The 144,179-nt window shown below is 34.6% G+C and overlaps 5 protein-coding genes and 3 long non-coding RNA genes across 10 annotated transcripts; 2 read left to right on the forward strand and 6 right to left on the reverse strand.

Moving 5' to 3' along the window:
- Positions 1 to 2,121: 2,121 nt before the first annotated feature.
- Positions 2,122 to 3,293, reverse strand: LOC132602476 (uncharacterized). The gene is made up of 5 exons (XR_009567799.1): positions 3,225 to 3,293; positions 3,023 to 3,147; positions 2,629 to 2,941; positions 2,381 to 2,535; positions 2,122 to 2,304 (listed from the first exon to the last, which is right to left on the reverse strand). It is a non-coding gene; the product is annotated as an uncharacterized LOC132602476 (long non-coding RNA).
- A 21,213-nt stretch (positions 3,294 to 24,506) lies between these two features.
- LOC132601809 (uncharacterized) lies at positions 24,507 to 25,377 on the forward strand. Its single transcript, XM_060314871.1, has 2 exons — positions 24,507 to 24,594; positions 24,770 to 25,377. Exons 1-2 carry the CDS (start codon positions 24,507 to 24,509, stop codon positions 25,375 to 25,377), a joined length of 696 nt encoding a protein of 231 aa, XP_060170854.1.
- A 36,885-nt stretch (positions 25,378 to 62,262) lies between these two features.
- On the reverse strand, positions 62,263 to 69,051 carry LOC132603940 (membrane-anchored ubiquitin-fold protein 6-like). Of its 3 annotated transcripts, none has more exons than XM_060317241.1 (4): positions 68,899 to 69,051; positions 68,121 to 68,341; positions 63,864 to 64,034; positions 62,263 to 62,502 (listed from the first exon to the last, which is right to left on the reverse strand). In XM_060317241.1, exons 2-4 carry the CDS (start codon positions 68,248 to 68,250, stop codon positions 62,438 to 62,440), a joined length of 366 nt encoding a protein of 121 aa, XP_060173224.1. In that variant the 5' UTR covers positions 68,251 to 68,341; positions 68,899 to 69,051; the 3' UTR covers positions 62,263 to 62,437. The 3 variants fall into 3 exon arrangements, with proteins under 3 accessions (XP_060173224.1, XP_060173226.1, XP_060173225.1); XM_060317243.1 differs by having other exon boundaries at positions 68,806 to 68,954; XM_060317242.1 differs by lacking the exon at positions 68,899 to 69,051 and adding an exon at positions 68,714 to 68,886.
- Positions 69,052 to 76,848: 7,797 nt separating this feature from the next.
- LOC132602477 (uncharacterized) lies at positions 76,849 to 78,095 on the reverse strand. Its single transcript, XM_060315317.1, has 2 exons — positions 77,702 to 78,095; positions 76,849 to 77,268 (listed from the first exon to the last, which is right to left on the reverse strand). Exons 1-2 carry the CDS (start codon positions 77,962 to 77,964, stop codon positions 76,893 to 76,895), a joined length of 639 nt encoding a protein of 212 aa, XP_060171300.1. The 5' UTR covers positions 77,965 to 78,095; the 3' UTR covers positions 76,849 to 76,892.
- A 14,234-nt stretch (positions 78,096 to 92,329) lies between these two features.
- Positions 92,330 to 94,030, forward strand: LOC132603942 (uncharacterized). Its single transcript, XR_009568588.1, has 2 exons — positions 92,330 to 92,869; positions 93,004 to 94,030. It is a non-coding gene; the product is annotated as an uncharacterized LOC132603942 (long non-coding RNA).
- A 226-nt stretch (positions 94,031 to 94,256) lies between these two features.
- Positions 94,257 to 97,834, reverse strand: LOC132603941 (large ribosomal subunit protein eL30-like). Its single transcript, XM_060317245.1, has 5 exons — positions 97,678 to 97,834; positions 97,477 to 97,582; positions 95,449 to 95,550; positions 94,607 to 94,675; positions 94,257 to 94,503 (listed from the first exon to the last, which is right to left on the reverse strand). Exons 1-5 carry the CDS (start codon positions 97,699 to 97,701, stop codon positions 94,463 to 94,465), a joined length of 342 nt encoding a protein of 113 aa, XP_060173228.1. The 5' UTR covers positions 97,702 to 97,834; the 3' UTR covers positions 94,257 to 94,462.
- Positions 97,835 to 100,478: 2,644 nt separating this feature from the next.
- Positions 100,479 to 104,267, reverse strand: LOC132602478 (uncharacterized). The gene is made up of 9 exons (XM_060315318.1): positions 104,181 to 104,267; positions 104,015 to 104,095; positions 102,802 to 102,903; positions 102,653 to 102,713; positions 102,440 to 102,508; positions 101,992 to 102,048; positions 101,742 to 101,830; positions 101,310 to 101,404; positions 100,479 to 101,221 (listed from the first exon to the last, which is right to left on the reverse strand). Coding segments are annotated over exons 1-9 (579 nt in total). The 5' UTR covers positions 104,183 to 104,267; the 3' UTR covers positions 100,479 to 101,198.
- An 11,929-nt stretch (positions 104,268 to 116,196) lies between these two features.
- On the reverse strand, positions 116,197 to 118,021 carry LOC132603943 (uncharacterized). The gene is made up of 2 exons (XR_009568589.1): positions 117,157 to 118,021; positions 116,197 to 116,434 (listed from the first exon to the last, which is right to left on the reverse strand). It is a non-coding gene; the product is annotated as an uncharacterized LOC132603943 (long non-coding RNA).
- Positions 118,022 to 144,179: the final 26,158 nt, after the last annotated feature.

A 144,179-nucleotide genomic window follows, 5' to 3' on the forward strand; every position in this document is an offset into this window, starting at 1 on the left:
AATACCATGTATACATTATGTTATATATTGTGAAGTACCATGTATACATTCTTATATATAATGTGAAGTATCATGTATACATTTTAATTATTATACTATTAAACGATGTATATTTCTGTGGAAAAAAAGGATGAAAATAGCAAACTATAAACTATAACCTTCAAGTATACATTCCGAAATTTGATGTGAAAGAAGAATATATTGTGAATTAATGTTTTCAAATTATTTTTATTTGAGCACCCCTTAATAACAAGCTCTCCACTTTTAAAGTATATAACTAGTATACGTATCCGCGCGATGTGCAGATTGTTCAAAAGAAAAAATAGAGAGGAGAGAGATAAGAAATAGATGTATATGAACCATATGTGACATATTGCGGATATAATATTCTCAGATCAGTCTTATCACATTCTAAAATGTGCCAATTGTTCAAAAGAAAAAATAGAGAGGAGAGATAAGAAATAGATGTATATGAACCATATGTGAGATATCACAGATATAATATTCTCAGATCAGTCTTATCACATACTAACATTTTCCCATGGTATATATAGTTGCTTCAACTTCATTATTAACCATTTGTTTTGAGTTAAACACTGTGCAGCAAGAGAAGGCGAAAAATTAGCACAAAAAAGACCAATGTTTTCATCAGGTGAAAAGCGAACCAACTCATTTAGCTTTGCTAATATCTCCAGCGGCTTGCCACTTCCATACGGAAAAGAGTAGTCCAACATATCTGACAACAAAAAATTAAATAAAGAGGCCAAAAAAATAGTTCTACAACTACATAAGGATCGAATGTATGATTTTTCATAAGTTGATCAAATAAATCGACCAACCTACTGTAACGACACAAGTCATTGGTAGCATTTGGAGCCTATCAAATATTAAAGAGTAGTAGTGATTGTAATTCAAACGTTTGAATAAACTAATGTTGGATATATTAAGTGTTTAATAACTATTCATCTTTGACTCAAATAGCACTCAATAGTCCACCAGTTCATCTATCTAACACTCAAACTTTTATGCCTATAACCAAACAGTGTTCTCCTTTAGTTCTTATTATTTCCCTAGACGTGCTGAAGCCAATCAAATAAAAAATGAATTCAAGCAAATGGCTTTGTGTACCTTGTAATCGTTGTGTTTCTTGAAGAACAGTTTACATAGGAATAAACTGAATGGAGTAATTCTAGTTCCAATGGCAAGCTGAGAGACAAATTGAAATTATAAAAAATGCATATCCAAATTGAAAGGCAGCAAAAGTGTGTTAGATGACCATAATGTAGCTAAAACAAAATTTACCATTTTAATGGTAGCATTTGAATTTTTTGTCATGAGCGTTTTTTTATCAACAACTCTAGTAATCTTGACCTCTGCTCCAGGCTTTAAGTCACCTGAAATATGAAACATTTGTAGCTACATTAGTAAGCAAGAGTAAGAATATTTTTGTACTATGCATTAGGAAGAGTGGTTTTAACTTAATCTGTACCGCAAAACTAAAATAAGCACAGACTAATCTTACATCATTTAGAGAATTAGGGAGTCGTTCATTATGCATAAGAAGTTTGAGCAAAGTCCTTTAACTTCTTCCCCTTTGTCATTGGTGTACACAAGCCTTTTGACGCACGGAGAAATGTTTATGAAATCTCAAATTTAGACATCTAACTTGTGATCTCTTAAACAACTATGACTATGCTTGAAGTATATATAATGTATCACCTATAGTTGTTGGTAGAATTGATAAGTGTCAATATTAATCACAATCTTGTCATATGATTATCAATTTATTAAGAGTGATCTGTAATAGGTGAAATTTTTCTTCGAATAATTAGGAATCAAAAGCTTACGGTTTTGGAGTTAACGAAGTCACCAAGGGCACTGTTAGCATGGTATGGAGCCGAATAACTTAAGTTAAAGCTGAATAACTTAAGAGCCGATTAAAGACTTTACAATATTTTTCTTTTGGAATTTGAGTAAACAAAAATATTTTTAATTGCCAATCACTGGTTCATATAACTTAAAATTGATATGTAAAAGCTTAAATCTCTTTAAACATTTGTAAGATCATGCAGTTGACTATTTTGTAAACATGCTTTCAGTCCTATTCTACTATATATAAGTGAGCTAATGATAATTTTTTACACGTTGGTGGTCTTATTTTGTATGGAGAGTTTGTAGTATACCTCAGATACAACATTTTTTAAATCATTTGCTGACTTTCCGATCATTTTTACTGCATCCCTATCCCACATCATCAAAATAATTGTACCGGTGTCATCTATCACTCCTAATTTTAGCTTGAACCTGGAAAGAGTCATTATAGAAAAAAATTTAAGTTTGTTTATGAAAAAAGTTAAGGAAGTATGTATTATGGTCATACCTATGACTGGCAGATGGAACTTGCCCGCATTTTTTACAATAGAACTTATTCCCCTCTGGCTCAACCTTCTTTGCGCACATTTTGCATGCTAAATAAGACCATCCATGATCTAGGTCTATGTATACAATGGTTGCTACAATCCAGAAGTTTCCCGGCTACTCATAAAAATTGGATTTACAACTGTTATGTACAGAAAGATAAGGTAAAAGTTTTCCTGTTGTGCTGATTATTAATAATTAGGTACTCACACGCTTAGAGTCAATCAAAGCCTCAATAGTTTTAACTCCAACACTTCCAGATGCTAATTCATCTTCAATAGAATGAGTCTTTTGAGATGAAATTTGAGTAGTTCTTTGTGAGCTTTCTCCACACACTGAGACGATTTTGTTTCATATTGTAACTTGAGATACGTTAATAAAGAGTAAGAATAAAATTTAATTTGAAATGACCATAAATTTAGCATAACTTATAGAAACCTGGAGCTAAAGTCAAGAATTTGAGGAAGATCTGAATTGATCCAAAGCTTGGAAACGTGCCAAGTGTTCCTCACTGAATATTGTTCTGCACGCTTAATTATATTAATAAGAGTTTGCTAATTGTACAAAGACATAGAATTGAAAAATAAGTAGAAAACTTAATAACCTCGAAATCGATGTGCTCTAACTAACTGCATGACGACGACAACAGGCTTATCATTCGATTCAATCAAATGTGGCTTGATCTGTTCCACAAAGTCGCCCCAAAATGTTGCTGATATGTTGTTGCTCCTACAATTGTTATAAGGTTAAGCACATGATTCAAAATTACAAACTAATTAAACATTTATTAGTTGTGGAAAGCTTACTTATAATCCTGCAGCTCAACGTTCATGAACATACGGACGTTACCATCTTGGTTGACAGACTGTACGTCCAATTAACTCACAATTCCGCCGATAACATCTACAAAAATATGGACCAAAGAAATCAGTGCAGAATTTGTCATAGTTGAGGTATGTTTAAAGCAATAATTTAAAAGAATTAATATGTATGTATGTTGAAGAACTGAAAAGTGCAGATTATTTCATGAAAGTGACATGGACATCCGTATGAATTCCCTTCAGCAAAATCTTTGTTTGGTGCAAATGTAAATAATTTTATTTAACACATAATATGTAATGTTGGTAGATTCATTTCCTGTTCTGCGAAATAATATTGGGTTTTAACGTGTAAAAGCATGAGATCCACCAGATGCTCAAAGAGTTTAGATTTATTGAAATTACTACTTTGGCTCATGGGCTGTTGTTTAAAGTTTAACAGTATAATGTAGATAATAGTTATAGATAGTAGTTTGGTTTGTAGGTATTAGAAATCAGTTCAACCCATGGACAACAGAAAGCAAATAATGGAAAGTAAAAGAAAAAGTGATGTGATTCTTCGAGTTAACAAAGAACCAATTGACCAGGATCTTGTTCTTGAAGCGGTTTGATGGGCAGATTCAAGAAACGGATGTATCTCAAGTTGTAGGCGTAGGATTAATGTGATTCAAAAATTATGTGAAAGATGACGGTTTGAACTATAAAAATAACTATTGAATGGTTTAAATCAAGTAAGTATTGAGGGCAAAATGATGGAAACAAAATTAAGGTTCTGGGTATGAACTAGAATGAATTTTAATCAAGAAACGCGTTCTTGAATGATCAAGAACAAATAAAGTTCCTAAGTCACCACTTGAAATCAATTAACGTGATAAAGAAACACCACACGCAACTGAAAACAAGGTAAAGACTATCACCACCTTGCTTGGAACTAAAAACAAGGATAAAGAACAAGAAATAGAGAGAATAATTCTATTGCAAAATTTAGGTTTATGCTAAAAACATGAATAGTGTTTAACAAAGAATAAGAACCCTTTATATAGGCCTAGGGTCTCTTCTTTGATGACTACAACTCCCTATTTTACTCTAGAAAAGAAATAGCTAAAAACAAGGAAAGTAAAATCCCTATTCTACAAGGAAAGGGGAAAGTAAAACCTACTAGAACAAGGAAAACAACTAATCCTAATTTAAGAAGGAAATAACTTTAACTTGGCTAATTGGGCTTGAAATCATCCTTGGGCTTCTTGAATTTGAAGACAAGTCCACATACCAATTCTTGGGTTCACAAGAGCTTGTTGTTGACGCCTTAAATAACAAAAGCCCAATATAGCTTCTTGATTTTCATCATTCTTCCCTGGTTGAGAAAGACTCGTCCTCGAGTCTGAAGGCTCAATAAATGGTGCAAGATAAACTACATTAAATATCGGGGATACCCCATACTCTTCTAGTAGCTCCACTCTATAAGCATTATTACCCAACATTTGAACAACACGAAAGGGACCATCAGCTCTTGCTTGCAACTTTGGATACTTTTGTTTAGGAAACCTTTCCTTCCTCAAGTATACCCACACTAAGTCTCCCACTTTAAAGAGTTGTTTCTTTCTCTTCTTATCAGCTTGTTTTTTGTATGTTTTTGTTTGCCTCTCATTCTCTTGTAAAACTTTCTTATGAATTTTCTTCAACTCTTTAACTCTCTCATCAGCATCTTCACTAAAAGAATGATTTTGAATAAAAGGAGATAATTCTAAGGGACCAAAAGGATTCTTACCATATACCACTTCAAAAGGACTCTTTCCGGTTGTTCGATTCACGGACTTGTTGAAAGCATATTCAGCCTGCGGCAGCAATGACTCCCACTCTCTTATGTTATTCTTAAACAGACTTCTTAATAGGGAACCCAAACTCCGATTGACTACCTCTGTTTGTCCATCCGTCTGAGGGTGATAAGACGAACTAAACTTCAACTCTGTACCGAGCTTAGCCCATAAAGTACGCCAAAAGTGACTTAGAAACTTAGTGTCACTATCTGAAACAATGCTTCTAGGAATACTGTGCAACTTGACAATATGGTTAAAGAACAAAACAACCACATGTGTTGCATCACTTGTCTTTTTGCATGAGATAAAGTGGGCCATCTTAGAGAACCTATCTACCACGACAAAGATAGAATCCTTACCTTCTTGAGTTCTTGGTAATCCAAGCACGAAATCCATGCTGATATGTTCCCAAGGTGTTGTGGGAATTGGCAAAGGTTCGCATAACCCCTTATTGCTACCATGCATCTTTGCCCTTTTACAAGTTTCACAACGTTCAATCAACCTCAAAACATCTCGATTCAACTTGGGCCAATAGAAGTTTTCTTGAATCATCTTTGATGTCTTAGAAAGGCCAAAGTGACCAGCTAATCCACCCTCATGTGCTTCTCTAACAATGGACTCTCTTAAAGAGCCTTGTAGTATGCAAAGTTTCTTGCCATAGTAAAGAAAACCATCTCTTATCAAGAACATTCTTTGTGCACCTTCCAAGCATCTCGTCCAAATGACTCCAAAGTCTGGATCAGCCTCATAAAGTTCCTTAATATGGTCGAATCCGAATACATTAGTTTGCCTGATGGAAAGCACACATGGTCTTTTACTAAGAGCATCAGCAACTTAATTTAGTTTTCCAGCCTTGTGCTTGATCACAAATTGAAAATTCTGAAGGAACTCTACCAATTTCGCATGCCTCGCGTTGAGTTTTTGTTGATGATTAAGATACTTTAGTGCCTCATGATTAGAATATAGAACGAACTCTCTGGGCAGCAAGTAATGACTCCAATGTTGCAAAACTCGAATAATAGCATAAAACTCTTTCTCATAGGTGGAATACCTCAGCTTAGGTCCACCCAACTTCTCACTAAAGTATGCAATGGGTTTACCTTCTTGACTAAGGACCCCTCCAATGCCAACACCTGAAGCATCACATTCTACTTCAAATAGATCATTAAAGTTTGGTAACTGAAGGATAGGAGCTTCTGTCATCTTATTCTTGATCAATTCAAAACTCTTTTGGGCAGCTTCATTCCACTTGAATATGCCTCCCTTCAAACACTCAGTTATAGGAGCAACCAATGTGCTGAAATCTTTAATAAACCGTCTATAGAAGGACACCATTCCGTGAAAGCTCCTTATGTCTGAAATTGACCTAGGAGTTGGCCAACTTAAGATTGCCTCTATCTTGCTTGGATCAGCTTGAATACCAACACTAGTTACTATGTAACCAAGGAAGCAAACGCTATCAGCATAAAAGATGCACTTCTTGAGTTGTGCATACAACTTCTCCCTTCTTAAGGTTTCAAAAACCTTCTCCAAATGTTTCTCATGTTCGACTTCCTCCTTGCTAAAAACTAAGATATCATCAAAGTAAACAACAACAAACTTCCCCATGAATGGTCTAAACACATGAGTCATAAGTCTCATGAATGTGCTCGTAGCATTAGACAAACCAAAAGGCATTACCAACCATTCGTACAAGCCTTGGGTAGTCTTGAAGGCAGTCTTCCATTCATCACCTTCTCTTATACGAATCTGGTGATATCCACTCTTCAAATCAATCTTGGAAAAGATTTTAGCACCATGCAATTGATCAAATAGATCGTCTAACCTAGGGATTGGAAAGCGATACTTGATGGTGATTTTGTTGATTGCCCGGCTATCAACACACATCCTCCAGGTGCCATTTTCTTAAGAACAAGCAAAGTGGGTACAGCACAAGGGCTAAGGCTCTCTCTTATTAAGCCCCTCTCTAGTAACTCTTCAACTTGCCTTTGGAGTTTAGCTTGTTGTGTAGGATTCATCCTATAAGCAGCTTTGTTCGGCAAAGAAGCCCCAGGTACAAGGTCAATTTGATGTTGAATATCACGCATATGTGGAAGTTCTAATAGGACATCCTCAGAGATCACATCATCAAACATAGTAAGCAGCTTTTTGGCTCGTGCATCTAACTCTTTCTCCTCCTCTTGTGAGTCTTCTATAGCTACTGCAATATACAATGGCTCTCCTTTATTAATGTGGCCAACAACTTGTGATCTGGTCAATAGGGCATCACCCATGGGTTTGGTCTTCTTATTAAGCTCTCTTGGGTGCAATGGCTTCAAAGTTAAATTACGTCCATCAACAATAAATGAATAGGTGTTAAGGTATCCATCATGATGAGCACACCTATCATATTGCCATGGTCTGCCAAGTAATAAGTGGCAAGCATCCATACTCATTACATCACACCAAATCTGGTCTTTATAGATTTTACCGATTGAAAAAGAGACCAAACATCTTTTTGTGACCTTCATACCTCCACCATCTTGTAACCACTTAATGTTGCAAGGCTTGGGATGTTTCTCGGTCTTCAAACCCAATTTAGTCACCATCTCTTCCGAAACAGCATTAGTGCAACTTCCACCATCAATAATCACATAACATACCTTGCCATGTGAAGTACACCTAGTGTGGAAAAGTGTTTCTCTTTGACATGGTTCTTCATATTTATGTCCAGCATGTAAGCTTCTCTGAATAACTAAACAAGCACCTTCATCGGCTTCAATTTCGGCATCCTCACGTTCCTCATCAACTTGATCAGATTCTTGGTTGTCTTCATGACAACCCCATTTTCTTCCTCAACTATCATAATAGGCTTTCGATTGGGACAATCAGCTTGTAGATGGTCAAAACTGTGGCACTTAAAACACTTTCTCCTAGTTGAATTCCCTTGAGGTTTCTTCTCATCACTCTTAGCATTAATTGAATTAGAAGAATTACCTCTATGAATTGCCTTGGAATTCCCAGCACCAATACTATTACTCCCCTGGTTAGAATAGTTCTTCTTGGGGTAAGATCTTTTCGGCTCCTTTTGTTGCTATTCAACATTGACAGCTAGTTTTCGCACATCATTGAATGTCCAATAAGGTTGCAGTCGAATAGCATCTGCGACGGAAAGCCGCAACCCACCAATGTACTTTGCTATAGTTTGCTCCTCATGTCTCGAGTATCACACTTAATCATCAGATATTCAAACTCCCGAGTATAGTTTTCCACGGTCAGGTCTCCTTGACGAAGATTATGAAACTTCAGATAGTTTTCTTGCTTGTATGTATCAGGAATAAAACGTCTACGTAGTTCTCTTTTCATCTTCTCCCACGTTCGAATCTTTCCACGACCTTCTCTTTCTCTTTCTCGTTTAAGATTCTCCCACCAAAGTGATGCATATCCTTTAAGCTTGATGGCAGCAATCTTAACCTTTTTCTCCTCAAAATAGTCCTTGAACTCAAAGATTCGTTCAACAATGAGTAACCAATCCATAAACACATCCCCTTGGGCTTTTCTATCAAAATCAGGAACATCAACCTTCGCATCATCTCTTTTCTCCCTTATATGATTCCTCCTTCTTCTTGGATGATCAAATTCATCATCTTGTCGTCTCCTAGTAAAATTAGAATTATCACTAGAGTCATCTTCATCAACATCATGAAAGGGATTAATATCAGACCCTTCGTCATCATCCTTAGGAATCCTTCGCCGTTCTTGCCTTTGGTAACGTCAAAGTTGTGTTTATAATTGTTGTATGGTCCTTCTCATCTCTTCCATCTCCATGTCACGATCCGCTACTCTTCCGTCATCTTCTTGAACCCAACGTCCTCTTCTTGCTTGTATATTATTAGCCATGGTACTCCTCAACGGAGCTCTGATACCAAATTGATGTGATTCTTCGAGTTAACAAAGAACCAATCGACTAGGATCTTGTTCTTGAAGAGTTTGATGGGCGGATTCAAGAAACGGATGTATCTCAAGTTGTAGGAGTAGGATTAAAGTGATTCAAAAACAATGTGAAAGATGACGGTTTGAACTATAAAAATAACTATTGAATGGTTTAAATCAAGTAAGTATTAAGGGTAAAATGATGGAAAGAAAATTAAGGTTTTTGGTATGAACTAGAACGAATTTTAATCAAGAACAAATAAAGTTCCTAAGTCACCACTTGAAATCAATTAACGTGATAAAGAAACACCACACGCAACTAAAAACAAGGTAAAGACTATCACCACCTTGATTGGAACCAAAAACAAGGATAAAGAACAAGAAATAGAGAGAATAATTCTATTGCAAAATTTAGGTTTATGCTAAAAACGTGAATAGTGTTTAACAAAGAATAAGAACCCTTTATATAGGCCTAGGGTCTCTTCTTTGATGACTACAACTCCCTATTCTACTCTAGAAAGGAAATAGCTAAAAACAAGGAAAGTAAAATCCCTATTCTATAAGGAAAGGGGAAAGTAAAACCTACTAGAACAAGGAAAACAACTAATCATAATTTAAGAAGGAAATAATTTTAACTTGGCTTCTTAGGCTTGAAATCATCCTTGGGCTTCTTGAATTTGAAGACAAGTCTACATACCAATTCTTGGGTTCACAAGAGCTTGTTGTTAACGCCCTAAATAACAAAAGCCCAATATAGCTTCTTGATTTTCATCAAAAAGGAAAAAAATTTAATTACCGAATAGTTCGGTGTCGTCAAATTCTTGTGGATTAGACAACTGCTCATAGGGTCTGAATTTGAAGATACACATGTTGAAATATGGATCCTGTATTTCCTCAACAATGGTCTTCTGCGTGAAAATCAACTTACACATTCTTCATGATGTACAAACCCAATTCCTTGAATTCTTGGTTCATCGTTTTCAAACTTATAATAATATTCCTACTAACACTTGCGTGAATGCGACCTCCCTACAAAAAAACTAAATCAGTTAATAAGACTAAGTTTTTCCGCATATTTTTCTTGTATAATGATGCATATGTAAACAGTGCAAAATAGAAGTAAAGTAAAAATATTTAACCTTTTCATCCATCAGAATAAGCTCAGTTGAAAAAGGACTATCAGGTTTGTTGTGAACTGGTTTTTTTCAAAGCCTGACAATACGGACCTTTAACCTCCAATTCATCTGCTTGGTGTTAATTTTGCTAATAAAATTACTTTCAGCCGCCATTAATTCATCTATTAATAGAGAAGAAGTGTGAATCAATATTGACAGCGAGTCAACGAGTAGAAACGAAAAGCCAATATTATAGAGCAACTGTTATAAGAGAAGAGTAAAATCAACGTGTTCAAATTATTCAGGCATATAATTAAATATCTTGTGTTCATCAATGTAGAGGAATTGATTTGGTTACCCAATTCACCAAATACCTAAATGATATAACCATGAATGTAAAAAAAAACATAAACTATGAAAAGAATATTGTGCAGATGGTAATTAATGTGGAGTACAGCAATTATGTTTAAAGAAATTTAAGTATTATTCAGGAATTAGAAATCAGATTACTCACTTTAGTGCAAAGAAAGCTTTTTACAGAGAACACTCAGGATTCCTGTCAAGAATTATGAGTGTTGACAAACCGCTGCATCGTAATTTATTGCCCTTTGTAAACTGCTCCATTCTGAAAAAATTAAAGATCGGGGTATCCCTAATTTTAGGGTTCGTGGATAAAGGTATTTTGTGCAGGAGATGAGGAATGGGAACATGGTGTAGATGTGAGTTACTTTAGGAGTAGGTTTTTTTTTCTTTTTTTTTTCTTTTCTGATTTCCCCCTTTTCCTTTTCCTTTTCCTAGTAGGATATAATAGAAAATTAATTGCCAATTTTTAAAACTGAAAGGTGGAAGTTGTATCCATACCATCTGGAATATTTTTTTTCCTGTTTTTTTTAAATCCATATTAAATAATTAAATATTAAATAATACTAACTAATAACTACTTAATAACTAATTAACTATTTTCTAAACTAATTGAAACACATGTCATTTTGTTACATTGCCACTTGTCACAATGCTATTGCAAACTATCCTCTTTTTATATATAGATAATTGGGTAAAAATCTAATTAAATATGAAATTGATGCACGTTATTATTATTTTCAATCAACGGATCTGTATCAATATTATATATACTATTAACTTCTGAAATTTGGATACAACCAGATTTAGTTTCAACATTCATTCTAGAGACCAAAGAAAGTATATCAAGAACTTGTCATGTTATAACAGAGTGAAAACTTTTTGAACTCGGGATTATTTTTCTTGAACTCAACATATACACATAACCCCATATCATTATGTATCAACATTGACGGAGAATCATATTTATCCTTGTTGCTTGTATAATGTATACTAAACAAAACAATTTGATTACAAACAATGAAAATTGCTCGGGGATGAAAATACATATACATATAACTATCAATTAGATGTATACATGTCTGGGGAAAGAAAAAGAAAATCTTAAGCAAAAACAAAAGATAAGAGAAAGAGGCTTACTAGGAAAAGTAAAAGAGAATTCCCCAGGGAAAATTAAGAGAAAATGAAGACAAAACAGTTGCATTTTATTTTTTATTTTTACAATTTATAGGAGATTTTAACCAAATACATTAAAAGATATTCATTACCTTATTTTTTGGGGGGTGAAAAGCGTGACATTAGGGGGAAAAAATATGAGATAATTACACTCAGTATCAATTGGGGTACCAATGATACCAAATTTAGCCCATATTTGAGTTTCTTGCCCACAGTAGCTCATCTTCAGTTTAAACAAAAATTACTTTTAAAAAAAATGATTCATTCCCCTCTTCCTCCCCCTCTCCCTCCAATGCCTCCTTCTTTTTCGTTTTTTTTTTTTAGTTTTTTTTTTTTTTTTTTTTTGGAGTTCGCCACTGCCTCCTTTTTTTTTAATTTTAATTTTATTTTTTTTTATTATTTTTTTAATTTTTTATTTTTTTTTAAGAGTTCGCCACTGCCTTCTTTTCTTTTTAATTTTTTTTTTTTAAGTTTTTCTTTTTAATTTCCCATCTCCCTCTGTCACGCCGGATCTTTAATTTTTTTTATTTCCCCTCTCCCTCTGTCATGCCGGATCTTTGATATTTGAACAGTTGGTTCTGGTGGTGGTGTTGGAGTTCGTCGGAGAACGGAACTCTGGCTATGACTACATATAGGTGTATATGAGTGTATATGGGTGTATATGGATATATGAGTTACAATATTGTATATGGGTGTATAATATTATATATGAATATATATGGGTGTATATGGATATAAGGGTTATAATATTGTATATGGGTGTATAATATTTGTATATAAGTGTATATGAATGTATATGGGTATATGGATTATAATTTTTGTATAATATTGTATATGAGTGCATAATATTGTATATGAGTATATGGATTATAATGTTGTATAATATTGTATATGAGTGTATATGGGTATATGAATTATAATACTCTATTAAAAAAAACATTTTTAAAAAAACAAAAAAGGAGGCAGTGGCGAACTCCAACAAAAAAAAAATTAAAAAAAAAATCGAAAAAGAAGGAGGCAGTGGAGAGAGAGGGGAGAAAAGGGGAGTTTTAGATTAGAGCTTTGCAATGTAAGTTTTCGGCTATTTTTTTTGCAATGTAAGTGACTCAATCGTATATTTATGAAATTTCCCCAAAAGATATTCCCTCCCCTATTTTTGAGTCAGTAAAATACACAGATGGCTACTCAATGCCATTTCTTTTAGGTTTATTCCCAAATAAAATATTTGGTTAAAACATGCCAATTTTATTTAAGGGTTGTATATATATACAAAACAAAGTTCATCATCTTCTATAGAGCTATCAAAAGGGGTTGGTTCAGCCTATTTGTGCTTAGCCCACACGAGCTTTGAAATTTGACGGGCCAGGCCGGGCTATCCACCATTTTGATGGGCCTTAAAACAGCAAGCCTAAATGTTAACATAAATATTTACAAGACAATATTACATAGTGTTACTACTTGCTAACCAAGTCTCAAACCACAAATAAAATGATTCTAATAATGCTCATAAAGTTTGGCTTCAAGTAAAGATTTGATTATACGGCTTCGGTATGAAATCTCTACCATTTTATGCAAATATTTTGGGTACAACTGAATAAGAAAATGATTTTATAGGACCAAATCTTCTGCGAAACTGAATAACGTTTGACATTGTTAACACTTAATATTTAATAGGAGCAACTGATATCACTAGAACCAAATAGAGATATTAATGGCAAAATAAACAGTTAATAAGTAGCAATACAACTAGCTAAATTGAAATATTAACCTAGCTTTGTTCCAATAGATCTCAATACGCAAAAGAAAATGACAATATTTCATCCATTTAAAATAAAAAATAAATTTCTCAAAGAAACTTGGCACTTATAACGTATCCAACACCAGCAAATCATCTTTATCAAGCACATCTAAATCTGCTTGTGACAAGGTTGTCTTAACATCTTCATTTTTTTTTTCTATTTTTCCTTTTTTAATTAAATTGTTTTATTAGGCTCACGGGCCGGCCCAACCCACGTGCGCTCAAGCTCTCGGGCCAGCAGGATTACTTGGGCTTGGCTAAAAAGCCTTGTTCTTAAAATGGGCTCCAAAAATTCAAGCCCAACCTTATCAAATCACGGGCTGGGTTGGATCGGTCCACGGGCCTTAGCACATATTGACGGCTCTAATCTTTTACATTCCAATGACAAGCATGGTCCTCACAAGAGCTTGCATCTCTACCAAAATCAAACAAGTTGAAATTTCCATGTTTATCTTCACCTTGACTATGCATAGTAATGTCACATATAATTGTGCTATCTCCTTTGACAACTAATGGAATATCAATATTGTAATCTTCTTTGAAAAGCACTGGGTGAGAGCCAATATTATTTCCTCCTACAATGCAATTTGTATCCATTAAAATGGGGTTGTATTGGAAAAACTAACTTCATAATTAAATTAGATCGCTGAAGTCACTGAGATATTAAAAGAAATTAGTATAAGGCTAAGTATGAAGAAATGAGAAACTGCTAAAGACATTATGAAGCTTTTTTTCTTTTTGTTCTGTTTAATTTTTTTTTTTTGTCTGTTAATGTTAATGGAGACTCAATTTATAATGTTAGGTAGAGTCAAAACTTAGAAGCAATGGATGATAAATGATAATCAAATGTTTCCATCTCCGATTATAGTAACAAACTTATTGATTTCTCATATTAAATGATGTATTCTTTATTTGTGTTGTAAATTACTCAATCCGTTCATTTTTACCTGTCATGTATTGACTTGACAAGTCTATTAAGGAGCCAAAAATAGAATGACAATTTTGTTATATCACCGTTTGAATATAATAAATGCAACATTTTGGAAAATGCATTGAGAATTGATTATAGTAAATAATAAGGGTAAATTAGGAATTAAAAGTTAAATTTTGTCTTGATTTTCTAAACTGTACAAATAAAAGTGGACATTTATTTTTAATATAGAGGAGTAAAGGACAAGTAAAAATAGATCGAGTGAGTATTTAATATCCAAATTTAGAGTTGCAATGACCGAAATATGGTCAAGCTCTGCATCAATATATGTATCTACCACAAATTAATTTCTAGAAAAGAATGCTCACTTTTTGTTAACTACTCCCCCTTCTGTTCAAAATAAGTGTCCAGTTAGTTTTTTATATACCCATTAAAAAAATACTGGAGTAACTTTTAGAAAGAAAAAAAATAGATATTTTGACTAAACTAAACTTAATTAAATATTACCTAATTAATGTAGTTTCTTAATTACATGAAAACACACTTATCTAATTAGGGGTGAATTTGGAAGAAAATAATTAATTTCTTCTTGATTATGTAAATGAACACTTGGTTTGAACCCAACTAAAAACGGTTAAGTAGACACTTGTTATATACCGGAGGGACTAACATGGAGTAGTAGAAAATCTATTTCAACCAATGGAATTAAATTTTCAAGGATATGCTTTAGTGTTCTAAATCTTTACAATACCTCTTTTTATTATGAAGCAAATAGTGCTTACACGCAGAGACAGTAATACAGACACGCTACTACACACATGTTTAGGTTCTGATATCAACTTGTCAACCTGTCAACTTTTACGAGATACAGCTCATGACTTCTTGAGACAACTAAATTTAGGTTCTGATATCAACTTGTCAAGCCTCCAAATTGGAGCGGATTGTGACTGACATCCAACTTATATTACCCGTCTAATAAAACATGTTTTAGCAGGCTAAAAATTGTTGCTGAACTTATCATACAAATGATAACTGATAAAGTTATATTAAATATTGTCTGAAATTCGAATAAAGAATCTAACTTTAAAATGCCTATTAAGCCAAACTCACTGACAAGTCATGAGTAGTTTCTAAGAATTTAAGTCCGAATATGTAGTGTGCGGGGCATCCCCCAGAAATAAATAAAATGTCTAAAAATAATGAAATCTTGAAGAATTACCTACTACAGGAAGAACTAGTTTTGAGATTATTTCCACATATGTAATCAATGGCTAAAGTTTAAGGATTTGAGTTAAAACCCAAAGTTCTAGAGAAAAAGCTTAACCAAGTTAATTAAGGTCAATACCTATCCAGTGTTTTAAAAGGCGAAGGCGTAAGGCGGGGCGTTTTACGTCTGCCTCAGTGAGGCGTAAGCCCCGAGGCACGGGGCGTAAGCCCCATGGGGTTTTAATTTTTAATATTTTATAAAATAATATAATTATAATCAATACTTTTAAATAGGTGAAATAGCGTAAAAAATGAAGAAAACTATAAATAAGTGATATATATATATATATATATATATATATATATATATATATAAAAGTTCACGTGACGATGGGGCCCAAAGAGCACCGGCTGAACTCAAGAGATATATATATATGCTCCACCACAAAAAAAAAAAAAAATTAGAACAATATATTATACGTCTATATATATATATATATATATATATATATATATATATATATATATATGCTCTACCCCCACAAAAAAAACTAATTAGAACAATCTATTATACGCTACTTACAAGTACAAGTGACTGCTCGTTACTTTTTTGAGATAGTAGAAGACAAGATAAATAGTTGGAAAAGAACATATATTAGGCATTCTAGCAATAAAAAAAAGTCTTGACTTTTAAATTTAATATTTCAGTTCCTTTTTAAAACATTTGAGTAATTACATGTTGACTTTTGAGAATTTGGGCATTATACTAAGGACTTATTTAACAAATTTCGTTTTAGTTTGAAAAAAAATTCTGGGCTTACGCCCTAAACGCCCGGGCGTACGCCCCAAACGCCCGGGCGTACGCCCCAAACGCCCAGGCGTACGCCCCGAATTGCTGGGCGTACGCCTTTCGATACTTTCGCCTCCCACCATAGCCTCGGGGCAATTTAGGTACGCCTCGCATCGAGGCTCGCCCCGGGGCTCGCCCCGAAAACGCCTTTTAAAACACTGTACCTATCCTTGTGATCCGGCCCTTCCCCGGACTCCGCGCATAGCGGAAACTTAGTTCATCGGGCTGTCCTTTTACCTATCCTTAAGGGTCAAGAACTGTAGTAATGTTTGAGTTAGGTGTCAATTTACTGCTAAAACACTATGCCAATATTTCTTTCTTTTAGTTTTCCAAAATAATCCTCACTAGGTCTAGGGTTGTTATCTTTCACTATTAACGGTCAAGAGTGGCCACTTTTAGAAGAATCAAACAACCAAATTATTTAAGATTCTTTAACATATTAGGTTCACTCAGGATTATAAAACGAGGAAGAAACAATAAAATTGAAAAAACAAGTAACAGGGAAACGTGGTACTCCTTTGTTCCCAATTTATGTGATGATATTTGACTGGGCACTAAATTTAAGAATAAAATAAATATTTTTAGAACTTGTGATTTAAAATAAGTCATACATACTTATGTGACTATAATGAAAAACTTAAATCTAATTTTTTACTAAATATAAAAAAATATTATTCTTTTTTAGACTGATTAAAAAAATAAGAGTATTACAACGAGAGTATTATTTTGATTGGAAGTATATATATATATATATATATATAGGGATAATGAATGAAGTGGGAATTTTTTTTTCCCTCAGTGTTTATGTATTTTGACTGTCCACCAAGTTGGAAAAAGATAATTCTTTTGTTTGAAATATACTTTGGCTTGATATTCTTGACTAGTAAAAAAAACGAAACTTGACTTTCGTGACTAAAACCCCATTATTCTTCCTGAGACTATATTGGCGGCTTGACTTGGTTGTTTTTATTTTCGCATTTTCTAAACTACTTTCCATCATTGATACATAGGTGAATTGCTATCGGTATATTTACTGTATCTACCGTATAGAAGAAGGAGTTTTACCCATGCTTCGTCGTCAGTCATTACTCTTTAAAAAAAAAAAGGTGAATCCCATACTAAAAACACCAAGTAATATAAAAAAAATGGTCCCATACTAAAAATACCAAGCAATATTAAAAAAAAAAAAAAAGGTGCACCCCTTATTAAAAAATCAAATAATATTCATGTAATTCTCAAAGTATCTTCATTAAGTCAATAATGGTGGATTCATTGTCACATGCATACCCACTCATTAGTGGGAGCAAACGATATTATTGTACAACAAAAAACATGGACCCCATATTATTATTTTTCTTCAAAAGGTTAAGTAGTCAGACCATACAATTTTCTTTCTTTCCTTATATTAGCCTGAAGTGTAATCTAGATATTTAATTGTTGTATTTGTCGTTCCACCAACACCAAGCAATATAAAAAAAAATAAGGTGGGCCCCATACTAAAAACACCAAGCAATATTAAAAAAAAAAAAGGAAAAAAAGTGGATCCCATATTAAAAAAACAAGCAATGTCAAAAAAAAAAAGTGCAACCCATATTACAAAAATCAAACAATATTCATGTAATTCTCAAAGTATCCCCATTAAGTCAATAATGGTGGATTCATTGTCACATGCGTATCAACCTATTAGTGGGAGCAAATGAAATTATTGTACAACAAAAAACATGGACCCCATATTATTGCTTTTCTTCAAAAGGTTAAGTAGCCAAACCATACAATTTCCTTTCTTTTCTTATATTAGCTTTAGATCTAATCTAGATATTTAACTGTTGTATTTGCTATTCCGCCATGTCATTTATTTGTTATGTTTACTAAAATAAATATACTTAAAATATTTATATTTTAAAATAAGATAGAATTTAATTACTTTTTCATTTTTTCCCTTACTATGATAAATGTGAAAAGAGATTAATGTCGTAAAAGAAAAAATAATATTAAATGGAGATCAAATAATTAATAAGGTAAATTAGTCAAATTCTAATTATAATTGACGTTTTCTTAAAAAGTCGTGCGAAAAACAACATGACAAGTAAAATGAGCTAAACCAAGAATATTTACCAAAAATTAAAAAATAGTAGTTCTTTGTTTAAATAGAAAATAAAATTTCTACTTTGTTTCGTTTTAAACATGTAAAATTAATTTAATAATTTGAATTAGAATTATCCAAATCAAAATTTGATAAAAAATAATAAGTATTGTTTAGGGCCAATCTACATACATTAACAATAGAATATTTTACACCTTTAAATTAATCGAATTAAAGTTCAAAATATCAATTGATGCTTAAATATTGCTATTGTTTTATCTCAAAGAGAGGAAAATAGTTTCCTTTTAAACAAGTCGTCTCTTTTAAAAAGTATTAATAAATTTTTCCCAACTTTGTATTCGTAGCAAACACTAATATAATAAAGTTTTGGATACGGAGCACAAACTACAATGTTATATTAATCATGTCTTGAACATATATATATATATATATATATATATTATAACTACTCAAACACAACTACATATGCATCAATACACTATAATCCAAAGTGTTGCGCACGGGCATACGCCGTCTAATTAAATATCTAAAGATATGATGGGATAGATAGATCCATTGACCCTTAAGCAGATGTCTCAAATTCGAGACTAGGAAACGGAAAAATCTCTAATAGAGACTGCTTCCCCTTCTCCGTATCCTCCGTGGCACGAATCTAAATTTATCGGATCAATTGATTTCGAATAACGAATAATTAATCTTTAAAAAAAATGGTAATTTCATCGGTATTAAATGTATCTTAAATAAATAAAGAACACGTGATCAATAAAGGAACTTCTTAAGTCAAAATAGTACAACCTTAAATACGCAAATAGAAATCTTTTAAAGCGACAACGTTCCTTGTACCTATAAAAACAACTCTTCTTCATTTCCCCTGATAACATTCTCTTGTACAAAAATGGGGGCTCTCATTAAGCTCTACCTTGATTTCAAGGAAATTATCACCGCTTTCTCTTATTCATGGTTTCCAGAAACATTCAAAATCATCGCACTTGCAACCTTTGTTTTCTTGAATTCATACAGACAAAGACAACTCCAAAGAAACAGGTACAAGGAAAATATAGACGAGAACAGCTCCAAATTTGTTTATAGAAGAATTAAATATTTATTTAGAGATGAAGAGTCACTTGAATGTGCAATTTGTTTATCAGAATTCAAGTATGGAGATCAAGGGAGAAAGCTTGAAGATTGTAATCATATGTTCCATGAAAGTTGTTTGGAAAAATGGCTAATGCATGGGAAGGGGCAATCAACTTGTCCACTTTGTCGAAATGTTGTAATATCTGAAAATATTTTTGAGAAATTTAGGAAAGTCGAATATGAAGGAAGAAGAAATAATATCTTTGAGGAAGAGTTGGCTCTGTTGTTGTTGAATAGGTTGAGTAGTCGTTCTTGTTGCCAACGGTGTTAAGGTCATAAGTTTGATTCATTTTACTACTTTTAGAGTTAAATTAATTTTTTTCATCAAAATAGTTCAAGAACAGTCCAGTTGCGTGGTCATTGGTGGCAGAGTTATATGGATACATGTGTTGTTATAGATCTAGGTTGGTTTGACTGTATAGTGGTGAATGATTGAAGCTTCTTATTGATTTATCGGATTCTATTATGTACTTGAATCACTTCATTGATTGATATATATAGGTACTTGACAGTATTATACGCAGGGGCGAATCCAGGTATAAAAATGGGTCACGTGAACGCACGGTCACCCGACTAAACTCGGTATATTATGTATATAATCTAGAACATATATCTAATATTAACTAAAGGAACATATGCTCAAACTAGACCAAATGGAGCACCGGCTAAGTGCGACCTTTAATCCCTTAAGGTTGTGGGATTGAACCCTACTAAATGTACTTTTGCGTCTTTTAAAAAAAAACATCTAAGGTAAACTCATCCTCTTGAAATCCTGGATTCGCCTCTGATTATACGTATTATTATGGATTATGAGCCCTCAATGAGAGGGCCATTGAATTGTAACTTTTGAAACTCCATATATATGGTTAAATTTCTACTCCTATCTCTGCAAGCAAAGAGGTTTTAAAATACCAGACAATCAAGTTGAAAAAAAGAAGAAAAAAACTTCCAGTGTATCTTCTAGAGAGGGTACCCTTAGTTTTTACTCTTTCTCTATACTACAATTTAATAGAAAAAAAAAAGGAATTTTTTTCATTTCTAACATTTTGCAACTGCCCTATCAAAATTATCATACAATGCTAAAGGACAAATAGATGAAGACTTGTCAATGGAACCTCGGTTGGAATATTTTTGCATTAATGGACAAGACGATTTACCACGTCGGTATTATCTCGATTTTAGGATTGTCTATTCTTACTTGTGGAAAACATGGCTTTCTTTCATGTCAATATTTGTTTCTTTTCTTCCTTGATGCAATCAAACAAAGAAAATTGCCTGGTTTTGTCCAGATTTGTTTTTCAAACTTGCGAAATGTTTTCCCTTTAAAATTTGGTGTTCATTAATTAAGCTTTTGAAAATCCTTATGTTTTTATTTTTTATTTTTTATGTTGTAGTTTGTCTGTATTACTTTTTCCAAAAAAAAATAAAAAAAATCTAATCATAGAACATTCATAAAACTTTGAAAAGAACTACAACAACAAAAGAATTTCCAGAAAAAAACTCCAATACCTTTTAAGAAGAAATTCCTGACTACACCATTGGATCTATCCCTAATAATGTACATTTGGCTAGTTAGGTTTCTTTCCATTTTTGCTCGACATGTAATAAGTATTTCCCTCCACTTTCTTTTGTTTGTATGTGATAGCTTATGAAATTAGTTATGTAGGATTTGACAGGTAGTTGTCTATAGAGTCCGGAGCCTAAAGGGTATAAAAATACACGGTCTTTATCAAAAGGGAATGTCTAAAAATTAATATACCAAAAGGGGTATTATATCGTGGGCTGATCCACGATATACCCCAAATTTTTTTTTTCCGTGTCAGACTTGTCAACGAAAAACAAAAAAAAAAAAAAAGTTTAATTGTATAACGTGGACTGATCCACGTTATACAATTTATATTGTATAACGTGGATCAGTCCACGTTATACAAGATTGGAATGAAAAGTGGATAATGGGTTTCTGTACTCGGGCTCATGCTCTTAACCATGGAAATGGAGCTTAAAGCACTTGTCCAGGGACTTCAACTAGCAACTGACCACCAACCTTGTCCTGTGGAGATCGAAACGGACTCCACTGAGGTGTTTAATACCATCAATACTAACTCCCCATTATAACTCCGCCTGTGTGAGCTCGCTCACATTGCCGGTCCCAAGCCCGGATAAAGGAGGAGGGTTGCCGAGGGTTAATCGGAAACAGCCTCCCTACCCAGGTAGGGGTAAGGCTGCGTACATCTTACCCTCCTCAGACCCCACTATTGTGGGATTACACTGGGTAGTGACCAAGACCAAGACTAACTCCCCATTATATAACAATCTCACATCTCAATGTAGGTACTGGATAATTAAAGAAATTGGGGAATCCGCCATTGATTTAGAGAAGGGAACCAGGTCGCACATGTTTTATGGTGCGGCAAGGAGCTAATGGAGAAGAAAGAAATCAGTAAGTGTTTTTGTATAATGCCACCTTTTGTTATGCATCAAGTACTACTTGAAGATATGGGAGAAGTACACTACTAGAAATTGTATCAGAAACCCATTATCCACTTTTCAGTCCATACCTTATAACTTGTATAACGTGGACTGATTCACGTTATACAATTAATTTTTTTTTTTTTCATTGACAAGTCTGACACGGACAAAACAAAAATTTGGGGTATATCGTGGATCAGCCCACGATATACCCCTTTTGGTATATTAATTTTTGGACATTCCCTTAATCCCTTTTAGTAAAGATCGTGTATTTTTATACCCTTTAGGCTCCGGACTCTTGTCTATATGACTATATTATATGCTTAGGTATGCCTAACACATTTCTCTGGATCAACAGACCTTATAAATTGTATGGTCAGCTCACTGCCAAAAGCACCATAAGAAATCTTAACCATACATATTACAAAGCTTAGCCCAACTGGTGACGCAGTATAAGGAATTATACAAGACAGTCTAACATGTGATGACTTCATTGAACGACACGACATAAACAAAGAGAAATTAATCATTAGGTGGTTGCTTTTGGAGCTTTGAAAGACGAATGGCAACAGTTATGGACTCCCCTTTTTCTTTTCTTTTTTTTCATTTGGTATTCGGTACCTCAATTGGAATCCGACTAATCGAATTCGCGCCGCATAAGACCCATTCGGGAAAAGTGCTCCCTATCAAAGACTTTTCTATATCCAGGACTCGAAATCAAGACCTCTGATTAATGGATTCCGGCCCGATTCCGGCCTCTTTCTTTGGTCTCACATTTATGAAATTGTTGTTGGGATCAAAATAACAGGGCGTCATGCTGAAGCTAATAATTTGCAAACATTGAACACGATAAATCAGACGACAAAGAAAACTATATTAAAAGAAGCATACTATTTTAATATGGTTTGACCAATTGATCAACGTATGAAAACTAACATAAAAGCATAAAAACTATCACTACAAAAGAAACCCCAATTACCAACAAAATATTTTGTTGGTAAATTGATCAAATCGGTTGGCAAATTGAGTTACCAACTGATATTGATCCGTTGCTAAAAGGCTCGATGGTAAATTTTGCCAACCAATTTTAATTTGTTAGTAAAATTACCAACTAAAAATTGGTTGGTAAACACCCGAGGATGTGTTGGTAATTTTTGAAGCTTGACCCTGAAATTTCGGTTGGTAAATTCACTAACCAATTTTCGGTTGGTATATCGTTAGTACCTTTACTAACTAATAGAAAAGGAGTTAGTACATTTGGTTCTTCATTATTCAATTGTGTAGGTAATCTGTTGGTAAACTATAGTAAAGAAAAAGAAATGTTGTTGCTATTCCGTTAGCAACTGTACAAATGGATAATAATTTGGTTGGCAAGTCCGATAGTAAAATTTTCAAGATACATTGGTAATTGGTTAGCAATTTTAGTTACAGAAAAGTTATGTTGGTAATTTGTTGGTAATTTACCAAAGAATTTTCGATACGTTAGCAAGAACGGTTATTTAGTTTTCTAAATTACGTTAGTAATTGGTTAGTAATATTAGTAACAACATATTTTTTGTTAGTAACCGCCAGGAAATTTATTAACTGATTGTTAATTTGTTGGTAAATATTACTAACCAAATGATTAATATTTATATTAATATAAAGCTTTGAAAAATTTGAAAGCAGTAAAATAAATCCAAAGAACATTACCTATTTCATAAATAATTACATCTATCATAGAGTTGAAGAAACAATCCAAAGTGTGTCTAACATAAACCAATCTAAAATTGATCTAAATATGACTTGTTTCATTATTCGAGGACGTGTCAGGTCTACCAGAAGGAGGTGAAGGTAAGCGAGCTATGATGCCTGAACAATGTGCTTGAAGTATCTGATTAACTTGCTCTGGCACCTCTTGTTGCACTTCATGGCTCATTCTTCACGCAATACTTGTCACGTTTCATCCCTTATTTCTTGTCTGATCTCTTCTCTCATCTCATGCTTCATTTCGTCCTTCATTTCTTGAAAACGATGTCCAACATATTATTGCACTCGAGCATCAAAGTCTAGATGTTGAAGTTGAGACATCAAAGCGGAGGATTCACCAACATGCCCATAGAAAGGTGCTTGAAGACCAACACCATAAAGGTATGCCTTCAACCACACCAGCAACCTGGAATTCTTTATCTCTCCATATACACCTGGTCACCAAGCCCAACTCATTTTCCACATGAAGAAATTCCTTTTTAAGGCTGTTGTATGAAACTTTTTGACCTGCAATGATGAAAACCAGCATTGCGACACCAACTGCCATTAGTCTATCCGCCCATGGACCTTGAGTATGATGAAACCACAACAATGTACAGAGCCCAGCTTTCTTCTTCTCAGTTTTTCATATCAACTCCTTTCCAAAATGCTGAGGATCATTGACACCAGTAAAAACATTCTTGCCAACACTACATCCTTCTACAGTAACAACAATGCAGTATTTGCTGATATGTGTGACTACTAGAAAGAGAATACCCGTGTTAACCACGGGCCCAACATAGCATATATAGGAAGATAAAGTAAGAAACTTATCAAAGAGCATATAGAAAGCTATGGGTGATCTGGGCACATACTTACTACATAAAGACTGCAAGCATATGGGATACTAATCCCAAACCTGCTTCATAGGTAATGCAGCAGATTTTCCAAGCCAAAGCTACTTAGAAGAGGCAGGGTACTCTCTGAACTTCTCCATCAAGAAGTTGTACAAAACACTTCATGGGATATTCCCTAAAGTAGCATGGAGGAAGCTGGTGTCCAATAATCAAGGGGCTGGAAAATGGAAATTCACTCTACAAATGGCAGCTCATGGTCGACTCTTAACAAGAGATAGGATTTCTAAGTGGGGCATACAGACAAGCCTTGATTGTCCTCTATGTGAGCAGGACCAGGGATCCATTCAATATTTGTTTTTTGATTGTATGACTGCAGGAAATATATGGAGGAAGTTATTAGCATGGCAAGGAGTGCATAGACCACCTATGAACTGGACAGAGGAACTTCAGTGGGCAACCAGGTTCTGTAAAGGGAGAAGTAGAGGAGCTGAAATGCACAGAATATCCATAGCTGCTGCAGTACATTATGTGTGGCAAGAGAAGAATTACAGGATCTTTCAGAGCACAAGAAGATCTGAAGCAACCATCTTGAGGAGAAATATTCAAGAAGTCTATTATAAAGCTAGCCTTGTACCTAAATTAGCTTGTTATGTAGTACAGTTCAATAGTTATCCTACTTAGCTATGGTAGTGAAGAGGGATTTGATGATGTTAGGCAGTGGAAGTGTTTGAGGATCTGGAGCAAGTAGTCCAGTCCTCTTGCTGGTTGGCTTATTTTTCCTGTCTTTTTTTTTTCCTTTTTTTGAGCTGTACATATCCTACTTTGGTAATAAAATTCTTTATTTACCCAAAAAAAAACACCACGATGGTTAATCTATTTGAAGTTGAGCTTTAAAATGAGTAACCTCCAAAGGTGACTGGTGTCTGTGAATCTGAATGTAAATATGAATACATACCATGTTTTTAAGTTACAAAGTAACGTCAGATCCATCATGAATCAAAGTAGGTATGAAGATTCCCATAGTTTCATATCCCATTATAAATGGCATCAATTGTTAAAAAACACTTCACATCTTTGCTCAGCAATTAAAAGAAATACTTTAAAGCATCTGGTTTTACCTATATATATATAGTATTCACACTATTTGAAGTGGCTTCCCATTTTTAGTAAAACCCAAAGACAAAATTTGGTTCGGAACACTTCCAATGAACGCTACCGTCAAGAAAGTTTATCAATATTACTTATTACTTAAACCATACACCAATGTTCTTAGCTGCACCCTTCTTTCTCTGTCAAGTTGTGTCTAATAAATAAATGATTGTAAGAAAGTAACATTACATGGATAGTATTGTAGCTAATATAGCCAAGGAGCGCCAACACAAAAATGTGTCACTCAAAAATATCAGTGAAATGTCAAAATGTTCTATAAACAGCAACAACACATATGAGGTTTACATTTACCAAACATATTTTATTTGTGCGTCCACCCCATAATATTTTCCTGTGAGATCTTTGTGAATATATGTAGGCACGAACATTGTAAAGAAATTTAAACACACTCTACAAAGGTAGAACATGAGGTCGATAATATGTAATCAACTACGTATAAGAGAACTAACTACAACTCTGATTGCCATTAGAAGCCTTTCTAATATGAAACCACCTTACAATCATGTAACAACAAAGCACATTGGCAAGTTAAACACACAAAACTAACCATCCCATTTTCTCCATGCACTTCATTAGATGGCATGAGAGTTGAAGGAGTTCCTGTTGGAATTAATGCATTCACAAGGATACTATCCTTGACTTTTATGTTTTCTAGGAGTTCTTTATTCTTTCAAGAATATCAGTTAGTCTTTCAATATTATCTCTTAGTTTTTCAAGAAATCTTTTAAAAGTTTGTGATACATGTATCTAGTGAATTGTGATACATGTATCTAGTTATTTGTGCAAGACTTTTGAATTGGTTTTTTGAGTAGTATAAATAGAGATGTAATTGATGATTGTAATCATCTCAAGTGACCTTAAGTAGCCTAATACAACTTGAGCATTCTCTAATAAAAATATTCTCTTCCTATTCTTTCCTACAAATTGGTATCAAGAGCAGTTTTCGTTTTTAATCTGGGGTTAGGTGAAGAAAAAAAAAAGTTATGGCATCTAAAACAAATGATGGTGCTGATTCTTCAGTTGTTCTTACTCCATTTTTTGATGGAAATGACTTTGAATACTGGAAGATAAGAATGAGAACTTATCTAAAAGCTGAAGGTTTGTGGACTATTGTTGCAAATGGCTATGAAGAGCCAGAAGACGATGGTGAACTTTCAGTAGCAGAGATGACAAAATCTTGAGGCTAAGCGTCGTCAAGATGCAAAGGCTTTGAGCAAAATTCAGATGGGAGTCTCAAGAGCAGTTTTTGCAAAAATTGCTACTTGTGAGACTGCAAAGCAAGCTTGGGAGTCTCTGGAAGCTGACGTGTATGGTAATGAAAAGGTACGCACTATCAATCTTCAAGCTCTTAGAAGAGAGTTTCAAAATTTGAAGATGATAGAATCTGAAAAAATCGATGAATATTGCACAAGAGTCATGAATATTGTTAATGAAATGAGAAATCATGGTGATGAAATTTCTGACCAACAAGTTGTGGAAACGATTCTAATTAGTGTCACAGAAAATTATGAGTATATTGTTGCTATCACTGAGGAGATGAAAGATCTTTCTAAGCTTTCCATCAAAGATCTAGTTGGATCGTTTCGTGCACACGAGAAGCGAAGATTTTTTCATGAGAATCAACCCAAAGAGACGGCTTTCCAGTCCAGAACCAATGAGAATTCTCAAAATTTCTCAAAGAATCAACAAAAAAAGAAGTACAATCCAAAAAAGAAGCAGGATCGTGATGGCTCTACTAAGAAGGTTGAAGAAAAAGGTGAGAAAAGTACTGGTCTTTTTTGTAAAATTTGCAAAAAGACTAATCATAATGCAGAAAAATGTTGGCACAAAGGCAAGCCCCAATGTAACTTTTGTAAAAAGTTTGGCCATATTGAGAAGGATTGCAGGCACAGGCAACGGGAGCAAGCAAATTTCTGTGAAGGAAAGGAGGAAGAAAAGGAAGAAAACCTTTTCTACGCTTCTCAATCTGATGCTTCAACAAAAAGCAATGAATGGTATGTTGATAGTGGTTGTACCAATCATATGACTGGAGATGAAAAAGCTTTCCTCTCAATTAATCGCAGCATCACTTCTAAAGTGAGAATGGGGAATGGAGCCTTAGTTGATGCAAAAGGTAAAGGTACCATTTCGATCAACAGAAAAGGGAGCGGTAAGCAAATTCATGATGTCCTTTATGTTCCTGACTTGGAAGAAAATTTGCTTAGTGTTGGTCAGCTCATGGAAAATGGTTATTCTCTTGTGTTTAGAGATAATTATTGTAGAATTTAAGATAAAATTGAGCCAAATCAAGTCATTGTTGAAGTAAAGATGATAAAAAGAAACTTTCCTTTACAACTTCATTACAATGCATTCAAAAATGAAGTTGTAGATGATTCATGGCTTTGGCACAAAAGGTTTTGTCACTTGAATTTTCATGGTTTGAAGCTTCTGAAGCAAAAAGACATGGTGCAAGGCCTTCCTGAGATACATACTGAGGTGGATCCATGTGAAAGTTGTATTATGGGAAAGCAACATAGAAAGTCTTTTCCAAAAGGGAAGTCTTGGAGAGCAAGTGTACTTTTGGAACTAATCCATACAGACATTTGTGGACCAATGAAGACTTCATCTCTGGGAAGTCAAAGGTACTTTCTAATTTTTATTGATGATTTTTCAAGAATGACTTGGGTTTATTTCTTGAAAGAAAAGTTAGAAACATTTGCTACATTCAAGAGATTTAAAGCCTTTGTTGAGAAGCAAAAAGGCTGCAGCATCAAAACCATTCGCAGTGACAGAGGAAGTGAATACACAAGTCGAGAATTTGAAGAATATTGCAAAAATGAAGGCATTGAGAAGCAACTTACAGCAGGGTACACTCCTCAACAAAATGGTGTATCTGAAAGGAGAAATAGAACCATTGTTGAAATGGCCAGAACGATGATGAATGAGAAAGGGCTGCCAAAATATTTTTGGGCAGAAGCAGTATATACAGCAGTGTACATCCTCAATAGGTGCCCGACAAAGGCATTGAAGGATAAGACACCAGTTGAAGCTTGGAGTGGAATGAAACCTTCTGTAAGTCATTTTAAAATTTTCGGGTGTATTTGTTATGCTCATGTACCTGCTGAAAAAAGAACAAAATTTGATGAAAAAAGTCAAAAATGTATATTTCTTGGTTATAGTGATGTGACAAAAGGCTATAGGCTTCTCGATGTCAAAACTAACAAACTTGTTGTTAGTAGAGATGTCATTTTTGATGAAAAAACAGCATGGAATTGGAAAGATAAAAAGGTGGAGAATACTTCTATCATTTCTTTAAATGTGCCAAGTCAAGAAGAGGATGAGGAAGAGGAAGATGTCCCTCAAGGGGGAGAAATCTCAGATCCAGAAGATGAAGAACCACCTCCAAGAGGAACAAGAATGTTGAGTGACATCTATCAAAGATGCAACTTTGCCTGTATTGAGCCAGAAAATTATGAGGAGGCAATAAAGCATGATGTTTGGAAGACAGCCATGGTAGAAGAAATTCGGATGATTGAGAAAAATAATACTTGGGAGCTTGTGGATATACCCAAAGAAAGAGAAGTTGTAAGTCTAAAATGTATTTACAAAATCAAACTCAATCAAGAAGGAGAAATTCAAAAGCACAAAGCAAGGTTGGTTGCTAGAGGTTTCACTCAAAAGCCAGGTATTGATTTCTACGAAACTTTCTCTCCAGTTGCACGTCTTGAGACAATTAGAACCTTGATTGTTGTTGCTGCACAAAATAAATGGAAGATTTTTCAACTTGATGTTAAGTCTGCATTTCTAAATGGAAAACTTGATGAAGAAATTTATGTCGATCAACCTCAAGGATTTTTTGTTCAAGGGGGAGAAGAGAAGGTGTACATGCTAAAAAAGGCCCTTTATGGGTTGAAGCAAGCGCCAAGAGCCTGGTACAATGAAATTGATACATACTTTATGAAAAATAATTTTCAGAGAATTAAAAGTGAAGCCACTTTGTATGTGAAGCAAGAACATCGCAGCATTGTCATTGTTTGTCTCTATGTGGATGATATGATTTTTACAGGAAATGATTTAAAGATGATGCAGAAATTCAAGCAAGATATGATGCAAACCTATGAAATGAGTGATCTTGGGTTGCTACATTATTTCTTGGGCATTGAAGTTTCTCAAGTGAAAGAAGGAATTTTTATTTCTCAAAAGAAGTATACTAAAAGTATTCTTCAAAAATTTAAAATGATGGATTGCAGGTCTGTGGCCATACCATTAGCCGCAAATGAGAAATTCAGAAAAGATGATGGAGCAAAGAAAGCTAATAGCTCACTTTACAGGAGCTTGATTGGAAGCCTGCTATATCTTACTTCAACAAGACCTGCATTATGTTTGCTGCTAGTTTATTATCCAGATTCATGCAAGAACCAAGCCAGGTGCATTTTGGAGCTGCAAAACGTATTCTACGCTACTTGCAAGGAACAATGGATTATGGGATAATGTACAAATTTGATGGAGATTTGGACTTAATTGGCTATTCTGATAGTGACTGGGCTGGAAGTATAGATGACATGAAGAGTACTTCTAGTTATGCTTTCTTATTTGGTTCAAGCATTTATTCTTGGTTGTCAAAAAAGCAAAGTGTTGTTGCTCAATCCACTGCCGAAGCAGAATATGTCTCAGCAGCTAAGGCTACTTCTCAAGCTATTTGGCTTAGGAGAATTCTTGAAGATATTGGTGAAAAACAAAAAGAAGGGACTGTTTTGTATTGCGATAACAAATCAGCGATTGCAATTGCCAAGAATCCGGTCAACCATGAAAGATCGAAGCATATTTCCATCAAGTACCATTTTATCCGAGAAGCACAAGAGAAAGGTGAAATTCAGTTGCATTATTGCCAGACAGGAGAACAACTTGCTGACATCTTCACCAAAGCACTTCCTAGAGAAAAGTTTTGCTATCTTCGAGAACGCATTGGAGTTGTCAAGCAAATGCATTAAGGGGGAGTGTTGGAATTAATGCATTCACAAGGATACTATCCTTGACTTTTATGTTTTCTAGGGGTTCTTTATTGTTTCAAGAATATCATTTAGTCTTTCAATATTATCTCTTAGTTTTTCAAGAAATCTTTTAAAAGTTTGTGATACATGTATCTAGTGAATTGTGATACATGTATCTAGTTATTTGTGCAAGACTTTTGAATTAGTTTTTTGAGTAGTATAAATAGAGATGTAATTGATGATTGTAACCATCTCAAGTGGCCTTAGGTAGCCTAATACAACTTGAGCATTCTCTAAGAAAAATATTCTCTTCCTATTCTTTCCTACAGTTCCCGCCAATTTGATGTGAATTTTCTTTTCTCCTATATCTATATCCGCATATGCTCTCAGAAAAGCAACACTGCACAATTGAAAAGGTTGAAAAACAATTTAAATATCCTTTCTGCTATAATAGAAATTACCTCTGATTCCTATATAAACTTTTGCCAGATAACAACCATTTACATATATCTGATGAGATGAAATCATCACTTTTTTGACGAAGTGAGAAGATATTACCATTTTCTCGGGCTTCTTCATATTAGGCGCGAGATCTCTTACAAGTTCTTCATATCTGATATTTGGATGTAACGTCGAGTTATATGTCTCTTGAACCAAAGTACAGAGATCCTTTTGCATTCTTTCATCAAGTGTTAAATCTAAATAAGCAATAAAGTTAGTTCTTTCGTCAAGTGTTAAACTAAATAAGCAATAAAGTTATCATCTCGACCAAAATTTATTTACAAATGGAAGTCAATGAGGGGCGTGGAAGGGTTGAGGGGGAGAGAGGAATATAAGAAAATAGAGACTTAATAATTAATTAGAGTTGGCTGAAGGTATCCTAACATGATTCTTGTAGTTTTTACTTCACAGTTGCTCAAGTAAGGAGATTGTAAGAAGTTAACAAAATTAATGTTCTGAAGCACGATAACAGTAATGAATAGGGTGGATATCAACAAACGTTTTCAATTTACAATTTGATAATACTTTTGTAGTAGAAACGCTGCAATAATGGTAAATGAAAGACTTGATTAAATATAAGCAACATATTACCATAGAACAGGGAAATCAACTTTCATATCCGATTTGAGTCTTTTTTATTTATCGGTAACAGGAAGCTAAATTGCATGATTGACGGTAGAACTTCCTATTACCACAAAAGACCAATATTAGGAAAATTCATCTACATGATCCACAACAACTTTTGGTTTGTGGATTCTTTCCTAAAACTACTCCAGAAATGAAATTTAAGAACATATTCACATGACCTCAAACAACAACTTTTTACTTGGCTTCCTTTGTTTAGTTTTTTCAGCAATTGAAAGATTTTCAGGAGCGAAGTAATAAGATAGTTACCAAGGAGGTATATGTAAGGATTTAGGTCTTGTCAAAGAGTCCATAACCGCACACTAATTTAGGGCAAGCTGTTGCGAGAACTTTTTGCAGAAGAAATTTGTATGCTATGCCTGAAAAATCAAATAGTATAAGAATTAGTAACAGAAAAACATGGATATGCAAGTGACAGGGAGTAGAAATAGAAGAAAGAACAGTAAAAATTCATCTATAAAAACCATTCACTGAAGAAGGAAGAAGAACCAGAAAGAAGGGATATAAAAAAGTAAATATATAGGTCACTCAAGGAAGGAGAATTGATTGAAGTGCATACACGTATGTACAGACAACCTGAAAACTATTAAATACAAATACTTAGATTGGTCACAAAGAAATCTAAAATCTGCGAGATCTAAAATACAAGAACTTTGCGACAAAAAATATAAAATCCAATAGTAATAAAAATAACTTACAGACTGTGTTTCAATCACTCTAACTCTTATTTTAAGAGATTGGAGCAATCTAACTCAATTCACTGCCACTTGCATCATATGCCTCTTCATCCTCACTATCACCATCTTCATCTAATTCAGATTCATCATGAATTTCTACCTCATCATCTAAATCATCATCATCGTCTTTTAAGTTTATGAATTCGCCATTTGGATCATTCCACACAATAGTTTCATTGTTAGATACCACATCAAATGTTAAACCATCTTCATCATTTTGGAATGGCTCTACAACATCAGCCGGAGGTGATTATGAAGAAGATGGGGGCATATCCACAATACCCCAAGCTTTTGTTTTGCACACCGCCCACCAGTCAGTCTTATCACTTCGTAAGCTAGGATAAGTGGCATAATACACTTGAGCCTCTTGCATTGCCAAAACAAATGGTTCGTACTTTTTTAATTTCCTTCGATGGTTGACATCCACAAGTTTATATTGCGGGTGAATCTTCATTCCTACTTTTGGTGTTGGATCAAACCATTCACACTTAAATAAAACAGTTCTCTTTATCGACGTACTACCCTTGTACTCCAATTCAAGGATATCAGTAAGCACACCATAATAGTCATAGTCATCTGCACTGTAGTTGGTTCCTTTTATGCATACGCCGCTGTTATTACATGCTCTAGAAGAACTGCGACTTTTAGTGTGAAATTTATAGCCATTGACATTATAACCAGTGTATGGTTTTGCTGATCGACGTGGACCTTCTGCAAGGGCCTTGATGAATTGATTATCTATGTGGACTCGTGCCTATTAAATAAAAACAATTAGAGTTTATCAAAAGTAATGTAAGTACAAGAGGAAAGATACTGTGCAGGGACTCACATATCTTTTGAACCATGATGCGAAATCTTCATCAAGTTGCCTATCCACTTCCTTCTCTGTAATTTCTGGAAAATTTTGACGAAGGGAGTCAATAAAATTTCTTTGGAACACATGCAAGCAAATGATGCGTAAGTTTATTTTCACAATTTTGATGTATAAATGAAAATAAAAGCTTGAAATATTACTCCACATATGGTTGAACTTCTATGCAATTTAGTAGGATATAAATATGAGCTGCATCAAGTTCTTCTTCTGTCAGATATCTCGGATCCTATTCACCAAATCCTTTACCTGGATAGGTGAATATAGAAAGATTACCATTGTGTTCAGCCTGGTCACCTGTACCACCATCATCATTCTGTGGAACTTTTATGCCTTGTGTAAACATGAGGCTCGAAGTAGTGTGAACAAAAAGAAGAAGCTTCCTCAACTAAGTAAGCAGTGCATATGGATCCTTCAACGTGTGCCTTATTACGAACATTGTGTTTATAATTCCGAAGGTTGCTGAAAATATCACATAAGCTCAAATCATCAGTCACACGTGATGATGAAAATGAAGTAATTAAATATATCAATGAAATCTTACCTCTCAAATGGATACATCCACCGATTTTGCAGCGGACCAGCTAGCCTTGCTTTATAAGCGAGATGCACAGGGAGATGTTCCATTGAATCAAAGAAGCTAGGAGGGAGTATACGCTCTAATTTACAAAGTATTTCAGGTATTTCTTTTTTAAGTCTTACCATATCCTCTTCTGGTATTACCGTAGAAGTGAGATCCCTAAAGAAAAGGCTCATCTCAGTAAGTGCTTCCCAGACTTTTGTTGGTAATAGCTCACGAAACGCAATGGGGATCAATATTTGCATGAATACATGACAATCGTGGCTTTTCATACCAAACAACTTATGTTTTTTCATGTCCATACACCGTCCTATATTTGAGACATATCCATCCGAAAATTTCAGATTTTCACCCATTCACACAAAATCTTTTTTGACTCCTTGTTTAGTGTGTAAATAGCTTTTGGGTATTCTCCACCAACAGCATGTAGTTCAGGGCGTCGACCGAACTCTTTCAGGTCTTCTCTAGATTTGGGGTTATCTTTTGTTTTACCATCTACATCTAGCATTGTGTTGAACACATTCTCAAAAAAGTTCTTCTAAATGTGCATTACATTTAGATTATGCTAAATGAGATTGCTACTCCAATACGGCAAATCCCAAAATATGCTTCTTTTCCTCCAACCAGAAAACTTACTAATGTGACGATTAATAATATCAGCCCCAAGTTCTGTTACCTTTTTTAGTCCCAATTCTTCTGTCTCCTTCAAAATATCCTCACCTGACCGTAGTGGTGTAGGATGAATTGTGACCACTTTGTTCTTTCTAAATGAGTTCGTATCCTTTCTGTATGGGTGATTCAGTGGTAGGAACTTACGATGATTGTCAAACCAAGATTGTTTGCCACCTTTTGTCAAAGTAAAAGCATCTGAATTCTCCATGCAATATGGACAAGCTATCCTACCCGCAGTACTCCACCCAGACAACATCGAATATGCGGGAAAGTCACTGATTGTCCACATTAGTGGGTTATTCATTGTATGATCCCAATTGTGCATACTTTCATGTTGATCTATATTTCCTCTAGCCTCATTTTGTCCATGCAAGTACCATACATGATAGTGAATGGCTATTATGAGATAGATTGACAAAAAACGAATTTGATTAATTCAGTTTGTAAGACTTTGAAACAATTAGAAAACCACAAAAACGAAACAATTCAGTTTGAACAACGAAGGACATTTAATCAAGTCCGAGAACGAGCTTCCAAACAAGCCTTACGAGAAACTATAGGAACTCTAGATCTGAATAGTTGTTTGAACAACAAGTTTCGATATTTACGTACTATTAGTGCCAATATTGGCATAATTGGTGCAATAAAACAAATAACTAGTAGTCTTTCTACTGTAAGTATTATTATTTTTATGTCAAAAAACAATTAAGAAAGAATCATGGTAACCATTCGAGCTGACAAAACAAGTAATATTTTTCGTAACGTAATATTAAACAATTAAATATACGGCAAAGGGTCAAAAATACCCCTGAACTATTCGGAATAGGTCACCTATACCCTCCGTTAGTTTTTCGTGTCAAAAGAGCCCTTGCCGTCAATGGAAGGGACCTCAAATACCCCTCCACTTAACGACTGACCATTTAAGCTGATGTGGCAGTGCCACGTGGACGACCACATCAGCCTCTCTCCCTCTTATTTTATTTTTAACCAGCATCCCTCCCCCACCCCCCACCCCTCCCTCACCAAAAAAAAAAAATTAGCAAAAGTTTTGGAATTTTTTTTTTGTTTGTTTTTTGCCCAGCCTCCCCTCCTCCTCCTCCCACCCATCACCCCCTCCCCCCCCGTGCCCAAAATTTTTTTTTAAAATTTTTTCGCCAGATCCCCTACCCCAAAAAAATATTTTTGCCAGCCCCCTTCCTCCTCCCACCCCTCCCCCCACCCCCCGTGACCCAACACCCTACCACTTCCACCTTCCAAAAAAATTGGTTTTAAAAATAAGTTTTGAAAAAAATTTGTTTTTGGGTTTTTTGCAACCCCCCCCCCCCCCCCCAAACCAAAAACAAATAATATTTTTGGAAAAGAAGTTTTGAATTATTATTTTTTGTTTCTTTCTCCACCCAACCACCCAAAAAAATTAATTTTGTTTTAAAAAAAAAGTTTTTATTTTTGATTTTTTGCACCCCTCACCTCAAAAAAAAATTCTTGAAAAGAAGTTTTGTATGTTTTTTTTTTTTGGGGGCGGGGGGGGGGGGGGGGGGGGGGGGGGGGGGAGTGAGGGGAGGGGGGGCTTGTGAAAAAAACCCAAAAAAAAATCAAAAATTTTGTTAATTTTTTTTTTGTGTGTGTGGGGAGGGGATGGGGTGGAAGGAGGAGGGGGGCTGGTGAAAAAAAAATAAGAGGGAGAGAGGCTGACGTGGCCATCCACGTGGATAATTTTTTCCACGTTGCATTGCGACGTCAGCTTAAATGGACAGCCGTTAAGTGGAGGGGTATTTGAGGTCCCTTCCATTGAGGGCAAGGGCCCATTTGACACGCAAAACTAACGGAGGGTATAGGTGACCTATTTCAAATAGTTCAGGTGCATTTTTGACCCTTCGCCGTTAAATATATAAAGAAAGATAAATTTACCACTGAATGCTAGATTCATAAAACAATATCAATTGATGTAGAATCCATCACTAAATTTATTATTTAATGTTAAATTCGTCAAAAATATCAATTGATTTAGCACCATTCTTATATTTACCAATTGTTTCAGCACCAATTGGTGATTTACCAGCCAATTTAACCTCCCATTTGGTAAATTTACCAACTTTTTCAATATCAGTTGGTAATTTACTAATGAATTTGATCTCAGTTGGTAGCAATTACTAACTGATTTGGCATTTTTATGTAATACTACCAACTAAAGACATATCGGTTGGTAAATTTTTCCAACGGATTAGTTATCTGTTGGTATATTACCAACTAATTCTAATATGTTAGTAATTTACAAACCACAATCTTAATCTGTTGGTAAGAATTTCCAACCGATTGAGTATTAGTTAGCAACTTTTCCAACAAATAACAATCCGTTGGTAATTTACCAACGTATTTTTAATTGGCTGGTAAAATTAGCAACAAAATTCCGTCGTTGGTAAATAGTTGGTTGGTAATTTGTTGGTGATCTGTTAATAAACTATACTCTATTTTTTTACAATCATATTTACCAACCAATATATACTCCGTTGGTAACATTACCAATGAAAGATGTTTGATGGTAATATTTCGGTTGGTAAACTGTTTGTAGGAAATTGCTAAATTAGGCGCCATTTTTTCCCGCCATATTTACCAACTAAAGTATTTAGTTAGTAAAATTTTGGTTGGTAATCCGTTAGAAATCCCTTGCTAAATTCTAAAAAACAATTTGGTTAGTAATTTGTTGCTAATTTGCTAATGAATTTGGGTTGTTGGCAATTCGGGTTTTTCTTGTAGTGTATTGAGAGAAAAATATCTCCCTAAACGAAAATCTTTTAATGACTACATTGCGAATGTTATTGTGTTGTGAATGAGAAGAACAAATCTTCTATTTATAGAAGTCTAAATCTTCTCCTTCAAGGAATAAATATAGTAGAGTTCTTTTCCATAAAGAAAACCTTTTCTACCAAGAAATCATTTTTGTAGTAAAATACAATCATGGCAAAATTCAAATAAGATAGGAAATTCAGAGCAAACCCTAACAATTGGCACCTAGTGGCTCATATTCACGTTTCATATTACAAAATTTGTATCTCATAACCAGAAAAATCTTCCTTTAAGATAGCTTTAAATTTTCAAATTCTCTCTCTTCAAAAATTTTATTCAATTAATTTCCCCAAAATAGCTGGAATAATATGTATATATATTAGTATGTATAGCACCCATTTATTTGATTTAAATCATTATGTATATGACGTATTTTGAGTTGAAATTGATATCCATTATCATGCTCAATCAACGGAGCTGTTTAAAAAAAATATGGGATATTGTTTTGATAGAATATCGATATTAATTATAGAGATATAAAGAGTTGGAATAAAATAGAGGGAAAACAGAGGATAGATTTAAAGAAATAGAATGAAATAGAGAGAGACACATATGAAATGAAAGATGGAAAAATGGAAAGATTTCGGGAGATGGCTACTTAATGTCATTTCTTTTAGGCTTAATTTGCTAAATACATATCTGGTTAAAAACATGATAATTCTATTTAGGGATTGTATGTACGTGTCTAAGTTATGATAATTCTATTTAGGGATTGTATGTACATGTCTAAGTTTTCCCTAAACTACGATTTTTGTAAAAAGAAAAAAAAGACCACCAGGATGTGTTGTGGATTGAACCCCTTCACCCTTAAGCAGGGTCTTGGGCACGAGTTTTGAAAAATATAAATTTCTTGGAAGAAAGTTTTTATCTTTTCTGAGTGGGTTTATCCAGCGTCATCTTGAATTAGTCAGATCAGTGAATTTCGAGTACCAAATAATTAGAGAAAAAGACCTTAGTTGTACACGTGGTCAAATTTTAGGAAAATACTTGGTCTCCAAGTACATGAATTTTGGTCAGCTGGCTGACTGGCTCTTCATTATTATATTCTCCCATATTTCACAGTTTCCTTGCTTCCCAAGCAGCCCTGGAAGTATAAATAAATACCAGAAACAATAATGTCACAACTGTCAATATTAGTTAGTGAGTACTTCAATTTGTTGAAAACAGAGAGCTCCATGGCACAAATTGCTGAAATTCATGTAATGCAGAAACTTCATAAGGAGAAGATGAAGACAACCAAAATTGAAACAACCAACAAGAAATTGGTTGTTGAGGAAGATAACAAGACTTATGGTTCTGGGAAGTGTTATTCTTGGCTAGGGAAGAAAGTCAATTGCGCTACTAGACAATTGCTTAGTTGTGCAGGTAGCAAACATGCAATATGTGATTATAAAGATACATAATAGTAGCCAAGAATGGCTTTAATTGTTTTGAGCTAGCAAATGTAATAATTTTCTTGTAATGATTGACTACTAGTAGTGTTGCTTGATTGTAAAAGTGACCATTAATTTAGATTTTTGAAAACACAAAATTCATTTCTAGTCACAATCTTGTCAATTTTACTTCAACTCAGTACTCTTCTTATTCATATTGTCTTACTTTTAACTATCCTAGAGAGTTTACTCTGCGATAATTCTCCATAGTTCAAACATTAATTAGTTTTATACTCCACTTTCGCCAATTTACATAATACAGTATGCAAATATCATACCATCATGAGACGGGTAAATTTCACATATGGTCACTTACCTATTACTTTTTTTACAAAAGTCGCTTAATTATCGTTTCTAACACAAAAGTCACTAAATCACTTTCCGGTGTCCTTAAATCATTTTATAGTAAAAAAAACTCATTTTTTTACTCTATTTTAAAAAAAAAAAAATTGGATAAATAAAAATTAACTAAAAGTCTCAACCCGACCCCAACCTAAAATCCATAAAAGGAACATAAATATTGAAGGAACGGAAGTCCACACTTCCCCAAGAATACGCTATTATTTTTACTTTTTTTTTTTAACTCAAATTGATCTCCATCTGGATGAGGCAAGCTTAGTTCAATGGCCAGAGGCTTCAAAGAACCGTCCTTTTGCAGAAAAAGCACGGTCCTTGAGGCATAAATCTTTGAAGGTGACACGTTACCTTTCTTCGCATAAGGCATCACTATGTCACGGTAATTCAAAATGAAAAGCCGGTTCGCCTAGACTCAATCCACAAGTCTCAACCCGCAATTTAACTATCACTCGTGGTCTCATACACACAAATCAGATATGTAAATGTACATAAAAATACGTTACGAACGCACTCGTGACCTCAGAATTTTCAACGAGGTCTAGTTGACCAAGTCAACCCCCAATAGCCTAAAACCAACTTTCCAACCCAAGTCCCAAATCGCACCTGAACGTATTGGGAACCGAACATGCCCGCAAGTCACAAATGACCATTCGCATCTCTCGGAATCGATGGATTTTCGAAAAAGGTCCGTTTACCCAAAAGTCAACTTTGAGTCAAACATTTTTCACTTTAAAGCTTATTTTCACAAAAACCTATCTAATACTTATCCGATGGCCTCAGAAATCATACCACCCATCCCCGCAAGTCAAATATATGTTAACAAAGCTCAGGAAAAAGTCAACAGGGTCAAAAGTACTGTAACAGACAAACGGGTCGTTACAAAAACTATAGATATACTTAATGAGTTAAGATCTAAATTCAGATATTTAGACTTTATTTAAATGAAAAGAAATAAGACGTTACTCAACCTCAAAAGTAGATAACATCTCATTTTCTCACTCGATATGTGACACTCTAACCCAAACTGAAATTTTCAATGATATTTTTTATTTGAATTTCCCCCGTACTAATGTGCCATTCTAACCCAAACTAAAAAATTTAATAATATTTTATTTGATTTTTCCCATTCAAGATGAGCATGTCAACTCCATTACATAAATCTAAATTTTAGTTCATCAACATTACATCAAATCACTAAGTTACTATCCCAATTAAAATGCAACTGACAATGATCACCAACCACAAAACAAAGTCCATCATCTTCTATATTCCAATGACAAACATTGTCCTCAGAAGAGCTTGCATCTCTACCAAAATCAAATAAATTGAAATTTCCATGTTTATCTCCACCTTGACTATGAATAGTAATGTCACATATAATTGTGTTATCTCCTTTGACGACTATTGGAATATCAATATTGTAATCTTCTTTGAAAAGCACTGAGTGAGAGCCAATATTATTTCCTCCTACAGTGCAATTTGTATCCACTAAAAATGGAGTTGTATTGGAAATACTAACTTCATAATTAAATAAGATCACTGAAGTCACTGAGATTGTAAAAGAAATTAGTAGAAGGCTAAGTATGAAGAAATGAGAAACTGAGAAAGACATTCTGATTTTTTTCTTTTTCTTTTTTGTTCTGTTTAATTCTTTTTTTTTTTCTTGTGTTAATGGAGACTCAATTTATAATGTTAGGTAGAGGAAAACTTAGAAGCAATGGAAGATAATCAAATGTTTCAATCTCCGAATACAGTCACAAACTTATTGAATTCTCATATCAAGTGATGTATTCTTTATTCGTATTGTAAATTATTTAATATCCAAATTTAGAGTTGCAATGATTGAAATATGGTCATGATCTGTAATAATGTATGTACCACAAATTAATTTCTAGAAAAGAATGCTCAGTTTTTGTGAACTACTCCACCCGGTTCAAATTTAGTGTCAACTTAGCCTTTTGTGAGTCCGGAACCAAAATGACCCAATAAAAATCCAAGTGAACCAAAATATTCTAAAAAAAAAATTGATAGAAAAGTACCTTTAGCTCAGTATTTTACTGCGCTAAAGGATATTTCTCTCTCTCCTTTAGCGCAGTATATAGGAACCAACATAAAACCCGATCAGGTTCCACCACTGGTCCCCTCCACGGCCAAAAATATTTCAAAAATGCCATCGGAGGCAATTTCAAGGTGGTCCCCACTTCATAACACGTCGTTTTCTGTTAATTTTCATCGGGAAAGTTTAGATTCTCGGTATATTCAAGTCAAGGAACAAGATTCTAAGCTCGAATTTTGGAAAAAGCGGCGTACAACTCGATTAAAACAACCCTGCAGAAATTTTTGATTAAGATTTTCTACTATGAACTTTTGTTATTATTTTGCTATATACATTATATTCTAAGCATGTTTAACATTTAATCGTTGTTAATTTCCCAAGAAAAAAAATCAATTTTTTTTTGGTTCTTGATCGGGATGGGCAGTAGCTATTGCTACTGTTCCCTTTTTTTTTGGCTAATTTATTATTTGTTATATGTTTATGAATTATTAATTTGTTAAATAATTATGAATTGTTAATTCGTTAAATGTTTATGAATTGTTAATTTGTTATATGTGAATTGTTAATTTGTTATATATTTGTGAATTGTTAATTTGTTAATTGTTTATGAATTGTTTATGATAGCAATGTACTATTATTTGTAAAATATGCAATTATTAATTAATTAGTTGCTAATTATTGATTACGAATTGATATTTTGTTAATTGTTTGTGAATTATTATTTTGTTAATTGATTATGAATTGTTAAATCTATATTATTTTAAAAGTGTGAATATATATGTTAAATAAAAAAAGACTATCTAAAAAGAATAGTTAAAGTTCTTCCTTTAATAGTTATGTTCACGGAAATAAAAATTATTATAAATTTCATAAATAGATACGTTAACGATAAAATTCAAAGTTTCTAGAAAAATATGTGGTCGACGAATATACTCTTTTAGTCTAATTTTATCATATTTGTGTTGGCTATTTGGTTAACTAAAAATATATCACATATTCAAAATAGAGTTCTAAACAAGTATCATTGCTGCATTTATCTACTAAAGATTGATAACAAAATTACCAAATCAAATATTCAGAATCGTGCGAGGCAGTAAATATTTGATTTTTATACATTCAAAATAAATATTGTATTCAAGATAATAATTAGATATTATTTTTTCAAGTTGCTTATCAATAGAATATAAATAATACTATAAAAATTGACAAGAAATATTCGTGCAACGCACGTACATAGAGACTAGTTACAAAAAATATAGTAATCTCCTATTATGTTAATTATGGCATTGTTACTTTATTTATTTGTGAAATTGTTTATCCCATATTAATTATTCACAAGATATAATACAACATAATTCACATATTCCCTACAAATGATTAATTAGTTAATATAATTTCTCTTTAATTTCAATAATAATGACTAATTTAGTTTCTACAAACCCGACTCTTTCATGGATCCGAATGTTTCCCCGGGGCCCAATGATCAGCCGGGGCCCGCTGTTCACCCGGGGCCCGATGATAGATCAGTATTGTCTTTGCAAGACAATAATAGGTCAGAGTTATTATGGGCTGGTACTATAGGGATATCGACTAGGCTCCATCCCTGTAAGCTACAGAGAGCATGGGCTCTTTTACACGAGCGCTCCCCACACCCCCGTGTCTTAGAGATATTGTTTCGAGGCGGTATCTATCGTTGCGTTCCCGTTAGTCGGGTACGGCATGATTGGGCGCTCATTATAGCCATGTTGAGCGATGGAGGCCAGAGACACATATCTTCCATCTTCGCACCGGTAAGGCCACGATTACACCTCAGAATGTGGAGGTCCTGTTTGGATTGCGGGTAGATAGAGAACCATTATACACTCGGTACGATCCTCCTCCTAGTAGTACATGGGTGACGGAGTTGACTAGGCTTACCCACTTCATGCCTGATGATGCGGCCCAGATCTCGGAACAGAGTCGGGTGAAGATTAATGCACTCTGCACTTATTTGGAGGCAGAGCCTCTTGTTGAGGACGACACTCAGCAGGACGTTATTGATCGTCATTCCCGTTTATACCTGCTTATTATATTCGAGGGCATCTTGTTCCCGAACTCATCGGGTGCCTTTGTGGGTTTAAGATATTTGGTCTTCTTGGAGCATCTGGACTGCTTGGGAGACTATAGCTGGGGTGGTGCTATTTTGGCGTACCTTTACAAATGCCTATGCCGAAGCGTCGATTGGTGTTGTCAGCGATGTGTATGGATTTTTTGCTCTTCTCTAGGTAATATTTTAAGTGTGCGTTCCTTTAATGTAAACAAACCTCTTGAACGACGACTAAAAAATCGTATTTTCTAATATCGCTTATAGTTATGGGCGTGGGAGAGGATGCTGCCTTTTCAGCCCGTATCTAGGCATCAGCTCGATATTGACATGCCCTATACGAGGAGGTGGACGGCGGGTTTTGACCAGGATGTGGATATGCGCCACAGTATTCTTCTTTTCCGGGACCAGCTTGATCACATGACGGACGATGCGATAAAAATATATAGCTTTACATTATTAATTTAATTAAACGTCTTTTCTACTTGGTGATCACTAATTTGTATTTATATGTTATGCAGCTATTTATATGGACGTCGTACGTTGCTATATTGAATGGGTTGTCGGCCTTTTGTAGGGCAGGTCAGGGGTGTGTGGATGTCGCGCTGTCCATTGATACACCTGAACATCATTGAGGACCACATGCCTGAGCGCGTCTTACGACAGTTTGGGCATACACAGAGTATACCCCCTGACGTTTGTCATGAGCTCCGACACTACCAGCGGGACGATTGGGTTGCTGTTGATGATGCATTTCTGGCTTTCATGGTTGTCCAGCTCCACCGTTGGCAGCACAGGTTGGACACTTTAGCAGTGGTCAGTCATTTGACTCTCATTCAGGATTACATGCTCTGGTATCATCGGATCACACGCCAATTGATCGTCAACCTAGCTTTGCGTCCCGCAAGCGATGTAGGATACTCAGCACTCGCGGGGCAGTACAAGGCATTGGTAATTTTATCGTATTTAGATTTTTTTAATTGTATTAATTGTTACGTTTTAAAAATAACTTTATTTTACTGTTGAACACAAATGCAGCTGGTGGCCGTACAACGAATACGCATATTAAGGTTAGAGCATATGCCTTACCCCGGGGTTGCGAGGCTTGCGGCGGAGATTGTACGGATATTCGAGGATGGTATCCGGCAGGCTGGAGAGTTTAGCCGCATGGATGATCGTGTTCTAGAGGCTGAGTATCAGGTAGCGCCAAGAGGAGGATGTGGTGCTGCCAGAGGAGGAGGCAGTGCTGCCAGAGGACGCGGTGCTGCTGCTAGAAGACCTAGTGGTGGAAGACATCATCTAGTAGATAAGACAGATGAGGCCGTTCTCGTTCTAGTCCATCCGCAGCCGTTCTAATCCAGTGCAAGCTCACCTGGACAGTCACCTACGTTTACGCCGACGCTCCTACTTGTTGAGATACCTGGGTCTTCATCTCAGCCGAGCCAGAATGCGTACATGGAGGATAGTGATGACTTCAATTGGGTGGCATTACGCGAATCATTAGCTGATGAGCGGCTTGTGAGGAATCTAGACGGACCCAGGATTCTTGACTTCGATGACTTTTTATTCCTGGGTAGTATTTAAAATACTTATTTTAAATATACATGTTACTTATTATTTCGTAATTTTTCATATTTTAGGATTCGGCGCCAGTGGGTTCACAAGAGCGACCTACTCAAGCGTTTTCTTATGGGCCTGCCGAGCCAACGGTGTCTTCCCATGTGACTGTCGAGCCACAGCTAAGCTTTTTATTGAAATCAATTTTATTCAATATAAGGTGAATACTTAAAATACATATTTGATTGTTTAAAATACTTATTTTAAATATATATGTTACTTATTATTTCATAATTTTTCATATTTTAGGATTCGTCGCCAGTGGGCCACAGGAGCGACCCATTCAGGAGCCTATTCATGAGCCTGCCGAGCTAGAAGTGTCTTCTCATGAGACTATCAAGCCACATATAAGCTTTTTACTTAAAATCAATTGTATTCAATACAAGGTGAATATTAACTTAATTTTTTTAACCTTTATTTGAACCTCGAACAGCATCTCGTCCAGGAGACTACATCATATTCAGCACCAGACCCATCTCAGGAGCTTACAAACCCACCTCAGGAGCCTACTCAGGCGCCGTCGATACACAGGTTTGATTATTCAACAAACGTTAATGTATTCAATTGAATAAATAAGAAATTGTACTAATTATTATATATTTTTCAGGTTTATCCTTCGGCGCCTGCGGTGGCAACTCTCAACAAGGAAGAGGTCGAGTTTCCAGACCCAGCTCAGTCTAAGGTTCTGAGCGAGCTAGCGGGACTAGATCCCAAGAAGAAGTACGTTATAGTCAAGGGCCCAAGGGCGAGGGGAAGAGGAGATGATCATGACTTGGAGCGCCCTGTTATTAAGAGGAAAAAGGGCAATGGAGACGATGACGCGGGCGATGGGGATGGTATGAGCCTTAGGCTTAAGGATAGTCTATAGCATACTACATATGAGACCCACTAGTATATACAATAATCTTGTACAGTTTAAGTAAATATTGTATATTTAAAGGGTTTCTATTTATATTTATAATATTATCTTAGTCTTTATTATTGTTTATAGAGTGTCACTTACTAAATTGATAATTAAGAAAAAACGTAACACATTCGAAATAAAGTTAAGCATTAATTTAAAAATAACACGAAACCCTAAAACATAAATAACGTAAAGCTAAGGACTACAAGTCTTCAAACAAAAATGGACTTCGAGCACTTTTCAACCACTAAAGCAACAATCCGAATTTTTGCGTATCCTTGATGTATTGAGCCTACCTTATTAATCGCATAAAAGGGGTCCTATATAGAATATTGAAGTTCCGGAGTCTCAAAGCATGATATATATACGGCTAAAGTACGTAAAAAGTGTGAAAATGTAATAACAGTCTGTTTTGGGAAAATAGGGACTCCTATACGCAGTATTTTACTGAGCTAAAGGAGAGAAAGAAATATCCTTTAACGCAGTAAAATACTGCGCTAAAGGGCTTAACGGCGCCGTTACGGTTAAGTCCTTTAGCGCAATATTTTACTGCGCTAAAGGTACGTTTGTACCAAAAAACAATTGTGGGTATTTTGGTTCACTTGGGTTTTTATTGGGTCATTTTGATTCCGGACTCGCCTTTTGTACATCCACTAATAAAAATTCTAATACCTACAAAAAAAAAAATGTTTTGACTAAATTACCCTTAATTATATACTACCTAATTAATATAATTTCTTGATTACATAAAAACTCACTTATCTAAATAGAGGTAAATTTGGAATAAAATAATTAATTCCTTCTTGACTACGTAAGTGAACACTTATTTTGAACTAAACTAAAAAAAGCTTAGTCTGCACTTATTATAAACCGGAGGGAGTAACATGGAGTAGTAGAAAATTTATTTCAATCAATGGAAAATTTGTAAAATTTACTTGTCATTGCTACTCCTAAGACTTAATTATGGATAGTAACTACCTTTTTTAATGTTTAACTTTAGTAGCTATATTATTCAAAATTTACATTTCATAGCTACCCCACCTTTTTTAATTAAATGTGCTGCCCCATAGTCCCTAAGTTTTTGCTGTTTTAGCTTCATGCCCACCAAGTATATTTTCAGTATATACAGCCGTTTTCACACATGTTTTCAATGTATATAGCCGTTTTTTACTCAATAGTGATTTTTTTTCGTTGTATTTCGCTGTATTTCGAAAACGCGAACATGACCAGACTCAACAATGATTTTGAATTTCGTTGTATTTCACTGCATTTCGAAAGCACAAAAATGACCAAACTCAACAGCGATTTTGTATTTCATTGTATTTCGTTGTATTTCGAAACACGAAAATGACCAGAAATACAACAAAAGTAGTTACGAATTGTAATTTTGCAACTTGTAGCTATAAATTGTTAGAACATATTAAAAGGTAGCTATCTGTGTAAGTTTTACATTAAATTTTCTAGGATATGCTAATTAGAGTTCTAAACCTTTACAATACCTCTTTTTCTTATTAAGCAAATAGTGCTTACACACAGAGACATTACATACAGAGACACGCCCTACACACTCATATATAGAACTTTACGAGATACAACTCATTATTTCTTAAGATAACTAAATTTAGGTTCTGATATCAACTTGTTACGCCTCTAAATTGGGGCAGATTGTGAGACATTCAACCTGTATTACCCGTATGCACCATATTTTAGCTGGCTAAAAATTGTAACTGAACTTAGCATACAAATGAAAACTGATAAAGTTCTTATTTAATACTGTCTGAAATTTGAATAAAGAATCTTTAACTTTAAAATGTCTATTAAGTCAAACCCACTGACAAGTCATGAATTTCTAAGGATTTTAGTCTGAAATTCTGAATATAGCCATCCCCTAGAAATAAATAAAATGTCTAAAAATAATGAAGAACTAGTTTTGGGATCCGAAAACGGGAATTTGGCATGGTGTGCTAACTCTTAGACCTAATTGACATAGATTAGCCAAATTTTAATAAGTTGGCATAAAACAGCCCCCACATATATTTGTTTCCTATTTCCTCTCCCACAAATAAATATTTTTAGAACTTGTAATTTAAAATAAGTAGATTTTTGTATGGCTATAACGAGAAGCTTAAATCTAACTTTTATTAAATATAGAAAGAAATCATTTTTTTTTAACTAATCGAAAAGAAAAGAATATTACTAAGAGGAGTATTATTTTGACTGGAAGTACGGATAATGAAGGGGGAATTTTATCTTTTTCTCGGTGTTCTTATATTTTGACTGTCTAACAAGTTAGAAAATAAAATTATTTTGTTTGAATATACTTTGGCCTAATATTCTTGACTAGTAAACAAAAGAAACTTGACTTCCGTGACTAACGCACGTTATTCTTCCTTTGATTATTCTTTGGCTCCTTGACTTGGACGTTGCTTTTATTTTTGCATTTTCTAAACTACTTTCGATCATTGATAAATAGGTGAATTACTAACTGTGTATTATTGAGAGATGTGATGGCCTGATGGGATATATGAGATTCTTTGTTTCTTAAGCAGATGTTTCAAATTCGAGACTACGCAATGGAAAAATCTCTGATAGATACCACTAGCTTCCCCTTTACGGGACCCTACATGACAAGAATTTAAATTTATTGGGTTAGTGAATTTCAGATAACAATTTATTTTTTTTTAAAAGGTAACTTTGTCCGTATTAAATATCTTAAATAAATAAATAACACGTGATCAATAAGGGAACCTCTAAAGTCAAAATAGTACAACATTAGAAATACTCGAATAGAAAACTTTTACAGTGACAACATTTCTTGTACCTATAAAAACAACTCTTCTTTATTTCCCCAGATAACATTGTTCTTGTACAAAAAATGGGAGCTATCACTAAACTCTACTTTCATTTCAAGGAACTCATCACCACTTTCTCTTGTTCATATTTTCCTGAAGCATTAAAATTCATCATATTGGCAACTTTTGTTTTCTTGAATTCATACAGACTAAGACAACTCGAAAGAAACAGGTACAAGGAAAATATAGATGGGATGAGCTCCAAATTTGTTTACAGAAGAATTAACTATTTAATTAGAGATGAAGAGCCACTTGAATGTGTAATTTGTTTATCAGAATTCAAGTATGGAGATAAAGGGAGAAAGCTTGAAGGTTGTAATCATATGTTCCATGAAAGTTGTTTGAAAAAATGGCTAATGCATGGGAAGGGGCAATCTACGTGTCCGCTTTGTCGAAATGTTGTAATATCTGAAAATGTGTTTGAGAAATTTAGGAAAGTTGAAAATGAAGGAAGAAGAAATAATACTTTTGAGGAAGAGTTGGCTATATTGTTGTTATCTAGGTTGAGTAGCACTAGTTGTTGTTGCTAAAGGTGTTAAGGTCACAAGTTTGACTAATTTAACTATTTTTACAGTTAACTTTTTCATTAAAATAGTTCAATCATGTTCTGTTTGTGAGACTGATGTAAGAATCGAGCCCTATGATCGACCACAGGGGCGGTAGGCCCAATGAGGTTCGCGCCAATTTTTTGAAAAAGTGATTCGTTTTCTACGTGGAAAAGTGGTCTGACTTCCACAGAGTTTATGGTATTCCACAACTTATATATTCACGGTTTTCCTTCATAATTATGTATTCTGGTAAATACATCTTTGACTAAATAAATAGAGTGGTGACTAATTATTCTTCTTTTCGTTATTATTGCTCGAATTCTCGTTGTCGTATAGCAGTGCAAATACATGTTATAGAAAAGTATTGAGAGTATATAATAGTTTATTGGGAAAAGGGTCAAATATATCCTTCTACTTTGTTTTATTAGTTAAATATACCCTTCGTTAGGGAAAGTTAACAAAAATACCCCTGCCGTCTTCAAACTTCACACTTATGCCCCTATTTGGATGGAAATCCCCAAATCCTCTCAAATTACCCAATTTCAGAAAAAATTACTCACTTTTTTTGTTGACCCGCCCCGCCCCGCCCGACCCGCCTATCATCATCATCAAGCTCTAGTTTCATCTTCTTCCATGGAGAAAAAAAAAAGCAAGAACACACCCAAATGATAAAATCCCGAAACTCACCTCAAATTTAATCTTTAAATCTAACTCTAAATATTGGTGCACCCACAACTTGAGGGGACACATACCCACAACTTGAGGGGACACATTCTCTATTTGCGTTTGAAGGAAGCACCTCATAGCTTCATTAATCTGCTCATTGCGCACAATGCCTCCAGTTACTGTATTCCAAGATGCAACAACATTTAACTAAACAATGCCAAGGCAGCATTCTTGACAAGCAGCCTCAAATTGTACTAGGAAACAAGGATGGTAGTACCTTGAAACTTGATGATATGCCTAATTTACAAGATCTTTCTCTGCTATCTTTTCGGAAAAGTCTCGAGCTTTTTCCTTGTTAAGTATTTTAACTTAGCCAGATAATATTGCGTTTGTTCATCTAAGAATTGGCCAATTTTGAAGAGGCTACCTATGCTTGTCATTGTTTTGAAGTTGGGAATATAATACATTATGATGTATACGGACATAGAAGGAGAGATGCTGAATGAGAGGAGCCAGTCTAATTCTGGATTATGCTACTATCAAATTAACAGCTCACATATACACATATGAGATTTATTCATTTCATAAAAATAATTGTCTGTTCAACCAAATGGCTAGTTCACATATAGACAAATGAGATATTTTCATCTTACGAAAACAACTCTGTTCACTAAATTTTCTGCAAGCATGAGCAAATACACTATAGTTTCTAAATATCTAGGCAGAATTCTTCTATTATAGTACTAGTAAATGTTTCATGATGTGAGTTGTGCTACTGAGTTGGATTTAAGAACTCAAACAGCTTTTCAACCACTTGCAGCAGAATTTTCAAATCTATTTAGTATGGAGATTTTGGCACAAGAAGGCAAACTGTCATTGTATCGCAATTTTTAGCTCTGGCTGATAAGAAGTTGTACATAATGTTTTGTGATCATCAGGAGTAACTGAAAAGAATTCAATCAACATCATCGTCACGCCCATCTTTACCTCTGTCTAATAAGTAAACGCGATAAATAAACCCAACGTTTGCCAGGTCTTAAGACGGATTGCTGCAGTAAAAGCACATGGTATTAGGGCAACTATATACTTGGATGAGAGAGAATCTGAATGGTGCAAAAATGAAATGAATTAGGCATTTCATAAAGATGTCGAGAAAAATTGTTAATAACGAAAAAATATAAAACAGTAAAAAAAAAAAAAAGGAGTGAGAATAACAATTTAAGTAGCAGGTTAGGAGCCTGTTTGGATGGGCTTATGCCTATAAGCTGTTTGCAGCTTATAAGCTAAAAAAAATAAGTTGGGGTAGTCTAACTTATTTTTTTTAGCTTATAAGCTGTTTTCAGCTTATAAGCTGCTTTAGATAAGCTAAGTCAAATGGACCCAATTATTTTTGTGAGCTTATTTTAAGCACAAAATGACTTTAAGTTGGCCAGCGAAACACTCAAAAAAGCTGAAAACAGCTTATAAGCAACTTATAAGCCAATCCAAACGGGCTCTAGATCATCACTAGAAGAGAAAAAAAAAAACTAACTCAAGTTAGTTATAACTATGAACTAAAATAAATAGAAAACACATTCAAACTCAAAGACAGATTCAACACCTTAAGATGTATAGTTTAAACTTCTCTTATAAACCATGTATAGTTGGATTTAAAGATGAAATTTGAAGTGAGTTTTGGGATTTTATCATTTGGGCGTGTTCTTGCTTTTTTGTTTTTTCTCTATGGAAGAAGATGAAGCTAGAGCTTGATGATGATGATAGGTGGGTCGGGCGGAGTGGGTCAACAAAAAAAGTGGGTAATTTTTTTTTTTTTTAAATTGGGTAATTTGAGAGGATTTGGGGATTTCCATCCAAATAGGGGCATAAGTGTAAAGCTTGAAGACGGCAGGGGTATTTTTGTTAACTTTCACTAACGAAGGGTATATTTAACTAATAAAATAAAGTAGAGGGGTATATTTGACCCTTTTCCCTAGTTTATTTATGGTACAATTATAATTACGGTAATGTAGGAATTATAGTTCTATTGGAATAGGGTTACCTTGTTAGATTAGGAGAAATAAGACCTTACTTTTATATAAGGAGGTCATTATGATGAAAAAGCAGAAAGAATTCTCCTATTATTCTTGTCTCTCTAAATTCTCGTCTCTCGATTTTAACAAAAAGTTTGACTATACATGCAGTGGTGAACATATATGACGAAGTCTCTTATCGCACTACAAAAAAGGGGGTAATTTGTGGAGGTTGAAAGTAGCAGTTCGTGGAGGTTTTAGCTAGCCTCCATTATTTGCTCGCGGAGGTTTTAGCTAGCCTCCACTATTTGCTAGAGGAGCTTAAAACCTCCGCGAATTACAACCTTCAACCTTCACAGACTATTCATTTATTTTTTTTGTGGTGGATTTATTGGATTCTGTGATGGACTCGAATCACTTCAATGGTTGATATGTACTTATTATGGATTGTGAGCCCTTAATGAGAAGGCCATTAAATCGTAACTCTAAGATACCTAGGGTTGGGCATAATATAGTTCAAACCGAAAAAATCGATCGAACCGAACCGAAGTTAATTTCGGTTTCAATTTTTCGGTTTATTCGGTCCGGTTCGGTTTAAATTTATAAGATTTCAACAATTCGGTTCGGTTTTTGGTTTATGCAAAATTTAATTCGGTTAAACTGAAAAACCGAATTTTAACAAGCCACTTTTTTCTTGAAACATATATATATATTGTACCTAAATTGTATAATTCCTTGTAGATTTTTAATAAATTTCCTCAACAATGTATCGAAGAACACCAATTAGCATCTTTTATTGTGACAACGGGTGTTATCTTAGTAATATTAATATTGCAAATTGTGAATAAAAAACTCTTCTTGGTTAGTGGTAGGAAGATGTGATACAACAAAGTTTGACAAGTAGGAACTACTTATAATCTCCATTCCCTCTGTCATATCTCTTGGATTGTAGAGAAGATGTTGGCTAATAAAGAAGAAATACTAGTAATAGAGGACTTAAGTGAAATGTGAGGAAAAGTTTTGTCACTGCATTAATTTGTATTTTGGTTGATGAAGTGATTATTATGTAGTCAACAGTACAATTTTGTACTGTCTCACACCGAGCTCTAGGATTTTCTGGAATGATGAAGTATTGGCTTGATGCTTAACTATGTCATCCATATCTAAACCGAAGAAACCGACCGAATAAACCAAATCGAAATTGCAAAAACTGAATTGAACCGAAGTTATTTCAGTTCGGTTTCGGTTCCCATTTTTTACAAACCGAAAACCGAAAAACCAAACTGAATTTTCGAAACCGAACCGAACCGACCGAACGCCCAGCCCTAAAGATATCACACGATCAAGAGGGAAACAAAACTCCTAGTAAATCTTCTCTATGGTGTTACCCTTCAATTCTACTCTTTCTATATTCTAAAATTAAAAATAGAAGAAACGAAAAGGCCATTTTTGTTCCACTTCTAACATTGGAAACTGCCTTATCAAAACTATCATACAACTAATCATAAAGGAGAAATAAATGAAGACTGGCCTATCAACCCTCTATTGAGACATTTTGCCTTCATGAATTAATTTACATAATTTACTCCTTTAGTCCTATTCTCACCTATATGGCTTTCTTAATTTATTAGGTATGGTATCTTATCTCTCTTTTAGGGTGTTTCTAATTTATGCAATAATCTTAATTTTTTATAAATTAATTTACATAATTTATGTTAAAACTAGTTAATGATTGAAGCTAGCTAAGTTGGTGTGAATGAGAAATTGAGGGAAAAAAAACAATGGAAGGAAAATGAAGTTTAAAGCAAAGTTCCTTTGAAAAGGAGTTTTGTATCACATTGGTGGTAGAAAGGGAAAGTTATGTGCTTATATTAAAAAACACTTCTTTTAGCTCTTAAAGGGTTGAAAAGAGGGACTCCCCTTGTGCTGTCGTCGTCGCTCGGCTCGGATTTGGATTTGGTCAAATGATTGATTTATTTAACTTCAATCTTCATTTTCTGAAATTATTTTTTTGGCAAGGCCTTTCCGAACAGTCACCAAACTTGTTCTGAATAGGTATTTTTCGCGGCTATATAAACTGAGGTGAGGCAATGCCTCATTTTTCAACTACTGAAAATTTTTCTGCATTGCATATTATGCATTCTTCTTGTCTAAAATAAAACTATCGAGTCTCTGTGTGTGGTTTGTTGCCTGATTTGAGTTCGTCGAAGTCGTAGGCGTTTGAGGTACCGCTACTCCTGTAACAGGTATATCCGTTTCATCCTGGGAGGAAGTAATCCATAACCTCGGGTACAGTGAGGGGATTAAATTCCTTAAGCACACACAGTGTGGTCTCGGGTATTTCTTTGTTTCTGAAATTTTTCCAACTTTACACAGTTTCTGTTTTTTTCTACTTTCTGGTTTTTTCCAGTTTCTGGTTGCTGTTTCCTACGGTTCTGAACACAGTTTTACCAACAATTTACTCCTAGAGTCCTATTCTCACTTATGGCAAAAATGGCTTTCTTTCATGAATCATGTAAAGAATTGTATATTCTCTTCTTTACTGTTATCAAACAAAGAGACTTTCCCAGTTTTTGAAAATAATCTTTTCATTCAAAGTTGGTGTTCGTTTAAGCTTCTGAAAAGCATCATAATTATTTGTTTGCAATTTTTTATGTTGTAGCTTGACGTAACTCTTTAAAAAAATATTCTTCTACTCATAGAACAGCCGCAAAACTTTCAAAAAAGAGCTAGAGCAACAAAAGAATTTCTAGAAAAAAATATGAAATCCTAACTTCCAGTATATTTTAAGAAGAAACAAGTCAACTTTGTCGCCAGAAGATAATTCTTAAAAATCAGTGATGAGAAGGAGATAAGTACAACTGAAGTAACCCCATCTGAATTATTTCACCTACTAGTGTGACTTATTAGTTGTTCCTAATACTAACATTATAAAATTGAAATTAGCAGGCGTTACCTCACATTTTCTTACACTATCATGATATTTTAATTTATTACATATGTAATGTAAGAACTATATTCATGGCGTCACTAATGTCTTTCTAGACTCTCGTAATGACCTACTTAAAGCTGCAATATAAGTGTACTATGGCCAATTTTAGAATTAGAAAAAAGAAGTCAGGGACTGGTTGATGTATCAGGAGCAAATGACGAATCTCGCAGTTATGAACAGATTCAACATTTATTCCTTATTACTTTTGTGAGCTTAGAGGCTATGGATGAGACCCTCAATCGTGTTGGGCAAGCCTAGTCTGTATTTGTCAGATGGTTACTCTGTAATTATTCTTTTATCTATAATAAAATGAAATTTTAAATTAAAAAAAAAAAAGATATGTAAAAGTTACCAATTATGTGTAATTATCTTTTAAATGACCTTAATATCCGGTTAAAAAATACTAGGAGAATTCTCACTGGATTTCTCTCTTGATTTCACGACCTCATGACTATCATTTCTTCTGTTCATGGTTGTTGGAAAAATATCAAAACAAAGCCCCAAGCCAAGAGGAGGTGGTGGAGTTTCTTCCCCAAGGCAGGGGCAGATGCACATGGTGTTAAGCGATGTTATCAGATACCGCTTCGTAGAAAAAATATTAATGTATAGACAATAAGAGAAAAAGAAAATATTGGTTATAAATGAATGCAGCGACACCACTTTTGCCAAAATAGGAGCAATTGAACCATACCATCGACATACTTATTTGAACCATTCCATAATAGGATATTCAAGCAAACTAAAATCTCTTCACTTTAAATAAAACCATTCATTCTTCTCTGCCATTTGTAATTTATTGAGTAAACAATACATTATGCCGGCTGCTATTGCCATTATAAATTCTTTCAGTTTTGTTTTTTTCTTCTTCTTTTGAACATCGACTAAATGAGTTATTTAATGTCTTATATTGAAAAAAAAACATTTAAAACTATTTCTAATAAGGCTATTAAGAAAACATTTCTAAAGCGGAAAACTCGTCGGAAAGTTGTACTCAATAATCATGACTTCTGTTTATTTAAAATATAAAATGTTAGTAGGGATTTGTTCCCTTTTTAAAAGGTGCATACACCACTATCTTAAGGAGCTGCCTTTTAAGATTTTCAAATTGGCCCAAGTGCTAACGAAAGCCTCTGGCACGAGTTTTGGAAAATGTAAATTTTAATAGGAAGAGCTTTACCTTCCTTAGTGGGTTTATCCAGCATGATGTTGAATTTGTCGGACCAATAAATTTTGACTTTTTGAGTATCAAATACTTTCTCCGTTCCACTTTAAGTGTCTTATTTTTATTTTTTATCTGTCTCAAAAAGAGTGTTTATTTCTATATTTAGTAAATTTTGAAAAGTTTTAGACTACGAGATTTAAAGAATTACACACATATTTAATTTAAGACTATAAAATTTAAAAGACTTTCTTTATTTCTTAAACTGCATGTCCAATCAAACTCAGATACTTGCATTGGTACGGAGGGAGTAGTTTTTTAAAAGAAGGGTCTAAGTTGTAACATGGTCAGAGTTTAGGAAAGGAAAATACTTGGTCTCCAAGTACATGGACTTTAGTCAGCAGGCTGACTGGCTTTTCATTATTATTCTCCCATTTTCACGTAATGGCCAGGAAGCTGCCAAATCTGAACACTAATGATGACAAGATCACAGTTTCCTTGCTTCCCAATATAAGCCCACACAAGTATAGTATAAATAATACCGGAATCAATAAATGTCACAACGTCAATATTAGTTTGTACTTCTGTTGGTTGAAAACAGAGAGGTCCATGGCACAAATTGCTGAAATTCATGTAATGCAGAAACTTCATAAGGAGAAAATGAAGACAACCAAAATTGAAACAACCAACAAGAAATTGGTTGTTGAGGAAGATAACATGACTTATGGTTCAGGGAAGTGTTATTCTTGGTTCGGGAAGAAAGTCAGTTGTGCTACTAGACAATTGCTTAGTTGTGCAGGTAGCAATCATGCAATATGTGATTATAAAGATACATAATAGTAGCCGAGAATGGCTTTAATTGTATTGAGTTAGCAAATGTAATAATTTTCTTGTAATGATTGTCGACTAGCGTTGTTTGATTGTAAAAGAGATCCTTAATTTAGATTTTTGTATAAAACAAAATCCATTTCTTGTCAATTTCACATCAAGTCAGTACTTTTCTCGTTTATATTTTTGCTTTACTTCTTATTATCCTAGAACTTCACTCTCTGCAATAATATATCTATATAGAATAGGAGAGACAAAAACATAATACGATGACAAGTGTCATTAAATGAAAAGGCAAAAGGAATAAAAAGAAAAGGCAAAAAGAGAAAAAGAAATATTAAGAAAAACTAACTTAGCACTAGCCACTAAACACACACACAAATGCACGATTTAAACTTTTCAAAAACTTAAATTTTAAAATTCAATAAATACACTTTTTTTGCCTCCTTTTTTTTGTAGCAAATTATATTTACCCTATTTTTTGAGGACTTTAAGCCTTGATTTAAGGGATGTATCCCTTCTTTTTTTTTTTGTTATAAGTGACATAATAATTAGGATAAAAATAAAAATAATACTGTTATTATAAATTTTCTGAAATTTTCATGAAATTTTTCATGAGATTAAAAAAAACCACGTTTGCAGAATTTTAGTGCAAAAGTTTCAGTTTTCAGGCCCATTTTGTTTTCTACTCCTTGGTTCTTCATTATACTCTCAGGTATATATATATATATATATATATATATATATGTAATAAATGAGTAAAAAAATGATGTAAAATCAGTTCATCAATGTTGGCCAACTATCGGTGCCACCGCTTTTCGTGTTACTCTTCTTTTTGCCAAAATGGGTTGTTTGTTACTCCAATTTCTCGTGTTATAACTTTGATTTCATGTTAATTAGCTTTTGAAAGTGGTTTGTTATAAATACATATATTTTTTTTACATTGCTTTCGATAGCTCTTTTACCCAGTTATATAGAAAAATAGATTCCTTCTTTTCTAAAATAAGTTTTTCTTTGTTGTCTATTTCAGAGAGAGGAAATACAAATTGGTTATACTTTGCTTGATGATAGTTTAGTGTCAAAACTTTTAATATTACATGGGATGTTCAATATTCTGAATAGAACAAAGGATTTTATCTAAATTCTGATATGTATGAGAATTGAGAAATTATCTACAATTGCAATTTTGGTGTTTCAATATACACATATCTTATTTTTATTTATTATTCTTACATTTTGAATTTAGTGTATCTTTAAAAAATATAGATTTTCTTTTGAATTTGGAAACAAAAAGAGTATACGTAAATGATTTGAATTGAAATCTTTATCAATTCGACCTTTTACCATTTGAATTGGAAATTAAAATTTTAAATTAGATGTTCTTAGTTGTTTTTGTTGAATGGAAAATCAACATTTTGCTGTGAATGTTCAATTGATTTAACACGAGAAAAACACGTTTCTCGGCTTCCCCTTATAGCAAAAAAAAATTCAACTAAAAACACGTTTTCTGGGCCTCCTTTTTTGTAGCAATTAAAAGTTAAAACACAATTTTTTTTTTTTTGGAAAATAACCTTCTATGACTATTTAGGAAAAATAATTACCCGAAATAAAATTACCCAAAATGGCCCAATTTGTACCCCTCACTTCAAAAGTCTGTTGTATATTTGTACTCTCACTATAATTGAAAAAATATTATATATTATTATATACAATTGAATTTTCTTGGATATAAACACCTCTTATACATTTTTATACATTATTATAAACTTTTATACAAGGTTGATACATTGTCTACTCTAGATGTATAAAGTTTTATATTGTTGTATATTGTGAAAAAGTGGCTATATGGGGTGTAATTTAAAAATATGGCTACGCAAATGTAATTTTGTATGCTAGATTGTACATTACTGAAATTTCCCTTTTTTTCACTTTATTAAATTTGTATTTATCCAAATTAATCTCCTAATCAGTTTAAGTTTTTGAACTTGAAATAACTTATAAATGTACTGCACAATTAAAGTTTATCTTTATCAAGACACAATCACTTTTAAAACATAATAAACTTCAAATACGTACACAGAAACATTATCTTGAATTGAATTTCAAATGTTTCATGAGCAGGGGCAGTACAGTGTAGAGATCTAAAATTCATAATGAATTATTTTGCAAAGAAAAGTAAGTTTAGATGGCCTTATGCTGCGCTTTTTGCTTCAAATTTCAGTATTTAATGTGGATAAAATCAAGTTAAGCTCTTAACTTTTGAAGGTTCATGAGCAGTATGTGACTCCATCAAGGAGAAAGATGCAGTTTTAGGAAAAAAGATAGCCTTTTGAGCAGCAACCGGTGAGTAAGCATTTTGTAGCACCTCTAATCACTCAATTTCCTCTTCTATTGACCTTAGTTCTTTCTCTCTTTTTTGTCGGTTGAAGTTAATAATACATTATAAACTTCATTATTTAAGTATACATATGTGTGGATAATACTTAATTGAATTGGATAATACTGGAATTTTAATAGAGAAAGTTGAAAATAAATAAAAGATTGAAAAATAAAAATAAATGCCAAGAAACAAAATAAAATCATAAAATATAATTAAATCTCTCATATAGGAAATTTAAATAATTATTATTGCATATAATACTAAACTTAAAATTATTTAAAATATTAATAGATTTTATGATAAAATTACAATAAAAAAAAAACTTCTCTATTTATACTATGAACAATTTGGAATCACACTAATACATAACATTTTTTGGATCATAGGTAAATCACTTACTGGGACAACCTAATTAAAATATTTTAGTAGAAAAAAAAAAAAGAATGTTTGCATAGGAGAGTTAGAGAAAAAAAATTGACTTAATTTAAAAGATAAGATAAAGAGAAATTACCAAAATTATTATTATTAACAAATTTAAATAATAGATTTCCAGAAATAAAATAAAGATTTACAAATTAAAAAAAATCATAGATAAGAAAAATTATATTATCTATATTATAATAAATGAGAAATAATGAGCAATAATATAAGTCAAATGAAAAACTAATAAATATCAAAATAAGTCCCCTTATGTAAATGTATAGTTGCGTGTGATGTTAAGGTAGCCTTTCATGAAAAAAAAAAAATCATCCACATTTAGTGTTTATACTAAAGCATACTAATTTAAGTTAGGAAACAATGTGTGATTAGTTTATGTTTAGTGATAAGCATGTATATGAAGACATGTGTATTGTATTTCGTAGTTTGATTAACTATGGCAAGTTACTATCTTCGATTTCATATATTTTTTTATTTAGGATACATTGTTTTGGAGCAAACTCGTTGTTACAATTTTATTAAAAAAGCTAAATTTAATGTGCTCAATCAAACAAATAAGATAATAATTTTGCATAACTAATTTTTTTTTAACGACCGCGCATCGCGCCGGTACGAACACTAGTTCTCCATAGTTGAAACATTAATTAGTTTTACACTCCAACTTCACCAATTTACACAATGTATGCAAATAGCATACCACCATGAGACCTCACTATGGATGCCATTGTTTAGCTCATTCATAACTAAGATAAGCAAATTAGTAAGAAACAGGCCTCTTGAAAATATTTCATGGATGCTTCTCTCATGTGTCGACTCTGTTGGTCACTTACTCACTTCTGCCTCGGTAAAATCCTATGTGATTGTGATCCTCGGCTGGTTTAGGTCATGTCAATGAAGTAGTAGAAACTAAATGTTGTAGAAAATTGAATAAAACTATAGAGTGCACATCTGAAATGAAACTTAAAATTTGCAGCTTCAACTCGCATACCACGAAGCCACGCTATACGAGTAAATGTTGTGTACTCTTATCTCAAATTATTGTCGTTTTTTGTTGTACACACCCTTAAGAAAGTATTAATTAGGAGGGATATTTGATTAACTTTACCTTATTTATGTCTAAATTATAATTTATCTCCATTAAATGTTTACTTTATTTACGTGTTATTTCCATTAATGACAAAATTCTATTAAGGATAAAATGGGAAAAAAGTAATTAATTGAGCCTTGAACTTCTAAAACAACAAATAATTTGACACAATTATTTGTAGTAACCACGATAAATAATTTGACACGGAGGGAGTAGGAAACTGAATATAGTCATTGACTGGACCATAACTTTCGGTTACTCTGTAAAATTTCATCAAAGATACCTTCTAGATGAACAAGGACAAAAAGTGTTTTTGTTGGATTCCCTTGATCATATAAAAAATTATGCAGTTCTAATATCTCATTTCCCACCTTTTTTTCTTTTCAAGTTCTCTACCAGTATATGTGTGTTTGTGTGCGCGCGCGCGAGAAATCTGTAACATCAGTTACTAAGGTAAGCAACATTTCTTGTGGCTTCCAATCCAATAATGAGCAAAAGACGAAGAACTTACTACTCTATATCTTACCTCTTTTTGCCCATAGCTTCACCTTCTAGTTTTCTACCAGCACAAATGTCTCCTCTATGTCTAGTTCGAGGTACAGGTACCCTCTTGGTACCTCTTGCTGAGTCTAAGTCGTGACATCAAGTGTGTTAGTATTCGCTTAAGTTCCTCATCTTTTTCATGTATCAAATCTTGATCTTTTATTTGCTTAAGTGAGACAAATGCACCATAGACCTATAGATAGATACAGAGAGAACACATCTGTCACATGTCAATTGCCAGAATAAGGGCAAGCTTGTCTCCTAAAACTACAGTATGAGAAGGAAAAGCATATCCAACATATATAGGAGCTGACTGAAAGAACATAGGTTGCAGCCAAGTACATTTGAGCATCACTAAGGCAAACCACAGACAGATTTTCAAGTGACAACCATAAATCCCAAACTAAATGAAACCAAACCAAACTATGATCTATTTACTGGATTTCTGCTGCTTATGTTTGTTTCTTTCTTCAGTCCCTCCACCCCCCCCCCCCCCCCCACACCCAAACACCCCCAAACCCCCGCACAAAGCTCCTAAAAGTAGTGCATCAACTCCCTTTCTGCCTTCTAGCAGGTATACCAAGAGACTATATACATGGTATCCCTCCATTCTGAATCAAAAAGTCAGAGCACAATGATATCTTATTCGCAAACTTTTCACTTTTTTATATCTTTTTCTTTGTCGCTAACTTTTACTTTTAGGATACTATAATTCATCCAAAAAACTCTCCTACTGAAAATTATACAGAACCATGAAATATAACCAAAGTGGGAACAATTCCATTACTGGTCAAACGAATTATAAGATTGTACATGTTGTACATGCACACCCGCCGTTGATAGTGGAATCCTCCTCCAGCTTATCTGTGACAAACGTTCAAAGAAAAATCAATCAGTAGGCTTTCATAAGAAACAAAATGAAAAAGAAAGCTCAAATCCTTATTATATATTACTAAAAAATAAAGCTCAAATCCTTATCATATACTCCCTCCGTCCCAAAATATTGTCTTAGTTTGACTTGCACGAAGTTTAAGAAATAAAGGAAAGACTTTTGAAATGTATCGTCCAAAATAAGCCTTGGACATTTATGTGGCTGTAAATCATTTCATTAAGTTAAACAATCTTTTTGGTACGGATGGAGTACTACGATAAAATATAGCTTATCATATTTACACTCTTTACCTGTCAAAACTATACGACCAGGCAAGACTCGCTTTGCCACTCTAAACACTAAAGGCTCGTTTGGTTGGGAAATAACTTATCACGGATAACTAATCCAAGGATAAGTTATCCCGTGATTAGTTATTCCACCCTCAATGTGGGATAAAATAAGGCTACAATCCCTGGATTAGTTATTCCGGATACTCCAACCAAACACGGGATAAGGAGGCATTAAAATTTTATCCCGGGACTATTGTTGCTTATCCTTCACACCAAACGACCCCTAAAGTATTTCAAAAGGAAAGCTTCACAGACACGTTAATATGGAACTGACCCCTATATGATGATGGTAATTGGAAAACACTAAACACTAAGCTGTTTAAATACATCTCTCTTCTTCTTCTTTTTTTTTTTCTTAACCTGTCAAAGCTATAAACCAGGCAAGACTGACTTTGCCAGTCCAAATGCTCTTAAGTATTTCAAAAGGAACAAAGACAGACATGTAAATATGGAACTTACCGGATGGCAAGTTGAAAGCACTAAACACTAAGCTGTTTCAATGCATGTACTATCTAAAAAATGTATACTGTAAACAGACCTCAAATAAGACGCATTTCTGACTTCTCTTAATTATCAGAAAAGAAAAGAATTCCTTTGTACTTGGGTGCGAGATAGGGAGAGGTGTGAGAGCTAGTGAATTTGGAGAAAGTACCAAAAGAATAGAATTGGAGCCGTCATCCAGCAGTTAGACAAGCTAAAAGAATTTCTACTTCCTAAAAAGTTAGTATCTTTTATTTAAGTCTTCTTTCTTGCATGTGAACAGGAATTTTTAATCTTTAATCTCTAATACTCCAAAAACAACAGAAAAATGCAATGAAGCATTCACTGTACACTGAACCATGACCAATGAGCTAGAAGCTATGTTGTTCAGACCCTCCAAAAATGCTTCCGGAAACGTGTCGATCCTCTAAAAAGCATAGCTTTTGTAGGATCCGACACACACCCAGTGGTATTTTTGAAGAGTCCGGGCAACATATGCTAGTAGTACAAAATATTGCACTTACTGTTGTTTTTGTCGTTATTGGGGGGCTTTACAACAACATGCATAGTGATGACACCTCCTGGAACTTCAACGACTGGAAGTATGGATTCACCAAGAGTTTTACTATTTTCAAGAATGCTTCCGGCATTAATAAGCTTCACGTCGTTTGTTGTCCTTGGCCCATTATCTTTATCTGCCACAGTAAGATCTTCTGTTAGCTGGGTTATTGCTTGCCAAAAGAGTATCCAAGTTATGAGCAGCAAATATATGGTTGCAGATTCAGGCATCTTGGGAAAGAAAACATATGAGAGCTCACTGAAAAAATTTCTTGACATGAAAAAAAGAAAATAGTAGCACTATATGACATGCACCTCTTGGAAGCCTTTGAGATACACCTTAGAATAAAGGTGAAAGGGATCAATAAATGATACCGTCTAACCCAACAATTATACATTTTAGTGACAAATAAATAATAGGTAGATGAAGATCGATTTTCATCCTTTTTCAATTGCTGGCTGACAATTGATGCAGATTATATACAAGAAGATTTGGAAAACGCAAGACACGTTCAAAGTTCTAGGACTAGTATTCATTTTGTCATAGGGAATATTAGTCCTTGAAGTTGGCTAAGCTCATTTGCTCCATAAGTGTCTTCGCATTTAGGTTTTCAAGTCTTGCGTGCTCTTTTGATGGGTGGCTGCTTATGTTGTTTCAGGCCCGGGCAGGTCCCTGCTGGGCCCTGACCTAGAGCATGTGTTAAAGCACATTGAAAAACGACATTGTCAAAAGTTGACAAGTTAAAGTTTCCATCACTCATAAAAATGAAGCATCCCTTTGAAGCCAGAGATGATGGGGTATATTTAGGTTGCTCTACGTTTTCAAATTTTGTAGTGTCTTTTAAATATTCGATATAATTTTATGAATTGAGTTGCTCCAACACCACTTGTGTGAGCTTGTTAACATTGTCGGTTCCATACTTTAATAAAGGAGAATGGTTACGGTAGTTGATGTCCAGCGTAAAAGTAGTTAATTCATGACAAATACTCATCTAGTCACACTTTACATGGGTTTGAATAGTGAAATGAAATGGGTCCAAATGGATAGTGAGAATTCAAACTTATTGCAGCTTAGTTATTGTTGTTGTTTCTTCTCTGCTGTGTCACTTTCTCATAATGTAGGCAGCTTATGAACAGCACTAGAGCAGAACTACTCTCTTCATACCAGCCATATTAATCCCATAAAATACCTCTCATTTGCCCGTTCATTTTCAAACCCAAACAATCTATTTTAAGTTAAGCTTTTCACCATTTTAGTCTTCCGTGCTCATGCTTATAAGATCCGAAACATAATCTGGTATTACAGCAGGTAAGCACCATGTGGGGAAGCCTTAATGCAATGATCAAACAGATTATCAAGGGGATAAATTGCTATTTGCAGTTACTTGACAAGTTCATTTAAGTAGTACTGGTGTTGAAGCTATTGAGTTGCAAAACTCACAGCAGTCAAATAATTAAATAGTAAGTGAAAAGGAGAATAAAGGCTAGAAAAGATACTCAACATTGAAGAAATAAACTTAACCAACCAGATAAGAGGTGTTGCAACAACAACAACAACAACAACAACAACAAGCCCAGTATAATCCCACTATGTGGGGTCTGGGGAGGGTAGAGTGTACGCAGACCTAACCCCCACCTTGAAAGGTAGGGCGGCTGTTTCCGAAAGACCCTCGGCTCAAGAGAGGAGAGAAAAAAAGAGGTGTTGCAGCGAAATAAAATTTAAGTAGCCATGTTGGAGCTATTTAGTTGCAAAACTCATAGCAGTCAGTTAATTTAGAGCCTGTTTGGATGGGCTTATGCCTATAAGCTGTTTGCAGCTTTATAAGCTAAAAAACAAAAGTTGGGGTAGTCTAACTTATTTTTTTTGGCTTATAAGTTGTTTTCAGCTTATAAGCTGCTTTAGATAAGCTAAGTCAAATGGGCCCAATTTTTTTTTTTTTTTTTTTTGAGCTTATTTTAAGCACAAAATGACTTTAAGTTGGCCAGCCAAACACTCAAAAAAACTGAAAACAGCTTATAAGCAACTTATAAGCCAATCCAAACGGGCTCTTAACAGTGAATTAGGAGAATAAAATTCAAGTGGGTTGAGAACCAAGAGGTCTCAGGTTCAAATCCCAGTGGAGTAATATAATAGGTGATTTCTTCTCGTCTGTCCAAGCGTTGGTGGACATGGTTGGCCGGTATCTGTGCTGGTGGGAGATAGCAAGTACTCCCTGGAATTAATGGAGGTAAGCGCAAGCTGCTCCGGATACCAAGGTTTATTCACAAAAAAAAAAATTACTCATGCTGGGCAATATAGTCGCAGTACTCACAGCAACCGTGTAACTCAACAGTAAATAAAAATTGAGAAATAGAGTTGGAGAAGATGCTCAACAGACGGAGAAATCAACTAATCTAACTCAAAAAGGTGGTGCTGCAGTGAAACAAAGGATATGCCGCAATCACCATGATTGCTTGGAAAAGGTTTTCTACGTCTTCAAGATGGATGTACCAGAATTTGGTGGAAAGCTCAATCCAGAGATATTTCTGATTGACGATAGACCATGAGATACCATTTGATCCGTCCAACAATGTCTAATGAGAGCAGGGTTCGATCTGCTAAACTTAAGCTAACTGGACATGGAAAAGAGATTGTGAAATCTATAAATAAGTGATGTACTGAAAAATATATCATTCTAAACATTTTGCATGAAGGTTTTTTCAATTTCAGTTATTCAAATGGCGATGCAGTTGTAGAACCGAAGGAGTCCCCAGGTAACTAATTTATTATTCCTGCTCTTATCTCCTCTTTTATCTCCTCTTTTATCTCCTCTATTTATCTAGTTCTAGCAGTTAAATGTCAGAAGTTGTCTTTCCTCCTATTTCTTCCCACTCTAACATACACCCAACTTTCCTTTCCGAAAAGCTTGAGATCTCATTAATTCAGAAGCCATCCTCCATCAGCAACTTTGTCAAACTTCTGCATAATAGACTGCAACTTCTTCCATAGACCTTTTTCTTCGTATATCCATCCTTCAGACTATGATATTCACAAGTAATTTTTGTTTTGTTAGACGAAAATGGTTGGCACAATCCTCTTTGGAACCCACCCTTCTTCGTACTAACATCCCAGTCCCAGTTCTCATCCATTCTTCTTTCTCTCGATGAGAGCTAGTTTTCATCATGTTGAGGCTGGTGAGACAACCCAAGCATCATAGAATGAACAAAATCAGGATTTTTCTAGCAATTCCACTCACAGGAAAAAAAAAAATTCTAGTGCAGCCCAACTGCAACAAGCTGATGGATAATTGCTTCTGCTATTAGAATTCAGAGGTACCAAGGAAAAAGGTACCTATCCATTTGGTAAGGCTTATCTGGTATAATCAAGATGCAGCAGTGCATTGTTGGTCCAAAAAACTTTCATTCTCGCAAGCTAATTTCAACAGGCAGGTTGCGGTAACAAAAGGGTGAAAAGATAGATTTAAGGTGATCCAACCAAAAACTCTGTTCATTATACAATAATATAGCTATTGTGTCAGAACAGAAGTCAATGAACCCTGAACACGCAAGCAATTCTTTGTTTCGAACCGCTTTATTATGATTGAAGAAATGAACATGGGCAGGCAGATACTACAATCAACCACTAGTCCTACCACAAATCACAGACTAATGAAGAAACAAAGGAGTGACTGATTGTAGTCTCTGTGGTGAATATAATTAAGTAACTAAAAGTGTGCTCTCTCTAACAACTTAACCTTTAAGATAAGATGGTTACACAATTCAACAGCCCGGCACAAAAACGGCAATCAAACACCAAAATACGCAATAAGAATCAGATTATGCAACAAAAGAAGCAACTCCATATAAAAACACAGGAAACAAGCAAATGTAAATTCACATAATCAAGTAACAACAACATACCTAGTGTGATCCCACAAGTGGGGTCTGGAGAGGGTGGTGTGTACGCAGCATTACCCTTACCTTGTAAAGATAGAGAGGTGGTTTCCGATAGACACTCAACTCAAGTCAAGCATATCAAAATCAGTAAGAAAAGTAAATACAGTAGTGAAGAAGCCATGTAGAAAATAATGGGAAAAAAGACCACTAGCAACAACAAATAATACAATAACCGAAACAACAAATAATACAATAACCGAAGCAAGGAAAACAACAGGTAATAATAAAAATCGAACAATAAGATAGTAGGAGCACATAATAAAGTAGAAGTCAAGAAAATTCACAACCTTTAGGCCACTGTGCAATTAATTTTTCTTTGAGAGATGCCACTGTAGTGCTAGATGCATACTTATTTGGCCCAATATCACTACCATCAGCAAGCCTGAATTTGATCTCAACCAGTTCTTGTACAGCCATTTAACACACTCTCACAATTATCAAATTAACTTCAAATTCTCATCAAATGAATTTCCACTTCAATGAACAATCAAAGGTCAAAGTTTCCTCACTGAATCAAGAAAACAGAAAAAAAAATATATCAACAGCAAGCCAGATCAAGTACCTAAAACAAGAAATGAACAAAAGACTTACAATTAAATCCAAAAAAAAAAAAAAAAAAAAAGGTTTGCAAACTAAAAAGGTTTTCCTTTTATTTTTTATTTTTTTTAGACCAAAATAACAAGAAACCAGATCAAAATTTCTCATTGTGAGTCTTGAAAGTTTCAAGAATGAAAACTATAGTGACCAAAAATATGAAATTTATATTTTTGATTCAGACTGACTAAAATAACAAGACCCCAGATCACAGTTTCTCAAGAGATTCTAAGTTGAATTGGAAATGAAAACTATAGTGGCAAAAAAGTGATGAAATAACTAATACCTAGATGAGCTGAAAGAATAATTCAAGAACTAAATTGGAAATCAAACTGTAGTGCCAAAAAGATGAAAATATTAATTTTGATTCAGACTGACCAAAATAACAAGTATCCAGATCACAATTTTCTCAAAATATTCAAGTAATTGAATTGGAAATTAAAACTATAGTGACAAAACTGATGGAATAACCTAGATGAACTTAAAGAATGAGAAAATTCTTGTTTCTTTCCTCGTGCTTTATTATTAAATTGCTTGATATATAGAAAGAAAGAGAGTAATATAGAATCTAAAATGGAAGGGTTCAATGTACACATTAATAATCACTCCAGTCCAATGTACTTATCGTCCTTACTAAAAATAGATACATTTAATATACTTCCTCCATCTCAATTTAAGCTGTTTCAAAAAAAGTATTTTTTTTATATTTAGTAAATTAATAATTTAAACATCATGTGTGATAAGTTTATAATCACAAGATTCGAATACTTTCTTCGTTCACTTTTACTTATCCAATATTTCAAAAATAGATTTTTAATTTTACTTGTTACTTTAGCATATCAAGAGAAGATAATTTTTTTTTATTTTATTCATAGTATTAAATATGCACTTTAAATTATTTTTCAAATCTAATATGGGTATATTGATAAATTATGTACTTCATTTTAAGGGGTGTGCATACTCAGATACACAAGTAAAAGTAAACGGAAAAATTAACTTTTTGCTATTTTACACATCTTTTAATTTGAGATCACAAGATTAAAAAGTTTTTTTTTATTTTTTAAACCCCATATCAAGTCAAAAGTCAAATTAAGACACTTAAATATGAACGGAGGGAGTAGTTGTTATTTTAGAATTGAATAGGAAATCAAAACTATAGTGACCAAAAAGATGAAAATATTAATTTTGATTTGGACTGACCAAAATAACAAGAACCCAGATCACAGTTTCTCAAAATATTCTAAATTGAATTGGAAATAAAAACTATAGTGACAAAACAGATGAAATAATTAATACCCAGATGAGCTGAAAGAATGATAAACTTCTTGTTTATTTCCTTGGGTTTTATTAAATTGCTTGAAATAGAAAGAAAGAGATAATAAAGAATCTAAAACGGAAGTGCGAATATTATTATTATAATTAATTTGAATCTAACTGGAAAACGACACTTCTTACTTGTGTCGCTTGGACATGCAGTAAAATCACTACAGAAAAAGGGGGAAATTATAATCACGTCCCTTTGAGTTTTGGATACGGAAATGGGCCTAAAATACTTAGAACTATTAGAATTGATATAAAAATATAGGAGTGTTAATGGTATTTAAAAAACTGACTTAATCGACTGAACTGAATTGTACCGAATCGATTTTTAGATTTTTTTAATGAAACCGACAGTTTTTATATAAAGTTATAACTGTATCGAATAATTAGGTCGGTTTTAAATTTTATAAAAATAAACCGAAAAAAATACCGGATCATACTAAATAAATTTATGTATAATTATATTTTATACATTAAGTGTATAAACAGTAAAATATAAATCTTTTTGCCTTGGGCCCGGGTGATGGAAACAGCTACAAGCCTATAATATAATTAACACCCAAAGTTCTAACATTGAAACATATCATACTACTCCTATATATTGCAATTAAATTAGTTCTAATGTTTCAAGTAGTAACATGTAAGGTAAAAGGTACTCCAACGATCTTAGTTAGCAAGCTACAAGGTATTAGATATATTTCCTCTCGTATGATTTAAATTTCTATTACTGGATACTTAATCTTAGTATACTCAGTTCTTGAGTCCCCCTTTGATTGATTTCTTCTCGCTTGTGTGATTTAAAGTATATCTTTTTTTTTTTTTTGCTTAACTTTGTTTTACACTACCGTAAAATTTGTAAGATGAATTTCTATTCTTGTCATCTTTCATGTTTTCTTTATTCATCACTTTTTAAACAGTGAAAATGTTTAGAGAATTTTTGCCAAAGTCCTACAGAAGTATGCATGGTATCGTGTTCTAACTTCTACTAGTGATTTTACATGATGTTTTCCAAAAATAGAAAATCGAAAACTAACCGAACCGTACCGATACCGAAGAGAAATAGAGATAATGGGATGGTTTCGAAAAGTCTAATTTAGGTTATACAAAATTAAATAACAAAAAAAATTATACGGTATAAATTTTATAAAATAACCGCCCGAACCGTACCATTGAGACCCCTACAAAAATGTCATTCATCCAACTTCGAGCCCTCAAATATCCTTGTCGTTAACGTATAATTGGATAGCCATATAATTAACTAAAACTAACTAATTCTCAACCCATTTAACCGGATCCACCAACTAAACCCTGACCCGCCCCAAATAAATCCCTAACAAACCAAATTGAAAAACCTCTAACCCATTTCATTACAAATCAAAATAAGGAAAAATTAACTCGCATTAGTTTTTATATGGAAAAAAAAATCTTATCTTAAGTTTTTATTGAGCATATTTGTGTTGAAATTTAGTTGAATACTGCAAAAATACTTGTTTAATCATGAAACCTACATACAACTTGGACATTCATTGATGAACATTGACCTCAATTTAAAAATTTAATTTCGAGATTTGTTGGCAATTTGAACTTGGTATGTTGGAATTTGGTTCTTAAGCTCAAGCGTGATTGAGTATACTTGGAAAAAAATCCATTAAGGAAGTGAACTAAAGCCGCCATTGAAGGTGCTTTTCGAACCTTGCTTTAAATTTCAAAATCTGTAAATTTGGGTGATACTATTTTTAAAATTAGTAGCATGAATAACCATCAAATTAGGGCTTAGAACCCGAAAAAAGAAGCAAAAAACCCTATGGAAGTCATTAATGAAGCTTGAAGCTTCAAGTTAGAAGATGGCATGATGGTGATAGAGATTTTCTCACACGGGCCGGGTCAATACGGGTCATGGATGGATTTTTTTTTTAATTTGGGAAGGGTTTAAATTTGGGCCAATCAGATCTAGCCACATAATAAATAATTATTTAATTATTTTAACGTGATTGTTGAAAATAAGGGCAAAGTAGACCCAATAGGTTAACGATAGGGGTATTTGGGTGCTCAAAGATGGATGGAGAGCATTTTTGTACCAATTTTAATAGTTTAAGGACATTTTAGGCCCTTTTCCGTTTTGGATATGGTAATTCAACCCAAACTTGAAGGATTCCTACCAGTTTCCTGGGCTTAGAGGTTGTTTGGTACGTGGATGGAATAGATAAATATACGTCGTCTGTCCCATAATAAGTGTCACCTTAACCAAAAAGACGCATATTAAGAAACCAATAATGCAATATGAAGTTTGCTAAATTACCCTTATATAATAAAAATAAATTATTTTTTCCTCTTGAGTAGAGCATGCATAATTAATAATCCTTTTAACATTGGGAATCCAATAATATCAAGTTACTGTGTGGCTTTTCCAATTATCATTTAGATGTTACTTTGGCTTGTAAGTTTTTGTCTAAGGATAAAATTGAAAAAACTTGCCAATTTATGTCTTAGTTTCATAAGGTGACACTTATTATGGAACAAATAGTTTTTGCTAAAGTGACACTTATTATGGGACAGAGGGAGTATTTCATGGGTTGAGATATCTTATGGGATTAGCTATCCCATTATTTTAGTATAAATGGTTGGATAAAATAATTCCAGCACTAATTAACACACTAATCAAATGCGAAATAAAATAATCATGCATCTTATCCAGAGTCTTTATCTCACCCACCTAGTGACCCCTTAAATTAAAACGGACAACAAGTCTTCTATTTAAGCAAGAGCAACAAGTTTTTTTTTTTGTTTCCACCCGGTATCCAGTATTCGTATTGGAAACCGATTATATCCGAATTCGCGCCGTTTAATCCTTATTTTTTGAGAAAGCACTCCCTACCGATGATTTTTTTTTTATAAGTTTTTTCTTTGGGTTAGGTGTGACTCTTTGATGATTAATGTCATGTGAAGTGTAATACATATTTAAAAAATCCTTAAAATTTTCTGATTTATACACAACTTTTACCTTCCCCTCTCTTCCAATTTACGTATAATAACAATAATTACTATTACAGAAATTTCTCTTTAAAATCTGTTGCATTGATTTTTGTATTTATAATTTTATACTAATAATAAATGTCGTTGTTTGAATAATTATCGCATTTGTTATTTCTTAGATTTTCCAAAAAAATCACTGTAAATATTCTTTATTGGTTTTAAAAAAACCATACTCCAATTCACTTAATTATATCTGGCTATATCAGGGTAACCTTTTTTAGTTCAAAAGTTGGACGGTCCTTTAATTTCGCCCAAATAGTCTTTAATTTCTTGGAGGAAACAAGAATAGTGACAAAGTTAAGTAGGATTATGAGAACACAGATAAGAAAAAATTTATACTTCCTTTCTTTACATTTATGTGCAGATGTTCCGAGTCGATACAACTAATTGTCCATGTAAATTCATGAATAGATTTATCAAAAATGAAATAAATGATAAAGTTATCCTATTTCAAATAGTTAGTGAGCAATATAAGTTTTTGGACCCCTCTTTCCACCCCTAACCTCCAAACATCGATTCTTTTGCTATTTGGTTATCTGTTCACATCCAAAACAGGATCAATTCGAATTCTTTTGGGATGTCAAATAAGTGGAAAAGCTCCCTCTATTTTCTTCAAGAAACAGTTCACATTTTGACAAATTGCGACGAATAATATGATGATTAAACGTGTGACACGACTCTGTAATTGAGACTCAATGCTCGACAAATTGATTGGAATATGGAATGGGTGCGTGGATGAATCAAATTTTTGTTTAGAAAAGACAGTGAAAGTTCATTGCATGCTATATTCTATAGCAATAATAAGGCAAGGGATTCATATATGGAATGTCGTAACTCGTAAGGAACTAAAATAGGAAGATAATATTTACACTAAATAATATTTTTTCAGTTTTAATTTATTTGATGTAACTAAACACTTTGATTCATCATGAAATTTAAGAATTTATGAAGGTTTTGAGATTTATGATTTAAAACAAGTTACGAATATTTGTGGTTATAAATTATCTCACTGAATGTGAATGAAATTTAAAGTTAGATTATTTCTAAATACGAAATGTATCATTCTTTTTAAATACATAATAAATAAATAAATAAAAGTGCATCACATGAGCTGAGAGAGAGGATATATTATTAGCTTATGACAAAGTAATTTCTTTTTTTCCATTAGAGCTGCTCGTGGTACACGCGGTTTTAGAAATTCTTGGTCAGGAATAGATGTCTCGTTTCCTAAAATATTTCATATCAGTCAAACATTTGCTACTAATGTCTAAATAAGTTTTATTCATCTTTATTGTTATGGCCCTATGGGTAAAAGAGCCTGTTAAATGTGATTGGGGACCTTTCCGACAATCAAGGATTCGATATATGTGATTCATATGGCAATTATAATTAGACAAGCTTTTTAAGTAAGGATATATGTTTTATATACATATAAAGAGAGTGATATCATTCATAAAGCTCATAGTATTAGTTATTAGAGAATTTTAATACGTGATAATAAGACCAATTTTCTTATGGGGAGTAATTTAATCTAGTCACATACTGACATTCAATCAAGAATCCATTGGTAGCTATATAAATGACTATTGTTTATCATTATAATCCTTATCAAATTATTAATTAATTATCATAGAAGTTACCTGTAATGACATTGTACTCCCAGTACTCCCTTTGTCCACTTTTATTTGTCACGTTTCGCTTCTCGAGAGTCAATTTAACTAATCTCCGGAGCTAAATTAAATTAGATTAATTCAATATTTTAAAACTAAAATTTAGATGTTCGGGAACTATACAAAAAATACTATAAGTTGCAATTCTTCTCATATTAATATAATGAAAAAAATACATCTTAAAATATTGATCAAAATTTATACAGATTGACTCTCGAGATGCGAAACGTGACAAATATAAGTGGACGGAGGGAGTAACAACTTAATTGTGAAATATATTTTGCCTTTGCCTTATGAATGAATATATGGAGTATAAATTAACTTCTTCTTTTTTTTCAAAAATAATTTTTTTTTAAAAAAAATTGCGCTTAAGGATTAAAAAATTAGCTTAAAATTTTGTGTATGAAAAATGTATGAAATGTGTATATCTCGTTCAAGGTTTACAAGATTCACTCAAAATTTTGTGTATGAAAACGGTATGAAATTTGTATCTCGATCAAGGCTTGGCATTTCACTCACATTTTCGTGTATAAAATTCATGTTAGGTTTCTGTAAAAATTAATACAACTACAACAAATTATAGACAACTTTCATATAATATTCAAGACTTAAAATAATCTCTCAAAATTGTGTATGAAAAATGTATAAAATGTGTATATCTTGCTCAAGGCTTAAAAAGTTCGCTCAAATTTTGTGTATGAAAAATTGTATGAGATGTGTATATCTCGTTCAAGGCTTCGACAAAATATAACTTCAAACAAAATCGAATTTTAATTTGGATTGGTTTTTTGTTATTTTTTTTTTTGGTTTGGTTTCGGATTGGAAAATTAAAAATTTTGTATTTTTGGTTTGGTTTCTGATTTCAAAAATAAAAAATCGAAAAAACGAAAAAACGAAAAAACGAATAATATATATATATATATATATATATTATTTTTATTTAACATATACCATTTAAGGGATTTTGAGTTTGAATGTTAATCACTTTCATCCTTTCTTACTTATAGCCTTTTTGGCCAAGCTTATTTTTCCCCCAAAAGTACTTATTTTTTCAATAAGTGCTTATTTTAAAAAAAGTGAAGTGTTTGACCAAGCTTTTAGGAGAAAATAAGTGCTTTTGGGGAGTAGCAGAAGCAGTTTTTCAGAAGCTAAAAAAATAGCTTTTGCCCAAAAGCACTTTTTTGAAAAGTACTTTTGAGAAAAATACACATAGAAGCACTTTTTAAAAGCTTGGCCAATAACTAATTACTGCTCAAAAGTACTTTTTAAATTAATTAGCCAAACACAAACTGCTTTTAGTCAAAAGTATTTTTTTGAAAAGTACTTTTGAAAATAAGTTATTTTTAGAAGCTTGGCCAAACAGGCTATTAGTGGCTATTTGTATTAGAGTATACAATGACTCATTCTCAATCTTTAAGTTATGAACATGTATTTATATACAACAACAGCATCCCAGTTGAATCCCACAATAAAAGTATATGAACATGTATTTATATACTTTTAAATATTGTATTTTTAAAGTTTTACCATGTGACTTATATTAGAAAATATATTTAAGAGATTTGACATGATTACTTCTCATTCTTTATAATATTTATTCTTTTTCGTCATTTTGATTATGTTAGTTATCTTATATGACGCAACCGAATAACCAAACCGAAAATAACAGAACCAAATAGGGATAAATCGAACCAAACTAAACGTATTTTGATTCGCATTGGATTGTAGCTTTTAGAAACCGAACACCGAAAAATCGAAACCAAATGACGTAAACCCCAACTGAAACCGAATGCACACCCCTAGTTACATATGAGTGAAGTTCATATATTTCTGACGTTAAGTCACATCTGGTGTGTTTGGAGTTCGAGCCAAAAAATGACTGAAGCAGATAAAAATAACTGAGGTGCAACCATATGTGGCTAGAGTTCAGGAAAAGATGTCTAAACTTCAATTATATATGATTAGAATTCAAGCAATAATTGCTGGTTGAGGCAAAAATGAATGAACTTTAGCCATATAAAATTTTAAACATTAAATATGAAGTTAGATTTTGTCAAGAGTTACTTCAAACATTCTATATCCAAAGTGGGGTACACGTGCCAAAAAAAAAATCCCAACTTAAATGGCGGCTTCAAATCAGATAGTTATGCACTTAGTCCAAGAAACGTTTACACTTTAACAGAGTCCATAAAAAAAATCGAGTATAATTCTGCACTTTAGGTTGTAATAGTAATCAACTAATGTAAATATCAAACAAACTGCTTAGTCAAAATCATTGGCTACAAACAATCAGGAGAAAAAACTTAATTGCTAAAAGAAAACGAAAGCAAGTTCAAAATTTGTTCAGTCCAAAGGAGTAGCCAAATATTCACAAAAAAATAGACTTACAAAATTTTTGTTCATTTTAAAGAAAACAGAGAAGTAAAGATATGGTAACTAATGTTACGTATGAAGTGACCTTATTGCGGGCATGGCCAAGTCAAACATACATGAACTACAACACTTGGTTCCAATTACTGCACCACCATTCACATTTGCCAATTCATTTTCACCCTTTAATTCTCCATTCCTTTGTTGAAAACTATCTTCATCACTTTTATTTACATCACTAAGTTCTTCTTCTTTTTCTTTTTCTTCCCAATCATGAATATTAACCTCCTCTTCATCTTCCACAAGCTCATTTTCACTATCATCATCATCGTCGTGTGTTCTCAAAACTTCATTGTTAAGCGGGATGAGACGAAGTGTCAGCCGTCCATCGGACCGATGAGCCTCGAGATACTCATAGTGTTTTACTTTCTCTTCCTTAATGATCAACCTGTCACAGACGAACCAATGGTGAAATCAGAAATTTTAATTTGGGAATTCAAAATATAAAAAAGTAAACATAAAAAAAAAGGTTAGGAAATTCAACTTGTAGTATATATATATATATAAAAAAAAGTTTGATCTATCTATACAGTGAAATTTTCCGGCGAAAAATGCTAATTAACTCCTCTTGGACAAAAAGTGTATGTTGTCGAGGCAAATTCAGAATTCTAAATTTGACACTAAATATCACTCATCACTTTTTATAGTGATGGATTTTAGCAGGGTAGATCTATAATTTTGAATGAGCTTAATTGAACACAAGAAGTCTTACAAGAAGTTTTACTCACACTATAGATATTCAAAATATAAACCCATAAGTTTAAATCTTGGATCTGTCTCTGAATATATATATTTATATTGGAAATTTTCACCCCACTAACCTGCCATCTTCAGTGTATCTCTTCATCACCCAAGGCATTTTGATTTTGGAATAAGGGTAATTTTCTGTGTGTAGAAGACATGGTATTGGTGGAGGATATTCTTTATCTATTTTCTCTCTTTTCATTTCAAGCCTTTTCTTGATCATCAAACCATCATGTTGAGTATTGGACTCGAGGTTTATATCAATGCAACTCTCAACACCAATGAAATCAGCCAAATCATGTCCATATTCTTGGTTTGACGATGATTCCAGCCAATGCATTAGAGAAAGTAAGAAACCAAAGACAAATTATTTCTAGGACAAGGAGATTAATTAATAGGGAATACTCCTACTAGAGATGGGGTATTAAAAAGAATTAGCAATGACAGCTAAGAATTGGTTCAAAAATTACCTCCGAGGATTGGGTAATGGATTTGGATTAGGCTATGGTCTAGCTAATTACTTTGAATATATGGTAATAAAACGGATAAAGGAATCATCCGGTAAAAAAGGAAGATAATTAACATATGGTAAATTAGGTTGGACATGATCAGCCATAAGATTAATATGCAAATTCCAAGAAAAGAAAAAGAAAAATACAGCCAATATAGAGTTGTTTGGACTTTGGACTCCGAAATTCTGAATTATGTTAGGGATTGTATACCTATTGACATTGTACGTAACAGTGATACCAAATCATACTAATTACAATGGTTGAGGAATAAATTAAAGTAAGAATGTGTAATAATTAACAATGATTTTATGATAATCATGTTTGTGAAAGCATGGGTAATATATTTATTGGGTTGGCGTAAACACCCGGTGCAAATAAGTCACTACAAGAAAGTATAGAAATCGCAACAATTTTTTTTATATTTAGCAACAACTTAGTTTTATTGTTGGCAAATGATTTTTTTGTTGCCAAAGAATTTGATTTTGTTGCCATAGTATTGATTATTGTTAGATTATGTAATTAGTTAGTCAAATATATTTTGTAATCTTCTATTTTAGGATAGCATATGTTAGAATTATTTGGTCAAACTAGTTCCTAATTTGTAGCCGACAATTATGTTGTAAATCATGTATATCAACCCATTGAAGGGAACAGAATAATCAAGGAAAACATTCTCTTACATGGTATCAGACTAGGTTCTCCTATAAACCCTAGCATCCTAAAACCCTAGCCCTTGGCCGCCCCCCCCCCCCCCCCTTGGCCGCCGACCCCCTCCCCTCTTTTCGTTTTCCTCTCCTTCGGCTATTCCCCCTTCTCTTCTCTATGGCTGACGCCTCCAAGTTGCATCCTGCGACTACCGTCACCAATATCAAATCATGCATTCCTATTGTGCTTGACTACGAAGGAAGCCAATACAATAATTGGGCTACCCTCTTCAAGCTCCATTGTCGTGCAAACTTGGTGATCAACCACATCTGTCACGACCCAGCCCCGTGGGCCGCGACTGGTGCCCTACTTGAGCACCCAAACGGACAAACATACCAAATCGCCATATTATAGCTAGGTCAATTTTCAAATTCATCATTTTAAACGGATCTGAAAATCATTTTCTTAAGCGATCACACGTGTACAGAAATATCATATCAGAACAAAAAGGGGCGGCGGAATACACATCGCCGATCATATACACACATATACAAACATACAGGCCATTTAGGCCGCATCAAAATCTGATAGATTGGCGGAATGCACATCGCTAGACACAAATATCACACGCTGCCTCAAATTATATCAAACTGTCTCAGACACATTTCAAACACAACCATATATATACATATATATCATAAGCCGACAAGGCTATCAAATGGCGTAACGGCCCAAAACATATACAAATGCACGCCGACAAGGCGGCCATGGTGAGTGGGATCATACAAACACACCTGTACAGAAGTAGGCACAACCCACATATACGTCTACAGACCTCTAAACAGACCAACCGAATCATATGGCGGGACAGGGCCCCGCCGTACCCCTGAACAAATACATACATATGTAGCGAACGAAGATATATACCAAAATGTAGGCTCCGGAATAAGAGGAGCACTCCAAATAGAAAAAGAGGGTGTCCTAAACAGGTGGATCACCAAACTGTGCGTCTGTACCTGCGGCATGAAACGCAGCCCCCCGAAGAAAGGGGGTTAGTACGAAATATGGACTGAGTATGCAAAGCAGAAGATACAGAAAACAAACCTGAGGCATAAACGAAATAGAAGTACAGAACATAAGTGCAAACCCAAAATATCAAAATGTTTACTCTCAAAATATAAGTCATGCATAGGGCACAGAGAATATGGTCGCCCGCCCGTCGATGGCGCCATAACACAGCATAACACCAGAAGGTTTCAAATCTCCGTATCCCCGTCACACATCATCACAACATATCATAAGCCATATCACAGCATAACTCCATAAACGGAACCCGGCCCTATGGCGAGGTCTCGGGAACCGTAACACAGCATACTGCCGAATATATCGTAGTGCGCACGATCACAAAACCGGCCCGGGAACCGGCGAACGATATCATAATAATGGGCACGAGCAGAGTAGTGCGGAAACTAATGCAATTTACCTATCAGAACATTTATGAAACTGGACATAATCATATGACAACCCGTTAGGCAAACTAGTCCGGACAACTGATCAATACGGAGTTTTTCTCACAAAAGTACTTCTGAAATCGTATTCATAGTTCAAAATGTAAATCAGAATATCATGGAGTAATCAAAACATTATTCTTTAATAGCTAAAGTCATAAGCAAAAGTCTCTTTCCGATATCGAACAAAGTTAAGTCAATTAGGGCAACGAAGGAGACTCGGGGCCAGAGGGCCCACCTCGGTCCAAGTCGAGGCGGCGTACAAATTTTACAGACATTTGACCTTATGGAATCAACCATGAAAGCTTAGGGGTGATTCGATCATGTTTACGAAAGTTACGAATGTTTGAACGTTTCTTTTCAACAAAGCATAAGTTTCTATTTCAATTCCACTGAATGGAATAATGCTAAAAGTAAATTCGAATTTCTATGAATAGAATGATCCCCGAGGTTCAAACTCAAACCTAGTACTTCTAGGACATGCCAAGAGAAGGAAAGGGATAGCTTTACATACCTCACTTGCGCCTTACTCTCGTCCAAACTCAATCCCCGCTTTGCCCAAAATCTACAATTGGTCATAGTTGCCAAATATGAGATTCATGCTTTTAGAATTCAAATTTAAATCCATATTTGTCTACCGAAATTTCGGCAGCATTTTCCCTATAAATTCCACATCCCCGAGAATCATCTCGGCCCAAAATATCAACAACAACAACACAACAATACCAATAACCACAACCAAACACATTCTAACACAACTAGTCTTCTTTTCTACATAATACAACCCTTCCATTCCAACTCCACAATTCCAAACTAATATCAACATTTTCCATATCCATTAACTAATTCAAGATTATTCAAACATATTTCAATAACATTCCAAACAATATTCAAGGATTCAAGTCATCCCGCCAATTCTATATTCCATCCGAAACTTCTACAAATGCAACAAAACTACTAAATCACATTGTTTTCTTCCAAATTCATTAACAACAACCAAAATTCTCATTTTTGAATCTTACTTCCCCAATTACATAAAATCTTTATTAAAAATTCACATAATTTCCCATAACGACCCACAACCATTTTCAATACCAACTTGATTCATTAAACCCTTATTTACATCACAAACACCACAACAACACAACTAACAAACTAAATGGAATTTAATTCATCTCCTCCCTTCATCACCATGGCACACGGCCATGTACACACCCACACGGCTATGCACACACACATCACAACTCCATAATTCTCATCCAATTCTCATCATCATAACATATATACTTATTCCATAACACAAAAGAATAGAAATCTTACCTTTTTCCTCAAACTTCCACTTGCCAACACAAGCACTTTCTTGCCTTAAAAAATTATACCATGTTGAAGAGCATCCTTGAGTTAGTAATATTGCTAGAAAATTATGACTTTTGGATCAAAGTCTAAAGGCTTGGGATTTTATTTTTTTTCTCTTGGAGGGGGCCGAACCCCTCTCCCTTGTTCTTGCTCTATTTCTTTTGTTTGTTTCATGAAGCTTCTAAGGGATAATGATCCTTTATAACTAATTTGGCACATGGAAATCTTTATAATTCTCATGGGCTTGGCCATGTATGGCCGGCCACCCTCTTGAGTTGGGCCTAAATTTTCTCTTATTTTTTTGGGCCCAACTCATTGTGGATCTTATTTGTAATTCCCGAAACAAATTTCCAAAATTCCAATTTTGCCCTTGGTCTTCCCCCGTATTTTCGCACCAATATTTTTCATGAATATCACACATATGAGATAAAATAAATACATAGCCCTCATTTCCTACAAAGCAAGATTATTCCAAATTTTCCAAATGCGCATAAACGCGGGAAATAACAACATCCTACCTCCTGCCTCCCCCACCGTGCCACCACCAGCAACTGCAGCCGAAAAACTTGCTGCTAAGGCCCTATGGGAACGGCTAGATGACATTGTTCGGCAATGGATATATGGTACGATATCGAATGATCTTCTCAACACGATCATTCATCAAGAGGACACCGCAGCCGAGGCTTGGGACCGCCTTGTTCATCTCTTTCAGGATAACAAATCGGCTAGGGCTCTTGCTCTTGATGCAAAATTCACCAACACCAAATTGGTGGATTTTCCGAATGTGAAAGCATACTGCACCAGGCTGAAAGTTCTTGCAGACAACCTTGCCAACGTCGGTCACAAAGTTTCCGACGAACGACTTGTGCTTCGTCTTCTGCGAGGGTTGTCGGAGGAATATAAAAATTTTCGCACGACGGTGCAACACCGTACTCCTCTCCCATATTTTGACATTGTCCGGTCGATGCTTGAGCTTGAGGAAGATAGCCATGCCGAGGACGCCGTTCACGATTCCGGCTCGAATGCTGCTCTTGTTTCCCACAATGTTAATCCTCAGAATTTCTCAGGAAATGGACAGCCCAATAATTTTGAAAATAACTTCAACAATCGTGGAAACTCGCAGCATCGTGGAAAGAAAAATAACCGCGGTCGCAGCGGCGGTAACCGCAACAACCGCGGTGGCAGCGGGAATGGACAAAGCAGCGGCGGGGGCAGCCGAACCAATGCCCAGGCATACCAACCCGCCGCGTCGCAACAGCAGGGACCCGCTGCCCCGTCGTGGTATTTTCCACCGTGGGCAGCTTGGGGGCCACAGTCGTGGGCCACCCCACCGTGCCCGTACCCCACGGCTGGGTGGCAGCAGTTGCGTCCAGCTCCCTCACAGCAGGGAGTTCTTGGTCCTCGTCCTCCACAGTCGTTCTACTCGTCAGCCTCGTCATCACATGGTGGGTATGCGCCCACAGATATTGATCAAGCTATGCACACAATGTCGTTAAATCCGCCCGATGACAAGAATTGGTACATGGACACCGGAGCCACATCTCACATGACCAACTCCCAAGGTACTCTCTCGTCTTATTATCAATTGAGCAAAAATAATGGCATTGTTGTTGGTAATGGTAACATGATTCCAATTCGTGGTTATGGTCATACATCCCTTCAAGAAAATCCCTCTTTAAAATTGAAAAATGTCTTACATGCACCTAAACTCATCAGAAACCTTATTTCCGTTCGTAAATTTACTATCGATAATATGGTTTTTGTTGAATTTGATCCTTTTGGTTTTTATGTGAAGGATTTACGGACGGGGAGCAAACTCATGAGATGTGAGAGTTGGGGTGATCTTTATCCATTCTTCAAAAAATTTCGAGCCATCTCGTCTTCCGCACCATCTGCTTTTAGTGTCATCTCTCCTCATATCTGGCACTCCCGTTTAGGTCATCCAGGGGATGTTATTCTTAGTTCTTTACGTAGTAGTAATTTGATTGAATGTAATAAGGCTCGAAACAATGTTTGTCATTCTTGCCCTCTGGGAAATTAATTAAATTGCCTTTTTATGACTCTCTTTCAACTACTACTATGCCCTTTGACATTGTTCACAGTGATTTATGGACTTCACGTGTTCTTAGCTCTTCAAGTCACAGATATTATGTTTTATTTCTTGACAATTACACTAATTTTCTTTGGACTTTTCCCATCAAAGCAAAGTCCCAAGTTTATAATTGCTTCTTGTCTTTCCGGACTTTCATTCGCACTCAGTTTGAAAAAGAAATCAAAACATTTCAATGTAACAACGGGCGTGAATTTGATAATGGTCCTTTTCATAAGTTTTGTGAACAAAACGGGATGCTTTTCCGCTTTTCTTGTCCCTACACTTCCCCCTAAAATGGTAAGGCGGAAGGGAAAATTAAATCCATCAATAATATTGTTCGTACACTCCTTGCCCATGCATCTATGCCCCCCTCCTATTGGCATCACGCCTTGGCCATGGCAACGTACCTACACAATATTCTTCCTTCTAAACTCTTAGCATATAAGACACCCACTCACATTCTTTATCAAAAGAATCCATCCTACTCTCATCTCCGAGTCTTTGGCTGTCTATGCTTTCCTCTCTTTCCCTCCACAAAAATTCATAAGCTGCAATCTAGGTCCACTCCGTGTGTCTTCCTAGGATATCCTTCCAATTATCGGGGGTACAAATGCTATGACTTATCGAGCCAAAAAATAATTATAGCCCGGCATGTGTGGTTTGATGAAAATTCCTTTCCATTCTCACAAATAAATACTCCCTCTCCTACCTCATATGAATTTTTGGATGATGATAATTCCCTATTGAGAATCCAATTGTTGCATGACTAGGCCACTGCTCCGCCAATGCAGCCCCTCCCTCTCGTGCAACCTACCACCCGAGCTCCCCCACCTCCTCTCCTTCATCGCCGACTGCCCAGCAGTCCACCTCCACTGCCCCAGCTGCCCGCCACGGCAGCAGCCCTCCTCCTACCATGGTCCACACGACAGTCCCCCCACTGCCAGCCCCTCCATCTCCCACGCTGCCTCACCACGGCAGCAACCCCTCCCCTGCCAGCACCCCACCCGTTCATCGCATGACTACGCGAAGTCAACATGGGATTTTTAAGCCGAACTTGAAATACCATAATCAAGCCTGAAGTGTCACCAACAATTCAATCTCCCCCATTCCTCGGAATCCCGTTGGTGCCCTTAATGACCCGAATTGGAAAAATTCTATGCAAGATGAATATAATGCTCTTATTGATAGTAAGACTTGGGAGTTGGTCCCTCGTCCTCCAAATGCTAATATTATTCGGTCTTTATGGATTTTTTGGCATAAAAAAAATCTGATGGTTCTTTTGAGAGGCATAAAGCCCATCTTGTAGGTGATGGCAGGTCTCAACGGGAAGGTGTTGATTGTGACGAGACTTTCAGTCCGGTGGTCAAGCCGGCAACTATCCGTATGGTTCTTACTATTGCTTTATCTCACTCTTGGCCCATTCACCAGCTTGATGTAAAGAATGCATTATTACATGGCAATCTGAATGAGACCGTCTATATGTATCAACCTCTGGGATTCCGGGATCCAGCTCATCCTGATCATGTCTGTCTCTTGCGTAAGTCTCTTTATGGTTTGAAGCAGGCACCACGGGCTTGGTATCAGCGTTTTGGTGAATATGTGGCAACCATTGGTTTCTCGCATAGTACATCTGACAACTCTCTCTTCACTTATTGTTGTGGAAAAGATATTGCTTACATTTTGTTATATGTGGATGATATTATTCTAACTGCATCTTTAGACTCTCTCAGACTCGGTATTATGTCCAAGTTAGCTATGGAATTTGCAATGAAAGACTTAGGTCCGTTGAGCTATTTTTTGGGGATTGCTGTCTCCCGGGACAAAAATAGTCTCTTTATGTCTCAGAGTTCTTATGCAGAGGATATCCTTGACAGGGCAGGCATGTCACAGTGTAAGCCTTGCCCCACTCCAGTTGACACAAAATGCAAACTCAACGCTTCTTCAAGCGCCCCGTATGAGGATCCTACGAAGTATCGTCGTCTGGCAGGTGCTTTGCAATACTTGATATTCACTCGGCCTGACATATCATACGCCATCCAACAGGTTTTCTTGTTTATGCATGACCCCAAAGTCCAGCATATGGAAGCATTAAAACGCATTTTGCATTACATTCGAGGTACGATTGACTTTGGCACACATTTATACAAATCCTCTCTACAGTCCCTACTATCATATACAGATGCTGATTGGGGAGGATGTCCAGACACTCGACGCTCCACATCGGGTTATTGTGTCTATCTTGGGGATAACTTGATTTCTTGGTCTTCCAAGCGCCAACCTACTCTATCTAAGTCAAGTGCTGAAGCAGAATACAGAGGGGTTGCTAATGTTGTCTCTGAGTCTTGTTGGATTCGTAATCTATTGCTTGAACGCAATTGTCCTATTCGTAAAGCAACTTTGGTCTATTGTTACAATTATTGTTGCAAAAAGTACTTTTGACAAAAAAAAAAAAAAAATGTTGCACGTTGTTGCAATAACAGCTGTTGGGAAAAGTTCATACAACAATTTTTTTTTTTTTTTACCAAAAGTACTTTTTGCAACAATAATTAATCTATGGCAACAAAAAAAAAATTGTTGCCAAATATATTTTTTCTTGTAGTGAGTATTTACCCTAACAAAATTAATCCTTGCATTACAAGTCCCTGCATAACTTGTCTTCAAACCAAACGACCCCTCTATGTATGAATAACTATCTCTTGGCATGAAAAAACGTATGTTGCATGGTAACTCGCTACTGGACTAGGCTCTTCCAAGATGGATGTCCATGAGAAAACTATCCAATGCATGATCAAGCTGCTCAATATGATTGTATTTATCGAATTATTTAATCAACCTCATCTTTTTGTTCATCTTGAAACTAAATCATGTGCTTAATTATAAGCAATAGTAAAGTTGCAAAGAGAGTATAAATCAACGATAATGATGTAAATATTTGTGGCCCAAGTCCTACCAAAAGCTTATACCAAGATTATGAGCCATGGAACTAGTATACAACTTTACATTGCTCTGAGAAAGAGGGGAGAGACCAGAAGTCACCTAGAAAATGACTTTAGTTCCCACTTTTTATATAATGAAATTGTTTGAATACAATAGGAAAGTCAACTATATTTAACATATTTTTTTCTCAAATAACAAAGTTCTTGAAAAGAAGAAACTCAAACTGACTGGAATGAGAAGACAGTTGGAGAATATCTCAGAATTAATTTAACTTTCAATATGAGATATGGATGATTTATGATAGCGTAGTTTTAGCATATATAGTTCTATTGCCATTTTTATTAATTTTGTAAATTACATACTCAAGGGGTGGGAATAGGGTGAAGCATGAAATGTACTAGACAGAACACTTGCTCCCTTCTGTATACCTGTAATAAAAGCTTACTTAAATCGATCTAATTAAAAATTACGAATTCAAAACAAACATGGAACGCCAGAAAGGAGGACGATGGAAATATAGGACAGAGACAAGATGGTGCATAGGGTGTACATGGACCGGGTTGGTTCAGATTTTTCAAATACCAAACCAAACCAATTGCGTCGGGTTTTTAAATTTATAAACCAAACCAAACCAATAAAATTCGGGTTTTTCAACTTCGGGTTCTCTCGGGTTATTCGGTTTTTTCGGGTTATTCAGTTTTTTTGGGTTTTTTTCGAAAAAGTCTGTGGAAAATACATAAAACCCCCCAACGTATACTCGGATTAATTATGACGCACTCAACCTTTGCGGGTGACCTATTACCTCCTTGGCCTTATTTTTTCTGTATTTTTGTACTTTTTTCGGCTGACATGGCACAATCAAAATTTGATGCCCAGTTGCACAGTGGAGAGTGTTGCACACTCTCCGCCACATTGGCGCCACGTCAGTGCCACGTCACTGCCACGTCGTCGTCTTCCACTTCTTCTTCTTCTTCTTCTTCTTCATTTCAAGAAATCAATCAACCCATTTTCCTCCATTAACACACATATTCAATTTCATCATCAATCATAAAAAGCTTATTTTCAAGAAATCAACCAACCCATATTCTTCCTCCATTAACACACGCGCATTCAACCCATTTTCTTCCTCCATTAACACACACACATTCAACCCATTTTCTTCCTCCATTAACATACACATTCAATTTCATCATCAATCATACATATATTTTCAAGAAATCAACCAACCCATTTTCTTCCTCCATTAACACACACACATTCAACCCATTTTCTTCCTCCATTAACACACACATATTGAAGGGATACCGGTCCATTTGAAGGGCAGTTCGTGCAATTTTTTCATTGTTTATTTTGTAAACAATGAAGGGCAATTCGTGCAACCAGTCCATTTGAAGGGCAGTTCGTGCAATTTCTTCATTGAATTTTGTAAACAATGAAGGGAAATTCGTGCAACCAGTCCATTTGAAGGGAAATTCGTGTAAACAATGAAGGGCAACCAGTCGATTTGAAGGGCAGTTCGTGCAATTTCTTCATTGTTTATTTTGTAAACAATGAAGGGCAATTCGTGCAATAAATATTTTTGAGCAACCAATCCATTTGAAGGGCATGCAGTTCGTGCAATTTCTTCATTGTTTATTTTGAAGAAAATGGGTTGAATGTGTGTGTGTTAATGGAGGAAGAAAATGGGTTGAATGTGTGTGTGTTAATGGAGGAAGAATATGGGTTGGCTGATTTCTTGAAAAGATATTTATGATTGATGAAAGAAATTGAATGTGTGTGTGTTAATGGAGGAAGAAAATGGGTTGAATGTGTGTTGTTAATTTTAAAGAAAATGGGTTGAATGTGTGTGTGTTAATGGAGTTGATGGATTTCTTGAAATGAAGAAGAAGAAGAAGGGTTTAGTGATGAAGAAGACAAAATTAATGGAGGGTTTAATGGTTAATTAGAGGTTAATTAGTGTAAATATAATTAATAAAAGAAAAATCAAATGAAAAAATAAATAAAGGAAAAGTGGCACTGACGTGGCGCCAATGTGGCGGAGAGTGTGCAACACTCTCCACCGTGTAACTGGGCTTCAAATTTTGATTGTGCCATGTCAGCCGAAAAAAATACAAAAATACATAAAAAAAAATAAGGCCAGGAGGGTAATTGGTCGCCCGCAAAGGTTGGGTGCGTCATAATTAATCCGAGTATATGTTAGGCGGGTTTTTATGTATTTTCCCAAAAAGTCTTCCTACAAAATATATGACTTTTACTTCAAATGTTTCTTTAGTCCTAGTATGATATAACTATATAACTAAAGTGTTTCTTAAGAAAATAACACAAAATGTGAGATGGGCGATGACATCGTATTAAAATATTCAACAAAAAAGATAATAAAATTGGTTAAAATAAGTATTGCTAATTAATAATCCATAAAGAAAATGACTTTAATCAAAATACTAAGTTATGCTAAAATAAGTATGGCTAATAAGTATTAATTACATGACAAAGAAAAAAATTAAGCTATGTATTTTTACGCTCTAAACCAATTATGCAAAACTAAAGAATAGGTATCTAACATTACTGTCATTCTTAGTGTCATAATTGAATTTCTTTTGTTAACATTAGTGTTGAGTTGGTTTTGTTTTGAAATTTATTTGAGTTACTAATTACATCCATGGGATATAAAACTTATTGACATTCAAAATTCTAAGTTCAAGCTTAAAATAATATGATAAAAGACAAAAAAACTATGAAAAAATTTAAGAAATATTTACAAATTACATTGCAAATAAATATTTTTATGTATAAAATATTTTTAAAATCGAATACACGTAATGTCGGGTCGGCTTGGTTAGGTTTGACTTTTTTTAGCTAAAATCAAACCAAACCAATTATGGATGATTTTTTTTTCAACACCAAACCAAGTCAAACCAAACAACTAGTCGGGTTTTTTTCTAGGTTTGACTCGGTTTATCGATTTGGTGCGGTTTATCGATTTGTTTTGTACACCCCTAATGGTGCATGCAGCTAGAGAAAACAATTGTGCAAGTTTTATCGGTTCTGTAGCAAACAAGACCTGAAAATCTTAACAGCACACAACTAGGATTTTAAATCATGGGTTCACCATTAAAAAAAGAAGGAAACAAAATGTGCTAAGTTGGAATTGATCCCTAGTTCTCTAGGTTAAAAACTCAATCTTCAACCAATTACACAATTTATCATTTTTGTAGCATGTGTTCCAGTAGGTAATACTATACCAATTTTTAAAAATATATACATAAAATACCTAGTTTTACGGAGAGACCATGTGTTCACGTGCCCCAAAATTTCTACCTAAATTTGCCCTTGCTCACAACGCCCTGTGGTAACTTTTAATTCACAGATGAACCACATTTTTACTACTATATATAAGAGAGAATCCCCATTTTGTGTACTCCTCACATGAGTTTGTTTTTGTCTCTTTTACCCCTAATTTTTTTTTATGATTTTGTAAGTTTCAAGCATTTTGGTAAATTTTAAGAACTTTAAGAGCTTTTTTACATGCTACTAAATGATGATGTCATGGAAAAGATTATAGTAACCCCACAAAGCACACTCATACATTATTTGATTCTTTGGGTGGAAATGTTATTAAACGTGCTTCAAATTATATTTTTTCCATAAGAATTTATTATAGACACGTAAAGAATTATCTTGTTGTTCAATTTCTATTTTAATATAGGATTAATTATTATATAAACATCATTCTTATAATATAATTTATTGTTTATTGATGTTATTTACCATTTATCATTTGCTATTTTAAATTTTTATTCGAAAAATTAGACCTAAAGTTTGTTTTTTAAAGTTTTTCTCATGTAATTTTATGTCGTACATGCTCGCAAACATAAGTAATAACAAATAATTTATTTAAGGTAGACTTAAGTTTTAAATTAAAAGAATAAACGCAAATAACTTATATCTAAATAGATAAACTATAAAACATTATTTTTATATATATTCTGAAAATATTTAAAAAAAAAACAATAGCTAAAGATTATACAACTTGACCTCCAAACAGTAATAATACTTAACAATTGCAAAATGTATATTTTTCATGTTTTAATTATTAAAATATTTTGCTAAATACGGAATAATTAATATTTTATATAATATAGAAATAAATAGTTAAGTCAACATGAAAAGACTATACGTAGATTCCATACAAAAATTCATTAAACTGGAAAAAGAAAAAAGGAAAAATGTTATTTCTTGACATGCATCTTTTGGAAGCCAGAAAATCCAGGGAATCGACGTCCCCTAAACCATTAGACTTCCAGAGAAGAGGAGTCCGGTCGCCATTAAAACCCTTCTCTAAAGTAAGAACTTTAATTTCATTGACTTTTCAATATTTTTTGTGGGATTTAATTTGAAAGAACGTTTACAAAAATGTCTTGGAATACCAAGGCTTTAATTGCTTGTATTTATTTATAAGTTAATTTTAATTATTTCATCATACAATAAGTATTGTAGCAATAAATACTTTTCACATAGTTCAATATTGTAGTATTTTTTGCAAAAAATAAGTTAATCATTATGGGTTCAATTCAGTGAAACAAATGAAATTAATTTTGCTTAGGACAAAGCTCGATTTGGATCATCAGAAATTATAATCTCAAAAAATTTAATAAAATAGAAATTAAAAGAGCTTTCATGCATGCATTTGTTTGATTTTTTTGTTAAAAATCTAATGTACAAACTAAAAAAAAATATTCTCCTTTAATTTTCAGATACCTTTTAGTATTTTCATATTTTAAAAGTCTTTAAAAAGTGTCAGAGTTATGTTATAAAAACAAAGTAAGAGTAGAAAAATTATAGACCTATCCACAAATTTCATTTTTTGTGCGGAATGTCCTTCAAAGGCACTGGTTTTTAATTTTTGCCCCTCAAATTGGTGGTCTTTAATTTTTGCCTTTTGCTAAAAACTCATTGGTTCCGAGTTCGAACCCTCACTTAGTCAAAAATTAAAAAAAAAAAAACCGCAAGGTAAAATTTGGATTCATAAGGCAGAGTTTTGCCTCAATCTCTACCTGATTAGGCAGATTTTTACTACCTTCAAGCAAAGTTTGAGGCAAACTCTGGCTTAAGACACAGTTTGAAACTCTGCCTAATCATGCAGAATTTGATTGCAAACTCTACTTGATCAAGCAGAGTTTGTCCAAACTTTGCCTTTAAGGTAGAATTTTGCCTTCAGGCATGATAAAACTCTGCCTTATACCTGAAGGCAAAAATCTACCTTAAGGTAGACGTTTACATTGAGGCAATTTTTTTATTTTTTTTCATTCAGTTGAAATTTTATAAAACTCTGTCTTAAGACCTAACTTTTGCCCGAATAGGCTTTATTTTTTATTGAGCCGAGATTTGAATCCAAGACCTCGAGGTATTAGGCAAAGGATAAAAAATTAAAGACCACCAATTTGAGGGGCAAAAATTAAAGACCAGTGCCTTTGAAGGACAATCGTGCAAATGACCCCACAAATTTTAAGTTAGATTGAGCCCGGGCTTAGCACGGGCCAGACGACACTAGTCAATATAGAGAAAGGTGAAAAGGATGGCCATAATCTTAACAATGTAGTTATGGTAATGTGTGAAAATAGATAGAATCATTCAAGATGGAATGAGTGGGGGGAATCACAGAAAATGGTTGTTTCTACAAGACGCAAATTTCATTTGCTTCTCTTCAACAAAGTAATTGTAGTTTTACTCCTTTAGGAGAATAGTTAAGGCTTGAGATCCTTCAAGGAGAGACTAGCTACTGACACTGTGCAACTACCTAATATGTCGTGGTTCCTCAAAGGACTAAAGAAAAAACAAAATATTTTAACTTGTGACCAACTTTACCACCCTAATAAGAGTTGCAAAAGTTTCCCTGCAATTCCACAGTTCACAGTTGGCTCAATTTCAAACAAAGGGAAGCTTAACATCAATATTCTGATGAGGTCAAGAAAGAGATCAATGACCAGATGGTTATTATTAACAATTTCAAAGACACACCAGTTTGGATCCTGTCTCAAACTGGAAATTTCTCTAGTGGTTCAACTTGGAAAGATATGAGGCAGGAAAGAAATCCAAACTACTTGGATAGCAGACTTTGGCACACAATAACATTCCTTTCAAAATGTCTTTCCTAACTTGGAGGCCATTCATGACAAACTCTCTACAGACCAAAAAGTTGCTAGATTTGGGATTCCCATTGACCCCAAATGCTACTGTTGTAATTCTAATAGAGTGGCTACTGATCTAGAATCAGTTGACCACTTGTTTTGCCATGGATCATGCTAAGAAACTGTGGTTTTATTTTGCAGGCCCTCTTTGCATAAACACTAGCAACATCAATTTGAAGTTCACCCTACTCAAGTGGTGGAATCATAGGACCAAGAACCCCTTCTGTGCACTTATCATCAAGATCCTTCCTAATCTGGTTTGTTGGGAGATCTGGATCAAGATGCAGCAACAAACATGAAGGTGAGAGAGACCCTCAAGATCAATCTCTAATGTTATGTTCACTATTCTGCAGGTACGCAGAACCAGATTTGGGAAGGCAAAATTTGGAGGCTCATGGATAGCTATATGCCAAGCATGTGAGCATAACTTTCAGCAAAAAGACTCAACAATTGCGAAATGGATCAGACCCCAAACGAACACCATCAAGCTAAACAGTGATGGGAGCTGTCTTAATGGAAAGTGTGGAGGGATTGTTAGAGACTACAATGGAAGGGTCATTTTTGCCTAGGCTATCCCTTTAGGGCCTGGAACTAGCAACTTAGCAGAAGCTGCTGCATTGCTTTATGGACTGTCATGGTGCTCTAGGAATGGATTCAATTCAGTTTGGGGGGAGACTGACTCTCTACTCCTTGCTAACTGCATAAATAAGCAGTGGAAGATCCCTTGGATGATTTCTGACCTAATTGAGAACATTCAGACTATAGTTGAAGATAAGGAATTTCTTCACACACTGCTACAGAGAAGCAAATAAACCAGCTGACAAATTAGCCTCTCTTAGACATGAGAGTGATTCAATTCAAATTTTCAACTCTTATCCTGAAATTCCTACTTCCGTAAAAGGCCTCATAAACATGGACAGATGGAGCATACCCTCCCTTAGAATCAAGAATGTAAAGGACGGAAACATTATTTTTGATCCTACATAGATACTCAAGCCACTAGGGCCTCTTTTGGGTAGGATAGATCAAGTATTCTAGCCTTTTCTCAATGATGTTGTACAAAGTTTGGGATGCCAAACTTAACTTGTAACTTTTTGCACATCAATGATCAATGGAGGCAATGTTTAAATTAAAAAAAAAAAAAAAAAAAAACAAACAAACAAACAAAGGGAAGCAAGATACTACTATGACAAACAGCCTCCTTGTATCACAGGGGCAAAATCTTAAGGTATTAAATCAGAATATGGCAAAACGATCAAGAATACAACTAAGCGCTCAATACAAGTTAGTTGGGGTCGACTATATGAATCTTCACTATCCCATTTCACTATATTTAGGCCCATCTCAATACTGTATTCAATAACTTAGTGAAACAACCAAGAAGAAAGTCAATATAATAATCAGAGATATAAGAGTATGTATTAGGAGAACAAGATAAATCAATTACCGAACAAAATATAAATAGTTTAATTCTCATCCCCTATCATCTGGCTCGAACTAAAAGTAAAATGATAAACGAAACAAAACTGAGAAACAACTATACTCTTGGCTACAAGAAATTTTCTCTGTAATTCAAGAATATGAAATGATAGACAAACTCTCAATGATCTCCAGGCAGAGACTTGATGATGTCCGAATCACCTGAAACATCATTAGCACCGTAAGTTAAGACAAAAAAGGCTTCTCGTTTGAACTTCTAGGGAACTTCATTTTACTATGGTAGAAAATCTCATATCTGCTTTACCTGCGTCAATGATGCTAAGGCATGAGACTCGGTAATACTTTCCACAAGCTGTCCCAAGATCGACATTGTCTACACACAAAAGTCGCAAAGACAATGAAGATCACTTACTAATGTTGTACTTTGTTGAGTACAAAACCAGAAAATACTTGTGAAGTCAAAAAACATGAAGAAGTAAACATTTTTCCACTGATTGTCAACACGTGAAAATAGCAAATCCAAATGTATAGACAGAGGTGAAATCCCACAAACTAAAGACATAACACTGCCATGGACCTTGGCATCAGCTGAACGCGACAAAAAAAGAAGAGTTGATGACACACTACTGCCATACATTCTTCAAGAGAGATGTGTGACCTATGTCTGGTTTGCAAAAAGAGATTGGAATCAAGTATTATGGGTCAAAACTATTTTGTACAATGTTTTTCAAATACTTTATTAGTTATAAAACACTGCAATTTATATTACTATTAACCTAGCTCCTAAAATATGTACTCCGTCCGTCCCAATTTATGTGACATTCTTTCTTTTTAGTTAGTCCCTAAAAGAAAGACACAGTTCTATATTTAGTCTCAAATTTAACTTTAAACTTCCCAGTTTACCCTTAATGAGATGATTTATAGCCACACAAATATCTATGACTAGTTTGAGAGTTTTACAAGCCTTTCTCTGATTCTTAAACTAAGTAGTCAGTTAAGCACCTTCACATAAATTGGGACGGGAGGGGGTAACTTTTACATTAAGAAAAACTAGGAAACTAATTGAAATTTAAAGAAAAATAGATGCATCACCAAACCCCACAGGGGAAGCAGATAATAAAAATCAAGATTTTGAAGTTCACTTACTTCCATTAAAATGGTGAACACCAACTTTTGAGAGCATTGCATAGTACTCAATCTCAGACTTCCTCAAAGGAGGACAGTTGTTGGATATCAAAATCAACTTTCCTGCAAATTTCATCATATTAAATCCAAATAAATTACAAAAATAGCCAAAAAAGAAATATACTCCCTCCGTCCCAATTTATGTGGCACAGTTGGAATTTCAAGAGTCAACCAAAGTTTTTCTTTAACTAGAATTTCTTTATATGCCTTTTAAATATTTTAAGTTGTTAATTATTGTGATTTATAGTACTTTTTACATAGTTTCCAAATATATTAAATTTTATTTCAAAAAACTTAAAGCTTCTACGTCTGAATTCACGGTCAAATCTTGAAATTCCACTATGCCACATAAATTAGGACAGTTGTTGGATATCAGAAGCAACTTTCCTGTAAATTTGAGCCAATTCCTCAAATGGTCATTAAACTTGTAGAGAAATCCAACAAAAGTAACTTTTGAATTTTTTTGGACAATAAGGTCATCAAACTATGTCATTATTTCCAATAAAGTAAACCATTCCATTTTTAGACATAAGACCCTTAACCTATTTTTTAAATTAACAAATTCATTTGAATATTTCTACTTTATTTTCAGAATATGAAAAATATTAATACGAATAAAAGTTTCAGAATATTGAAAAATTGTGTCTAAGTAACCAATAAAAGGATACGGTTGAGTGATAGTAGAATTGAGCGAGGTACTTCACTATAGATTTTTTAACTGAGTGTAAATAATTTTCCTTGATATATAAAATTTAAATTATCAAAAATAATAGTTACTATATTCTTGGAGATGAACTTGTAATATGATAATTTTATTTAAGTTTTATAAATAAGTGAATTAAAATTATGTTTTATACAGCTAATTGTAAAACTGAACAAAAAATGTTTTATTATTTTGAATGTAATATATTAAGTTTTAGAAAGCATATATATAGCTAATTGCAAAAAATTTTTTTTATTTTTACAAAGTAGTTATCCAACAAAAAACAAAAAAATTCCTTGAGAAAATTTATCCAAATATTCTACCAATAAAGCAAGTTTATTCTAATTCTTACAAACTACTACTACTACTACTGGTACTACTACTACTACTAATAATAATAATACTAATACGAATAATAATAATAATAATAATAACACGCATCATAAATCTACATAACGTCTCATGTGTCTTAATTATGTCCAAGCACTTCCATTCAGTAAAATGTTTAACTTCTGGATTTGAGCAATATAAAAAAGTCAGAATAGTTTTAAATAAGTTGATATAACAAAGAAAACCTTATAGCATACTTAAATGGTTATATTGTTTTATTCTTATAGCTAGAAATATTCAAATTTTATTATTAAAATTTGAAAATTATTAATTTGAACAAGAATTTTAGAGTATCGAAAAATTGTGCCTAGGTAATAGATTTTATAATTTATACATGAGTTAAGGAGTCTTATGTCTAAAAATGGAATGGTTTACTTCTTTGGAAACAATGACATAGTTTGATGACCTTATTGTCCAAAAAAAATTTCTCTACAAGTTCAATGACCATTTGAGGAATTGACTCTGTAAATTTTATCATATTTAATCCAAATAAATTACAAAAATAGCCAAAAAAGAAATATACTCCCTCCATCCCAATTTATATGGCACAGTTGGAATTTCAAGAGTCAACCGAAGTTTTTCTTTAACCGAAATTTCTTTATAGGCCTCTTAAATATTTTAAGTTGTTAATTATTGTGATATATAATAATACTATTTACGTAGTTTCCAAATATATAAATTTTATTTAAAAAAGCTTAAACTTTTATATCCGAATTCACTATCAAAGTTTAGAAGTTTGAATCTTGAAATACTAACTATGCCACATAACTTGTGACAATTATTGGAGTTGATTTTCAATTATTGGATATCAAAATCAACTTTCCTGTAAACTTTATCACATGTAATCCAAATAAATTACAAAAATAGCCAAAAAAATAAAATTAATAATGAAGAACCTTTAGAGCTCCTTAGAGTCTTGATAACAGTCTTGTAACCAAGAGAATATTTTCCACTCTTCATTACCAATGCTAACCTGTTGTTAATACTCTCATGGGTCTTTTTCTGCAAATTACAAAATTTAGTCAGCAAAAAAAAAAAAAAAAGAAGAAGAAGAAGAGAGAAGGAATGCATTAAAGGGCAAAATGGGTATTTCATACTGTCTTCTTTCCAGTAGTCACCATTGTAGATTTGAAGTTCTGTGAAAAAGTGTGATATTAGGGTTTTTTGGCGGCTCTTGGTGTGTTATTATTTCAAGAAGGAGTTTAGAAATGTGCAAAGGAATGTCTTTAGGGGTGATTTGCAAGAATGACCACAATAAGGGTGATTTTGAGCTTTTAGCCTACTTAACAAAAGTTTTAAAAAGTAACTCTGGCTAATGAATTTAAATAGACAAATTTTTTGTTGTTCATTAGAAATACATTGTGGATATAAATTAGTCTTTGTTTGTTGTTCAATGAACATGCTCAATTGATCATAAGTTTTGTCTTTTTAGAAGATTGACGGAAAAGTGTTCTTCCCTCTATTTTTTACTTGAGTAGTATTTTTTTGGGGGGTATTTTAGTTACTTTGCAATGACTCACTTAATTATGTGTGAGGAATTTTCATATTGAATAATAGGAAGCGAGCTAGTCCTTGAAATGCCGCGCACAAAAGTTCATTTGAGATGCCTACATTAAATCCCTTAAGTCAATTGACTCGTCATGGTGGAGAAGAAAAACGGCGCACGGACCTTAATTGAGCTTTGGATCAATGTCCCGGAATCAAGGAGTATGCCCATGTATTTGAATAAAAACACTGAAAAACACGAGGTGCCCCAACCCAACAATTATTCGAAAATCCAGTAGGAAAGACAAATCAATTACATTTTGTTCATATTATTACCGGATAAAGGATATTTCATTCACATACATTGATCTTTAAGGTAAAAGTGGGCCTTCGCTGGCAGACCTGGTTTTCGTTTCCTTATTGGATGACCAGCCCATTCTTAGACTTGAAGACCTCATGTCGCAGAAAATTAGACAAAAGTGGAAATGATGCACTATTTTGTCTGAGGAGTCTATGTGTCGATATGACAGTAATTTTCCTCAGATGCAAGTCTTACACATGGTGTTAGTTTATAGTAGGTATTTCAAAGGTCAAATTAAAAGTAAAAAAAGTCCCGCTGACAATGACTTTCTAGGTTTACAGATTCAGTGAGCTAAACTCCATCAAACTCCTCAATCAATATCAACAAGATATCGCGACCACTTAGGCTTGCTTTACTTTGGTAAAACTGTTAGTTAACACGAATTTATTATGCGCCAAACAAAAAGGACTAGTTTCTATAACGCACAACTAGTGGTGTTACTTAACAACTACCTGACTAGTGGTAATAAGAACAATTATAGTAGGTTTGACAGTAGTGTTAGACGACTGGTTCTCGTAATTGTATTGCGCTAATTAATGCAACAACTTAGTAACTGACACAACTACGGGTACTCCTAAGACGATGAGATTTGCTACATTGTTCACAAATTATGACGAACAGACAAGACTATTCACTTTAGCTATCGTGTAAAATTAGTCACAAGTTGTGATGTCTTAGAAAAAGTTGCATGTATTATTCAGTTGTTCACAATTCTTTCTTTCACTTATAAAGAGTTATTTTTATAATCCACAAAATAATATCCTACACTTCTTTAATGGAAAAAATATGTTGTTAAGTTATTGTTGAGGAAATACAATTGAATTAATCATCACTTAAAAAAAGTTAGTCCGTTAATACAACTGAACAATCCAGCCCAATAAGCAACACATTACGTTATTTTCAATCTCTGTAACTTGTTGAAATATTCTCAACTCACGCTTCATAAGAAAAACTTATTTATGTGCATATTATAACTATAACTTATGCTTGATGAGCAATATAAGTTTTGTCAAGCGATTTTTTAGCTAGGGTCATTTTAAAAAAATTGTTAGGCAGGGATAAAAATTCAAAACAACCTCTTATGATATCATATTCCTGCAATTTAATGGTATCTGAAGGGCCCGTAGATATTTGAGTTGAAGTTAAAAAAAAAAAAATTGAAGGTGAAGTTTAAAATTTTAAGTTATTTGAATTTTAACTTACAAACAATTATTTCACTCAAAATTAATAAATTGTGAACTCAAAATTTATGGCTAAATTTTCATGCAAATACAAAATATTGGGAGTGGATATTGAAAATTTTACAAACTTCGATGCAGTATATACACACTTCAAATCACTTTATATCAACTTGAAATAAGTATATTATTTTATTTGGAAGTCAAACTTCTAAACCTAAAATTTGAAGACTATATTTCAACTTAGCAAAATGTAAATACTGCTTTTGTATACTTAAGGGAGGATATAAAAAGGTAACTGATAAATTTAGTTGCTTTAACTCAAACTCAATATATGTAAAAAAAATCCATTAAATTAGTATCCTAGATCGAACTCGTAATGTTTGAATTTGGAACCTGCCTCTATCAGTACTTATATAGAGTTATAGATAGATGGATACATATACATAATATAAGTCATATTGTAACTTATCTTGATTGTTAATCGACCAAACTCATTCTCTATTGAACCTAATATATAGGATGCTGCTTAAACTCAAAATCAACTAAATTTGGCCAAATACATAAACGATAGCTAATTTTGGCACAAGTTTTCATTTCGATATATACCTTAACCAGTTAACCTGGTGTTGCACCTTTTAAATAGTTTAGCCATGTCAACTTTTATTCAACAAAGGAAGCAAAAAGGCAAAAATAACAACTAGAGTACTCAAAGATCTGAACTTATATCCTTAAAGTAGCTATTGATGGTTTTAGGAGATAAGTAGTATGGGGTAAATGGGGCCTTTTGTCCAAATTATTCTGGATATCTGGTTGTATTTGGATATATTGTTACTGGTAATAAATTTATTTACAGAGAAAAAAAAAAAGACTTTTATCGACTCTTATTATAAGGGCTCAATGGTGCCAAAACGTTAATGGTTGTTTAATGATGTGTCTTTGGCCATAAGCAGCTCAATGCGCTCTAAGCAATGTCATGAATGGTTGTTGTATGTGTATTACTTATGAGTTTAAGTTATATACTAATTTTTGTAATGTATTGTTATGTCAAAAACATTGGCAAAAAAACTAAATTATTAATTCATGGATTACTTTTTGTGATTGAACAAGATAACTATTCATAGAGCTTGAAACTTGCACGAAGAAAATCAATTGTAATGCTAAGTGCTAACATAAAAAACTTGGAAAACACACCACAAAGCAAAACAAAAACATGAGGAAAAAGAAAAAAAAAAGAAAAAAAAAAAGAAGAGAGAAAGATACGACAATTCATAGTGAGAGAACTAAAAACTAACTTGCAAAGCTTATTCCACGTTTTCTCATAAAATTTTCAATTTGATCAAAAGGAATCTTTAGATCATAATGTAAGAGGTTCATAAGCTCCAAGAGAAATAAAAAAATAGCAATTCACCAAACAACTTTCCCAAACAAGGACAACCAGGACAATTTCACCTATCAAACCTCCTCACTTTCCAACAAAGAAAATAACAAAAATCAACAAAACACAAAATAAAAAGTTTCCATCATGAGCTGGCATTTCTTCTGCATTTTTTCAAAAAGAATCTTCAAATCTCTGGCCAGCTCAGTTTGTTCCTTAGTTGTTACCTCTACTATTGCCTGGAAATTAAACGAAAATAAAATCTATCAGAAAAAACAACAACAACAATATATATGTCAAAGTGAAATATGATTAAAAATTGCTTACTGAAGTTTGGATTCAACTGCATAGCGCGTAAGAAAGGATCCACCGGCAGACCATTCTCAGCATAGCTTGGATCATACAGACTGTTAGGAATTGGTCTGCACAACAATTTTACAAGTCACCACAATAAGTATTGTTCACTTGTCTTTCTCTATTTTTAATTAATGAATTAAAAACAAAAATAATCTAAGCACTCCTTCCATATGTTGCATAGTAATAATACCATGTGCATATGTAGTTTAAGAACGAAAACAGATTTTTGAAATATGTAATTTTAAACTGTCATGAGATTTTCGTTATTATAAAAGCGTGTTATTAATGATAAAATGAGTTTTTTAAAATTATATTAGTATTAAATATAAAGATATATTATTATTTTTGAGACAGAAGAGCAAAAAAAATATATAAAGTGGAACAAAGAAAGTATATGATTACGTTCTCCGTGGATCTCTTGCTGGGTAACTACTCTGTGGAGCATTTTGGTTTTGATTATTTGTCTCATATTCTCTTTCAGTGGCCGCTCTCTGCATCCATTTCATCAAACAATAGAAAACAATAATAATGTTCGTTAATTGTACGTGTTTTTGAACCATTATAAAAACTAAACAATATTTTCAAAGATGACTATGTTTTAACAAAGGATGTAACTTGCATAAATTAATCATTAACTAGACATTAAACATACGCTTGAATGTGAAGACGATCCACGAAATATTGGCATCCTTCCTCGCCGGTAGCTAGCCTGCACTTGTTCAACATAGGAAGCTAAGTTGCCTAATAATGCAATAAACATTTTATCATCTCTTCATCCCAGTTTATTTGGTTTAATTAGACTTATTACTAAGTTTAAGAAAATAAATGATTTTTTTTAAAAAAAAATTATATGTTTAAACATGTCATAATATTTGTATCATTATAATACTTTTGAAACTTGCAGTCTTAAATATGTCATAATATTTGTATGGTTGTAGAAACTTTTCATTAAACGTAAAATAAAAAATTTAAGTTACTTGTTTTTAGATGTAATAATGTGATATTCTTTTTCAAATAAACTACAGTAAGAACATAGTGTTTAGAATGAAGAGAGTAATACTAAAAAGAGGAAACAAACAAGGAATATTTAACCACCGTACCCTTGTGCGACGAGTTCTCAGATATCTTGTTGAAGGAATGGTTACCCTATTAGAGTTGGCGCTGTATCCCTGCACACATAGGAACAATAAAATTAGAGAAACATACACATCAATTTTGAATTTCTAGCATTACTAATTAAAGGACGATAAGTTGCTTAGCCAAAAGCAGATTGTACACAAAAAAAAAATGATAAGATTTTAAAATAAAGATACCTCTCGAGGTAAATTCTGACCGATGCCAAATGAGAGTTCAGGACCAGGATTAAACATAGGTCTGACAAGAAAAAAAAATGCATTTAGTTATTCATAGAATATATATCATATGTGTGTGTGATGAGAGATATAGAGAGAATATGTAGTACCTTGGGGAAGAATACATGTCACGTTGATTGAACAGGAATGGATCTGATGGGGGTTGAACATGTGGGTATTGAATCGGATAATTTTCATATCGTTGTTGGTTGCTACAAGAAAAAGAAAGAAGGAAAATATGTAATAAATCATGAACTACAATATTTAGTTCGATTTGTGTTTATTTTTATAACAATATTTAGATCAATTTATTATCTAAACACTTAATAAAGCAGGGAGGGGTTGTTTGGGTCAGAGACAAGTTATGTAAGGATTAATAATGTGAGAATTATATTATAGGTATTAATAATACATTTTATTTCTTGTTGGATGATTGATGTATTACAAAGTAGTATAGATACAGTGTAAAATTTTAAAAAATTATTTTTTCCTTAAATAAAATGTAAAAACATTCTTACTATTATGAGGGTTAATTCTGTCATGTTAGAATTTAAATCCACATATTGCTAATATCGATATTTTTATTTCATTTTTTTGCTCCACAAAAAATAATTTAAAGATTCCAGCATAACTTATGCAGATATTATTTATGAGGAAAACAAAAACTAACATCCAAATATTGTATAAATTAATATTGATTTTTATGTGGAGATTAAATTTTCTCAAACTCAACCAAACATGATACCAATTAATACTAATTTTATTAGGACGGCAACCCTTTCGGGGGCTCATTAGGGATCGATTCACTCTGTGCACTTTTCTAGGATCGATTTACTCTATGCTCTTTTCTATCTACATTTAATTTAATTCAATACAAGTTATACAAAATGCAAGAACTTGTGGTACATCATACCAGCATGCGGATTGTATAAATCAAATATTACATTGACGATTCACACGATTTTTTCTTTTAATTTCGGGATGAAACCTTTGTTCAGGACAACAGGATGGAATAGCCCCCATTAAATTATACCACCGTTTGATTTGTGGGATAAGATATAGCAATTTTGGAATAAAATGCAAGATAAATTTAGTCTCGTTTGGTTGAATTTTTTATTCCGAGATAAGCATTCCCGAAATCAACATATCACAATTATGGCATTATTTTTGTACTACTTTCAATGCAGTATAACAATCTCAGGATTACTAATTTTAGAATAAAACACCAAAATGATCAAGATGCCCTTCCAAATTCCCATAAAAAAATATAAATCTAATAAGAGTTAACAACAATTATGTATTCATTAACTCTAAAAGAAGTACCTGAGCTGCATGAAGTCACGGTAAATAAGAGTTTGTGGAACCTCCTCATTCAGATTTTCTGGAATATCAGTATTTTGGGACCTAAATTCATACATACAATAAAGTGTTTAGATGAAAAAAAAAATACAGTGACAAATTAGAAAAGAGAAAGAGTGAAACTTCTTACATTTTGAAAAAAGAGAAAGAAAAGGATGATTTGTTTCAAGAATAGACCAATCTCTTTAAAATCTTGCAATTGAGTAACATTGAGGAGACATACATCTTATTTATAATGTAAGCATAATAAATTTCTTTCCTGTTGTATTTATTGCAGTAGATTTTACATATTAATGATAGATTAGATTAATGAAATTAAGTTTGCGGTATTCAAAATCTAACATCGATTTACCAAACTCATGGTCAACATCGAGTCAAGACGACCTCATTTTGGTGTTTCAAGTGTGCGAGGGTTCGTAGCCTATTTTATGATGGAAACATATATTTGATTTGTGTTCGGGAGGTTCCAGATGTGTTTCGGTGTTGGATTAGAGATTTGGGCATTTGGGTTGCTGGTTTTTCTGGTACTAGTAGTCTTTCTTCGCGATCGTGGTTGGGATATCGCGATCATGAAGAAGAAAAATGGGGAGGGTCATGTGTAACGACCCGTTTGGTCGTTTAGGCCCTTTTACCATTTTACCCCTTTTGACCTTTCCCCTAGCTCCATTGGAGTGTTTTTTACCTGCAGGGATGGCTGGCACGATTCCCGAGGTAGTCGGGTGAGTCTTGGTGGAATTTGAGGAATTTAGAAGCTTTTAAGTTGAATAAGTGAGAAAGTGTTGACCAATAGTTGACTTTTAGGTAAACGAGTCTTTTTGGAATTTCCGTTGGTTCTATTAGGTCTGGAATGTCAATTATAACTTGGTAGGTCAATTGGTTCGGTTCCTGAGGCACTCGGGGTGTTTTGGTCTTTGGGTTGGAAACCTTGTTTTGGGTGTTTGGGGGTTGACCGGGTCAAGATGACCTCGTTTGGGAATTCTAAGGGCGCGTTTGAGTTCGTCGCGTTTTTATAGTGGTGGCATGTTTTGTTTGTCTCTGGGAGGTATCAGATGAGTTTCGGATTTCGGGTTGAACTTAGTGAAAAACTAGATTTTTGCTAGTTTCTAGTGTGCCGCATATGCGGACTTGGGGCCACACCTGCGGACCTACCTCTGTGAGGTTTGGTTTGCAGGTGCAAAGAAATGGGATTTCTGGGGAGGCCGCATCTGCAGAATCCTCCCCGCATTTGCGAACGTCAGGATTTAAGTGAGGGTGCATCTGTAAAGGAATCCCCCGCAGATGCAAGGCCGCACCTGCGAGGAATATTTCGCAGGATCGGAAATCGCTGAACAGTATCTCTTAAATTCCCTAATTCAAAGTCATTTCTTTCCATTCACAAATTTGAGACCTAGAGAGTTTGGTGGGGTGAATTTGTGGAGCTTTTTGAGATTATTCCTTTGGGTAAGTGTCCCACACTCCTTTATTGTTTTTATCATGTTTTAACAATGGAATCTATGGTACAAAACATGAGTTTAGTCCGGGGTTTTGTGTCATGAACCCTAAAATAATTTTGTGAACCATCTTCTATCTAAATTGAGTTTCGTTGAGAAATTTCTTAGATTCTAAACGTCTAATCAATGGGTAACTAAAGCTTGCATCTTTCTTTTACTCAAGGATTTGGTTATGGAAAATGATGATTTTTCTCTGAAATTGAGGTTTTGGTTTAATAGTGAAATTAATGCTAATTTGAGATTTGTTTGTGATGAAGCTTGGTATTTTAACTCCCTAGGCTTGGGTAAATTGTTTCTAATGTAATTTTTCGATTTTGCCTTTGTGGGATTGGGGTCCCTTTTTAAGTTTTTTTTTTTTTTTTTTTTAATTTCGGATTGTAATTATGGCATTGTGGGTATCGCTAGCTTTGTAATCTAATGTAGAAATTGATAGACTTTGATAATTCGAAAGCTATTCAGAAAGGAAAGACTCTAACGGATTAGTTTGTCGCACCGATTCGGCCTTCGAGATAGGTTACAACTTACTTATGTCTAGACTCCGGTCAGAGAATCATATATAGATAGTAGTTATTAATAGGCCTTCGAGCATGGTGTGGAGGTGATTTCCAACTAGGTTGGTATTATCAGCTGTTATGTGGGCTTGTCGCCGTATTTGTGATATTCATGTATTTGATGTGGTTATCTCTGTCTCTTGTTATCTCACTTATCCCATTATCTCATGAAAGAGGAAGAATATTATGGATGAACTTATGTTTGATTTGCACTGGCAAGTATCTGTCGATCCTATATTTTACGGTATTGTTGAGGTTGATTGTTACACCCCGAAAAATTCCCCGTTGATGCACAGTGAATAGACTAATGAAAGGCATGAAGTATACGGTATTGCAAGAAGTGAGAAATGACATTTTGATGACCCTAATTGAGATTTGCAAAGACATTCAGAGTAAGAGGAGAAAGTTTGCCAAGAGAGGACAAGGCATACGATGTGTATCGGAAAGGATTTACGAGTAATAAGTTAATGATGATTTAATAGTGTTTTAGAGAAGAATTATAACGTCCCTTATATCGTTAATGAGGTGTTAAACAAGTATCAAGAAGGTTCCATAAGGATTAGAGATCAAACGAAGTGACGAGAACAAGATCAGAGAAAAGATGGGTTACACGGCCGATTATACGATCCGTATAATGGTTCGCAGAATCGTCACAGTGAAGGTCCCTCACTGATGGGATTATACGGTCACTTATACGGACCGTATAATGGTCACAGAAGCGAGATGTTGAAGCGGCGATTTCACGGTCACTTATACGGACCGTATAAGTGTCCGTATGTTTTCCCGACGGATCAGATTTTTAAGTTATTAAAAAGGGGACCAAGTTCATTATTTCATTTCATTTTCACCCAACACTTCAAGAACTCTCTAGAACCCTCTCCACTCTTCATCCATAAGAACTCAAGAGAAATTTATGATCAACTTCATAAAACTAAGAAAGCCAAGTGTAAGAAACTCATTAGAGATCATCCAAGTCAAGAAATTTCATTGGAGGTGAACTAGGGTTTTGGCTCAAGTGAAGTATTTCCACCCAAGGCTTATCCCTACGCCATATAAGGTAAGTTTTATGGTCTTTCCATGTTATTTAAGGTATTGAGAGGTTGAAAGACTTGGATTGTAGAAGGAGATAGAAAATGGGTCATGAATGTGGGAATAGTGTCATTTTTGAGTAGTTGCTTGGATTGAGTCATGATTCTTGATATGTTATGATTATGATCACGTTATAAATGATATTAAGAACATGGGATAAACATTGTATATGAGTGAACGTAATAGTGTACTATGACCATGATTATGGAGAAATTGAAGTGAAATTGTGAAATGTGGATAATGTAGATGAATGACGATTGTTGCTTATAATATTGTGAATGTTGTTATGGAGGTTTGGGAGTTGATATGTAATATGGGGAAAGTTGTATAAACAAAGGAAATGTTGCCCAATTTTCTCTAGCCTTAGTAAGTATGTTCTTATAATCGACTAGCTAATGTTAATACGACTTTCTTGAATGTAGAAACGCGAGCATCGAAGGAGAACGATCAAACGATAGAATAGCTAAACGAAAGAGGTATGTAAGGCTAATCCTTTCCTTCTAAGGCATGACTCCTATGGCATGAATCTTCCTATTTTTCCATAATCTTCCTAAATAACGAAAATTACGAGTCCATGACTATAAAGAGCTACATACGCACATGATAAAGAAAAAAGATACGATACGAGCATGATAATGATGATGATGAGTTTAAGTATAGAGAATCCTCGAGTAATATACGATGTCCATGAGGTTTATGATCCTAAGCACGGTTCCATTGATGCTTTTCCTTGTGTACACTCACCTTAAAATGTTAGTCCCCTCAAAGTGAGACATAATTATTATGATCACTCCATAATGTAATCGAGGGTTCACGACCTTATGTCACCCCGACATAGCCATAGTTGACTTCAAGTTCTAATGTATGTTTGATGATAAATGTATAATGATAAGCTTATGATATGCCTATGCAATGTATGAAAATGTTAAGTTTACGATGGGTATATGACGATGCGATTCCACCATGCTTAAATGGCCGGGCATGTCACCGCGAAGGCGGGCTGCATACGATTCCACCGTGCCTAAATGACCGGGCATGTCACCGCTAAGGCGGGCTGCTATGTTTACACCGAGCCTAGAGGGCCGGGCATGACACCACTAGTGGGCGGCATATGATGGTTACCCGGACGCGGGTTAACGATGATGATATATATGATACGATGATGTATGCGCTATGATGATACATGTACTATGATTATATATGATATATGTATAAAATGTATCCACCCTTAAAAGTTACACAGGTTATATCTTCATCTTATGTCTTATGATTTCTCCATTATGTTCATTTCATTCATGCCTTACATACTCAGTACAATGTTCGTACTGACATCCATTTTCTTTGGACGCTGTGTTCATGCTCACAGGTAGACATGGAGGTGATCCAGACTCGTAGGAGCTACTAGCAGACTTTGAGAGCGCTCCATTGTTCCAGAGGTGCCATTGATTTATTATTTTGTGTATAGTATATATATGTTTTGGGCATGACGGGGTCCTGTCCCGTCCATATGTCTAGTACTCTAGTAGAGGCTTGTAGATACGCATGTGTGGGTAGTATGGTCTCACGATTTTTCCCACGTATGTATATATATATATATATAGCCGAAGGGCTTATGTATATAAAGGGAATTATGTTTCAAAGTGAAAAATGGTTTTCCTATGATTTGAGTATAAGATTAATGAATGAACGCTTGATGTGTACGATGGGTAATGGTATGAGCGGTGCTCGGTGGTTAGCCCCGGGTACCCGTCATGGCCCTTAGTCGGGTCGTGACATTGGTTTCATGCACGACATATATTCCATATTTCATGTGCTATTGATTTGATATGACTATGATTGAAATGAGCATATGTGAGAGAGTGTATCCTCTGAGGTCTTTGTTGGAGAGCATAAAAGAAAGAGAGAGCTCGTAATCCAAGGTCATTTCCGAAGCGAGGGAGTGCCCGTGATCCGAAATTGTTATCGGAGCGGGAGAGTGCTCGTGATCCAAGGTATTTTTCGGAGCAAGAATGGTACATGGACTTCCCAGGTTCCCCTTGGGTCATGGCTATTAGACATTGTCCTTAGCATGTGTGTACGGTACGAAGATGAGACTTGGAGGTCATTACACAATATTGCATCTCATTGAATTTCATTCCTTATCATCGCATGACACATTCCCTCGTTGATTCCTTGGTTGTTGATTTATTGTGTTGTGCTTGTTTGTGAGGATTCACTTAATGACTAGACGAACTTGTGGATTAAAGACTTTACCCAGGCTTGCAACTTGAGGTTATTGAGATCTATTGTGCTTATCATTACTGTGAGACTTACTTGAATATCGATTTGTGTTTGTGCATGAGTGCTTATCTGCTCTACTTATTAATTTCTGTCTATTTATCTGCATGAACTAATCGTTATCGGCCTATGATACCTACAACTACGTGTGTTTGTACTCATACTACTCTTCCTGCACTTTTCTTTGAGTGTAGAGTTCATCACTGGTTCTAGTTCCCGTCCTCGTAAGTGATCCCGAGGCTACTTGTCAGAGATTCCAGGGTGAGCTACTTGCCAGATCTGCAGTCGGAGACTCCCCTTTATTATCTGTCTTTTTCCTTAATCCCGAAACAGTTATTTACCTTGTATTATGAAATTAGCTCTAGTTTCTAGACATTGTATTATTGATAGTAGCTCTTGTACTGGTTCCAGACTAGACCGTTGGGTTGTAGTATTTTCTTACTTTCGTACTTACATTATTATTTATACATACATCTATATATATATATATATATATATATATATATATATATATATATATATATATATATATATATATATTGAGACTTGGTTATTTTTGCTTTTACTTTAGTATTCTTGACTTAATGATATGTTATAAGGGAAGGGTTCGCCCACCAGGGGGGATAGTGTGGGTGCCCTCACGAGCTACGAGTTGGGTCGTGACACACGGATGGTGAGCCACATTCATGAAGAAGGAAGCTTCGATTGATCTGGGTCAAGGCCGCTAATCGTGATCGCGATGTGCCTGTTGCGTTCATGATGAGTGGGCTGGGTCAAGGCCCTGATCGTGGTGGACCCTTTGCGGTCGCTTAGACTTCATAATCTAATATCTTGGGTTCTAGGGCTCAGTTTGATGTGATTCCAAAGAAAATTCAAACAATTTTGCTTTGGGGGAGGGGTGTAAGATTCTAACTCTTATTTTGATGTTTCCTCTTGATTCATTTTATTAATTAGTGTTTTAATCCATGATTATGGGTGATAAATTATGGATTTGAGCCCTAAGTTGAATTTTGGTAATTCCCTTATCTGAGACCTGATTAGTGGATAGAATTTGATGATTTTCTGTGTTTAGACTATTTAGATTATGAATATACTGATTTTGAAATAAATTCAAGTTTTGACCTTGTATGTCCAAGTTCGACTTTAGGAGTTGATTTTTGTGTCCTAATTGTAAGTATTGCAATATGGATATCTATGAATTAATTTTCTTATACACATCGCGTATTGACAAATTAGGAGCATTTCGAGGCACTTTGGAAAAGAAAGACGCTTTCGTGATTAGTTTACTCGGCCATGAGGTATGTTAAGACTTTCTATACTTCGTTTAAAGGACGTTTTTGTTAAGTAAAGATTAAGTGATGATAATAATGGGTAAGAGAGAAAGAGGAGTCTTTTACTCATGGTGTGACTGACATTGGTACGAGTAACGATGGCACGTATGGGAATCAAAGAATTATGTAGTTTTGAATTGTAATCCAAGAATGCCAATGCATGTGGGTATTAGCTGATAATTAATAGGCTTGATTTACTTGTTGTGTGTTCATGTCACTTCATTTAATCCGAATACCTGTGTTAATTGAAGTAGTTGAGCAATTCTGCGCGGTTGATGGCTATAATAGCTTGGCATTGATATTCATGCATATGTGATCATCTATGAACATTCATTGGATGATATTTGTGGTTATTAGAGACTGGTAGGTCCCTGGACCGGGTGCACGTCTGCACAGTAAGACTATTGGAGAATGAAATGTCCCCAGATCGAGTGCACGCCTGCATATTGCTATGAGTATATGGACCTTGCGAGTCCCCCAGGGGTCACATCTCCGTACAGTCCCCAGAAGCAACGTGTGTATACTGACGCATATTGCATTGTGCTTATATCATACATTTTTTACCTGATTATCTGCTTATTTGGAACTATGTGATATTTGGCTTATTTTTTACTCTGTTAATATTTGGCTGTCAGGTATGAAGGTAAGTTGGTAAGGTTATAAGATTTTCTTAATAGTCTCGTCATTATTTCTTCATTGTCGGTCTATGAGATATACTGAGTCCACGTGCTTCCCGCACTCGCACTACATTTGCTGCACTCTTTGTTGTGTAGATTCGGTTTCGAGTACTAGTGGAACCAGCGGAGAGTCCCTTGGCAGAGATTTCAGGAGATCGTGGTGAGCTGCTTGGCTAATCTATAACACCGTACTCTCTATATCCTTTTACCATTCATGTCTTTTATTTATATTCAGATAGTGTATTAGTGGATTCCAGAGTTATATTGTATTCATAGCGGCTTTCTTACTCATGACACCAATCTTGGGTAGTTTTTATTATTATTTCCCCACTTACTTATTATAAAAGACATGGTATTTGGATATTCGGCTTGTGTCTTTACTTTTTCGCTTAGTTAATTTAATTGATTCGATAATTGTTTGGGTTTTGGCTTGCCTATCCGTTGGGAATAGGTGCCATCACGGCCTTTGTTTTTGGATCGTGACAATTTGGTATCAGAGTCCTAGGTTTACCAGTCTTATTATTACAAGAGCAATGTCTTGTAGAGTCTTGCGGATCGGTAAGATGATGTCCGTACCTATTTTCGAGAGGCTGTAGACCATTTAGGAAACTTTTATTCTTTCATTCCTTATCGTGAGTACTTGATTTTATTTGGATTCTAAATTTCCTTGTTTCATTCTCTCGATGGTGAAGACTCGTTCATCCGCGACTGGAGATCATGAGCCCTTACCTATACCTGCACCTGCTGCTAGGGCCATTACATGAGGTCGAGATAGGGTGCGAGGTAGGTGTATATCCCATGTCACAGCACTTGCTAGAGGCCGAGCACCGATAATTTCTCACGGCCATGCTCGGTAGTATCTTCCTGTCCAAAGGTGGCTCTCGAGGATGAGCCAGATCTTGCAAATAAGTATGGACCAACACAAGCACCACTAATTTTATCGCTACTCCAGTGCTTCAGGACATATTGGTTCGTATGATGAGATTTCTTGAAGGGATGGATCAGGCTGGCATTTTGCTTGTCACCCTAGATAGATCACAAACCCAATTTGAAGGTTAGAGTTTGGATTAAATGCTTGTCCTAGGGTTCCAGATTCCAAGGGCTCAACCAACTATCATTGTATCTCTCCCTTTTGATTGTGGGGGTATTGCTAGGTTTGCACCCCATCTAGACAACAAGACCACTATGACCGTTAGTAGAACGTGCTTCAACTGTTTAGGTTGGTGAACCCACCGACCTGTACTGGTATCCTATCAAAGATGCTTATGAGTTTATTATTAATTGACATGGTAGGTAGCATAACATGCGGTTGGTGAGTCCCACAGAGTGGACTATCCTATATTTCAGATGACTGACATCGCCAAGTAGTGGCGGAGAAATTATATTAGCAGTAGGCCAGCTGAGTCACCTTCACTTTTATGGACTCAGTTTGCTCAAGCGTTTCTAGACCAGTTTGTCCCCTGTATTTTGAGAGAATTGTAAGAGCAACGAGTTTGAGGGATTACAACAGGATGGTATGTCACTACTAAGCATTAGAAACAGTTACATGCCTTAATTCGTCATGCATTGATGACACTTCCCACTGAGAATGAGAGAGTGAGGATGTTCGTCAAGGGACTGATTATTCCGATTCGTTTGCGAGTTTCTCATGTTTCCGGTATTAGGGCTTCATTTCAGAAGGTGGTGAATGCCGCTAAGGACATAGAGATGATTCAACATGAGGGTTCTGAGGATCGTGAGGGCAAAATGGCCTATTACTTGGGTTTTTATAGTGGTGCTCCGCCTAGGAGTCGGGGGTACTCGGCGAGTGGTTGTAGCCATACAGGTGTCCTGGGATGATCATCTCGGGCGTGGTATTTTCAGTTAGAGATAGGCTTCTCATGGCTCATCTTTCCGACCTTCAGGTCGTGGAGGGCATTCCAGTCATTCAGGTTCTTCTCATCAGTCCATGGCTAAAAAAAGATATTATGAGTGTGGCGATCCCCAACATTTCAGGAGGGAGTGCCCCATACTTTGGCCTAGTGGTTTGCACCAAAGCTCTTAGGGTTCTCAGTGCTCTACCTTCAGATCAGCACAACTGCTAGCTAGAAAAGGTACACAGAGTGGGATAAGTGGTTCTTATTCTGGCGAGGTGGTACCCATTCCGGCTGAGGTGGTAGTCGTAGAGGTACTTAGTCTGAGGGTGGTCGTGCCCAGTGCTATTTTTCCGGGGCAGATCAAAGATAGAGGCTTCATATGCTGACATCACATATATTATTTCGATTTGTCATCGTTCAACTGCAATATTGTTTGACCCAGGATACATACTTTTCTTCAAGCCTGGATATGCTTTGTGAGTCCCTTGCTTTGCTTGTACGTATTTCCACTCATTTTCGAGATTTCAGAGTGGTAGATCAGGTATACCTTTGTGTAGTTAACTTGATGGGGGTATGACACCCAGGTATATTTTAAGGTTTTAGATATGGTAGACTTCAATGTTATCCTTGGAATGGACTGGTTATCTCCTTATCATGCGATCTTGGATTGTCATGCCAAAACAGTTATGTTAGCTATGCCGAGAGTCCTTAGAGTTGAGAGAGGTGGACTTAGTCGCACTCCAAAGAAGGTTATATTATTCCTTATTGGCGGATGGTAGGGTAGGGTTGTTTGGCATATTTGGCGCATATTCGGGATACTAGCACAAATACTCTTACACTTGAGTCTGTACCGGTGGTGAGTGAGTTTTTGGAGGTCTTTCCAATAGACCTACTGTGTATTCCACTTGATCGCGATATTGATTTTTGCATTGACTTCGAGTCGGGCATTCAGTCTATTTCTATTCTACCATATCAGATGGCATCGACCGAGTTAAATGAGCAATTGCAAGATTTGTTGAGTATACTCAATATTTCTCTTTGGGGTGCTCATGTACTTTTTATGAAGAATAAGGACAGAACTATGCGTATGTTTATCGACTATAGGCAGTTGAACAAAGTGACCATCAAGAATAAGTATCTGATACCTCGCAACATTGATGATTTATTTGATCAGTTTCAGGGTGCTTCGGTTTTCTCCCCGAATGATTTGAGATCCAGTTATCATCAATTGAAGATTAGGAGGAGGATATCCCTAAGAAAAATTTCAAGACGCTTTATGATCACTAAAATGACTCAGAAGGAGGTGACTTTTCAGTGGTCCGATAATTGTGAGGCGAGCTTTCAAAAGCTAAGACCTTGTTGACTACCGCTCCGATTTTGACTCTACCGTGGAGGGGGAGAGCTTTACGGTGTATTGTGATGCTTCTAGAGTTGGCCTTAGTTGTGTGTTGATGCATAATGTCATAGTGATAGATTATACTCTGAGCTAGTTGAAGGTTGACGAAAAGAACTACCCCTCATGATTTGGAGTTGGCGATGGTAGTGTTTGCATGAAGATTTGAAGGCACTATTTCTATGATGTGTAGTGTGAGGTATTTATAAATCATTGTAGTCTTCAGTACATTTTCAATCAGAGGGAATCTTAATTTGAGGTAGTGTAGATGGTTGGAGTTGCTCAAGGTTTATGACATAACTATCCTTTATAAATCATAGTTTAAATCAAATGTGCTACAATAAAATTCTTAAATAGAACTATAATATTTAAATTTGGAATCTGCCTCTATCAGGACTTCCGTAGAGTTAAAGATAGATGGATATTAGATAATTAAAGTCAAATTGTAACTTGTCTTGATTATTAATCGACCAAACTTAAGCTCTACTGAACCTAATATACGACTCAATCAAATAAATTTGGCCAAATACATAAAGGATAGCTAATTTTGGCATGAGTTTTCATTTTGAAATTACTATTATATATAAGGGACTACAAAAGAGCTTTTGTTGTCCTCACAAAACTTTCCCAAAAAGTGTCAAACTTTTTAATTAATTACTTCTAGATCCTCATTTTATTTTTTTAAGTCAAATTTATTTTTGTTCTTATGGTTTACTTTTTAAAAGCTATCGAACATTCTGCCTTATTTACCTGTTTTCTATTCGGTATTCGTTACCCGCATTGGAAATCACCTAATCCAGATTCGCATCGCATAGGGCCCAATCAAGGGAAGCGGTCCCTATCAAGGATTTTTTCATATTTAGGCTCGAACCCAAGACCCCTGATTAAGGGAGGAACAACTCCATCCGCTGCACTTTATTTTTGCTGTTGCTTTCTTCTATTAAACTTATCTATTAACCAAAAAAATAGTCATTTCTTCGCTAGATATTCTTGCTTCTTGTTGCTCTTTGTTTTCTTCTTTTTCATTTGTTGCTTATTATAGATTTTTACATCTAAGCATTTTTTTTTTTACTTTATATTTGTATTATGAAATTTGAGAATTTCTGAAAATTCTTTTACTCATATATAGGCGTTTTTCTTCTTTAGTGAATGTCGAGTATTGTATCCATTTATATTTGCTAATTCTCCTTCCAAACTTTCTTCATGATAAATAATTTGTTCTTTAAGAATTATTCAATTATGTGACTAAGAAACTTTAATAGTTATAAAGACTTACTAACAAATAACGTGTCACTAGATTAAATAAATTATACAATAGAAAAATGTTCATAAGTTATATTTTTTTAATTAAATTTACTACTTGTATCATGAATTTAACTCCGGGCCTCACTAAACTAGTATAAATTAATATCGTGTTTCACCTATTAAACAGTTTAGTCATGTCAACTATTATTCAATAAAGGAAACAGGAAGGCAAAAATATCAACTAGACTCAAAAGGTCTGAACTTCTATCCTTAGAGGAGTAGCTATTGATGGTTTTACGAGCTAAGTAGCACAGTTTTACAAGCTAAGTAGCATGGAGTAATTGGAAAAAATGAACAAAACAAAAAAAATAAAAATATTCATCATGAACCGTCATTTGTTCTTTATATTTTCAAAATGAATCTTCAAATCTCTAGCCGGCTCAGTCTGTTCCATAGTTGTTACCTTCATTATTGTCTGGAAAATGAACGAAATAACTGATCTATCAAAATAAGAAGAAGATATATATGTCAAAGTGAAATATGAATAAAAATTTCAGATTCCCCTCATCTCCATTTCCCTTCTCTCCATTTTACCCAAATTCTACTTTAGATTAGAGACACATGGAATGAATTATAATTAATGACTAAAATTTAATTAGCCAAAACAAGGCCCTAACCATGATTTACATAATTAATAACTTATCCATAAATATATGAAAATATTTTCTCTCTCTTCCTATTTTAATTTTCCATTTTTTTCAATTATGACAACTCTTTAATAGTGATATTTTCCGGAATACAGCAAACTCTTTCAAAAATATATTATCAATTGAATAATGGGGTCTATATTCTGTGGGCTAGTAAGCATCATTATTGAAAAAAATGAAAAATGTCACCAATTGAATAATGAAGTCTATTTCTGCATAGGAAAAAGAAATAAGTGGGAGAAATAATCGGTGAAAAGAGCAAAGATATTTTACTATGCGTAAGAAAATTAAAATAGGAAGAGAGAGAAAATATGTTAATATATTTATGGATAAATTATTAAATATGTAAATCATGGTTAGAGCTTTGTTTTGGTCAATCAAATCTTAGTCATTAATTCTAATTCATGCCATGTGTCTTTAATCTAAAATAGAACTTGGGAAAAATGGATAGAAGGGAAATGGAGAGGAGCCCAATACAAAAATCGCTTACCAAGTCTAGGTTCAACTGCAGAGAGCGTAAGACAGGATTCACTGGTTGACCTTTCTCAGCATAACTTGGATCATATAGACTCTTACGAATTTGGCCTTGACAGGAATTTCGCAAGTCGCCACAAGAAGTATTGATTTCATTTCTCTTTCTTTATTTTAATTAATGCGTTAAAAATAAAACATAATCAAGAACTAGACTACCAAAAACCTGCTGAAAAGCGACCTTAAAAAATCATTTTTTCCGACCTCATGAGGTCGATTTTGAAAAAAATGAGACCTCAAAACCAACCTCATCAGTAGGTCCGGAAAGAGCAGGTCGCATATTCTTACTGACCTCATGTGGTCGGTAAGCAATTCGGCCAAAAATAAAAGAAAATTAATATACCGACCTCATGAGATCACTATATTAAAAAAAAAAAAAATCGACAAAAGTATTAGCGACCACGTGAGGTCGGAAAAATTATATTATTTTTCGTTTATTTTTTAAAATACCAACCTCATGTGGTCGATATATTGAAATTTTGTTGTTTTTTTTTTTTTTGTGTTACCGACTACATGTGGTTGGAATATTAGGTTAATATATATTTTTTCTTAAGAAAACCGACCATATGTGGTCGGTAATTATAAATTTATGAATAGTGATTATTAGGAACCGACCTAATGAGGTCGGTTTCTCCAAAATGTAATTTATTTACCGACCTCATGTGGTCGGTTTCTTTAAAATCTGGAAAATGATATGAACACAACCGACTTCATGAGGTTGGTTTCTTAAAAATCTGGAAAATGATATTAAGATAACCGACCTCATGAGGTCGGTTTTTCTGCAGAAAAACTGGCAACATTTTGTTGCTTTTGCAGCTGTCCACCTGCCAAAAATCATAAACAATTCTATATTCAGCTAAAACTAGCTCAAATATCTACAAACAATCCAACAAACACCTATAATGACATGCTGTAACCCGCACTACATCAAATTCAACTCGAAACTACTTCAAAATTGAATCAAAACGTAATTCAGACATTCTCAAAAGATATTAAATACTTCAACCTTTACAAACATCCACAAAACATTAATCTAGTCTACATTAAGTTAGTCGACAACATTAAACTACTTCAATATTTACAAAACATCCACCAAACACTTTTACATTTTTACAAAGGTATGTTTAATTAATAATTAATTAGATGGTTAGAAAGTCTTGCCTTATGGAATATATGCAGCCGTAACAACAACTTCAGCTAGCAATCACAAACAGTACATAATAAACCATGGATATTCAGCCCTGCATAATTCTGATAAATGTTTGCCTGCAAAACAAAAATGAGATAAAAGAGTAATTCCATTGGAAACATGCAATGCATAATATCATGTGAGTGTTTAATGTAATAATGTTTTGACTAACTTAGCAGTGCTTACTCCAAGATTAGCAGCAAGTGATTGAATAATAAGAGCAAAAATCAATCTAATGAGAATCACACACACACACACACACACATATATATACACACACACATATATATACATATATATATATATATATATATATATATCCACTATTAGCTAAAGTATTAGCTAGACCAAAGTTTCTCATTTTTGTTTACCTCATATCCATGGCTTGATCCTGCTTGCAATCAGTTTCCACTGTAACATTAATTTGCAATAACAATAAGTTACTTTTAACACAAATTAAAAAGAAAACATACCACATAAATTATTTATGTGAGGTCTAAATTAAAATTTTAGGCATGAAGAAATATAAGTGACTTATGTTGGGCTAAAACGGCCCAAAGATACTCTTAACATGATTGATGTGATATTGTCCGCTTTGGGCCAAGCCCGCACGGTTTTCTCCAAAAGGCCTCACATCATTAAGAGTATTCAACACCTTATAAGTAGCTTTTTTTTCTTTTCAGCTACCTATGTGGTACTTTGTTCGCACACCCAACAATCTCCCCCTCGAACTAAGTTCCACATGACTCATCATGGCTCAGATGTTCAACGTGTCTTTGTGCCACCCACATCGTCAAAGTATTTACTGTCACCGAAGCCTAAAGGTTGTGTATGCGTCTTCAAAGCTATGGGTAAATGTCATAAACCAACCTATAGACCAGCAAAGGCACTAAGCCTAACCCTACGCCATACTCCGTCATCTTCATACTCATCCCGCTAAACCATTGGCTCTGATACCAGTTGTTGGGCTAAAACGGCTCAAGGATACTTTTAACATGATGTGATATTGTCTGTTTTGGGCCAAGCCCGCACGGTTTTCCCCAAAAGGCCTCACATCATTAAGAGTATCCAACTCCTTATAAGTAGCTCCCTTTTCTTTCCAGCTACCAATGTGGTACTTTGTTCGCACACCCAATAATCTCCCCCTCGAACTAAGTTCCACATGACTCATTACAGGTCAGAGATTCAAAGTGTCAATGTGCCACCCACATCGTCAGAGTATTTACGGTCACTGAAGCCCAAAGGTTGTGTATGCATCTTCAAAGCTATAGGTAAAGGTTGTAAACCGGCCTATAGAGGGGCAAAGGTTGGGCCCCACTCCACACTCTGCCATCTTCATACTCATCCTGTCAAACCATTGGCTCTGATACCAGTTGTTGAACTAAAACGTCTCAATGATACTCTTAACATGATGTGATATTGTCCTCTTAGGCCAAGCCCGCACGTTATTCCCCAAAGGCCTCACATCATTAAGAGTATCCAACACCTTATAAGTAGCTCTTTTTTCTTTTCAGCTACTAATGTGGTACTTTATTCGCACACCCAACAACTTACAATTCCCAAGATCAAGATATGCCAAGAAAACAAGGAAATCAGACCCCACATATGCAAAGAAGTTTCTCCAGCCATGTTTCTACATGTTTATTCGCAAACACCATAATCAGTGAAGTCTTTAGTTTCATGAGAATTTTCAAGATTTTGGGAGTATAAGAAAAATAATTAAAGGGTGAAGTAAATAACAAAAAGCTGATGCTCAACATGATGATCACTATTAGGATCTGTGGAAGAAGGTAATGGACTCTTAGTTACTGCTACAATTCTCTTGCTTCCTCCAATCACTTGGTTTTGCTGTTTGATTCTCCATTCCTTTTTCCTTGTTTCTTTCTCTCTTTATCACCCACTATGACGCCTAAACTCTGTGTTTACTTAGATGAGACTTAGATATGTCTCCTTATTTATAGTGCACTAGTTTGAACACCTTCTTGTTCTGATGTCAAGTAATTGAGAAGGCAAGGAAAGGTGGTTGGGATTTTCTATTTGGGGTGGGGGTGGAGGGTTGTACATATATAAACAAGAGCGAACACCCTACCACCAACTTAGATCCGCCCTGTATACGCAACCCCAAATCTCAACATTTGAAAACAAGAATCGAACTTCATTCTTATCACTTTACTCATAAATCTATAAAAACAGAGAATTAGAGAATACACCCCCCTAATATCTTGGATTTCAGCTTCAGAAAGTCAAAAATTCCAAAATAAAAAATGAAGCTACAGTTTGGGCTACAATTACTACTTTATCTCATAAACCCATAATATATATGCAATATGGGCTACTGAATAATATTCATATTCATGTAGAAAAATGTAATGAATCGAACAAACCGAAAAGATATCCATCAATAATTGATAGCTAAAAATTTCAGTAAAATATCCTACAAAACCAATGTAGGTTGGAAGAAATTAAGAAAACGTTTGCTCATTTCTACCAAGTGCAAAGAACTTTAACCAAAACAAGAGGCTAGAATAATCATTGATGTTTCTCATTAATGCTAATTGCAAACTATTTAACCCAAAAGGGAAATTTGAAAAGCAACATTAATAACAATATATCCGCTGTCCAATATTGGGCGTTAAGTTTGACTCAAATCAATAAACAACAATTTCTACTAATGAACTTTATTTTTTCTTCAATTAATGCTTGCAAATCCATCTATATGTAATCACTTGTCACTAGTATTAACTATAACCCAGAAACTATAATCAACGAAACCCACAAAAAAGGGAGCAAAAAACCAACGCACAATTAACCTTTCCAGCTACAATCAACTAAATACACTAACCCATAAAACCAAATTAGTGAGAAATTCACAAAAGAAGCAAAAAAAGTAAATGTATCTTGACGAACCCTAAACTAGAGCCCAAGCAATTAAAAAGAATACTTGGAATAGATGGTGGTGGCGGCGGACTGAACGCCGGTGCTTAAGAACCTTAAACGTGAAGATAAATCAAATGCAACATCACTGAAAAGGGTAAATGTAGCCAAAACTCTAATAAGATAACTTTTTAATCAAAGAGAAATTTGAATTTTATGAAAGACGTTTGAGATGCTTTTGGGAAGAGGGATGTGGGCGAGGGTACATACGGCGGTGGTGAAAGGGAAATAGAGACAAGGGTTTGAGACAAGAGTTCAGATTTTTATTAAATTTACCGACCTCAAGAGGTCGGTATCTAAAATAATTATTTTTCAAATTTTAAAATGCAGCGACTTCACAAGGCCGCTTTCTAAAAAATAAATTTTAATAAACTTAAGCGACCTCACGAGGTCGGCTTAGTAAAAATAATTTATAATATTTACTTTCAAATAAATTTGCGTCATCGTGAGGTCAATATATGTTTGCTACGGATTTTTGTATTATATTATTGACCTCATGAGGTCGGTTTATTTAAAAAAATTAAAAAATAAATATGAGGTCAGTTTTTTTCCAATCTCAATTGAGATCGATTTTAGTAGATCGGAAATCACCAATTTTACTCCATAAGATATTTAGAAAGAAAACAAACTTTTGAAATAATTATAATTTCAAACTGACATGAGATATTTATAGTTACAAAAGCATATTTTAGTAATAAAGTGCAAGTTTTGACATTATATTATTTTTAAATATAAAATATCTCATTTTTTTTAGACAAACTAATCAAAAAATATATAAAGTGGAACATAGAAAGTATATGATTACATTCTGCGTGAATCCCATGATCTCTCGCCGGGTCGGTATTGACCATATGTCTCAGATTCTCTCGTAATGGCGTCTCTCTGCATCTGTTTCACAAAACAATAGAAAATGATAGAAATATATGTTAATGTTATAAAATAAAATCGTGTAATAAATAAAGTAGCAAGATGAAAGAGAGACAGAGAGAGAATATGAGAGAAACAGAAAGTAGTAAATAAATTTTTCTTCTTTTTTGAGGTGTCTTTTCATATAAGGACCAGAACTTCTTATTTCCGAGGGCGAATCTATCAAATTTGATCAATCATTAACGAGTCTATATTTATAAGCCTACAAAACTTGGAAAGCATACATGCTACAGTGGTGTGGCCCCTGCATGTGCATCCACTTTAATCATTTCATAACATTCTCCCTTGGATGTAAGTCTGTCAACCGGGTCCAACTGGCCGGAACCGGAAACCGGTTAGAAAACCAGCCAGTTTCCGGTCAAAAACCCGAAACCGGCCACTGATTAACCGGGTAGAAATGTGGAAACCGGATCCGGCCGGTTAAAACGTAATTTTTTTTTCTTCTTAAGTATATGTATATTATAGTATTTCTTAGTATATTTATATATGTTACATAAGTTTATAACTAAAAGTTTATATATCTACTAACTAACAACATATATATATATATATATATATATATATATATATATATATATTAAGTTATATGTATCATAAATTAAGTTTATATATTTACTAACTAAAAACTTATGAATATTATAAAATTCTAGATTGTTTTTTTTCCTAAGGTTATAACTTTCTATTTTATAACTCAAGGTCAAGTATATGTATATTATACAAATATACTTATATATACACACTATGTTTAAGTTATTTCTAAGTCTATAAGTTAAGTTACTATATAACTTAAGTTTTTTTTTCTAACTTTATAAATTTCTATTTTATAACTCAAGCATGTGTATATTATAAGTAGGTAAGCATATAAGCTAAGTTTTTTCTATGTTTATAGCTTTCTATTTATAACTTAAGTATATTTATACTAGATATATCTAAAATATACTAAAAATATACTTATAATATAAATATACTTAAGTTATAAAATAGAAATTTATAAACTTAGAAAAAACTTAACTTATATGCTTAGCTACTTATAATATATATATATATATATATATATATATATATATTATATATATATATATATATATATATATATATATATATATATATATATATATATATATATATATAATATAAGTTATATGTATTATGACTTAAGTTATTTTTCCAAGTATATAACCTTCTATTTTTTAATTCAAGTAGATGTATATTATAAGTATATTCTTAGTATATTTTAGGCATATTCCTAACTTAATATAAGTAAGAATATGAACACAAGTAAATAGATTAATGCTCAATGAGCCATATATTTTATTCATTAATGGATAACATTTATTTGCAAGTTGTAGTTTTTTTTTTAATTTGCAAATAATACATGAGTTGCAAAAAAGTAGTACAAGAATAAAATCAAAAAGTTTGAATCATTTCGCTAATCTTCGCAATATTAAATTCGGTTATTGAGATATCTTCAGAGTCTTCCATTTGGTCAACTCACTTGCTGTCAAATCTTCAATCTCTTCCTCTTCGCCTTCCATCGCTCCTAAGTTTTGGTTGCGTCGCTCCGATCTAATCCAATCGCGAATGCAAACTAGTACTTGCAAGCTAAATCCGGATAATGAGTGTCTACCGTTGATATTTGAACCGTAAGAATATGTCGAGCCATTCTTGAAAGTATCGGATGACTCGCCTTGTATTTCTTCCACCATGCTAAGACGTCCAAATCATCTAGTTGGTTGATATCCACATTTGGCTGCATCAAATAAAGGTGATATTTATCAAAGTTTGCATTATGAGAAGAAGTTGGATGTGAATGTAAAACTTTTAGCATCGACAAACCCGACAAGCCCTTTTTGTTACTTTGAGAAGTAGTAGGGCATGGAGCAACGGGTGTAGCACTTTCTTCCAAAGTAGAATAATGAGTAAAAGCTTTTCTAAATTCGGCATCAACCGCGAGCTCGGCGTCAGTTAATGATGGTTTAACTCCCTCGGAAATTTCTAAATATGTATAAATTTGTCTAACGAATCCTCTAGTATAAGACATTTTAAAACAAGGATTTAAAAGAGAACCTAATATAAATAAAGTTGGGATGGGAAAAAAAATACTTCTTAATTTTTTTTTATCATAGAAAAAATAGCCGCTTGATAACCAGATTTATCTTTATACTCATGTAAAACTCTAGCTATTTCTGTTAAGTAGGCTAGAATTCCAGTTACCGTGGGATAAAATTGTCTAGAAAAAACAAGAGTTGCATTATAATTTTTTTTGTAAAAGTTCAATACATTCCTTAGCATCTTCCCAATCGTTATTATTTATCCACTCATCACTTTCTGTATTGTGATGGTTGTGAAATTATGGTATGAGAATCCTAATCATATGCTTGTTGTAACATAATGTAAGTGTAGTTCCACCTAGTGTCAACTTCTACTTGAATTTGCCTAGATCTAAGGTTATTTTGCAAACAAGAATTCTTAAAATATCTCATTTTTTGCTTATTAGCATTACAAAAAGGAAAAGCAACCGCATTTCTAACCCTTTGAATGGAATCTTCAAAATAGTCAAGACCATCTCCAACAATCAAGTTTAAAATGTGACAACTACATCTCACATGAAAAATATTTTTTAGCGGAGGGTTTAATTCCCCGTTTAAAAGACCAACCGCCTTTGTATTATTAGAAGCATTATCTAAAGCAATACAGAGTGTTTTTCTATAAATGTTAAAAAAGCAATACATAAATGTTAGAATTACAAATCCACCAAAGCTTTGGAGCTACTTCGGATTGTTGCAAAATCACCAACTCCACCAACATTTTTTTTTATAATTGCAAAATATAAAATTGAAACTAGCATAAAACTTTATAGTATTTAATTGAGAGAAATTTAAAGTGGCTAATTATTGCAAAGTAGCTATAATTGAGAGAAATTGAGAGAAAGAGAAGAGTGAATTGGTGTGGATGAAAATAAAATGGAGAGGGACTTATATAGGGGTGGGGGATGGGTTAGAGTGTATAAAAAAAGTTTGGGGGGTTGGGAAACAAAGGGAGGCGACGGGTAAACCGGTCCACCGGGTCCGCTTACCGGTTTTGACAGGTTTACTTGGATGTCCATGTAAAAGAAAAATCTAGTGGAAGAAATATTATACATAGTTATTTATAATACGCAATGTTTGCTGCCTCATTAAAAACCTTACTAGGAAAATCCAGTGGGACAAAACCTTGGTTAAGGAAAAAAGAGTAAAGCGCGTATTTTACTCCCCCAAATGAAAACATTGTTTTGAAGGCATGTTCCAATCATGCAGACCAACTTCGTGAATGTAGATAAATCCGTCAAATTATCACTTGATCGAATTTGTTGAGCATCAATTTCACCATTCTACTGAAGATTATGTGTGAAAAAGAATTCTGGTGAAATGTGTTTTGGTCTATCTCAAGCAGTCTTATCTTTCAACATTGTTGGATCTTTGTCTTCAAAGAGAGACCACACAGTTCCTTCTTAAATGTGTTGAGTTATTGATCTCATCAACCATACACATTCTCGACTTGCATCAGAGTCACTAGTATCTTTGAGTGACTTGCCCAATCAGCAATCATTAATTGACTTATAGAACAACATAACATGGGAGACACCTGCATGCAAATGAGCAATTATTTGAGATCATACAAACTCCATGCAGATCATACAACTATCCTGCATTTGTATAAATAACAAAACCTTGCTAATATTTGTTAGAATAACCAAAATCATATCAATATTTGATTTTCTTTACATATATTTGCGTAGGAGTTTTATTTTGCCTGCGCATTAATAGAATATGTTATTTCATAATCATAGTATTGGCAAGATATAAAAGTGCACCTATTGCACTAAAGAATATTTCATCATTTTCATGAGGTCTAAATGAATCTTTATTTATATCAAGTGAGTTCACAACCATTGTGGTATTTAATGGAATCACCTTTTCTATGTGTAGCTTGACTGATAGACAAATATTCTATTTGTCAAATGATAGATTTGTAGGCCAAGAAAAATTGTCTTTCCAAAGCCATTCATCTTAAATCATTCAGTAGAAAATTTACTGCCCTTTGGAAACTCTCTTAAGAGTTTCAATAATATTCCAGTCATACACGATAATCATAACCACTTTAGATCCACACCTCTTTATAGGAACGCAAGGGAAAATTGGGTCACATTTTCACCCTTCTTGCAATATGTACTCACTAAGACAGTTATACCACATGTGCACTGATTTTATTTTTCAATCCTTATAAGGACTTACGAAATTTTATTGAACCAATTCCCCGAGAACTATTCTATGCTTCAGGCACTTCTAATCCTTCATGGATTTTCATAAAGATTTTGTTGTCTAGCTAGCAATATTAATAATGAAACAATTCATTATACGCATATTGAGTTTTCATATTGTCAGACTAATTAAGATCACTAAAGTGATTGCATCCACCACAGGAGAATACATCTCCATGTAACCAATGTCAGGCCTTTGCGAAAAGAAAACCTTAGTGCCTTATGTTGTTATTTATTTTTAACGACTTTATTTTCATCATTTCATTTTCGCAGTATTTTTAATATACCCCACTGGCTTTCCACTTTCAGGTGTTTGGATTGCACATCCAAAGGCTTCATATTTTTTCTTTTAATGTGAAGTCATTAATACTCGATTGCACCCTTTGATTTTTGGACAATCATTTCTTTATCTGTATCATGACAGATTTAAATTTCAAGATTATCATCATAATATCAAGCGCTATATCATATACGTCGTCGACGATCTTTTGGATCAGTTCCATAGACATAATTTGTCGAGGTCTCTTCATCTTCATTAATTTCAGGTACCTGAACCTTTTTCAAGGTTTTATGAAGTGTTATGTCTTGGGGCTCTTCTAGAGCACTTGCCTCCTTATTATGACCATCATAATAATTTGCTCCTTTCCTTTCAAGGATTTTTATCTTTGGAACCGATCGGTCTACCACGCTTCAGGCGTGCCGTAGACTCTGTCCTTTAGGGACTTTAATTCTAAATGGAGCATTTGTAGCTGGCATATTGTCACGACCCAACCCCGTGGGCCGTGACTAGGGCCCGAATTGGGCACCCGAACACAATCACAAATCCGAGTGGCAAACAGATGACTTATACCGACACAAATATCAAACGCTGCCTCAGATTATATCAAACACATCCAGGTATATAACAGAAGCCGACAAGGCGGTGTTTCAAATTTATAAGATTTTCAGAAAAAAAAAATTCGGCAGAGTTTCCTTTGTTTTTCGGACTATCCAAAATAACCCTGTACACAGCAAATACCACAAAGGCCACACAGGGCCAACAGAACAACATATACATGTGCGAGCCGACAAGGCTGCCATAACGAACAGGGTCATACAAACACATTTGTACAGAAGTAGGCACACACACCCACAAATACGTCTACAGACCTCTAAACAGACCAAACGGATCATATGGCGGGACAGGGCCCCGCCGTACCCCGAATAAACACATACATATACGACAAAAGGGAGTTATACCACAAGCTAGGCTCCGAAACAAAGGAGCAGTCCAAAATAGCTGAATAGGTATCCTAAGCTGGCGGATCTCCAAAACGAGCGTCTGTACCTGCGGGCATGAACGCATCCCGCCCCCCCCCCCCCCCCCCCCCCCCGAAGAGAAGGGGGTCAGTACGGAATATGTACTGAGCATGTAAAGCATGAAATGTAGTAATAGACTCATACTGAGATAAGATGTACAGGACTCAATGCAACCTGCAGAATTTCATGAAAACTTGCCTTTGAACATATTTCATCTGTATCGTTCTCATATCAATATTAACATAGTGTTTTGTAATCAATGTTGCATAATCATTCCGTATATAACATGTATAACGTGTCCCGACCCTTTAGTAAGGGACTCGGTAATTAAAATCATAGCATCATAAACATAAACATATACGTGTTCCGGCCCTTTAGTAAGGGACTCGGTAATAAGGAATATATGCCCTCCTGGCCACCATCTCCATATCATCATATCATCATGTCATCATCATACATATATATATATATATATAACGTGTCCCGGCCCTCTAGTGAGGGACTCGGTGAATAATATAGTAAACATGTGCACGAAAACGTGTCCTGGCCCGGGACTCAGTGAAGGATATAGCGGTAAGCACGAGCAGAATAATGAGCAACCACATATATGCAATTCATCTTTTTAGACTCAATGGATAAGCAACTAACCAACTCTAAAGTGTCAAAATAATATTCATATTCGGTTCATTTTAAGTCTCATAACAAACTATTACAAGAAACGTTTCAGATTTCATGTACATGTATCACTTTAACATGATGTAGCTTTTGAAAGTCAAGTATGTCTCTAGTTGTGCAATTCTTTAAGAATAGGAACTTTCATGCATTATTCATTAGTCACTCATATTGTAGGCACATGACAACAACCTTAATGAAATATAGAATCATAAGTCATACATGGAACTAGAGAATAGAATTTACCCCAAGGTTCATATCGTTTCATACTTACGTCTAGGACATGCCAAAAGAAAGAAGGAATAGGCTTTACATACCTTTAGCGTTTAGTCGTATTATACTTGTACTTGCTGCCCAATAACACTTATCCTATACCAAGATATCAAGAGCTACAATTAGTCTACGAGGGAATTCAATACGTACTTTAACGTTAACAATCCCTTTCAAACATTTAGACCACGTTTCGTTCGCATTCAAACCCACTAGCGTTACAAGCTAACATTGCTAATCGTTCTTTTATATATTAATCAAAACTTGTTTAAACATGACTTAGGGAACTTGGGCAGTCCATACACCATTCAAAACTGTTTCATACACATGGCTAAACAACACACATAGCATTTCCATTCTCACTTAGCAATTTTCCAGTTTTAACTTGCAACAACAACAACACGTTTAATGACATTACTTTCATGATTTTTGGAACTGTTTTAGCATCATTTCCATTCTTACAACAGCCCACAATGCATCTTAATTTCAACTTGAATCATTATGTTTCACTTCCACTAAACGTTCATAACAAGAATCAACACTCAACACATACAATTTCACATCTAGCACTAAAACAGTCCACTGTTTTGGACTGCTTGTATGCTTCAACATAATTCATTTCTTTAGCATCTTAATTCACATATTCAACATGCATACAATACACCACAATGTCCATAACAACAACAATCAAAATGTGGCACAAAACAGTCCATAATCTCCCCTAAAACAGTCCCTTTACACGGCTTCAACACTAGTCCAACAACTTCATGATTTTCATCCTTTTATCCAAACTACAACACATTCAATCCATTTCCAATACATGTACAAGAAGATTAGACATGATTTCATTAGAGTCTTCAACACATGGCTCACTTTAATTTTTAGAAAAACAGTCCAATATCCAACATGCCACATCACAAACAAACTTCTACAATCTTTGTTCATTTACCTATGTTGATACATATTCAATTCATCAACAATACAAGCAAAATGAAATCAACCATGACTTCACCAATACTCATGGCTAACGCTCTACTTCAACTACAACAACAATCCAACAACAACATGCATGAACTATACATTCAAATCGTCATGAAACACATGAACAATAAGCATTCTTACCTTACAATCTTGTTCTTCACTTTGGACGAATTATCAACACTATTGAGGTGCTACACTTCTTGGTTTCGTTTCAACAACTACTACATATTCTTGTACACTAAATGAGGAGTTGATTTGAGGAAGAAAACTGATTTTTTTGGAGTTGAAATTCACTCACTACTCTTGGCTAGCTCTTAGCCGTGAGCTCCTTCTCTCTACACTCTACTTCTTCTAACTTTGAATGTTGAAATGACTTTGTGAAAATGTGGAGTGAGCAGATTTGTTTGTCTATATGTCCCCCTCCATGCCTTGGACATGTGCCTTACTTTATTTTGGGTCAATAACCATTGACCACTCCACACACTCTACACGGCTAGCTTTGTCCCTTTAATGGACTGATTTTTTTTTGTTTGGTCCCCCCAATCCAACTTAATAATATAATAGTGGTTAATTTAATACCCATTTTTCATTTGTGCTTCCATGCCAAACGAAATTGTAGTTAAATTATGACTTGAAACGAAACTGGAAGTTAAAATCTCTACTTCGTATCTTAAAATAGTCTTGTCTTTAACTTGTCACGTTTAGTTTAAAACGTCCCAATGTATGAAAATATAGGATGTAACACATATAATATTCTTTGGGTCAGTAAAATGCGTCTGACATTTGACTTGAATTATCCTTTTGAATGAGGATTATGCTAATGATAATTTATTCCACATAATAGGTTTTCCAACTACTTATCATTTCTCCCCCTGATGCTAGTTGGACTGACATATATCCCAACCTTCTTTGGGGATCCATCTTTGTGCGTTGTGGTGGTGCAATTGAATTTATTACCGCACATTCAATTGTTTCTAGATTGAAATTATTTGGTTCCTGACCATGAACCAATCGTGATTGGGGATTTTATTATTACTTGTTTGGCTTGATGCATACAAGTGCTGCTACATGCTAAATAACATATCTCATACCAAATTGGGAGTTTTATTCTCATACCCAATGGTTCAGATATTATTGGAGGCATAAAATTTCTACTAAACCAACTTTGGATATAAACCAACATTATTAATATAATTGTATTGTTTGGAACCATGCTCTTAATTTATCAATTTGATCAAACTACCTTGCAAAAACCAAATTGCAAGTAGATACCAAATGCACATGTGACCAAGTCATAGATGCATCTATTAAAATCATATTATAGTAAACGGTCCACTACCTTGCAAAAACCAAATTGCAAGTAGATACCAAATGCACATGTGACCAAGTCATAGATGCATCTATTAAAATCATATTATAGTAAACGGTCCACATGGCAGCTGACTGAGCTGCCATGTGGTGATATATATATATATATATATATATATATATATATATATATATATATATATATATATATATATATATATATCACCTTTTATACATTCCAAATCTATGGGGATCCTCATCCCAACCTTAGTTAGTCTAATAATCAATTATGATCATAAGCAGCACCAGAGAATTTCTTGTAGAATCTTTTATTTATGTAATCACCTGAATTTTCAATTACTTTTGCATCACATTTGAACCGGAATGGTCAACCGGTCATGCCAACTTATATTTATTTCAACAAACTTCTAGTTTACTTTCGTATGTGATTCCGTCATCATACTCATATTATGTGTAGTACAAACAGGAGGGAAGCAGGGTATTTCACATTTATATTTCTTACCCGCTATGACTGTAGTAATACGAAAATATTAAATCTTTAATTCATTTATAGTCTCATTATGAATGCCCACTTTGGCGAATACCTTTGAAACTCAATAAGTTTTTTTGAGATTTACTATAGTATAATGCTTTCTGGATAATGAATTTAATTCCTCTAATGTAGTAATAAATTAGCTCTTCCGGATCTGCCAATTAATTGTGCACTACCACATATTTCATAACACCATCCATATGATGAACGTCCCCTTTAAAAGAGAAAATTATATCATTTTGGGCATGATCAAAGTTATTATAGGCAAGACCCGTTTCTTGCTTTAACCTTTTCCCTTCAATAATCATCATCAACAAGATGGTCAATGACCACTTATACCGCAATAGTGATTTATCTTAAACCTCCCCTAGTAGTGAGTTGTGGTAGTTATCTAACCATACATGAGCACATTTTTATCCATAACTTTTATCACATCTTGACACTTCCACTTTCAAAAATGGGTGGGCATTTACAACGCTTATCACAAGTCACATTCTCTTCAAGGAATGGACTAATCGTTGTACGTGTGCTTCATAAATTTTATTATAAACTCATTGTCATGCCTTAACAGTTATGATATTTAAATGATCTACCTCAACATCATTTTGAAAGGTCAAGTGCGTCTCCACTTTGTATTCCTTTCTTTTGATGTAGGATTTATAAAATCTATTAAATTAGGTCGCACAACAACCGCATGCTCAATGACCTTTCATATCACATTGATGATAAAAATTATCTTCATCCATTGAAGGACCATTTTGAGGACACATAGTGTTTTTCCTTTTATAATTACCATAATGATGACTATTATTATTTTGTCTTTTATCACGCCCATGTTCATTCATATAGCCACAACATACTTTGTCATCTTTCAGACTTATCACATACTGCTACCACATTCACTTCAGGGAATTGAGCAAAGTCAATGGGATGGGCTTCACAATTTTATCAAGAGCATATTAATTTGCTCAGTCATCATCATATCAGCAATATAGTGCGCTGGGACCCAAACCCAATAGCTTATTACCATGATGCACCGGAACTCTATATTACCATGCTGCACCGGGACTCTAACCTGATATCTTACCCTTTTGGTGTGATGAGATTTGAATCCACCATGTTACCCTCAACCAATGGCGTAATAGGCCAAAGTGCAATAAACTCACCCTTGAGCCTTTAAAGATATCCCACTTTGTGATTGTTTGCATAAGTGAATTAATCTTCAACAAACATATAATATATAACCATTTTTGTGGTCAAACATGTTTTTTTTTAAAACTCTTAGAGTTCAAGTGGATCATAAATTAGTGTCACAATAATAAAATTCATGTATTAGTATCCAGATCTTGTAGCAAATTAAACTGAATTAAATAGTTCAGCTAAAAAAAAGTATTGGTTAATATGAATACCTTTGTTGCGCTCCCTTCCAATATGATGCAAGTCCAATAACAATTTAGCCATGTGACGTAGTATTGTAAAATAATAGTTCAACAGTGAAAGACCATTAAATTAATTTGAAGAAAAGAAAATATAGTATAATGCATAACAAATAATATTTCTCCAAAGAAAAGTCTAAGATCTCAACAATTGAAAATATGAAGCCACTGTACCATACTTATATTAGCCGGACATCAGATATGTTATCAGATGGTATAACAAGGACGTATCAAGGGAACACCCAAAAGCCCACTTACCGAATTATCCCAGTGACAGTAACGCTGCAACAAACAAGATAAGACTCCCAATATATGTGATGAGGTTAACATGATAGGTGTCTTCCTCTTAAGAAAAGTGGATATATCAATTTTAAATAATCACATATAAAACCCCTTTAACCAAGTCCAAATATAACTGAGACAATGAAAAATAATCCATACCTCGAATGTGAGCACAGGAGAATTACTTATTCAAACCTTTTCTTGAAATGATTTTATACACAGTATTTTTACCTTTAATTTACGAGTCTTGTGCTGATAACGTGTTATAAAGTAAAATAGTGTAATAATAAAGTAGCAAGATGAGAGAGAGACAGAGAGAGAATGTGAGAGAGACAGAAAGTAGTAAATAATTTTTTCTTCCTTTTTGAGGTGTGTTTTCATATAACATCTAAGGCTATATTTATAAGCCTACAAAACTTGGGGAAGCATATATGCTACAGTGGTGTGGCCCCTACATGGGCATCCACTTTAATCATTTCATAACAGTTAATTGTATGTGATTTTGAGTCCGGAACCAAAATGCCCCCCAAAAAAATATTTTGAACCAAAATACCCCAACAAAAAAAGATGTTACCAAAATGCCTTTAGCGCAGTAAAGCAGTTAACGGAGACGACTCCATTAACTGCTATAGCGCAGTAATTTACTGCGCTATAGTCCCTTTTTTTTTTTGGCCCTTTTGGTTAACCCTTCTTCTATTACACTTTTTAACGTACTTTGACCATAGATTAATCATGCTTCGGGACCCCGAAACTTCAATATTTTATATAGAACCCCACTTATTTTTGTGCGATTAATAAGGTAGGATCAATACATCAAGGATACACAAAATTTCGGATGACCGTTTTAGTGATTGAAAAGTGCTCGAACGCCATTTCGTTTGAAGGCTCGGTGACATTAGCTTGAAGTGCTTTACGATACTTAAACTTGTTCATTAATAATTAATCAAAATGGCAGCATTCATACAAAAAAAAAAAAAAACTTAATTAAATTACATCATTCATTCATAACCTTGAGTAGATGAAAATACTTAACATACTAATATTCTTCAAAATAACAGCATAATCATAAATTAAACTTAAACTAAAATCACAACATTCTTAATCATTATCAGAGTACAAGTCCTCAATAGCGTCCTCAGAAAAATGTTGGCGGTTTCTTAAGACACATCTTTTTTCAGTAGCAGTTAGTTCTCTACCGGTTGATGATGCTTGTTCTTCGGCCAACTTTAGCATGTAAAATCTACATCGTCTTGCCAACATTTTGTTGTTTTCTTTTCTAATCCTTTGCACGGCAAGCACGCAAGTTTCTGGACCTACTTGAGGCATGGTTAAGGAGTACCTTGTTGGGATTGGAGCGTTGAGATTTTTCAAGTCACGAACAAGACGTTCTGATTCGGCAAGTCGATGTGACCATTCTCGGCGTAAACCGCAATAATATTCCCGCGGATCTGAATATTTCATACTGCAGAAATCATCATTACGCTCTATAAGAAGGTGGGGATTTAGCTCATCTAGTTTAAAATCACTGGTATCGCTCGAAAAACTGCTATGATTTGAACTCTCATCATCACTGCTATTTGGTTCTTTTGGAAGGAGTAAAGACCAAGTTGAGTTTCTACTACTCGACATTGAATATGGTGTAGTCTAATAACAAAAGAAAGGGCTACTTATATAGTTGCAAACCCCCAAGTACCCTCGGGGGGGGGGGGGGGGGTGCGAGGGGGAGGGTCTTTATGACCCTACCTACTTACCTTATTGTAAGAAATATATTAATCTTCATCAGACATTTCATAGTCTGAATCCCACTTGGATCTAAATCTTGTGCTACCATGTATACCATATTCTACCCTATGGTAACGTATTTGCATCCTATTGTTCTCTTCGCGAAAATGATTAAGAGCCAAATTAAACTCGTGTGGAGTTCCGCGAGGCACTGACATAGCACGTTTTTTTGGGCGTTTAAGCCCTACTGACGCTAACTTGTGCTCCAGTGCTTCAGCTTCCCTAACACGCCAATCCCACTTCTCTCTCATTTTATTATTGTATTCTCGATTGAATCTGTCGTTTGGGTTATTTGAGTAATGAAAATCATCATCACCTAGTTCCCAGGTCCTACCAATTGCTTCAAAGATGTTTGCTGGAGTGAACGATATAACACAATTAATATCTCTAAATTGGTCAAAAAATGACATCGTAACTCAATTTTGTGTGAAATGTTGTGTTGGTAACAGTTATTCGTCAAATTACGTTATATATAGTTTGATTCGAATCATGATGTTTTTTTGTTTGACAATTGAGGTGACAATACGATGCAGCGGCATAGCGCAGTAAAATACTGTGTTATACCGGTATAACGCATTAAATTAGTGCGTTATTCTGACATAACGCATTATTTTATTGCATTGTGAGGTGCTGTGACAGAATAACGCAGTAATTTACTGCGCTATTCTGACATAACGCAGTTATTTCATGCGTTATGCAACACTCCATACTTAATTTGATTTGACGCAACACTGCAAGACACTGTAATTGCATGCATGCGTTGGTTCTATATTAAAACTTCAAATCCTATTAATACCGAGTTCGTATAAGGAAAAAAAAATCATAAAATTCTAAGTTTCAACTAGTTTTAGCATTTTGTATTCCTCCTCAATTATTCAAAATATGGTAGATGTTCCAAGAATTAGAGTTTCTTTATTCTGGGACGGACAAATTATATTCGAGGAAAATAATTTGCGCTATGATTCTCCCCCAAAATACCATGTTAAGTTTCCACTTGACTCAAAATTCTCAAAACTACTCCAAGCCTTGTATAATAGACTACAAGTTAGTAGAAGTGATTCTGATCTAAATATAATTGAAAAATATCCAATGTCATTTACGTTGCAAGGTGTAACTAGTTATGGACAGTGGTACATTCAAGACGACGATTCTTTAATTGATTATTTGAAGGCGCCTTATGATTATAGGCAATGCATAACTTTAAACGTCCTTGAAATGTATATAGAGAAGGTGCCCATTAATCGACTTGAATTCATGGCTAGGGCTCCTTAGGAAGCTCGAAATAGACCTCGTCGGGAAGCCCCGTCTATAATTCAGGCCGAAGTCACTCAAGCGGAACCTACTTATCAATACAATTACCCTGACATGAGTACCTATGAAAGCATTTTGACTAGCCAAATGCCTATGGATAGTTTAAGTCAGCAATTTGACGGGCAGTGGTAAATATTCATTTTTTACAATATTATTATTATTATTATTGTTGTTGTTGTTGTTGTTGTTCTTCTTCTTCTTCTTCTTCTTCTTCTTCTTCTTCTTCTTCTTCTTCTTCTTCTTCTTCTTCTTTTTCTTCTTCTTCTTCTTCTTCTTATTATTATTATTATTATTATTATTATTATTATTATTATTATTATTATTATTATTATTATTATTATTATTATTATTATTATTATTAGTGGCACTTGAATGCTACTAATGATGTCGATTATATTATTTAGGGGTTATAAACCTGATATGGATCATATCAAACGGTTTCCTCAATTGGAATGGAGGAATCAGGTTGGAACATCCTCAGCCTATCCAACAACTCAAAGCGATGGTCCTTCCACAAGTTTCGGTGCAGTTGATTACTATCGGTACGTCTATTTTTTTAACATCAATAGTGTTATTTGATGTGTAGTAGTTAAAACACCCTAATTTCTTATGTAGGGAGAATGTGGTGGTTGCACCAAATTATAGGCAAAGGCCTGCTATGGATGGTCCGGATTATCCGAATTATATAGTGACATCATCCAGCGATAGTGAGGAAATACCTAATGCGGAGGAAGGTGACGATGAGCAAAGTGACGATGAGATTGAGGTCGGAACTAATCCTCAACATCAAGTAGAACTGTTGCAAGACATGATGGACAGTCCGGCACATGAGGAGGAACTGAATTCACAGCAACCATTTGAACAGCAAGAGTCGACTCCGGTTCAGCCGCAAAGCCAATTTCAACAGCAAGAGTCGACGCCGATTCAGTGGCATTCCGATGAGATCCCCTATCTTGATCATCTTCAAGATCGCCCAGATGCCTTTGTCTTTACTAGGGGTGATGATCATATTCGGCGAAGTTTGTGGAAAGAGCCAGTGGATCTTTTAAAACAAAAGGCTCATATTGAAAAAGGGATGATTTTCAGCTCAAAAAAATCATTGCAAAGGGCTGTTAAGATTTATTGCATCTAGGGGATGAGGGAGTTTAAAGTTGACAATTCCACACGAAAACTTTAGCGATTGGTCTGCAAGCGAAAATATCAAGGCTGTGAATGGATACTCCGTGGTAAGGAAACTGCTGAAAAGATGTGGACTATTTCAAAGTTCTACACAAAGCACACTTGTGATATGGGTGACCTCCCAGATGATCATTGCAATCTAGATACTAATTTGATTGCGCGTGTATTAGTTGGCGACATTGGAAAAAACCCAAGGTATCCCCTTCGCCTAAGTTTATTTTATTTTTGGTGTTAATATAATGTTCCTCGTTGTTATATGCTGATATTTTAACTTTTGCAGGTTCCCTATTAAAAATTATATTACAGCCGTCCTGAAAGTATATAACAAAACTGTTACTAGGAGAAAGGCGTATCTTGGGCGTAGGCGTGCACATGAGATAGTCTACGGCAATTGGGAGGGCTCTTTTAAGAAATTGCCGAGATACATGGCGGCTCTACAACACTTCAATCATGGTACTGTTGTTGAATGGAAGCTCAAATCGAAGCCTGGTGTGCCTGGTAATATTTTTGATTTTGTGTTTTGGGCCTTCAAACCATGCATTGATGGTTTTTCTCATTGTCGGCCTGTAATATCAATAGATGGAACACATGTGTACGGGAAGTATGACATAAAGCTGCTAATAGCAGTTGGAATGGATGCAAATGGAGCTATATTCCCTCTAGCTTTTGCAATTGCAGCTAATGAGAGCATTAGTACGTGGGGTATGTTTTTGGACTACTTAAGGCAACACGTTATTAAGGATCGCATGGGAATCTGTGTGATATCAGACAGAAATGCTGGCATATTGCACAATATGTTCAATTTGTAGGGGTGGCAGCCACCCTTTGCCTACCATCATTATTGTTTAAGGCATTTGAAGGCAAACTTCCAAAAGGCATATCGAATCCCAGCACTTTGCAATTGGATGTGGGCGGCTGCAACAGAGCATCAAGAGAAGAAGTTTAACCTGCAGATGGACATTATTAGGCGGGCGAATGAGGAAGCCTTCCATTGGTTAAATGCAATTGATAAAGACAAATGGACATTACACCAGGATGAAGGTAGGCGATGGGGTATGCTGACAACAAACAGCTCTGAGTCATTCAATGGCTTGTTGAAATATGCACGCGGACTACCCGTCACCGCATAGTGAGAATGACATTTAAGCAGATTGTGGAGCAGTTCGTCATTAGATCAAAAGAGGCCAAATCACATGCAACAGAAGGTCTAAGATGGATGCCAAAACCGTCAAAACTGTTCGAATACCATAAGTATAAGGCTCAGAAACATGACCGGATGGAGTACAACCCCGCAGAGCGCATATTTGAACTCACAACAAGTGTGCACCAAGGTAAAGGAGGTAACATCCACACAATTTGTGAGATTCCAAGAACATGCACATGTGGCAAGTGGCAATCATATCACATGCCATGTTCTCATGCCTTCAAGTGTTTTATCACAATGGGAAAGAACGCCTCCTCGTACATGGCTGAGGAATATACAGTTGAAAATTATGCAAGAACGTATGCTGGAAGGTTCTACCCACTTGGCAGTGAGAGTTATTGGCCACCGGATCCATTTTCAATGGTTGCAAATAAAGCATTTATCCGTAATTCAGAAAGAATGCGTACTCGCGTATTCATAATGAAATGGATGTTCCACTGGGGAGATACACTCGAAAATGCTCATTTTGCAATTATATTGGTCATGATAAGCGCAAGTGTCCATTACGGCATGGTGGTCAAACTACATCTTGCGGTGGAAGTACCTCTCGTGGTGGAGGAAACTACAATGTGGAAGTACCTCTAGTGGTGGTGGCACATCTCGCGGTGGGGGCGGAAGATCAACTCAAGGGCATTAATTGATGAGTGTTTTTTAAGTTTTTTTCTTACTTTGATGATTGTATTTTAAAAAGTTTGGCTTTCTTATTAATTAATATGTTAAGTATTTTCATCTACTCAAGGTTATGAATGAATGATGCAATTTAATTAAGTTTTTTTTTTTGTATGAATGCTACCATTTTGACTAACTTTTGATTAATTATTAATGAACAAGTTTAAATAGTCGTAAAGAACTTCAAGCTAATGTCACCGAACTTTCAAACGAAAACGGCGTTCGAGCACTTTTCAACCACTAAAACGGCCATCCGAACTTTTGTGTATCCTTGATGTATTGATCCCACCTTATTAATCACACAAAAATAAGTAGGGTTCTGTATAAAATATTGAAGTTTTGGGGTCCCGAAGAATGATTAATCTATGGTCAAAGTACGTTAAAAAGTGTAATGGAAGAAGGGTTAACCAAAAAGGCCGAAAAAAAAAAGGAGGGACTATAGCGCAGTAAATTATTGCGCTATAGCAGTTAACGGAGCCGTCCCCGTTAATTGCTTTAGCGCAGTAAATTACTGCGCTAAAAAACATTTTGGTAACATTTTTTTTGTTGGGGTATTTTGGTTCAAAATGTTTTTTTTGGGGCATTTTGGTTCCGGACTCTGTGATTTTGAACCATTATATTACACAAACTAAGCATTTTCAAAGATGACTAAATCTTAAAAAAGGAACTACTTGCATAATGTAATCATAACTATGAAATGAGTAAAAATTAGAGAAAGCATACTCCTGAACGGGAAGACGATCCACAAATTAATCTTGACATTCTTCCTCGCTTGTAGCTAGCCTGCACTTGTTCAACGTAAAAAGCTAAGTTGCCTAATAATGCTAAATAAACATTTTATCATCTCTTCATCCCGATTTATTTGGTATAATCAGACTTTTTAGTAAGTTTAAGAAAATAAATAATATTTTTCTAAAATTTATTTAGCTGAATATGTCAGAACATTTGCATGACTATAATACTTTTGAAACTTGCAGTCACAAACACGCTATAACATTTGTGTGATTATAAAAGCTTCTCACTAAGCATAAAATAAAAAATTTAAATTTATTCGTTTTCAAATATGACATTCTTTTCCAAATAAACTAACACAGTAAGAAAATAATGTTTACAATGAAGGGAGTAATATTAGAGAGAGGAAACAAAAAAGGAGCATTTGACCATAGTTCCCTCGTATGACGAGTTCGGAGATATCCTCTTGAAGGAATGACAGCCCTATTAGAGTTGACACCCTATCCCGGCATATACAGGTGCAATAAAATTAAAGAAACATATATAAATGAATTTGATGGGGCTTGAACATAAGGGTGATGAATCTGATGATTTTGATATGCCTGTTGGTTGCTACAAAAAAGAAAGAAGGAAACATATGTTAACAAACCATGATTTTTGCCAAAATATTTCAAATGATATGCCATGACATGATATACAAGATTTTTAAACTATTTTTTAAGCAAGTAATTGCAAATCACACATTGAAGCTCACAGATCAACCGTATTCTACGAATTCTTAATATTGGGGTGTCTTAGCGCCTTCCCCGACGAATCACCAGAACCCTTACCTCGAACTCTGGTTTAAAAGTATTTTTCCTTGTTTGAATAAATACTTTTACTTGGTTTTCCTAATTTCCTTTATAAATTAAGTGGCGACTCTAAAAATAAATAAATCCAAAAGAGTCCACAACTTCGAAGTAGCTGTTATGCCTCGCGTAAAAGTGAACCGTAACACCTCGTTCTTTGACAATTATCACACTCACTCACAAAAGCATGAGCATCTTTAAACAATGTCGGCCAATAGAAACTCGACTGAAGTATCTTAGAAGTTGTTTTGTCACCGCTATGATGGTCGCCATATGGCGACGAGTGACAACTCTCAAGAATTGCATGGAACGCATCTTTGAACCAATTGATCCAGGCTGATTTTGTAAAGATACCGCTCGTCCCAAATATAGAATCTACTATCATGCAGGAGCCGCTTCTTTCTCTCATGATTAACATCAGGCGGGCACACTTCACTTACCAGAAAATTCACTATATTTGCATACCAAGATAGTTCGGCTAACTGAAGAGCAAAAAGTTGCTCATCTGGGAAGGTCTCCATAATCACCACAACTTCATCAACATGTTCTCTGTCTTCAAGTATCGATAAATGATCTGCTATCTGGTTCTCTATGCCCTTTCGATGAAGAATCTCAATATCGAACTCTTGCAGGAGTAACACCCAACGAATGAGTCTGGGCTTTTCATCATTCTTAGCGAACAAATAATGAACAACGGTGTGATCAGTATACATTATCACCTTTGCGCCCACCAAGTAAGATCTGAAAAGCGTAGACCACCGCCAATAACTCCTTCTCTGTAACTACATAGTTCATCTGGGTTGCATCAAGTGTTTTGCTAGCATAATAAATGGGATGAAAGATCTTGTTCTATTTCTGCTCGAGAACAACCCCACAGCAAAATTACTTGCATCACACATCAAAACAAATGGCAGAGTCCAATCAGGTGCGATCATGATAGGCGCAGTCACTAACCTCAACTTGAGCTCGTCAAAAGCGTTCATACAAACTTCATTGAACACAAACTTCATATATTTCTCTAACAACTTGCACATCGGATTCGAGATCTTTAAGAAGTCCTTGATAAACTGCCGATAGAAACCTGCTTGCCCCAGAAAACTGTGCACCCCTCTAACAGAGATATGAGGTGGCAATTTCTCGATTGCTTCTATTTTAGCTCTATCGACTTCAATGCCTTTTCTTGACACCTTATGTCCAAGAATAATGCCTTCTCGAACTATGAAATGGCATTTTTCCTAGTTAAATGCCAGATTCGTTTCTTCACATCGAGCTAACACCGCATGAAGATGCCGCTAACAATCATAAAAAAAATTACCAAGGACCGAGAAATCGTCCATGAATACTTCCACATATATTTCTACTATATTAGTGAAAATAACCATCATACATCTTTGGAAAGTACCTGGAGCATTGCATAATACAAATGGCATCCTTTGAAATGGGAAAGTTCCATAAGGACAGGTGAAAGTGGTGTTCTCTCGATCTCCGGGTGCTATCATAATCTGGTTGTAATCTGAATAGCCATCCAGGAAACAATAATAGTCAAGCCCGGTCAACCAATCCAACATCTGATCCATGAAGGGTAGAGGAAAGTGACCTTTTCTGGTTGCAGTGTTTAACTTTCGATAATCAATGCAAATCTGCCTACCAGTGACCGTTCTCTGAGGTAACAACTCATCATTCTCATTTTTCACCACAGTCATGCCCTATTTCTTCAGGACATGTTGAACAGGACTCACCCATTTGCTGTCTGAGATGGGGTAAATAATGTAGGCCTCAAGCCACTTAATCATTTCTTTCTTCACCATTTTTTTCATATTTGGGTTCAGCCTTCTCCGATTTTCACCACTGCGTTTTCTATCCTCCTCCAATAATATCTTATGCATACAAGATAAGTTGCTAATCCCTCAAAGGTCAGCTATAGTCCAGCCTATAGCTCGGATCATGTCTCTCAATACTCATAACACACGTTCAACCTGCACATCAGACAAAAAGGCAGAGAGGATTATGGGCAGTGTGTTACTACCGCCCAAGAAAACATAGTGTAAATGAGAAGGTAAGGGTTTGCATAGCATAAATGAGAAGGTAAGGGTTTTAGTTCAAGAAATGGGGACTCCTCAATGGAAGGTATTGGCTTCTTCTAGGACTCTAGTCTTTCCAAATCTTCAAACGGCTTATTGGCTTGTACACAGACACAAGAAGTGTCAAGAATGTGAAGACACTCCTCGACTGCCTCATCGTCCACCAAATCCTCACTATGTACTAATGTTTTCTCCAAGAGATCTCTAGTATCTAGAAAGTGATCTATCTTGCATTTGTTAGCTCAGGTTCCACCACTGTTATTATCTTCAATTCCTCATAATGGGGAGGCAACTTAGTTGCTTTGAACACATCAAACGTAGCCTCTTGCCTATCCACCGTCATGGACATCTACCTTCTATAACTCGGATAATAGCATCAACAGTAGCTAAAAATCCCATCCCAAGAATGAGAGGCACTTGCTTGTCAGCTTCATAGTCAAGATTGATGAAATCAACGGGGAGAATGAAGGGCTCCACTTTTAACCTGAACATTTTCAATTATACCATCCAGATATTACAAAGATCTGTCAGCGAGCTACAATGTCATAATAGTTGGTCTTAGCTCACCTAAACTGAACGTTTTGAACATGGAGTTAGGCATCAAATTGATACTAGCACCCATCACATAATGTTCGCCTAACCTCAACGTTCCCAATAATGCTGGAGATGGTGAAACTGCCCAGATCCTTCATGTTTGGAGGAATTTTACTCCTTACTCTGCAACTGCACTCTTCAGTAAGTGCTACAGTCTAGAACTCTGTCAGACGTTTTTTGTTTGCAACAATGTCTTTGATGTACTTAACATATTTCGGAACCTCTTGCAAGAGCTCCACCAAAGGGATGATGATGTGTATCTGTTTCAAGTTCTTAAGGAATTTCTTACAGGCCGAATCTGCCTTATGTTTTTGTAATCTTTGTGGGAACGGTGGTGGTGGCCTACACGCCACTACCTCAGACTGCTCTACAACATTATCAGCACTCTTCTGTTCGGTTTTTGTCCTCTTAGCAGGAATCAACTCAGCATT

The sequence above is a fragment of the Lycium barbarum genome, chromosome 7 (genome assembly GCF_019175385.1).
Source record: "Lycium barbarum isolate Lr01 chromosome 7, ASM1917538v2, whole genome shotgun sequence".
NCBI lineage: Eukaryota > Viridiplantae > Streptophyta > Magnoliopsida > Solanales > Solanaceae > Lycium > Lycium barbarum.

Coding starts and splice junctions, on each gene's coding strand:
- LOC132602478 (XM_060315318.1), bottom strand. Junction 102,049..102,439: donor TGAGAACTCGTCGCACAAGG/GTACGGTGGTTA, acceptor GAACAAGTGCAG/GCTAGCTACCGGCGAGGAAG. Junction 101,831..101,991: donor GATCGTCTTCACATTCAAGC/GTATGTTTAATG, acceptor AAATGGATGCAG/AGAGCGGCCACTGAAAGAGA.
- LOC132601809 (XM_060314871.1), top strand. CDS start 24,507: ATGCTGAGGATCATTGACACCAGTAAAAACATTCTTGCCAACACTACA. Junction 24,595..24,769: donor TGCAGTATTTGCTGATATGT/GTGACTACTAGA, acceptor CCTGCTTCATAG/GTAATGCAGCAGATTTTCCA.
- LOC132602477 (XM_060315317.1), bottom strand. CDS start 77,964: ATGCATTGGCTGGAATCATCGTCAAACCAAGAATATGGACATGATTTG. Junction 77,269..77,701: donor AGATACACTGAAGATGGCAG/GTTAGTGGGGTG, acceptor CGTCTGTGACAG/GTTGATCATTAAGGAAGAGA.
- LOC132603941 (XM_060317245.1), bottom strand. CDS start 97,701: ATGGTGACTACTGGAAAGAAGACA. Junction 97,583..97,677: donor TGACTACTGGAAAGAAGACA/GTATGAAATACC, acceptor TGTAATTTGCAG/AAAAAGACCCATGAGAGTAT. Junction 95,551..97,476: donor GACTCTAAGGAGCTCTAAAG/GTTCTTCATTAT, acceptor TGAAATTTGCAG/GAAAGTTGATTTTGATATCC.
- LOC132603940 (XM_060317241.1), bottom strand. CDS start 68,250: ATGGCTGTACAAGAACTGGTTGAGATCAAATTCAGGCTTGCTGATGGT. Junction 64,035..68,120: donor AATTGCACAGTGGCCTAAAG/GTTGTGAATTTT, acceptor TTACTGTGGCAG/ATAAAGATAATGGGCCAAGG. Junction 62,503..63,863: donor CAATAACGACAAAAACAACA/GTAAGTGCAATA, acceptor CGTTTGTCACAG/ATAAGCTGGAGGAGGATTCC.